Source organism: Arachis hypogaea, chromosome 2 (genome assembly GCF_003086295.3).
Source record: "Arachis hypogaea cultivar Tifrunner chromosome 2, arahy.Tifrunner.gnm2.J5K5, whole genome shotgun sequence".
NCBI classification, from domain to species: domain Eukaryota; kingdom Viridiplantae; phylum Streptophyta; class Magnoliopsida; order Fabales; family Fabaceae; genus Arachis; species Arachis hypogaea.
In genome coordinates this window covers 413,431-540,207 of record NC_092037.1, presented here as the reverse complement: position 1 = coordinate 540,207, position 126,777 = coordinate 413,431, and the positions used below count along the sequence as shown (strand labels likewise).

The 126,777-nt window shown below is 32.9% G+C and overlaps 15 protein-coding genes, 1 long non-coding RNA gene and 1 other non-coding gene across 30 annotated transcripts; 9 read left to right on the top strand and 8 right to left on the bottom strand.

Annotated features, from left to right (window-relative positions):
- Positions 1 to 23,400: 23,400 nt before the first annotated feature.
- On the top strand, positions 23,401 to 28,126 carry LOC112730361 (transcription factor EGL1). Of its 5 annotated transcripts, none has more exons than XM_025780452.3 (9): positions 23,401 to 23,898; positions 24,096 to 24,226; positions 24,730 to 24,987; positions 25,264 to 25,360; positions 25,491 to 25,505; positions 25,726 to 25,782; positions 25,867 to 26,754; positions 27,056 to 27,520; positions 27,760 to 28,126. In XM_025780452.3, the coding sequence occupies exons 1-9, from the start codon at positions 23,896 to 23,898 to the stop codon at positions 27,829 to 27,831; spliced, it is 1,986 nt and encodes a 661-aa protein (XP_025636237.1). In that variant the 5' UTR covers positions 23,401 to 23,895; the 3' UTR covers positions 27,832 to 28,126. The 5 variants fall into 5 exon arrangements, with proteins under 5 accessions (XP_025636237.1, XP_025636258.1, XP_025636262.1 ...); XM_025780473.3 differs by having other exon boundaries at positions 23,401 to 23,935; XM_025780477.3 differs by lacking the exon at positions 25,491 to 25,505.
- An 8,424-nt stretch (positions 28,127 to 36,550) lies between these two features.
- On the top strand, positions 36,551 to 38,567 carry LOC112730353 (uncharacterized). The gene is made up of 2 exons (XR_003166559.3): positions 36,551 to 37,082; positions 38,211 to 38,567. It is a non-coding gene; the product is annotated as an uncharacterized lncRNA (long non-coding RNA).
- A 2,823-nt stretch (positions 38,568 to 41,390) lies between these two features.
- Positions 41,391 to 42,963, bottom strand: LOC112717766 (gibberellin 20-oxidase-like protein). The gene is made up of 2 exons (XM_025769711.3): positions 42,489 to 42,963; positions 41,391 to 42,047 (listed from the first exon to the last, which is right to left on the bottom strand). The coding sequence occupies exons 1-2, from the start codon at positions 42,860 to 42,862 to the stop codon at positions 41,450 to 41,452; spliced, it is 972 nt and encodes a 323-aa protein (XP_025625496.1). The 5' UTR covers positions 42,863 to 42,963; the 3' UTR covers positions 41,391 to 41,449.
- A 4,347-nt stretch (positions 42,964 to 47,310) lies between these two features.
- On the bottom strand, positions 47,311 to 51,121 carry LOC112730343 (uncharacterized). The gene is made up of 6 exons (XM_025780437.3): positions 50,773 to 51,121; positions 49,554 to 50,261; positions 48,974 to 49,032; positions 48,606 to 48,734; positions 48,295 to 48,430; positions 47,311 to 47,793 (listed from the first exon to the last, which is right to left on the bottom strand). The coding sequence occupies exons 2-6, from the start codon at positions 50,253 to 50,255 to the stop codon at positions 47,470 to 47,472; spliced, it is 1,350 nt and encodes a 449-aa protein (XP_025636222.1). The 5' UTR covers positions 50,256 to 50,261; positions 50,773 to 51,121; the 3' UTR covers positions 47,311 to 47,469.
- A 4,945-nt stretch (positions 51,122 to 56,066) lies between these two features.
- Positions 56,067 to 61,395, bottom strand: LOC140180876 (uncharacterized). Its single transcript, XM_072222423.1, has 3 exons — positions 58,956 to 61,395; positions 56,748 to 58,595; positions 56,067 to 56,653 (listed from the first exon to the last, which is right to left on the bottom strand). Exons 1-3 carry the CDS (start codon positions 61,393 to 61,395, stop codon positions 56,067 to 56,069), a joined length of 4,875 nt encoding a protein of 1,624 aa, XP_072078524.1.
- Positions 61,396 to 62,853: 1,458 nt separating this feature from the next.
- On the top strand, positions 62,854 to 66,472 carry LOC112730316 (acyl-CoA hydrolase 2). Its single transcript, XM_025780412.3, has 16 exons — positions 62,854 to 63,100; positions 63,184 to 63,276; positions 63,363 to 63,512; positions 63,716 to 63,762; positions 63,845 to 63,970; positions 64,128 to 64,205; positions 64,301 to 64,388; positions 64,733 to 64,845; positions 64,975 to 65,037; positions 65,120 to 65,175; positions 65,289 to 65,393; positions 65,470 to 65,526; positions 65,608 to 65,709; positions 65,787 to 65,835; positions 65,933 to 66,001; positions 66,095 to 66,472. Exons 1-16 carry the CDS (start codon positions 63,085 to 63,087, stop codon positions 66,170 to 66,172), a joined length of 1,290 nt encoding a protein of 429 aa, XP_025636197.1. The 5' UTR covers positions 62,854 to 63,084; the 3' UTR covers positions 66,173 to 66,472.
- A 53-nt stretch (positions 66,473 to 66,525) lies between these two features.
- LOC112730324 (uncharacterized) lies at positions 66,526 to 69,118 on the bottom strand. 3 transcript variants are annotated; one of them, XM_025780419.3, is made up of 3 exons: positions 68,836 to 69,118; positions 68,280 to 68,440; positions 66,526 to 66,908 (listed from the first exon to the last, which is right to left on the bottom strand). In XM_025780419.3, exons 2-3 carry the CDS (start codon positions 68,425 to 68,427, stop codon positions 66,766 to 66,768), a joined length of 291 nt encoding a protein of 96 aa, XP_025636204.1. In that variant the 5' UTR covers positions 68,428 to 68,440; positions 68,836 to 69,118; the 3' UTR covers positions 66,526 to 66,765. The 3 variants fall into 3 exon arrangements, with proteins under 3 accessions (XP_025636204.1, XP_025636216.1, XP_025636209.1); XM_025780431.3 differs by having other exon boundaries at positions 68,280 to 68,427; positions 68,836 to 68,973; XM_025780424.3 differs by having other exon boundaries at positions 68,280 to 68,431; positions 68,836 to 68,970.
- Positions 68,852 to 75,877, top strand: LOC112761645 (exopolygalacturonase-like). The gene is made up of 5 exons (XM_025808200.1): positions 68,852 to 69,128; positions 73,191 to 73,267; positions 73,613 to 73,924; positions 75,019 to 75,540; positions 75,647 to 75,877. Exons 1-5 carry the CDS (start codon positions 68,852 to 68,854, stop codon positions 75,875 to 75,877), a joined length of 1,419 nt encoding a protein of 472 aa, XP_025663985.1.
- Positions 75,878 to 76,069: 192 nt separating this feature from the next.
- LOC112730299 (F-box/kelch-repeat protein SKIP4) lies at positions 76,070 to 79,355 on the bottom strand. 2 transcript variants are annotated; one of them, XM_025780394.3, is made up of 3 exons: positions 79,111 to 79,355; positions 77,210 to 77,722; positions 76,070 to 76,861 (listed from the first exon to the last, which is right to left on the bottom strand). In XM_025780394.3, exons 2-3 carry the CDS (start codon positions 77,692 to 77,694, stop codon positions 76,261 to 76,263), a joined length of 1,086 nt encoding a protein of 361 aa, XP_025636179.1. In that variant the 5' UTR covers positions 77,695 to 77,722; positions 79,111 to 79,355; the 3' UTR covers positions 76,070 to 76,260. The 2 variants fall into 2 exon arrangements, with proteins under 2 accessions (XP_025636179.1, XP_025636189.1); XM_025780404.3 differs by lacking the exon at positions 79,111 to 79,355 and adding an exon at positions 78,903 to 79,073.
- A 667-nt stretch (positions 79,356 to 80,022) lies between these two features.
- On the top strand, positions 80,023 to 80,096 carry TRNAV-CAC (transfer RNA valine (anticodon CAC)). The gene has a single exon. It is a non-coding gene; the product is annotated as a tRNA-Val (tRNA).
- Positions 80,097 to 80,128: 32 nt separating this feature from the next.
- Positions 80,129 to 82,393, top strand: LOC112730282 (riboflavin biosynthesis protein PYRD, chloroplastic). The gene is made up of 3 exons (XM_025780377.3): positions 80,129 to 80,656; positions 81,000 to 81,298; positions 81,660 to 82,393. The coding sequence occupies exons 1-3, from the start codon at positions 80,240 to 80,242 to the stop codon at positions 82,273 to 82,275; spliced, it is 1,332 nt and encodes a 443-aa protein (XP_025636162.1). The 5' UTR covers positions 80,129 to 80,239; the 3' UTR covers positions 82,276 to 82,393.
- Positions 82,394 to 82,746: 353 nt separating this feature from the next.
- LOC112730289 (voltage-dependent chloride channel 1, chloroplastic) lies at positions 82,747 to 86,183 on the bottom strand. Of its 2 annotated transcripts, XM_025780383.3 has the most exons (5): positions 85,301 to 86,183; positions 84,561 to 84,711; positions 84,048 to 84,215; positions 83,591 to 83,797; positions 82,747 to 83,246 (listed from the first exon to the last, which is right to left on the bottom strand). In XM_025780383.3, exons 1-5 carry the CDS (start codon positions 85,834 to 85,836, stop codon positions 83,046 to 83,048), a joined length of 1,263 nt encoding a protein of 420 aa, XP_025636168.1. In that variant the 5' UTR covers positions 85,837 to 86,183; the 3' UTR covers positions 82,747 to 83,045. The 2 variants fall into 2 exon arrangements, with proteins under 2 accessions (XP_025636168.1, XP_025636173.1); XM_025780388.3 differs by lacking the exon at positions 84,048 to 84,215 and having other exon boundaries at positions 85,301 to 86,114.
- A 1,605-nt stretch (positions 86,184 to 87,788) lies between these two features.
- LOC112730276 (uncharacterized) lies at positions 87,789 to 89,800 on the top strand. Its single transcript, XM_025780370.3, has 2 exons — positions 87,789 to 88,164; positions 89,464 to 89,800. The coding sequence occupies exons 1-2, from the start codon at positions 88,042 to 88,044 to the stop codon at positions 89,578 to 89,580; spliced, it is 240 nt and encodes a 79-aa protein (XP_025636155.1). The 5' UTR covers positions 87,789 to 88,041; the 3' UTR covers positions 89,581 to 89,800.
- A 336-nt stretch (positions 89,801 to 90,136) lies between these two features.
- LOC112730267 (serine/threonine-protein kinase BSK3) lies at positions 90,137 to 95,154 on the bottom strand. Of its 3 annotated transcripts, none has more exons than XM_029290527.2 (11): positions 94,438 to 95,154; positions 93,658 to 93,947; positions 93,337 to 93,557; positions 92,994 to 93,129; positions 92,468 to 92,601; positions 92,285 to 92,390; positions 92,053 to 92,138; positions 91,762 to 91,950; positions 91,498 to 91,653; positions 91,241 to 91,354; positions 90,137 to 90,806 (listed from the first exon to the last, which is right to left on the bottom strand). In XM_029290527.2, the coding sequence occupies exons 2-11, from the start codon at positions 93,737 to 93,739 to the stop codon at positions 90,552 to 90,554; spliced, it is 1,479 nt and encodes a 492-aa protein (XP_029146360.1). In that variant the 5' UTR covers positions 93,740 to 93,947; positions 94,438 to 95,154; the 3' UTR covers positions 90,137 to 90,551. The 3 variants fall into 3 exon arrangements, with proteins under 3 accessions (XP_029146360.1, XP_025636146.1, XP_072068450.1); XM_025780361.3 differs by having other exon boundaries at positions 94,567 to 95,067; XM_072212349.1 differs by having other exon boundaries at positions 93,658 to 93,957; positions 94,438 to 95,047.
- Positions 95,155 to 105,659: 10,505 nt separating this feature from the next.
- Positions 105,660 to 108,513, bottom strand: LOC112730252 (uncharacterized). Its single transcript, XM_025780347.2, has 5 exons — positions 108,059 to 108,513; positions 107,700 to 107,933; positions 106,854 to 106,980; positions 106,302 to 106,367; positions 105,660 to 106,235 (listed from the first exon to the last, which is right to left on the bottom strand). Exons 2-5 carry the CDS (start codon positions 107,918 to 107,920, stop codon positions 105,993 to 105,995), a joined length of 657 nt encoding a protein of 218 aa, XP_025636132.1. The 5' UTR covers positions 107,921 to 107,933; positions 108,059 to 108,513; the 3' UTR covers positions 105,660 to 105,992.
- Positions 108,514 to 110,068: 1,555 nt separating this feature from the next.
- LOC112730228 (uncharacterized) lies at positions 110,069 to 112,253 on the top strand. The gene is made up of 5 exons (XM_025780326.3): positions 110,069 to 110,659; positions 110,785 to 111,032; positions 111,123 to 111,260; positions 111,356 to 111,538; positions 112,003 to 112,253. Exons 2-5 carry the CDS (start codon positions 110,793 to 110,795, stop codon positions 112,060 to 112,062), a joined length of 621 nt encoding a protein of 206 aa, XP_025636111.1. The 5' UTR covers positions 110,069 to 110,659; positions 110,785 to 110,792; the 3' UTR covers positions 112,063 to 112,253.
- A 10,336-nt stretch (positions 112,254 to 122,589) lies between these two features.
- Positions 122,590 to 124,663, top strand: LOC140177984 (uncharacterized). 4 transcript variants are annotated; one of them, XM_072212285.1, is made up of 5 exons: positions 122,590 to 123,159; positions 123,285 to 123,547; positions 123,640 to 123,771; positions 123,867 to 124,049; positions 124,412 to 124,663. In XM_072212285.1, exons 2-5 carry the CDS (start codon positions 123,293 to 123,295, stop codon positions 124,469 to 124,471), a joined length of 630 nt encoding a protein of 209 aa, XP_072068386.1. In that variant the 5' UTR covers positions 122,590 to 123,159; positions 123,285 to 123,292; the 3' UTR covers positions 124,472 to 124,663. The 4 variants fall into 4 exon arrangements, with proteins under 4 accessions (XP_072068386.1, XP_072068419.1, XP_072068397.1 ...); XM_072212318.1 differs by having other exon boundaries at positions 122,599 to 123,159; positions 123,870 to 124,049; XM_072212296.1 differs by having other exon boundaries at positions 122,628 to 123,163.
- The last annotated feature ends 2,114 nt before the right edge of the window (positions 124,664 to 126,777 follow it).

Sequence of the window (126,777 nt, the reverse complement as noted above, 5' to 3'; positions counted from 1 at the left end):
CCAGAAAATAGAGAGCGATGATCGGGGGAAGACCTGAGGGCGATGCACGTGGTGATGAGGTGGTGGGTGATGTAGGATTGTTGTTACAGGAGTTTGACCTAGGTTAGGGTGCATTATTTTAAGAATGTAGGAATGATTACGACCATGATTCTGAAAATCGGACCGAACTGGTCGGTTCAACCGAAATAATCGGGAACCGGTTACCTAGTCAGTCCGGGTAACGTCGAAAATCGCCTGACAAAAAACCGGTGAAAAACTGGTCAAACCGGTGGTTAACCGACAAACCGGAAGAACTGTCCGGTTTTTTGGCGGTTTAGTGGTTTGCAACTTCAAATGCCAAACGACGTTGTTTTGGCTTTTTTTTTTAAAAAAAAAAAGAAAAAAAAGAGAAAGGCGTACGCGAAAGTCCTAAACTCCTAACCTAACCCACTATGCCACTAACACTAATGTGAGTAATCTCCCCTTTCTTCCCCTTTCCAAGTGCATTCGGCGCCAGCCTCCATTCACCCACCAAGGCCACCATTGCCACCCACAGCCATCCACAGTAGCCGCGACCACCACCGGCCGAGCCCGCCTCCTCGTCGCCGAACGTCACTTAGCCCGCCTCCTCGTCGCCGAACGTCACTTAGCCCGCCTCCTCATTCGCCACCCACAACCATCCACAGCAGCCGCAACCACCACCGGCCGAGCCCGCCTCCTTATGAATTCGGTAAGACTTTGTTCTTGTCTTCTTGATTTTGAACTTGCTTCCTTCTGAATTCTGATTATGATTTATGAGTTCTATGCTTCTTGATATTGATTTTCTGAGGTTCTGATCTTGATTTATGAGCTCGCCTGTTCTATGCTGCCTTCTTGATTTTGGATTTTGATTTTCTGAGGTTCTGTGAGCTCGCCTGTTTTATGCTGCCTTCTTGATTTATGTTTTTTATTTTCTGAGGTTATTTTGATTGCTGTTTCATTATTTTCATGATTGATGTTTTTTATTTTGAATATGTTTTGCTGCTTCTGTTTGCTACTTCATGAATCATGATGAATATTTTTTGCTGCTTCTTATTTTGATTGCTGTTTCATTATTTTCATTATTGTTGTTTTTTATTTTGAATATGTTTTGCTGCTTCTGTTAGCTGCTTCATGAATCATAATGAATATTTTTTGCTGCTTCTAATATGTTTGCTGTTTCATTATTTTCATCATTGCTGTTTTTGATTTTGAATATGTTTTGCTACTTCTGTTTGTTGCTTCATGATGAATATTTTTTGCTGCTTCTGAATATGCTTACTGTTTCATTATTTTCATGGTTTTCTGAAGTTGTTTTCTGGTCTTTGATTTTCTGATTGTTATAGATGGAACAATCACAAAGTAACCCACAGCCACAAGATAATGCTGTTCAAGATTCTCAAACTGGTTCATCCAGAGGTAAATCTGATCCAGTTTGGCAGTATTTTACAGTGAAGTATGACAAAAATAACAAGGCTCAATATACATGTATTTTCTGCTTGAATACTTACAATGGAGGGGGGATATATAGAATGAAATATCATCTTGCAAAAATTTCTGGACAAATTAAAGTTTGTAACAAAGTAACTGAAGATGTTGAACTTCAATTCAAAAGGCTTTTGGAGAAAAACAAAAAAAATAAGGCAGAAAAAAGAAAATATACAGCTGATTGTTATGATGTGGAAAGTGAAACACAAGCAGAAGAAGAGGGTGAAGCGCCTAATCCTGTACAACCTCCGGCTCCTGCAACAATGGGAGACAAAGGAAAGAGAAGAGCGATTGCTGCTATTCCAATTGGAAGTTATTTTAAGGAAAGGACTACGACAGGCTCTCAGCCAACTTTGAAAAGTGTCTTGGCCAGTAAACAAGTTAAACACAAGGTTAAGTTGGGGCTTGCAAGATGGATCATTGATGCACAGATTCCATTCAATGCAATTCAATCGCCTTACTTTCAACCTGCCTTGGACGGCGTTGCTGCAATTGGACCTGGTTTCAAGGGACCGTCGTATGATGAAATGAGAGTTCATTTGCTGGCCGATCTTAAGAAGGAGTGTCAGTTGCCTGTTGAAGGTTATAGAAGCTCGTGGAAAAGGACTGGTTGTACATTGATAGCAGATGGCTGGACTGATCAAAGGCAGCGTATATTAATTAATTTTCTAGTTTATTGTCCTGCTGGTATCAAAGGCTAAGTGACATTGTTTATGTCACTTATAATCCACGCCTTCAATCTAGAATGCATCGCAAGAAGAAGAATTATTATCCAATTGACATTCAAAACATTGACACAGTAGATTTTTGGGTAATGCCGGATGAAGATGATCTTGAATTTACTCATGGAGACATCGAAGGCATTGAAAATTTAATTTATACGGATAATGCTATGCCTTCATATCCTAAAGGTGATTGAAATAGCAAAATTTGTTTCATTTCCTCTCAATATCTGATGTAAAGTTGTAACTTTAATTTTTTCTTGGTTTTTTATTTTATTTTATTAGATGGAGGAGATGTGGAACTTGAAGTGAATTTTCCTAATGTTGCTGATTCTTCAAATACAGCTTCTTTTGGTGGTACTTCTGATGATGGTGGCTTTGGATTACCTGTTTATGATGGAAATGTTGGAACACTTAATGATAATTATGATTTTTGATGAGTTGCACCTTTGATTAGTTGAAAACTTGCTAGTAATTGTATCTTTTGAATGTAGAACATTATGGGTTTGTCATTATGTACATTTTATTTTTTGTGTAGTTATAAACTTTGATGTTTGAAGTTGTTTGTGAACCTCTAATATTAAGTAATGGATAATTTATTATGTGAAATATTAAATTTTATTAAGTTAGAAATTATTGAATTTATATACTTAAAATTATTTTAAGTTTTTTAATAATTTTATTTAATATTTAATTAAACCGGTTGAACCCCAGTTGAACCTCGATCGAACCAGTGAACCATTGAACCAGTGACCTTACCGGTTTATTAACCGATCCGGTTCTCGCAACCTTGATTACGACAGTAAAACAAAAAAAAAGGCCAATAGTAATGAGTTGTGGGAGTGATAGTAGGAATAGCAGAAGAAGAAGGAGGTGAAGGAGGAAGATAGGACATAAGTTAGAATTTTATGGATCAAATTGGGTCCAAAATATAAATCTTGCCACGTCAACTAGTCATTGTAGCATCCACGTGGCAAGAAAGATGCCACTTCAGTACTCCATTTGTTGAGTCATTATCAGAAAAAATCGAGAGATTAAATTAATGTTTGAATCTGAATTTAAATAACCACTATAAATAATTTTAAATCTAAAATACCAAAATGAGTAATCATGTAAATATCCAGACCAACTCATTAACTACATTTACAAGGATGGTAGAAATCAATTTTCAACTAACAAAATATTTAGTTTTTAAATATATGTTTCATAATCTTTATTACTATTTTTATTGGTCGATACGTATGTTTAATCGTTAAAGTAACAAAAAAATTGTTTTCAACTTGAACAAAAATTCATTAATCAAAATATATGTTTTATATTTGATGAATGAATCTATTATAACATTGTGTTCATACATGGTCAAATAAAAAAACAAAAAGCAAATCATCATCAAGTGATCGATGACCCACTAAACTAACACAACTGCAAGAATCTGAACATTTATGCATAATACATAAAGGTCCAATTTAGTCAGCAGTAATCATCATCATCATATATAATAGCATACACGTGCGTCCCATCATTTCATCAAAGTTAAGAGCAACAAAAAAAAATGTAACAAACATTTTATGTATGTGTACGTGGAGTTTATGCAATTATTTTGTTAAATGTAAACTACTAATTCAAAAGGCTATATTCAAATTACTACCTACTGTGTCTAACATTGGACACATTCAAAATAATTGAATGCCAAATTAAAGAGCATATATAATTTAGTTTAATGGGACCCAATTTGAAAAAGACAATTAAGTTCTCTCTCTCTCTCTCTCTGGCTGCACTATTTGTCCATGCATGCCATATGCATCATATTATCATATATCTTTCAGGACATGTTCATTGATTGATTGATGAATATCAGCATCATAATAAAATTGTAGCTAGGGACCTAATTAACTAGTAACTACTGTACACTTCTATATATATACTTTAGTAGAGATATAATGATTTTATGATATATTTTTCTGTCGATTTAAGTTTTTAAAATGAGTAATTTTATTCTTATATTCTAATTAAAATCTTACTCTTGAATTATTATATGAAAATAGTTCTTTTTTATAATACATGAATACTGATACAGACACACAAAATACGATATAATACAAAACATTTGAATACATAAAATTTAAAATTTTTAAGACACAGGACACATATATATATAGTATTTTTTAGGTAAATTATAATGAATTTTTTATATTTTATTGGTATTAATTAAAATATAAAATAATTTTTTAATTTTTTTAATGTCTTCTTTTAACTATATAAAGAGTATATAAAATATTTTTTGTTTTAATAAATAATAATATATATTATTTCTAAACTTATTTTAAAAATACATGTTAAGAATAAGGTTAGACACACTGACATGTAATGGTGTTTAGGTGTGTCTAAGTTTATTCGAAGAAATTTTTTTTATTTTTTATCAAGACACAATTGGACACGACAAACACATGTATCAATGAATATCAATAAATGTCATATATCTAAAATATGTCCAATACGCAAACACAGTTTAGGTGTTTCATAGTTTTTTTTTTTTTATTTCTTTGTCTCTTTTTACTAATGTAATATATATTGTGCATAGTGAAGGTGGAGAATACTTGAAACTTGTGTAATTCAGTTAGTTGGAGGAAAGAGAAGCTAGCTCCGCTTGTGTTATAAGTGTAGAGTTAATAATTAGCTACTTATATTAATTAGCTTATCAAATTGTTATTTATATCTCTAATATAATACACTAATAGTTATTACTCCTTATGGAAATAGTTTTTCTAGTGATTTACCGAAAAATAAAAAATAAAAGTATCTACTAACTAATAAGTTGCGTTTGGTAGTTCAGCCTTAACATACTGATTATAAAGACAGAAAGATAAATTGATTATAATTCTTTCGTTTATAATTTTAAAATATTTGTCCTATTAGTAATATTTAGATAATTTTAAAATATTTATTTTTATTAATAATGTAATTTTAAGGAAAATTATAAATATACTATTGATTGTATTAAGTTTAATTTAAATATTTGTTTTTATTTTTATAACACAAATTCTGTAAATTCATATAATAAGTTTTTACCATTACCAAAATATTTCTTATATTCATTTGTCTCTATTTTCTTTTTCCTTTTAAATCACCGTTTATGAAACAGAGGAGAAAGTATTATTTGTCTCTACTTTAAACTTTAGAAGGATGAAACACACATATCTTGAGACATATATATTATTATTTTGTAGTTATTATTACAAATTGAAACATATTTTTATTTATGTGTTTAGAAATTAAAGGAAAATAATGATAATGATTACCGAAGAGAATTGAAGTCTAAGCATTGTGGTGGTAAGTGGTAACCACAGCATCTGTGTTATTCAGTTTGATCAGATACCAAATTTTATCTTATTCAACTTTAGCAGGGAAATCACTTTGCAGAAGATACATTATTTATTACTTTGATTTCAAACGATTCATGATGATTGCATGCAATGCCTTTATATTAAGCTTTTTTATTTATTTATTTTTGAAACCGTATATTTATCTTATTAGAGCATTTCATTTTTTCACAATATAATATAATGTTCAATACTTAAAAAAAATCATATAAATTCATTTTGCAAATCTTATTAGATTCTTCCATTTTAATTTTTTCAATTCTTATTATATGTCAATTTAGTTATTTGTACATTTATTTTAAAGAAAAAAAGAACAAAATCATCAAGTATGATAACAGGATTGATTATTTACTAAAAGTATTTTTATTAAAGGTGAAAAAATCTCATTATTAACTATTGAATTAAAATAGGAGAGTAATAGATATTTTGAACCATATTTTTTTCTTAAATAAAAAAGACAGATAGTGTTGTAAATCAAAAATAGAACGTACTTACTACTTAGTACTATATATAGTAGGAAACTTATAAAAAAAGAGCTTAAAGAATGAGAAAGTATAGATAAAAAATGTATATATATATATATATATATATATATATATATATATATATATATTGTGAATAAGATAAACAACGGTTTAAAAAAAAGTAAATTTAAATTTAAAATTTAAAATTTTAACCTTTCGAATCTAGCGCTTTAATACCATGTCATGATACCACTCATTTCAAAAGCTTCAGCTGATGAGAAAATGTAACACTAATGATTATATCTCTAATACTCCATAAACCTCTATTGTACACATTATATAAATATTTCATTGGCTTCTCATACTTTCCCAAAAAAAAATAGAAAGTGAATGGTAAAGTATAAAATGTAAAAATAGAATTTTTAAAAAATATCATTTTTGATAAATTATTTTCTACTCTTTACTAGTAGTACTAGTATTTCTTTAACACAAATATTATATGAAATATTAATATTTTTTTTATATTTATCTTACATACAAGTCAGTCAATAACTAATTTCTCATTTTTCTTTTCACTAAACATACATACATCTCCTAGCATTCTTTTTTTCTTGGTTGTCATCGACGATTTTTACTATACATATTTAAAAAATATGCATTCAAAATTTAATATATATATTTAAAGTTTATATTAATTATATTGTTTTTATTTCTCCATATTAATTTATCCTTTCTGCTTGGATATGCAATGTAAGTGTTTAAATTAAATGGAGTTAGGTGCACGTGGGTACCAACCAGTTGGTTGTTGCAAGTTGCAAGTTGCAAGAAAACAATTAAATGGAAGTTTATTGAAACAAATAAATAGAAACCGAATCACCCTACAATTGAAAGATTTTATAAGATCTATTTGTTCAGTGTACATGGAAAAAATGAGTTATAAAATATTATTTTTTACGAATATGTTAAGTGTAAATTAAATTCAGTTATTAGTATAAAATATATATTAAAATATAAAATATATATTAAATATGAATATAAATAATTCATATATTTATGCTAATGCAATTGATTTTAGTAACTAAATTTGATGTATAGATAATATTTTAAAACTTTTTATGTATATATTTTTTTTAGAGTAGTAGTCGGATAATTTTGATTTACCAACTTTATTTATATATCCTGTAAAATTTTCAATGTAGTAAGCAAAATTCTGCATAAATATTCCTTTTTGATTCACCGCTCATTGAAAGAACCAATATAAAGAGTTATAAGATTTTAAGAGAACTATATTACTATAAAAACAAGTTATTATAATAGAAAAATTTAAGATTTTATAAAAAAAAAATAAAGTATTAGTTCTCAATGTAAAACCCTTTTATTGATTTTTGGAAACTCATAATAATAACACCACTGAAGTTCATCATATGATAAACAAAAGAAAATAACTAAGAGAAAAAATATAATTGAGGATACAATAATTTAATTAATATAAATACATAAATAATAATATTAACCCTATTAACTAAATTTAATAATCCGCGTACAAAACATATTTCATTTTGAATAAACTACAATTTGATTCTATTAAATTAAGACCTTTTAATGGAATTTTAATCCGTGATGGATTAGTTATTATGATATCAATTTCTTAAGGCCCTAACCTATATAATAATGGCATATAATACATGTATATGTTTTGTTTTTTATACAATCATGCTTTCTTTTTTAATTATATGGCGACAAAGAAGTTTGAACTTTGAACTTAAGACTTCAATGTATGAATACCATACAAATTAAACTTCTCATGATCAATCATGCTAATAATTCTTTCACATAAAAGGTTTGATCTCATATATAATTCCTTTTATGTTAATCAATAAGCACAATTGATGAGAGAGAAAATAGATAATTAAGTAGGAAATCAAAATAATTAAAAGAATATGTGAAGGGTTATTGTTTGAACTGAACATTTTTATATGTATCTGATTATTATAAGGAAAGTTATTAATGGAATATAAATATTTACTAAAACCAACTATCTTATTATATAGTGTATAATTAATGGAAAAGTATATGGAACAACTAATAAACATTCGTGTGTCTATCAGTAGCAATATCCGGTTAAAATTATCGGTATCTTTGATTTATCAGTTGACTGATTCTTGACTTATATAGAGTTAGTTTCCTAACATTGTTGATAATTAATATATACACACTCTTTTCGACAATAATATCTTACTAATGGAATATAAATGGTTAATTACTAAAACTAAATATCCTATTATAATGTATAATATATCGATAATGTTAGGAAGAAAAAAAAATGATTAAATTTATCTTATTTAATAAAAAAATTAATGATAAATAATTAAAATTTATTTTATTTAATATTTATTAATTATTATTAATTTACTATCTTGGTTTGTATATATAAAATGTCAAAAGAAGTTTAGTTTATAAAAAGCAAAAATTTTCAATCAAATTGGGAAGCTGATCCTAATCAGATATATACTCAATAATTTATTAATTTATTATCTTAGTTTGTATGTATAAATTGTCAAAAGCGGTTGAAAAAAATTTATTATATTACAGAAAAAAAATTTTATAGAATAAGGAGGATCACAAGAGTTAAATGCTTTTAGTAAAATGAAAAATAGTGCACATTTCAAAAATGTTAGGTGAGTTGGGTGTTGAAGAAGTACTGATTTAGAACGCAATGCTTCTATTTAAGTTATTTAAGTGGTGATGACATATTTTAAAAGAGGATTATCGGTTGTGTACGGAAGAAAATTGTGTACTTTTTGTTAAAAATAATAATAGTATATTAAAAAATAAAGAATCGTGTGATGAAATAATTATTAACATATTATTTTTGAGTGACAAAGAATAAAATAGTGTAATTTTTTTATTATTGATAGTAATATCAAAAATAATAAAGAATTAATTTTTTTTGTTTGTTTTATTTTATTTTATTATTGTTGAGTTTGAAAAACTAACAATATTTTAAGATGATAATTAAATATTATTATTAAATTAAAAACTAATTATATGTGTAATTAATATGTTAAATGTACAGAAAAATAAACAAATCAAATTGGTCCAAAAAATAAGATTTCAGGCCTCTACACACACTTAATGGTCCGAGAAGATATTTGCTATTATCACTAAATCACCTATCAGAAACAAAATCAAGTATCTAAGCCGAAAGAATGAAATCAAGTATAACCCAAATAAAAACAAGTCTAAATCAGTGGTCCACATCCACGTTTAAATCTAATCATTTACTTAGTTGCTAATGAAAATGGATTCTCTCAATTTTTTTAACAATTAAGAGAGTAAAGTGTGATCTTCCATCATTAGTTTTATAAATAAAACAAAAAATAAATATAAAAAAGAGAACAATGAAGAGTTAAAATCACACTTTACATTCTCAATTTTTTTTAACAGTTGAGAGAATCCATTTCCACTGCTAACTAAGTAATTCAAGTTCCATTTGCTTTTAAACCAAACTCCACACCACCGAAACGAAACTCTTTCTTTTCTTAGTCCATCACCCACGTGATTTCTTTAAAGCAAAGTAAGAAAAAAAAATTAGAGTTAGGACAAAATTGAAGAACAAAAGACAAGTTTCTAAATCCAAACAAAGAAAAAAAAAATAAAAAAGGTTAGGGCAAAAAGTAAGATCATATGCGAAGGGCAAATAACAAAAAAAATTTTTTAGATTTGTGCTTCATTGAAGTTCGATGAACAAATTCTCTCTTTGAAAGCACAGAAGTAGAAAGTTGAAAATATTGAAGATTATGGAGCTCTACTGCGAATCAACGTTCAAAAATCTGACTTAGAGTTAAAGTAAGAATGAAGGATTCAGATTCAACAAGCAAGATGAAGAAGGTTGAAAGAGAAGATAAAAAATATGGTTGCATGTATGATTCAGTCGCTACTTCTACCCTATCTCTTCTCTATCACGCCGCTGCTGCTTCTGATTTTTGGGAGAAGAAATCAAACATATGCTGAAGCAAGTTTTAAACTTTGGAAGCTTCACTCCTCTATTAAAGGGGTGAACGGTCAAGGATTGGAGTAAGGAGAGAAAGTACAAAGTTTGGGTTCCCATAACTCATTGAGCTATTCATTCTTTTTCTTCATGATTTTTATTAAATATCTTATTTTTTCAGTTTAGTCTTTCTTTATTTTCAATGGTAAAAGGTATAAAGTGAGATTTGTATAAAAAAGTCATTGAGTAGAAAAAGGCAAGAGAATTAGTCTTGGAGAAAAGCCTAAATTTATTTCATAATTTTTTTGTAAATTTTTTTTGTTTTGTTGTCATGATCTTGAGGGGATTCTTTTATAAATTGGGTGAGCACTTTACTGTTGAAAGCTACGGTGAGTTCATAGTCAAGTATAGTTTGAGTTAGAAACTGAATTTGTCTCAGATAGGATTGTGTATAGAATCCTAAGAAGAATTGGTGAATGTAATTCTGTTGAAAGATAATAGAATTTCGCCATAGTTGTGATGGAGACTGAATGTAAGCTATATTGCATTGAATAACTGAACTAGGATACATTTGTGTGTTATCTCTCTCTCTCTTTTTTTTTTCTGCTTCTAGTTTTGCACTATAGAAGACAAAACAAAATAATCTCCTAATTATCATATCCCGCTATACTTCACAATAACTTATCTTGCTCGTAATTCTGTTTTGACTTTTAACCCATCAAGAGACAAAATCATTCCTAATTTTCTATTTAAAGTATCTCAATAGAATCTTAGTTTAAAAATAAAATTAAAAAAAGACCAAGATTTAACTCTCTATACATAACTAACAAGAATATGTACAATGTTGGTGTAGGGTTAATTTCTGCATATGATGCCATTTTGCATCATATAAAGTAGGGCTAGTTATACTAATTTTATCTGCAAATATTTAATTCGATTTAATTTATTTGATTAGGATTAACAATTCAATTCATAGTGAATCGAGTTGAGAGCAAGGCGAGTTAATGTATGAATAAGGTCAGGTGCGAGTTTAAATATATATAATCTAAGCCGACCAATTCACACCCTTAATATATTATAGCATATGATTAAAAATTATTATATATATAATAGAATTAATGGAGATCGAACTCATATTTTTTTTATTTTTGTAATTTTAATAAAAATTTTATTATAATTTTATTATTTTTAATTTTAATATAAATTTAATTTTGTATCTTTCGTTTTATTTAATATTTTTATGAATTACGAAATAATTAAATATTACGTTTAATTGAAAAATTTGATGAGAAAGTCTAGGGATTAGGAGATTTTGTAGTTTTTAGCCATTAATTAGTCATTAATAATATTTTTAATGGTGTAAAATTGCATCTAATGATATAAAATTATTTAATTTCCTTTTAATAATTAAATGTTGGCCAAAATTTAACAAAAATGCTGTATCTTAACATTCTTTAAATTTGATTTATCGTGGGTTGAATCAGGTAAAATCGAGTGTAAAATTTTAATATGAGAGTAAGGTAGGATTGAATTTTAAAGGGAGGTATTATGCATGTATATATTGTCCCGCTACGGTCAATGTACAATTTGTAAATCATGTTGCTTGTATGCGAAGTTTGTATTCGTAGGTTTTGATGAATGACAAACCAACAAACAACTTGAATGAACAAACATGAAGAGTTGAAAGCAAACACAACAACAACAAGAAACTCAAGTCCACAACTTTTGAAGACAAGTATAGAGTCTTAGGACTTAGGTAACTTCTTGTTAAGAACCAATTGTTAAATCTCTCAACACACACTCACAAAATGTTTTGATGCACATCTTGCAATTCAATGCTAGCCAAAAGGTTTTAAAAACTTGTTTTCAAAGGTACAAAAGCATAGGAATTGACTCCAACAAGTTTGAGATCAATCCTAAGCATTTTGAAGTGTTTTTTAAACCATTCTTTGAGGTTTGCATCGATGCAAAGCATGCAACGACTTGTTGCATCGATGCAAAGATGCTTGCATCGATGCAACCTAGCTGAAAATTCAAATTTCAGCATCAAAGACACATTTGCATCGATGCAAAGTGTTATGCATCGATGCAAATAATTCAAAAACATAAAAAACGGCTAGTTTTGACATAAATGCTCCATCCCATTAATTCCCCAACGTTTCTAAGGGTTGGGAAATCTATAAATGGATGGATTGAAGCCTTATTTCACATGTTTTTGATTTAGAAAAATACCTCATTCATATTCTTACATTCTACACATTTTCAAGTGATATAATACACATTTTGAGAGAGTAATATCAATTGGTTCAATAGTGCAAAACTTGTAATCACACACTCTTCTAGAGAGCACTCACTTCATCTCAACAATTCTTTGAGAATTGTTTTTCTTGTACACCTTGTAAATTGGAGTGTGATCTCCAAGGTTGAGTCAAGAGTTATAAACACTATAGTCGGTGAGGATACCAAAGAGGTATACTAAGTACTCAAGGCAAATCTTAGAGAAGGTATCTCTAAGTGGAGTGGGTTAGTATACGAGTGGTGATCATATACCGTGAGGTGTTAGAAACTAAAGACTCAGATTGTAAAAGGTTTTGCGCGAGCACCTTGAAGCTTGGCAATAGTGGAACTTCTCAATTGCGATTGAGAAAGAAAGTGGACGTAGGACAAAGATTGTGCCGAACCACTCTAAATAGCGTTTGCTTCTCTCCAAACTCATCTCTTCAATAATATTGTCTCTTTACTTTTGAGCAAATAAATTGTGATCGAAAAGTAGCTTCGTAAGTACTTAAGGAGTGGCTTAAGTCCGATTGGTGAAAATCTTGATCAATTTATTTGAGTCAGTGTCTATTGGAAAGTAAAAGCTCCTTATAAATGCTTAGCAATTGAGTTAAGCTCTTGGAAAAATACTAGTACAATAACACTTTTATATATTGTCCTTAAATTTCGCAAAAAGATAAATTGTTGTTGCATTACTCAATTCACCCCCCCTCTTGAGTAATTGTGCATAGGTTCTACAAGTGGCATCAAAGCTTAACCCTTTGAAAGACTTAACCGTTTAAGGGAAAAGATCATGGCAAGCACAGGCTTTAACAACAACAACACTAGCGAAGGTAACTCAACCGCTAGACCTCCTCTTTTTAGCGGAACAAATTACTCTTATTGGAAAAATAAGATGAGAATTTGGATCCGTTCTCAAGATGTGAGAATTTGGAAAGTAATTGAAAATGGAAATCACATTCCAACAAAGACAACAAGCGCTAAAGAAGAAGGAGTCTCCGTCTTAAAGCAAGTACCGAAAGGAGAAGATGAATATAGTGACGATGATTGGAAGAAAGTGGCAATGAATGATAAAGCCATCAACTTCATTCATTGTGCACTTAACGAGCATGATTATATGAAGATCTCTACATGTGAAACCGCTAAAGAGATTTGGGATAAACTCCAAATCACTTACGAAGGAACCGACCACGTTAAAGAATCAAAGGTATTTATGTTGGTTCATGAATGGAAAAACTTCAAAATGAAAGATGAAGAGAGCATTGAAGAAGCCCTTGAAAGACTCTCCAAGATCTTCAACAATCTAAGCATGCTTGGTACAAAATACAATGATAAACAAATTGTGACCAAGGTGCTTACAAGCCTTATACCAAAATGGAACTCCAAAGTGAACGCCATTGTGGAAGGAAGGCTCTATGATCAACTTACTTTTGATCAACTGCGAGGAAATCTTCTCACCTATGAAATGACTATGCTAAATAGACAAAAAGGCGAAGAAAGCAAGAAGAAAAGTCTCGCCCTTAAAACAACATCACTGCAAGAAGAAAGTGATGATAATGAAGAAGAAGGAGATGAAGAATTTGCACTCTTATTAAAAAGATTCAATAAGTTTGCAATGAAGAAAAACTTCAAGAGCAAAACAAAGGTACCAAAATGCTATGAGTGTGGAGAAGTTGGACACATCAAACCCAATTGTCCAAAACTTCAAAAGGAGGACAAAAACAAGAAATTTAAGAAGAAGGAGAAAGCATACATATCATGGGAGAACGATGATGAATCCGACTCTGATGACAACGAGGTTGCAAATCTTTGCTTAATGGCAAGCGAAGAAAAGGTTAGTAATGACAACCCCACTTTCTTTAATTTACAAGATGAATATGATGCCTTACTTGAGGTGTACACAAAACTTACCCAAGATTATTCTCTCCTAAAGAAAAAGAATATGGAACTTTTAAAACAAAATGAGATGTTGAAAAACGAGAATATTAATCTTGGAAAAGACAAGTGTAGCACAAGTAGTGATCCATACAAATCTTGTAAAATGCATGAAAATGAAATTACAAATCTTAAGAACACTTTAGCTAAGTTCAATGAATCTTCAAAGAACTTAGATAAAATGTTGAAAGACCAAAAGCATGTTCATAATAAGGAAGGTTTGGGTTTTGAAAAAGGAAAATTTAAAAATGTTAAAACTCCTATTAGGCAACCGCAAGCCCAAAAGGTAAGCATGCCTAAAAGGAATGAAGCCTTTAAACATCCTCCTCAACATGCTTCATTTAGAAATTATAATCACAATGTATACAAATCAAAAGATGTTGCATTTAGGGAACAACCTAGGCAACCATTTAGAAACATGCATAGGATGCATAATCCAAATGTCATATGTCATTATTGTAATAAAGTAGGTCATATAGCACCCGTATGCTTTACTAGAATTAAACATATAAACTTTCGTAGTCAAGATATGAGATGGGCACCATATGGGCATTACGCTCATACTAACCATCAATGACCCAAATTCACTTGGGTACCTAAATCCCAATTTTAATTATTTTGTAGGTACGTGTTGGAGCTAAGGATACAAATTGGTATGTTGATAGTGGATGCTCCAAACACATGACCGGCGATGAATCAAAGTTCACCGCAATAGAGCCTACAAACGGAGGAAACGTGATCTATGGAGACAACAACACCGGCAAAGTAATCGGCGTTGGAAAAGTTGGTAAAAATCCTTCCACTTCCATAGATAATGTTATACTTGTCAAAGGTCTCAAACATAATCTCATTAGTGTTAGCCAACTTTGTGACAAAGGAAACTTAGTCACCTTTGATTCAAAATGTTGTTTGATAAAAATGCAAGACACAAATGAAATTGTGCTAATTGGGCACCGTGTTGACAATGTATACATGATTAACCTAAATGAAGTTTCCTCAAATGATGTGAAATGCCTTGTTAGCAAAAATGATGAAACTTGGTTATGGCATCGTAGAGTAGCTCATGCTAACATGGACCATCTTAACAAATTGGTCTCTAAAGAGTTAGTAATTGGCTTACCAAAGTTACGTTTTGAAAAAGACGTCCTTTGCGACGCATGTCAAAAGGGAAAACAAGTAAAGGCCTCTTTTAAATCCAAAAAACATTGTTTCAACAACAAGGCCATTACAACTTTTGCACATGGATTTATTTGGTCCTTCTAGAACTATGAGCTTTGGTGGCAATTACTATGCTTTAGTTATTGTTGATGATTACTCTCGATTTACATGGACCTTGTTCCTAGCAAACAAGAGTGATGCATTTCGAGCATTCAAAAGATTAGCCAAAGTTATTCAAAATGAAAAGAATTTGCATATATCATCTATTAGAAGTGATCATGGTGGAGAATTTGAAAACAATCTTTTTGAAACTTTTTGTGAAGAAAATGGCATTGAGCATAATTTTTCCTCTCCTAGAACACCACAACAAAATGGTGTGGTTGAAAGGAAAAATCGTCATTTAGAAGAAATGGCGAGAACTATGCTCAATGAGGCTAATATTCCTAAGTACTTTTGGGCGGATGCGGTTAGTACCGCGTGTTATGTTATGAATAGGATTATCATTCGACCTATTCTTAAGAAAACACCGTACGAATTGTACAAAGGAAGAAAGCCAAATATTTCCCACCTTCACGTCTTTGGTTGTAAATGCTTTATTCTAAATAATGGAAAAGATAACTTAGGCAAATTTGATGCTAAGGCTGATGAAGGAATCTTCTTAGGCTACTCTTTAACTAGCAAAGCTTTTAGAGTATATAATAAACGCATCATGACTATAGAAGAAAGTATTCATGTCGCTTTTGATGAAACTAACCATTGTTGTGCTAGAAAAGATTTTGATAAAAATGTAGAAAACCTTGGTTCACTAAATTTGAATGGTGAAGACAAAGAAAAGGATTTAAATGAAGCCTCTACAAGCTCAACAAAGGATAGTGTTCAAGTTGAAGAAATTGAACCATCACAAGCACAAATAAATGCACTTCCAAAGGATTGGCGTACTTCAAAGGATCATCCTCTAGACAACGTCATTGGTGGTGTTTCGAAAGGGGTAACAACTCGATCCACTTTTAGAAATTTATTTGCATATAGTGCTTTTGTTTCTCAAATTGAACCATCTACCATCGAGTCCGCAATTGATGATGAACATTGGGCTATGGCAATGCAAGAGGAGCTTAACCAATTCAAACGAAATGACGTTTGGGAATTGGTGCCTAGACCAAGTAATCAAACAATTGTAGGAACAAAATGGGTTTTTAGAAATAAACTCGATGAAAATGGTACAATTGTTAGAAACAAAGCTAGATTAGTAGCTAAAGGTTATAATCAAGAGGAAGGCATTGATTATGACGAAACTTATGCTCACGTAGCTAGATTAGAAGCTATTAGGATGTTACTTGCTTTTGCATCCTCTTATAACTTCAAACTTTATCAAATGGATGTTAAGAGTGCCTTTCTTAATGGTTTCATTAAAGAAGAAGTATATGTTGAACAACCTCCCGGTTTTGAGGATTATGAAAATCCTAATCATGTTTTTAAACTTAAGAAAGCTCTTTATGGTCTTAAACAAGCTCCAAGAGCTTGGTATGAACGCTTGAGCAAGTTTTTAATAGAAAAGGGTTTTAGAAGAGGGAAGGTTGATACAACTTTATTTATCTTGATTGAAAACAAAAATATTCTTTTGATACAAGTTTACGTCGATGACATAATATTTGGTTCAACTAACGAATCACTTTGCAAGTTTTTCTCCAACCTCATGCAAAGTGAATTTGAAATGTCCATGATGGACGAACTCAACTTCTTCCTTGGTCTTCAAATCAAACAAGGAAAAGAAGGAACTTTCGTTAGCCAAACCAAATATTGCAAGGAATTGCTCAAAAGATTTGGAATGGACAATGCTAAGGCAATGGACACACCAATGAGCACTACTTGCTACCTTGACAAAGATGAACAAGGTAAAAGCATAGATGTAAAGAAGTATAGAGGCATGATAGGATCATTACTTTATCTAACGGCAAGTAGACCAGATATCATGTTTAGTGTATGCATGTGTGCGAGATACCAAGCTAATCCTAAGGAATCTCACTTAAGTGCGGTAAAAAGGATTATGAAGTATCTCATAGGAACATTAAAGGTTGGATTGTGGTATCCGAAAGGATCCACCTGTGATTTGATTGGTTATTCCGATTCCGATTTTGCCGGTTGCAAATTGGATAGGAAAAGCACTAGCGGCACTTGTCACTTGCTAGGAAACTCTCTTGTTTCATGGTATAGTAAGAAACAAGTAAGTGTAGCCTTGTCTACCGCCGAAGCCGAGTATGTAGCCGCCGGTAGTTGTTGCGCCCAAATTTTATGGATGAAACAACAACTTATGGATTATGGACTCATGCTTGACCACATTCCTATCAAATGTGATAATAATAGTGCAATAAATTTAACCAAGAATCCGGTTCAACATTCAAGAACCAAGCATATTGAGATTAGACATCACTTCATAAGAGACCATGTTGAAAAGGGTGATGTGGTTATTGAATTTGTTGAAACTAGTAAACAACTAGCGGACATCTTCACTAAACCTTTATGTAAAGAAAGTTTTTTTTAACATCCGAAATGAACTTGGTATCTTGGATTCTAATCTAATATGATTTGTTTGAATTCATTGTATTCATGTTGCTATTTTTTGTATCTCTTACTAACTTAAGCATTGGAGATATCCAATTAGCCTTTGTTTTGTAGGTTTATGAGTTAATGAATGAGTGATCAATCTTGAGGTAGATTGAAGAATTTGAAGATTATAAACAATGGAGGATCAACAAATTGAAGTTTATAATGGTTTAAGTGAGTATATACATGATGGAACTCAAAGGTTTGAAGAAAGAACCCCCAAAGGATGAAATTTTGGTGATTTTGGGCAAATGATGCATGTTGCATCGATGCAACCAAGTTCTGCATCGATGCAAAGCACACGACGTGCTATGTGCATCGATGCAAAGCCTATTGCATCGATGCAAACTCGACCAAATTACACAAAAACACGTGAATTTGGCATTTTTTTTGAACAAACAAAACCCCTTTTTCATCATCTTCAACCTCACAACTCATATCCCCACATTCAAACCTCCATAACCTCCAAAACAAGCTCACACATACCTTCATACAACTCACAAAACTTTGATACCCACTACAAACAAATTACATATTTGAAGTCCCCACACTCTCCTCTACAAAACCCATAAAACAAAATCATCAACAATGCCTAGAATCAAGAGAACCATGAAGAAGTCAAAAGGCTCTTCAAGTGTGGTTCCACCTCCAAGTAATCATCATTTGGCAAGGTACTTTGCTTCTAATGAAGATCTTCAATTCTATGAGGAGAAGCTCGCCGGAAGAAAGGAAATTCCTCCGAGGTATTTGGATCCGACCCTTCTTGTCATTCATAAGTTTGATACTCTTAAGGCTATTCTAGTTCATCAAGGTCTCATGGATTTTGTTCAAATTAAGAGTAAATATTATCCGGATTTAGTTGCCATAGCCTATAGTACACTCATGATTGAGATTGTTGAGGGAGATGAATCAAATTTCACATTGTTCTTCAAGATAGGAAGAAAGGATTATAGGCTAGATGATGATGAGTTAGCCACCATTTGGGAGTTGCCAAATCAAGGTGACTTGTTTCAAGGTGGTAAAACCCCAATTGATGAATGGGGTTATTCCAAGAAAAATGCCATGCATCTGTTCAACCTTGTACAAGGAGCTCACTCCAAAATTAGTTGCAATTCAATGAGTGCGGAACATAGAACTTTGTTATATCTAGTCACCTATGTATTGCAACCTAGAATATCCGGGCATGCGAATGTAACTGATGAAGATTTGATTGTCATGTGGGCTATGATAAATGGGATTAAGATTAATTGGCCATACTTTATATTACAACATATGATTAGGCTCAAGATGAAGGATAGGAATGGTGGATTAGGATTCCTTTGCCTATGGTCTAAAGTCTTCGATTATGTTGGTATTGATGTATCAAATGAGATTGCCAAGGAAGTACCACCCCAATCTTGTATCAACACTCATCTTTTCAATAAAATGGGAAGAAGAAATGTTGATGAGCAAGATCCTCAAGAGCAAGCTCCTCCACAAGCACCTCAAGCTCAAGAACCACCCTCCTTGGTTGATGTAATGAGAGAATTACAATCGATCAACCAAAACATCCAAAGGATTGAAGTAGAGCATGGTAGGCAACTTGAAGCACTTAATCGTCGTGTGTCTCGTGTAGATCATCGCACGGGTCGCTTGGATCGTCGTATTGATGACTTATATGAGCATTTCGGCATCCACCTACCATATGAAGAGGATAGTGATGATAATGAAGACCAAGATTGATTATCTCCTCTTCATCAAGTCACTTTTTATTGCTTTATGTTTAATTGAGTATATGAACTGTTGAACTAACTCCTAGTAAGCTAAGGATTTCTATTATGGTTTAATACTTTGATATCTGTTTAATGATTAATGCTTGTATGTTTTTTTTAGTAAATGACTCAAAATAGGCTTGGTACCCCTATTTTAAGTTAATATGCATGCTTTGATATATTTCACTTCTTTAGGGGGAAATATGCATGTTTATCATATATAAAAAGAGGAAATCAAACTCTCTTCTTTTTGATAATGTCAAAAGGGGGAAGAAAAGTTTGAGGATATTTGAAGATTTGAAATATTTGAAGATTTAAAAAGGGAGAGAAGTTTGAGGATTTGAAAAGAAAGAAAAAGTTTTGCAAAACAATGATTTCAAAAAAGACTTCCGCTAAAGCAAAAACTTTGATATCAAAATCATTTTCCTTTGATAAACACCCTTTTAAAGGAACAAATGCACATATTTAGGGGGAACTCTTGCAAAAGTTTTTTTTTTAAAAAAAGGTCTTCTCCAAAGTTTTCTATAAAACAAAGTGCATTATCGTTGCTTTCAAAATCATTTATAAATACATATCCTCAAAATTGGTTTGTCATTATCAAAAAGGGGGAAATTGTAAATCATGTTGCTTGTATGCGAAGTTTGTATTCGTAGGTTTTGATGAATGACAAACCAACAAACAACTTGAATGAACAAACATGAAGAGTTGAAAGCAAACACAACAACAACAAGAAACTCAAGTCCACAACTTTTGAAGACAAGTATAGAGTCTTAGGACTTAGGTAACTTCTTGTTAAGAACCAATTGTTAAATCTCTCAACACACACTCACAAAATGTTTTGATGCACATCTTGCAATTCAATGCTAGCCAAAAGGTTTTAAAAACTTGTTTTCAAAGGTACAAAAGCATAGGAATTGACTCCAACAAGTTTGAGATCAATCCTAAGCATTTTGAAGTGTTTTTTAAACCATTCTTTGAGGTTTGCATCGATGCAAAGCATGCAACGACTTGTTGCATCGATGCAAAGATGCTTGCATCGATGCAACCTAGCTGAAAATTCAAATTTCAGCATCAAAGACACATTTGCATCGATGCAAAGTGTTATGCATCGATGCAAATAATTCAAAAACATAAAAAACGGCTAGTTTTGACATAAATGCTCCATCCCATTAATTCCCCAACGTTTCTAAGGGTTGGGAAATCTATAAATGGATGGATTGAAGCCTTATTTCACATGTTTTTGATTTAGAAAAATACCTCATTCATATTCTTACATTCTACACATTTTCAAGTGATATAATACACATTTTGAGAGAGTAATATCAATTGGTTCAATAGTGCAAAACTTGTAATCACACGCTCTTCTAGAGAGCACTCACTTCATCTCAACAATTCTTTGAGAATTGTTTTTCTTGTACACCTTGTAAATTGGAGTGTGATCTCCAAGGTTGAGTCAAGAGTTATAAACACTATAGTCGGTGAGGATACCAAAGAGGTATACTAAGTACTCAAGGCAAATCTTAGAGAAGGTATCTCTAAGTGGAGTGGGTTAGTATACGAGTGGTGATCATATACCGTGAGGTGTTAGAAACTAAGGACTCAGATTGTAAAAGGTTTTGCGCGAGCACCTTGAAGCTTGGCAATAGTGGAACTTCTCAATTGCGATTGAGAAAGAAAGTGGACGTAGGACAAAGATTGTGCCGAACCACTCTAAATAGCGTTTGCTTCTCTCCAAACTCATCTCTTCAATAATATTGTCTCTTTACTTTTGAGCAAATAAATTGTGATCGAAAAGTAGCTTCGTAAGTACTTAAGGAGTGGCTTAAGTCCGATTGGTGAAAATCTTGATCAATTTATTTGAGTCAGTGTCTATTGGAAAGTAAAAGCTCCTTATAAATGCTTAGCAATTGAGTTAAGCTCTTGGAAAAATACTAGTACAATAACACTTTTATATATTGTCCTTAAATTTCGCAAAAAGATAAATTGTTGTTGCATTACTCAATTCACCCCCTCTTGAGTAATTGTGCATAGGTTCTACACAATTGTACATGTATTATTGTATAGCTTTAAATAATTTTTTGTTTTCGTAATTTCTTCTTCATAAAATATATTTTTCTTAATTTTGGTACAAGCAAATTAGAGTCTCTTGGTTTTTATCTTGGTTATTAATTTATTTTATTAAATATTAACATGATAGGTTAAATGTTTAAATTTAAAGTTTAAAGTAAAAATTTACCTTAATGTATTAGCATTTAATAAATAAATTAACAGTAATAACTAAAGCAAAAAAATCTTACATTTTATAATGACTAACCACTTATTTAATCTTATTTTATCAAATCTTAATTATAAACATTTTTCCCGTAATTTTTTTTAAAAAAATACTATTATCTCAAAAAAGAGTCGACTGTTAGGAAGGAAATAGGTTTAAAGTATTATTTTCATTATTTTATTAAATTTTGTTTTCATTTAATCTTATCTGCCTTTTTCACTCTCCAAATGAGAATTATGAAACGAATTTTTACCAATATGAATAAGTATCTTAGCTTGTCATCAAAATTGATATCAAAGAATAATGAATAAATAAATAAATAAAAGTATTTGGTCATGATGAAAAAGCATTTAAAGACAAATAAACTGGCAACTGCACTGCAATGCAATGCAGAGCTTTCCAGAGAGTTTTCAATCTTTGAGTGGGCCAAATGACAAAACAACTAACAATGAAAAATCACATTTACAAAATATAAAGCCCTTAACATGAAAAAACCCCAAATGACAAAAACATAATTTATTATTTTATTTTAATGAGTTTAGTTCTTCTAATTAATTGTATTTGGTATAACAACCTTTAGTTATGGCTGTCAACGGACCAGTCCGACCATTTAGGCCCGGCATGTTTAAGTTCGTTTTATTCGCAAGTTTTTTAGTCTGAATTGTTTGTGATTAGTTTAATGAATTAAACGGGATTGTTCGTTTATTATTTTATTTTATTTTTTAAAAAATATTTTGACAAAAAATATTATTTTTAGGTCAAAAAATCTAAATAAATAGTATTTTTTCATTTGATGAGTTAGATTTTGGTTCAAATCGAAAAAAATATCGGCTAAAAGTGATATTTTTTTAAAAAAATATAAAAAAATAAACGGGCCGCCTGTTTAACCTGCGAACTAATTCGTTTAACCCAAATTTTTTTTGGTTAATCGGGTTCAATCCGTTTAACTCGAAATTTAAACGGACTTAATTTTAGAGGCAAAATTCACCAATTTAAATGGATAAACAAATTGGTCCGATGGATTTGGCTGATTTTAACGACCCTATCTTTAGTTAGATGTTTAAAAAAATAAACTAAATGCTAATTATATTAAGTGTCTTGGTTAATCCAAAGGCAATAATTTTTTTGAGTCAACAACTCAAATGTATTTGATTCAATATTTTATTGTCCTTAAAAGGTTTTTTATTAAGTTTGCTAACTAATAAGTTACTGCATATACAAAGTGAGATTTAAACTTCAAACACTCGCTTAAGTTGATAATTCGATCAACCCAAGTTAATTTGTCCTAGAAAGCTTTATAAATAAGAGATTTGTACTTTTATTAACAATTAGTACTATTTTTTTTGGTCCACACAAGACACAACTAGTACTATAAAGACACCTATTTAAGTATAGACAACATAGTTTTATCAAAATTAATGTTCCTTCTAAAAAATACCACTTATGTTACATTACATCAAAACTAAACTCCATGTTATTAAGTAGAAAGTTTTGCACAGAAGAAAAATTAGCTATGAGAAGACACAAAAGGCAATTATGTAGTGAACCTAATCTGCACGATAGGTGTTTGTTAAAATTTCACTATGAATGTATGTGTGTGTGTGTGAGAGATTCTAATGATTTCAGTACGGTCAAGAAAGCAGTGTAATGATAAGCAAAATGCCACACATGCATTATGCATATATATTCTGAGTGAAATAAATTATAGTACAACACTTTAGATTCTTCAATTACTGTTGCCACCACCACCTTAGACTTAAAAATAGAAGAAATTGTAAACTGATTCCCTTCGTTTCAATGTGGCAGTGTTGGTTTCAACATTTTTTGCATAAAGTTTAACAACAACACTCCACAGTCACATGGTAAATTCAGTGAGCTAAAGTTGTTTTCATCTGTGGGGTGTGTACTTTGTATTCAGCTGTTTTTAAATTTTTTTGTACTGTTGAAATTGTTCTTTTTATTTATTTATTTTTCTATTGATTCCTTTATATGATACCAAAATGGAAGTAATCATTGCATGAAGGTGCAGGTTTTTTATGACATTTGAGTTGTTTTTAAGGCCATGGCTTCTTCTTGGAGTCCAAAACATGAGAAGATGCAGAAGAGTTTGAGTACACAGTTAGCTGTGGCAGTAAGAAGTGTTCAATGGAGTTATGGAATTTTCTGGGCACCTTCAACAACCCAAGAAGGGTAATCAATTAGAAAAAAAAAAATATTCTTAGAATACAAAAAATAATGCCACTTTTCTCTCATGTTTATTCTTATGAGTCTTGTGTATATGATGATCATGTGTCTTTAGTTTCATGAAGCGGTTGCCTTATGAGAACTTTTTGAGACATACATAATGCTTTCATTATGCAGGGATAAAAAAAGAATGATGTTGATGCTTCATATATCATGTAAAATGAATTTTATGTTCTTTTATTTTATTTTTTACTTTTACTTCTACTTTTTTCCTCTTCATAAATAGATAGTAAAGTGAAACAACAGAGTTTGATGAGTAGATTTTAGGAGGAAAGAAAGAAAATTGATCTTGAGTTACAAGAAGGAAACAATGTAACCAAATGAAACTTGATTCATATCCATTACAGAAACTTCCACTGAGATTACTGAAACATAAGGCCAACTTGCTAAGCTACTTTGATACTTAAACTTATGTTAATGTGAACAATGTGATGATTGAACACATATAGAGTGCTGGAATGGAGGGAAGGGTACTACAATGGAGACATTAAGACAATGAAGACAGTGCAAACAACAATGGAGATCAAGAATGACAAAATTGGAGTTCAGAGGAGTGAGCAGCTGAAGGAACTGTACAAGTTCCTTCTTGTTGGTGAATCTGATCCACAAACAAAAAGGCCTTCAGCTGCATTGTCTCCTGAGGATCTTTCAGATTCTGAGTGGTATTATTTGGTTTGCATGTCCTTTGTGTTCTATCCTAATCAAAGGTATATCATCTTCTTCTCCTTTTTTTTAATTTATTGAGACTGTTTGGATGAACTCACATTAATTAGGGACTCTAAACACAATCAAAAACCCAAAGATACAGTAACTTCTAAGAAAGATTGATTTCACCTTTTTTGGTTATATAGAATATTTAGCTGTAAGAAAACAGACCAACATGTATTATTCCTTTCTGTCAAAGTTCTTGTAGTTAATATGTAAATTTTTTGTTTACTATATTTCACTATCATAGATCTTCAATTTTCCTTCTTGTTACACAGTTTGCCTGGTAGAGCACTAGAAATCGGCGAAACGATATGGTTATGCAATGCTCAATATGCAGATAGTAAAGTTTTCTCTCGTTCTTTACTTGCAAAGGTTGGAACTTACCCCTATAAATTTATCATTTGTGTTTTTTGCTTTTAATTGTTGTGACACATGTGACTTTCTTCATCTTAACAATTCTTTGATCTGGACATTGGTGTCAATTGCTGTGCCCACTCCCCAGAGTGCATCAATTCAGGTTTGTGTTACATTCTCTCAATAGAGATTAAAAATTTATGGTTATAGAGAGCTTTTAAAGAAGAGAAACATACTTGTAATTTGTGATATTAGATAGTCATTTATGTCTTCTCAACCAAAAGAGTTGGTATCAAAAGCAAAAGGAGATACTTTCTGATCATTACATTATGGCAGTAACAAAGATCTCAATGTTCATACTGTGTTTCAAACCTGTTTTTCAGACTGTGGTGTGCTTTCCCTATCTAGGGGGTGTTATTGAGATTGGTACAACTGAACTGGTAAAATTTTTCATTGTTTTCTTCATGATTCTGGTTTCATTTTCTTTTCAGTGTTAGTTCTAAATGTGGATTATGATTAATTAGGTGCCAGAGGACCCTAATCTTATTCAACATGTGAAGGCTTGTCTCTTGGAATTCTCAAAGCCTATTTGCTCTGATAAATCTTCATCAGCACTCAATAAGCCTGATGATGACAAACTTCAACCATGCTCCAATGGTGAACATGTTTTGGTTGACACAAAGGTTTTGGAGTACTCATGTTCCCCAGCTGAAGAAATCAAGCTTGATCAAGATCCTATCAAGGAACTGCAAGAAGATTCCAACGTGGATTCTCCTGATGGATGTTCTAATGGTTGCGAGCACAACTGCCGTGTTGGAGAATCGATGGTTGAGGCAATCAATAATGGAGGGCCTTCTTCTCAAGTTCATTTCATGGATGATGATGATGCCTTGAGCAATGGTGCACCTGATTCCCTGAGTTCTTGTGATTGTCTATCCGAGGCGTCCGAAAACCGGGGAAAGGCTTCAAAGGATGTTCAACTAATGAGGGGAATTCAAAGCTTCAATCATTTGAATAGAAGTTCATTGGATGCAGCAGCAAGTGATGAACACTTGAGCTACACAAGAATACTCTCTGCTCTTCTTGGGAGATCATCGGCTTTCAAGCAGAATCCGTATGCTAGTAACTCAAATTGCAAATCAAGTTTCGTGAAATGGAAGAAAGGAGGAATCTGTGAGCAAAATCGGCTGCGGTTGGAGCAAAGCTTGTTGAAGAAGACTCTGTTTACTGTCCCTCTTATGCATAGGAGTTTCTCATCTATCAAATCAATGAAAGAAAATGAGACAAAAGAATGGACTAATAGATTGGAAAATGCTGATGACAAGTTCAGGGAAAATGTCCTATCTGATAAAATAAGAGAAACTGGAAACTATAAGATTCTCAAGTCTTCAATTCCTCATCCTATAAGTGAGGTACTTTGTTTTCATACTCTTAAAATCAATGTTATTGGATTTGAACTATATAGCTTCGAAATTGCATGCTACAATTCTCATCTAAAATTTGATTTGTGTATGGGATTGCAATGATTTGTAATTTGTAAAGGAGCCAATTCATCTAAAACATATTGAAATTGAGGTATTTCATGAGGTCACTTTGTAAACATAGAAAAATATCCTCTTTATGAAGTATATAGATTTATAAATACATTAATCCCATTATCTTATTATGTTTGCCTCCGTTATCAAAATTTTCTGGATTTGTCACTGCATACAGGTGGAGAAGATTTCGATCCTAGGTGACACAATTAAGTACTTGAAAGAGCTTGAGACAAGAGTGGAAGAACTAGAATCTTACATGGACATGGCGGATTCAGAAGCGAGAACCAAAAGAAAATGTCCAGATATGCTAGAGCAGATATCAGATAACTATGAAGCCAGAAAGGTTTACAATAAGGGAATGAGGAAGCCCTGGATGATGAACAAGAGAAAGGCTTGTGACATTGATGAAAAAAACATAGAAGAAATAGACAGATTTGTTGTGTCTAAAGAAGATAATAATAAGCCATTGGATGTGAAGGTTAACATGAAGGAGCAAGAGGTTTTGATTGAGATGCAATGTCCTTATAGAGAATATATATTGCATGATATCATGGATGCTATTAACAATCTGCATTTGGATGCTTACTCAGTTGAGTCATCAACAAATGAAGGTGTTCTTACATTGACACTTAAATCCAAGGTTTGTTGTCATAGATTCTATAATTTTATTCAATTTTCAATTAAGTCAAAACTTGTAATCAAGTTCTTACATTGTATAAATCGTTGTACAATATAAGAACTTGATAACAAAATTTAGTGACATTCAGAATAATTAAACTAAACCATTTATTGAGAATTCTATTTTCTTTGTTTCTTACCTTCCTCCTTCAATAATTTTCTTGTGAAGTTTGAATGAATTCTTTTATGAAATTGTTTCAGTTTCGAGGCACGGCGACTGCGCCGCTGGGGATGATCAAAGAAGCACTCTGGAAAGTGTCTGGAAATCTATGACTCTGTCCATTTGGATTTCTTCTCTGAGTATTGAATGCTTCTTATTGTGTTAGTTACTTCAACTTGGTAACTCCATGACTATGGTTTGCTTCCTAACGTGTAATATTATGATCTGAGACATTATTATTGTTCTTAGTTGCAAACTTTGTTACACTTGTATGAGTTCAATTGTTCAATTTAGTTTGGCCTTGTCAATTGTCATAATTTGGTGTATAAATTAAATCACTCTATTATGCTAGAAGTAATAGTTATTATTAATGTATGGCAATGATAGTATTACTTTATTTCTTTTGTCTCTTGATGTATTTATAAATTATAATTGCAAGTTAAGAAAAAACTACATTTCGTAACAACCATGCTACTTTTACATAAAAAATTAGTCATTAAATTAAATATTTGTATAAAATATATGTTAAAATATAAAAATAAATATTAAAAATAAATTAAACATATATATTTATACATAAATACATAGTGTTTAATTTTTTTTGTCCACATAGTAATTTTGATTAGCCAAACATTTGTGTAAAGAGATGCAAGTAACAAAGAAAGTACGAAGAAGAAGACAAAACAAAGTCATATTTATTAGCCCAATTTCACGTGGGCTTTGTTTTTTTTCTATTATTATGAATATTACTTTGAAATTTTTTTTTCCAAAAAGTAGCAACAATTTAGTGATTGTTTGAGCGTTATTATTTTGATATTTTTTTTATTTTTTAGTGTGTTTGACAAATTTGTAGTAGTAAAAGTAAAAGTACTAGAAAAATCAGAAAAACATCTTTTTTGAGAAGCTGTAATTTACATCTTTTTCTAAGAGATCTTTTTCTTTTAAAAAAGATATTTTTCATATAATAAATAAACAAAAAAAGTACTTTTATATTGTTATACCCAAACATAATTGATAAACAAAAAGATATTTTTACATGAAATACCAAAACATAAAATTACTTTTACTTTTCCATAAGATCTTTTAAAAAAAAATAACTCGAAAAAAGATATTTTCTTAGAAACTCACCCAAACAAGTCCTTGTTTACTATCCGAAAAGAGGAAAATTAAGCCTTGCTAGATGGGGAAGTAAAATTAAGCCTTGCTCATACATGGACTTTTCGGGTACGAAATGAGCCACTTCAAATAGATTCATTGCTCCGGCCCAAAATACTATTAATCCGGCATGGATTACATGAGCTCTCGGTAGTTTACCGGATAAATTGACTTGCTCAACTAATTTGAGTGTCATCTCTTCTTTTTATATGCAATCATTTATTTTTGAAAAGATATACGTATTTGAATCATTGGCAACTTGCTTATATATACCTGAATTTCTTTTCGTTACAGTTATGATCATGATCTTATTATATTTGATCATATTATTTTTGTTTTGATTTGTTTTGGTTTGGTTCATATTGTTGGATACGAACCCTTTTTGTTTTATCATTATCTGATTAATCACAACAACTTCACATTTATGAACTGTTTATTGTTTTGGTAATCTCATGTTAGTGTTTTATTATGGTTGTACTAATGAAATGAGATGAAATAATTGATTTATTAAATACATATCTTATTTGCATAGTTGACTATGGGGTACATAAATAAGGGATGCATTTCTTTTTCCTAATAATATGAAAACATTTATTTATATATAATATAGTTTAGAAAACGGCCAACTGTTAAAATAATGAATTTATCATTGTATGTGATTATGTAATTCCAAATTAAAAAAAAACTAACTCCAAGTACATTATGATCCAAAACATGATTCACATGTATTCTCAAAATTTTAAACCAATAAAAATAGAAAATAGAAAAAAAATGTAATTGGTCTTATTAGGGGTGAGCATGGCCCGGTCTGGCCCGATTCCGATCATTTTAGGGGCTAATTTGGTGTGATTTCATCGGGTCTAGGGTCGGGTAAGGATCTCAAAAATAGACCCGGTCATTATTTCGGGTCGGATTCAGATCATAGCTCGGGTCATTCGAAATCGGCTCGGTGGCCCGGTCACCATACACAATAAATATTTTGTATTATTAGTGATGGATGATGGCTATTATTATGTAGAATTTAAGTATTATAAACTTTAATATTTTGTGTTATTAGTCATTATATATAAGACTATAAGTTAATGTTTTATATTTAAAATGTATAAGACTTTAGACTAATGTATAATATTGTGTTATTTGTATTGATTTAAATATTTGGTGTTATTAGGCAATATTAGTATTGATTATGGTTATGCTTTAATTTTAGAGAAGAGTTGGTTCTTGTTATATTTTTCTAAGTGAATTTTACCATGTCAAATAATGGTTGGAGTCTTGGAAATTTGGATATTTTTAAATGCTAACTATCAAGGTAATATAATGTTAACGGTCCGGTTTTCACCCGGTTTTCATCCGGTATAGTTGTGGCCCGAAAGGGTATAGGTTTCATCGGGTTTAGGGTCGGGTTCGGGTCCCAAAAATGGGCCCAGTACATATTTTGGGTCAGGTCTGAATCACATCAAACCCAGTTTCACCCGACTCATGCACACTCCTAGATCTTATGTACTCTTTATGTACTCTTACTATAGTTAATTACTATCAATATTAAATTAATAAAAAAATAATCTAAATAACAAAATCAAAAACAACTAAAATTAAAAATCAATATATTTTTAGTAAAAGAAAATGATTACTATTATTATCATTATACTTCCCTTTCGTTTTTACCCTCAAGTCTTGTATAAATTTTATATTTGTACCAAGCCTTGAGTCCATACTTAAAATCTAATCCGCTGTCAGGTTCCCTCCCAATCAAGGCTTGATATGAATTCAGAGGAAACCTGATTGCGAATTAGATTTCAAGTATAGACTAAAGGCTTGGCACAAATATAAAATTTATACAACACTTAAAGACAAAAACGAAAGAGAAATATAATGATAATAATAGTAATCATTTTCTTTTACTGAAAATATATTAATTTTTAATTTTAGTTGCTTTTAATTTTGTTACTTAAATTATTTTTTTATTAATTTAATATTAATAGTAATTAATTATAATAAAAGTACATAAAGAATACATAAGCCTAATCACAAAATTTTTTTGGTCAGTTTTCTATTTTTATTGGTTTAAAATTTTCAGAATACACATGAATCATGTTTTGGACCATAATGTATTTGAGTTAACCTTTTTAATTTGGAATTACATAATCACATACAATGATGAATTCATTATTTTAACAATAGGCCGTTCTCTAAACTATATTATATATAAATAAATGGTTTCTTATTATAAAAGTAGCCTCTACATATATACGATTCAGCTATACATTTTTTAATATTTTTTGTGACAAATATTAATTATATAGTATATGAAAATATCTAATTTAATTTAATTTTTATTTTTTTATTTTTTAAATTAATTATATTTTAATTATATACTATTATTAATATAAAAATAAATTTTACTAAAAATTTATTAATCTATTTGATTTATTTTAGTGTTAGTATTGTAATTAAGATTATTTGTTTTAATATTAATGTTAAAATCTACTGATATTATAGTTAAATGATAGGCTTTATGAATTAATTATTTTTTTATTATGTCAAATTAAGATACTATTATAATATTACTGATAAATTTTATAATTTTTTTATATTAGTTATTTTTAAAAGTTGAAACTTGATTCTTCATAAAATATTAATGAAGATATGTATTTTAAATTTTAATTTTAAGATTTTAACTACTTTATATTTTATATTTTATATTTTATATTTTATATTTACGTGAGACCAATTCTATTGATTTAATCAATAATTTATCAATTAAACCAATAAATTAATGAATCAATAACTTAATCGATTCGATTCTGACAACAAAGGCTTTGTTAGTTACTTACATCTTTTTATATGGTTTTACTCAATCAAACATTCACACTTAGTTTCTAACCCAATCTTTATACACCAGGAAGAGCATGGCTATTCATATATGTAAAACTTAGAGCCATGGCTATTCAGGTATGTAAAATAGTATTGTAACCCAGTAACATGGCACAGGATTCGGTGGTCTAAGAACCTTTGGACCACTTAGTGGTCTAAGTAGAAAACATGTTTTTAGAGTTTTTTTATCAATTGTTACGTAGTCCTTGAACTAATTTTAATTACAAATCAACTCTATATATTTTATTTAATTATAAAAATAGTTTTTTATTTTATAAATTATTATTTTATCATTTATCTATTATATTTATTAACAATCAAATACAAAAATAACAACCAATTATATCCTCCATTCATCCTAATAATTCCAATTGATTAAAAAATTAACTTTGATCTCGTTACATTCGTCCATGGCTTCCAAATCGTGTTTTCTTGAAATTCAATCGATTGGTTTTTCAAAACAATCGATTGAATGATAACTCAATCGATTGGTTTACACTATATCACAAAACAATCGATTGAAAGTTGTAAGGTAGAATGGTAAAAAGCTTATACCAATCTATTGTTTATACTTTCCAATCGAATGAATGCCTCAAAACAATCGATTGAATTCACGAAAACAACATGGATTTGCCAAATACAATCGATTGGAAAGTGATGACATTGAAATTTTAGCCAAATTCAATCGATTGGTAATGTAATCCAATCGATTGGAAGGTGATGAAGTTGAATGTTTTGTCAATTTCAATCGATTGGTAATGGTACATAAAATTAATTTATAGATTGGTAATTTATAAAATTAATTTTGCCGATCAATAGTACATTTTGCTTTTATTCAAGTAAGGCAGAGTAAAAAATACAAAAAGTATATGATATTGATAAGGTAGCAGCGTATCAAGTAGTAAGTATCTTAATTTATTTATTTGTGTTATGCACAAATTTAGTTTCGTTAAAATATTAGAAACCAGTGCTCTAATTTTTGTAAATATGTTTTGGGATAAGTGTTTGCAATTAGTTAAATGTTAGAATATATTGAGTAAATTCTTTTAATATATTTAGAGTTAATATAAAACTGAGGGTAAAAAACGTATTTAAGCCAAGGAGAGAAGTTTATTACGTATATAAGCCAAACAAGAATCTGATACAAGAATTCACTAAAGCACACTTTAATGTAATTCGAAACAACTTTATTCTAATTACATTCCTTAATAATTCGAATCAATACAGCTCCAATTATTCCCAACCATTGCATACAAGTAATTCGAATCAACTTAGAACGAATTATAAAAGCATAATTCGAATTGTATCAATTCGAATTAGTAGAAACACGTGAGTAGGAGGAAGTTCGAATCAAATTGATTCGAATTACTCACATTTCGAATCAAATGGTAATTCGAATTACACATTGTACAATAAGATACTAGAAAAAATACTATATAATATAAAAAAAATATACTAAAAGAAGTATAAAACAAAATTATAGTAAATTAATTTTAGTATAAAATTATTAAATATAAATTAATTTTAACTCCTATTAGTACATTGAATTAAAAATAACATATAAAAATGTACTTGTATTTATTAAATTTTAATAACATATAAAAATTTAATGACTTTTTAAATATTTTTTTATAATAGGAGTACATTTTTATATACTTTAAATACTTTATATAAAAATGTACTTATATTTATCATACAAAAATAAAGTGTTGTGCCAATATAATAACATTATAATATTTTAAATCAATTTTTTTTTAGGATTTTAGATTAAAAGTAGCACATGAAAAAGTATTATTGGTATTTTAAAGCTAACTTAATTAAAAAAGATAGAACTGTATTTTTTAGGATTTTATGTACATAATTAGGCTAATTTTTTTTTTAATATTGATCAAATGATGTGTGTTACACTATGTTATTTGGTTTCAGCTAAGTTTTACTCTACTATAATTTTTTTTTTACTTTTCATAAGACACAAATCTAAAAAATTTTATAAATTAATTTAAAAGAAAATATCATTGACGTTTTATAAATTTTATGTACCATTACCAATCGATTGAAATTGGCAAAACATTCAACTTCATCACCTTCCAAACGATTGGATTACATTACCAATCGATTGAATTTGGCTAAAACTTCAATGTCATCACTTTCCAATTGATTGTATTTGGCAAATCCATGTTATTTTCGTGAACTCAATCGATTGAGTAACAACAACAATCGATTGTTTTGAGGCATTCATTCGATTGGAAAGTATAAACAATCAATTGGTATAAGCTTTTTACCATTCTACCTTACAACTTTCAATCGATTGTTTTGTGATATAATGTAAACCAATCGATTGAGTTATCATTCAATCGATTGTTTTGAAAAACCAATCGATTGAATTTCAAGGAAACACGATTTGGAAGTTATGGACGAACGTAACGAGATCAAAGTTAATTTTTTAATCAATTGGAATTATTAGGATGAATGGAGGATATAATTGGTTGTTATTTTTGTATTTGATTGTTAATAAATATAATTGATAATTGATAAAATAATAATTTATAAAATAAAAAACTATTTTTTTAATTAAATAAAATATATGGGGTTGATTTGTAATTAAAATTAGTTCAAGAACTACGTAACAATTGATAAAAAAACTCTAAAAACATGTTTTCTACTTGGACCACTAAGTGGTCCAAAGGTTCCTGGACCACCGAATCCTGTGCCCAGTAACATGAGGAGCACATAAGATTTGTCTTTAATCACTTGTTGACCTTTGCTATTGTAACATGTTACCAAATAAGGTGTACTGTAATATTTTCATAATATTAATATAAAATATTTATTATAATATTTTTATTAAAAATTATTAAATTTTTAAAAAGATGTTAATAAAACTCTTTAATAATATAGAATATATTTAATATTTATTAAAATGTTACTAATATATATAAATAAGATTTTAATATGATTTGATAATATTTTTTAAATATTAGTAAAAATCAAGTATATAGTAGTAGAACTACATAAGGTTTGTTCAAATTCTCCAAACTTATCCAAATTAAATTGTTTATCCAAATCAATCCAAAACAAGAACCGATTAAAACCGCATTAATATGAATTTGATTGAAATCTTTTTGCACAAACTGCTGGATTGAATTTCAAATTTACTTTTCATAAACAATCAAATCCAATCCAATCCAAACCATGTGCTATAATATATATATATAATTTTTTTTAATTTATAAAACAACAAATTTAATCTAATCCAAACGGCTTATAATTTTTTTAAAAAAATCATCTAATCTAAACAATTAATATTAAAAAAAAAATAATGTTTGAATCCAATGAATTTTTTACTCAAAATTGATCTAAATGGGATGGCAAACACTCCTAGTATCTATGTTATACTAATGAAGTTATGGAGAGTAACAGAATATATAATAAACAATTATCACGTCAACGTTTAATTAATCCATGGGCAAAGCATGCATGTGATACATGACTACCTAGTAGCTAGACAATAATAATGATTATACAATTATACAAATCAGAATGCAAATCATTAATTTCCAGAAAACGTAAGAGGAAAAGATAGATGAAACATCCAAAATTATATTGTGTCAATAACCTTGTGGAATTTAAGGAAAGGTAAACTAATATCTAATTATATATGATAATAATATAATGTCACTAGTTTTTTTTTTTTTTTTTGCATTGTTCACATTTTAGTAAAGTTTTTAAAATAATGTTGATGTTTATAGAATATATATATATATATATATATATATATATATATATATATATATATATATATATGTGCGCGCGCGTGTATATGTATGTATATTTTAAGATATTTTCTCTTTCAACTGTAGAATTTTGTATCATTATTACTATGCTAACTTTCTTAATTATAAGCATTTTAATTAAGAAATTAAGATCCCCCAAAGTTACTCTCATCTTTTTAAATTTTTTCTTCCTTTAAAAAAGGTGGCAGAGTAAAGAAAAGAAAAGGAATATTCCTGCTATCATTTCTCTTTTGATATTAGGGTGAAAAAAATTCTGGTCCCCTCCACTTCTTCAATTTCATAATATTATTCTAAATAATTAAAAAGGGATTACTAATCACTCATCAAGCTCATTAATTATAAAGAGGTAAAAAGAAAGTATAGATATAAATTAGATAAAGGTGATGAGATAATATAAGTTTATTTTTCTTTAGGTCTACTTGAGAAATAACACATAATGGATGTATGCATGGATATATTTACTCTCAGCCTTTTAATACATTTATTTATTTATTATATATGAATATTTTTCGAAAAATAGGTGTGCAGCTGACTTTGCTAAATTTTAATGTAAAATATTATTAAATTAATATTATTATTTGATAGTGTTTATTTTTTTAATTGAATATTTGACTGGTCACTTTTTTCAAAAGTTGACTGCATTTTATATTTGTTTAACTAGAGTTTTATGTTTCTATTTATACAAATAAATAATTCATAAAAATTATACAAATAAATAAATAAATAACAGTATATAAATATTATTTCAATATATAAATAAAAAGCCATTCTTGTATAATTATTTTATTAATATGTTTCCACACAAATACAATTCATACTTTCATTTTTTTCACACTCTTATTCCCTTTTTTATCTTCATAATTAACTAATTAAGTAGTACTTTCCTTAAATGTAATATATATATATATATATATATATATATATGTATGTATGTATATATATATATATATATATATATATATATATATGTATTGTGTATTTCTTGGGATCAGATACCTCCATCAATTTTGTGAAAGGGATACAGCTTGGATTGTAGAATTTTACCAATTTATATACACTAAATAAATGGGAGAATACAGCTTGTATTTACAAGCTGCCATGCATTATAAAAAATTCAACTCTGCTAAGGAACCAACTCAATATCTACCAATTACCAGCCAACTCAATTGGGTTTAATAACAAAAAGCCCAAATAACTAAAGAAACACCCCAAAAACTCACCCACTAGTTACCCTAACCTCCCCAATTCACATTCAGTCAAACTAAAAAAATTCACCGCACAATCCTTCTTCTTCCTCCCTCACTCACCATCCTACTGCGCTGCCGTCATCCGCCAATGAAGTCACCGCCATCGTTGCCAGTCGCGAGCTCCGTTCCGTTCAACATCGTTGCCGCTGCGTCGATCAACTTCTGCGTCCTCACCAACACCGCGTCGACCAACCCGCTGCCTCCACGTGCGTTCTGAGTGACGTCCATGTCCACCGTCGTCACCGACCTTCCTCCTTGCGGCGCTATCTGCCATAGCGCCGCCACCTTCCCACCGTAAGTTCCCTGTCTCTGTTTTTACTCTGTTTGAATATGTATCTGTTTCTTTTTTTCAAACCCTATATTGGAGGAAAGTAGTAGTTGGAGTTTTTTTTCTTTGATTTGTGTTTAATAATGTTAAATTAGATGCGATTATATATTGAATGTTATTGTTATTATAGATTGTATAGTTTTTAAAAAAAAAAACGTTCTTTTGGATTCAAAAAGTTGATGATTTAATTTGTTTCTTGTACTTCTGTTTGTTCCTTGAATTGGTGGATTTTGCATATATGCTTTGCACAAATTTTTTGTTTTGTAAAGGTGCTTTGGGTGTTCAATATCAAAATTAGATTAAATTTAGATTAATTTTGGTTTAGTTTAAGTTTGGTCTTAAATATGGTGTAAGAGTCAATTTATTTTTTGAATTATTAGTTTTTAATTATCAAAAACATGGGTGTGAAGTTAAACGTATATGCGGATAGTTTTAAATTATAATGGGAATAGCTGTAATTTGTTGACTCTACCTGTACATGCTCATGTTCAACTGGGTTGTATGTTATATATATGATTTAAAATGTAACTACATAATCACAATTGATTCAGTTATCTAAAGATGGTCCGAAACCTTTTTTGTTCTCTCCGATTTTTAGATGTCTTTATTCACATCAAAAGTATGTTCGTTTTGCTATGTATGCAGGTGATTCTTTGCTGAGTTTAGAGATGTTGCATTTTACGGAAAAATAGTTAAAAATTTATTTAACTATTTTTATACGTGTTTATCTAGGGTGTGTTCCTAGTTGGTTTAATTTTTCTAAATTGCTGAATGTTGTAATATTAATTAAATTTAGAGGTTTAAGTGTATGGTCTGAATATGCGCATTTAAAGTTGTAGCATGAACAGGGATTGTATGTAACTAGATATTGGATGTTACTGTCATTAGATAATGGATGGTTTTGTTTAAAAAATTTAAAATTCTATCCCATTCAAAAAATGTATGTCACTTATTTTTAATACCATTGTTCCTTACCTGAATTGGTGAATTTAAGTAAATTTTTTATGGCAACAATGTATGGTTATTATATATATTTCTATAGAATTACATTAAAAGTTCTGCTTGTGTGGAGCCTTACCTAAAAATCTTTACAGATTACAAAATCATCTTATTTGTGTTGCTGAAAAGCCTCGCTGTCGACCGTCGCGCACCACCATCAAAACACACCCACATGTGGATTCGGCTTTGGAACTTATCTTTCTCTTTCTTTTCCCTTCTTTGTCATCCATTGCAGAAGACATGGAGAAAAAAATAAATAGAAAATTCATGATAATATATACATGGGATGTCGTCACCATTTGAGACACTTTTAATACATTTTTTTAAAATGTTATTCAGCATATTTATCTTTTTAGATATTTGATTGTTTTTTGTAAAAATCTAAGCAGATGTTACTTCTGTTTAGCATCTGGATGTTCTTTTTACATACTAAATAGATGTTACTTTATACATTTTTTCGAATTTTTCTGTGTTGCAGTTGTTATATCTGTATTTCTTTAAAAATTGCATGACCCTTTTTTTTTAAAATCCTACTCGACATGTTTTTCCACGTAGGTATTTGGTTGTTTTTGCATAGATCTAATTAGATGTTACTTCTGTTAAACATCAAGATGTTCCTTTTTCATACTAAATGGATGTTACTTTATATATTTTTCGAGTTTTCTTGTGTTACAGTTGTAGATAACTGTATTTCTTTAAGAATTGCATAACTTTTTTTTCTACTTGTCATGTTTCTCCGTATAGATATCTGATTAATTTTGCAAAGATCTAAATAGATGTTATTTTTGTCAAATACTAGGATGTTTCTTTTTCATACTAAATAGATGTTACTTTATATATTTTCTGAGTTTGCTTCTGATACAGTTGTGGATGTTTCTAAATTCCTTCACCACCTTCTCAAGTAACATGCCATATTGATTTCACTTTTAAAGCTATCAAACTAATAATGTAGTATAATCAATCTTGTTTTCTACTATGAATTTCTTTTTTATCAATCTTGTATTTTGAAGTTCTCATATACAAATGTCTAATAGTTTAAGATATATCATTCCAAATTGCTTCTATAATCTATTTGTATTTGCTTCTTAAATGTTCAATAGTTTTGAAGAAAAAAAAACTTATATTTATGTACTTGTGTTCATATAAGTAATAACCATCATTATTTGCATGATAGCTTGGTAACTTCCAAAGACAATGAAAAAAGAAAAATTCTCTAAACTACTTTAACAACAACATAAAAAAAATTGACATAAATAACAACATGAAAAGATTAATTTCATACAAGAATACAAGTTTCATTCATTTTGCTTCTGAAGTTTAAAATACCAACTTTCCAATATAATTAACAAACACAATAAAATTGCAATAGAATTGACATTGAGGCTAAGACAAATTTAATGGGATCAAGGCTATTATTTAGTTAAAAATTCATTTTCAATGATAGTGTCTCTAGCAAGATTTTTATTTTTCACATTCTTTAATGCACTAAACATTTTTTATGCTGATGGATCTATCTGACTCTTCACTGACTTAATAGTCATTTAAATTTTTTTTTTTGTACATTGTCTCTCCTTTTTTAGAATCTTCACTGCAACATCCCTCCCATCTTGTAGGCCTCCTTTGTAAACAAGGCCAAAGCTACCTTTTCATAATAACAGCCATTCTTTTGTCATTTCCTTCTTTTTTTTCTTTTTATTAAAGACATCAACTCATAAAGGTTTCAACAAACTCTCATCATTATACAATATAGAGTACTTTATAGGCACTAAAAAGAAACTACTAATTATCTCGCTCAAAAAGAAATATCCAACACTATAAGAGTTTAATAATCAGAACAATTTGAATTAAAAACATCCAAAAGAAACATTCATAATAAAAAACACAAGTTTAACTAAAAGTCTAAGATGGGAAGGAAAAAAAACCCAGGTCGCTGGGAAGAAGACGCAGTTGATTGACCGGAATACACGTCAAGGCGGAGGTTGCTTCATCGTCGGTGGTTGCTGCAACGGTGGAGAAAGCCGTGATGGTAGCAGTGTGCGGAGGTGGCTGCGGCGTGAGAGGACGATGCCCGCGCTGTTGGACGGTGGTTGCCGGTGGCGTTGCTTCCGGAGCTGTTTCTAATTTCCTTCGCGGCGAAGGAGAGGCGGCTATGGGGTGTCGCCTAACGGCGCAGTTCTAGGTGTCGAGGTGGCTGTGACAATTGGAGAGAAACATGAACGGCGTGGCTGTGGAAGTGGGAGAGGGAAAGAAGGAGAAAGGTTTTTGTGCGCAACTATAAAAATGAGAGAGAAAAGGAAGGGTTTTTACCGTTTTTAATTAGGATTTACTTAATCATCAGCTTTTAATTATTCAAATTTAAATTTTAAAATTTTAAAATTAATTATTAAATAGAGTTGTTTACAAAATTGGCTGATTACTCTTGGTTCCATATACTTTTTCTAAAAAATTTAATATCTTAGAGTTGCTTAGAGTTTTTGCATGAGATGGAGTCACAAATTTTAATATCTTCCATAAAACTATCCATTAATTATTGTAGATATATATACATTTAAAATCAGCTTTATTTATCAAAAATAAAAAAAAATTCAATAATTTAAGTAGTTCATAATAGTTTGCTTATTTAAGTAATGCCTCAGAAAATAAAACAAATATTTATGCACATCAACCAAAACCAATAAGAATATATATAATATAACACATACATTATTATTCTTTCATTTGAAGTAGTTGGAAACTCCAACTTTTCTAACCGATATTGTAACAGTCCAAACTATCTGCTAATACGATATTGTTTACTTTGGCATACAAAGTTTTGTAGTTTTGTCTTTGACGATAGGAATAATAGCGGAAACCTCCCACACTCACTCGTCAAAACGCGTTATGCTAGCGGACAATCCATTGTAAGGTCTCACATCGGTTGGAGAGGAGAACGAAGCATGCCTTATAAGGGTATGGATACCTTTCCCTAGCATGATGCGTTTTGACGAGTGAGTGTGGGGGTTTCGACTATCATTCCTATAAAAAAAAAAAACTGTGAGGCTTTTGTGCTTCAAAGCAAACAATATCGTATTAGCGTTTGGACTATTACACATATAAATTTACATTTTTTTCCTCTTTATTTTCTTTCCCTAATAATTAGTCAACAATGGAAAATACATGCAAACTATACAACTTCATAACATAGAGCACCATCTTCCATTTAAAAAAATCATGTATAATTAAATATTAAATTCTTTTCATAAAAAAAATTTATCAGATTATGACAAAATTCGCACTTAACATAATCAGATAAAATTTTAAATAAAAAACTCCAATAATTACAGGAGGGAGTTGATTAAATTCCAGCAAAATCTCTAACAGTAAAACCAACTTTCTCAAAGCTTCCCTTTTGATTATTCTCCCTAAACTTCAAATAATCCAAGCAAAGAAAGGGAGAATAGAATCTCTTATTGGCATGATGAAGAGCAACAACCTCATTGGGTGCCACAATGACTTTGTGATCCTCAAAGCACCAAAAGAATGCCAAAGAGAATCTATTCACACAAGGTTGCTTCAAAACTACTCTATGTTCTGAAGATCTCAACTTGTCGTTGCTCCAAGCTTGTAACATGTCTCCAATGTTAACCACAAGTGTTCCCTCTGAAGGCTTTATGTCTATCCATTCTCCATCATTTGTCTTCACTTGAAGCCCTCCAATTTCATCTTGGTATAAGATTGTTATGCAACTCATGTCTGTGTGCATTCCAAGTCCTTCAACTTCTTCTCCTTCTTCTGGGGTTGAATAGTTGTTTATTCTTAAGTATCCATGGCACTTTCTGAATTCATCATCATAGAACATTTTCTCAAATCCTTCACCTATGCTCATCAACACAATCTTCACAATCTTCTCACAAAGTTCTGCCATCTTGCTACAATATTCTTGCATAGTCTCACTGTCAAACCAAGAAAAAGAGAATCAATTTTTGATCAAATAAACTAGACATATATATTTTTATTATTTTTAATGTAAAACATAATATTATACTCGTTAAAAACAAGAGATTAAACTGGAAAAAGAATTTGTGTATTATTGAGTGTATTCAAGTTGTCTGGAATAGTACAATATAGAAGGGTATTTATAGGTACTAAGAAAATCGAAATAATAAAGACGTAATATCCTATAATAAATATTCAGATATACTAAATAATACTAATCGATCCTAATTGATTCTAATTATATTCTAACAATACTAATATAAAGTAAAAGAGTACTTTTTGAATAACCAACAAAGCGTTCAAGATAAAAAGTAGTTATTGTTACTGATGCGACCACAAATGTATAAAATTTTGTTACATTAACAATGAATGCATTTAAATTAGATTATATTAATTACCTGAATTTGGAATTGGTTTTGTGAAATAAAACATCTTCAGAAGACTTTGCAGAGAGATAAAAATCTGGTCCATTAACTCTGAGGCTCTCAAAGAATGGAGAAGCAATGAAGGGTGGTGTGTAAGATTTGACATTAGAGAAAGGCCCAAGCTTGAGCTTGGTATCAGAGGGGAGAGAGAAGAGACATTTGGACAGTGAATGAAGCTGGTTGCATAGATCTTTGGAGATTCCATGGTTGATTATGTGGAAAAAACCCCATTCTTTGCAAGCTTTGGAGAGAGATTCTAATGAAGATTCTTCTAATGGCTGAGATATGTCCAAAATTGGAAGATCAGCATAATAATAAGCTTTATTATTATTGGATTTTGATGACATTCTTCTTCTTATTAATCAAACCAAAAAAATGTATGTATATGAAGAAGGAGGATTATGTATGTATGTGCTTATGTATATATGTTTCTGCCTAAGGTTTTGGGTTTAATTTAATATATATATATATATATATATATATATATATATATATATATATATATATATATATATATATATATATATATATAGTTCTAAGTCAGAAGCTTGGATCACAAGAAGAATGGAACTCAAGCATGTGCATATATAATTAAGCTAAGGCAGAGTATAAATAAGACAAGTTTATATTATAAATTTATAATGATATACTCTCAATTTTGTCCTTATCTAAACAATTATGGTTGACAAAATATTTTCTTCTTCAACTAATAATTCATTCTTCAATATTTAAAAAATTGAACATATATTAATCATTTACTCCTCATGTACAATTTTAATTCTATATGTAGTAACTAATTTGTCACTCTTACTTATTTGAATAATTATATTACGGATATATTAAAAATTAATTATTAAATTAATCACGCGTGTAAAATATATATTAAAATTTAAAGGGTAAAATATACTTTTTGTTTTTGAAGTTTGATAAAAAAGTTTGAGATAAAATTAAAACAAAATAAAACTAAGGAATATTTTTAAAATTTTTACCAAATTTTAGGGACAAAAATTATACTTTACCCAAATCTAAATTATACATATGAAATGAATTAAATCACACGTACATATATTATACAAATATATGATGACTTGTGTACATAATATTTTTTGTTATTTGAATGATAAAGAATGATTTTATTATCCTTTATGTTTTTATGGCCATTTGCATTGGGTTTATTTTTATTTGAATAGTAAGAGATGAATTTATTGGGACAACTTTGATTTCCATACTTTTGTCAAGGATTAAATTAGATTTACATTGTGTTTGAATGGTTAGAGATATATTTATTTCACGTTAATTATTTGCAAAAATTAAATTTTTTTTGTAAATAATGTAAAATAAATTAATACGCTTAAATTTGAAAGACAAATTTGTCTTTTGTGTTTAAGAAGTAAAATGAGGGTTTATTATTATTATTATTATTTGTCAAGAAAGTGGAGAAGTGCCAACAAAGATATATACCAAAAAGCTTAAAGCAAAACTAATTAAATTCTTGGTGCCCTTTGCGTAGAGTCATTAGTCATTAATTATTCATTAGTATATAAGTTAATAACTTATAAAAGATAATGGAGGCCTAAACTGAATGAGACTATATATATATATAAGCAAGCATCAAGCATGAGGCATGGCTTTTTGTAAAGGCCTTCAACATGGCTTTAGTAAAAATATAAAATCTTTCCTAAAAAGTGCTTAAAAATTTTTCCTATGAGAGAGTTATTTACTTTAATACACTTTGTTTTCTGTGTGCGTCAAAAATGGTGAAAACTCAGGTGCAGTTGACTTCGCATGAAGTTGATAGCTGAGAGTTGTTAGATGAAAATTTAGTCAAATCAGTCAAATCATCTAACGCCTCTCAGTTATCAACTTCACATGAAGTCGACTGCACCTGAGTTTCCACCGTGAAAAATACTTTTTTTTTTGTCTAGTTGTTTAATTAAGTTGGTGATGAAGCATTGTTGATTATTTTATGTTGTAGATGGTTTAATATTTTATTTAAGAAAATTAAATAAAGAAGCCTGATATATTCTATTATATATCATAGCATGCATTATAGTTTCATTTTCTTTTTTCCCAGCAACCTGATTTTAAAATAATAACACCAACATGATTTGGTCATGGCATATATATATATTTCTTTTCTTTTTTTTTTTTAATTTCCAGCTTGAATCATAATATGTGTAAGAAAATGCATTCACAGTCAGAAAGACAGGCTGGTAAGGAAAGCACACCAACCATGATGGAAATTGTATATTCCGCAATGCATGGAACTCACATTCTTATGTGAAAAGGTTTTGACTAAATTACTTGGTCAATAACCACTACTAATGGTGCTTAAGACCAGGAAATTAACCATTAAACCATCATTATTTTTAAGTTAATAACATATAGAAGAAGCTTTGTTGACTTATTAGTTATTAAAGAAAAGAATAATCAGGTCTTTAAATTTTTTATCTACAGATATTTAAGTTCTCAAAAATTTAAAAATATATTTAAGTTTTTTATCTTTTTAAAACTTAAACATATCAATCCCTCATATTTACTTGGATCTGTAAGGTCCAACGAAAAAATCAAACATGACTTTTCTTGTACTAACCTGATTGATACGAATGCACACGTGAGATAATTTTTAAAATGAAACAAACCAGACCAAGAGATCGATGTGTCCAGATTTTGAACAGGTCAGAGGTTTAAATATATTTTTAAATTTTCGGAGACTTAAATATCCGCAGACCAAATCGATTTATCATTTTCTCTAATTATTATATTATGTACTTAAACATAAAAATATAAAAACATTATTGAGATGATATATAGAGATAGGAATAAACATAAAATTGAACAAATCTTGTGTAAGTACAAAAATGTTTTCCTTGTTTTATTTTCTACCTTCATTTTTTCAAACAAATTTGAATTTTTATATCTTTTTCTTTATTTAATAAAGTAGTTATTAAATGAGGACTTATAGAATATAAGACACCATATTCAATGTCACAGTTGATTTACTATTAATGAAATAAAGTTCTTCATTGAATTTGCAGTCAATCGATCTAATAATAAGATGTAATTTAGTACAATGTCCATTATATTAATATTTTATAAGTACACATATATAATATAATTGTTGGTCAAATTTAAACATATGAACACATTAGTGCCTTCACAGTAACATAGACACAAACAAGTACTTGAAATTTAGGTGCTGTTGCAAATTAAAAATACATATATTAGCCCATTAACATTTATGCAAAGTTTGATACATTGATTCCATACATATCCTCTAATTTTGACCTTGCAAGTCAAGGAATATTATTATGACCCTTTTTCATTTATTCTTTATACTCGCTTCTACATTATAAGAAAATAGACTCTCAATTGAAAGAAATAGATATTTAGTCATATAATGTTCCATTACAATTTGAAGATTTTAAATATATTTTCAGTCTGTTATTTTATTGTTTGACTATTTTTAGTGAATTATATTTTATTTGTTTGACTTAGTGTTTTGGGATGACTTTTTTGTGCATGTATTTATTTTAATAAAAATACTATTCGTAAATCAAAATCAGCCACTAATATATTTATATATAAATATATGTGTGGTTTAATTTATTTTCAATTTATATTTATATTTTAACATACATTTTATACTAGTAATTAATTTTGGTGATTGATTTTGGTGTGCGCATAACATAGTCGTTATTTTAATTATATCAAACACAATGTCATTTCCCATATAAATGGGGTAACATTTTATGTAAATTATAATGTCATTTTTTGTTTTATGATACCTATTACTCTCATTTTTCTATATGAAAATTATTACTAAATTGTCAAGTATATCCTTAATCAATGAACTAAATGTAGTAAAATGAAATCTCTTCATTTATAATCATCATTTAGTTAAATAATAGATAATAAAGAAGTCATTCCAAAATTGAGATTATCCCAATTTCCAACCATGAATGCAGAGACATTATTCTCTGGCTGACTGGCTCCAACCAGAAAACAGTGTGATAAAATGATATCTAAAACATATATAATAAGATTGGCCTAAGAAAAAAAGGTTATTAGCTACGAAATTAGTTGTAAGACACAGAATCTGGACACTAGATTGCAATATAGATTGGGTTATGTATTAAGATTGCACTTGCATTGGATCATTTTGTTGATCAAATTAAATATTCACACCAATTCCCTTTTAATAGTATTTATGTCTTGTGTAAAAAGGAGACCGAATGTGTTCATTATTTATTTGTGTTCTGTGAGTTTACGTGGTAGGTGTGAGTTTACGTGGTAGGTGTAGTATGTCTGGTTGAAATGTTTTTATCGAGATTGGGCTGTCCCAGTAAGCATTAAAGGCTTGTTTGAGAGTTAGAATGGATCACCTAATAGAAAAGAGGAACAAAAGAGGTGGCTGACTGATTCTTTGGGATTATTTGAAATGTCTTGTTGGAATGATTCTTTGCAATTATTTGAAATGTCTGGTTGGAATGCAATAATAGGATTTTCAACAATAAAGAGATAACTGTTGATGTCATACAAAATAGGACGTTTTTGAACTATAAGAAGTGGACTGGTATTGATCCTATTGGTTGTTGATGACAATGTCGGAGATGACATAGGATTGTTAACATTGTATTTAGATTTGCTTTTGTATCTGTCTGTTTTATGCTCCACTCTCATGTGTCGAGCTTCATTTGTTTCAAAAAAAAAATTTCTGGCAACAAACTCTTAAATAGAATTCCAATCCACCACAAATTAGTCATTAGTCTATCGAACTAGGAGATACCATACGAAACCAAAAGATATAATTCAATTATGATGTTAATTTTCGTTAAGATTGTTAATAAAACCAAAATTAAAACAAAGAAAAGGTGAAGAGAGACAAAGAAAAGAAAGAAAGAAATGCTACTTATTCAAGCTAAGATAGTGGTTATTAGAAAAACACACTATTTTACACATTTGTCTTCTTGAAAACCATATGACCTGAGTCATCTACATCAAAAAGGCGCCCAACAAACTCATTCCAACTTTCTGTTCTTTTCTTGCTGGACAAGAAAGACCCTTTGGACCTTCTCAAACCGCCCGAATCTTCCCCGTCATGTATTTCCTGAAAGGTTCCGTATGAGGATGGCGAATAAGCTTGCGGAATATCCAAAGCGACCGCCCTTTGAAGGGCCGCGTGGTACTCTTGGCTGTGCTCCCGGGCCAGTGATTCTTGCCGGACCATCTTTTGTTCTGCTGGAATTTCCATCTGCTGATCTTTCTCTAGCATTAACTGTTGCAAGAAATATAATGCTTTAAATGCAGATTCACACTGCCATGTCAAAACTAAACAATGATCAATTAGTACTAAATAGTAATACAAATTCTTATTGAAAATAGAATTCAACTTTTAGGATTTAGACCATATTTATAGAATATAGTCATCAGTATATAGAGAAACAAAATTCGGAAGAACAAGATACATTGATATATTTGAAGGATATCCCTATATAAGATTGAAGGTTAGATTACTCAGCAAATCCATATAGTTTCAATTAATTGTGATAAAATTGTGAAAGAATAGGAAAAGAAAGATGATGAACTTTTATTGAATGTTGATTGATTGAATTGAATTGTAAATTATGAAGGTAAAACTAAATATACATAGAGCATTGTCTACGAAAAATAAAAGTAAAGATAAGATAAGAAGATAACATAAAGATAAGATAAGATAATAAAGACTAAAATTAGAACTGAATTTAATACAATTCATCGGAAGAAATTAATAGCTTACATTAAGAGCCCATTGGGCTTCTCTCTCAATCCAAATGATGGCATGGTCGGAAGTCGCATTGCAAGAAAGAACAATATGCTCAAACCTCCCATCAACGGGTACTGCTGTCCTAACGACAGGTGGAAATCTTCCTATCCTGCAGCCACAAGAAGCTAAATTTCTTTTGAATTCCCCCAAAAGAAAATTATATGCAAACTTGTCTCTTCTATATAAGAAACCATAAACTTAAAACTTTCAACTCTATCTTATCTATGTTAACATTTGTAGAGTTACATTCAAAGTATCTGTACTCTCAGAGTATCATAATTTACCTCAAGGGCTTCCGCTCCACAATGTGATAGAGACGACCAGGTGCGTATAGACGCCTTGGATCTTTAAGCCTCTTCTCCTCCAGTGTGCAAGTATCCTTTAGGCACATTATACACAGTAAACAAGGTAAACTGCCAACAAAAGGGTTCAAAACTTTTTTAGCTCATCTTAATGGCAAAAGATGAATTGTACATATACAATGCAAAATTCACTAATTTGTATCAAAATTCAAATTGTTCCATGTAATGCATCTTGAATTCAATCTCTTTACATTTCAGTTTTCACACAGTTAAGTCACTGACGGCTTAATTATAGTTTTCATTGATGCCTTAATTGGGGGAAAAGGGTAAGGAAGACATACAAAATTTACCATAAAAGCAACTTGAAGACAACTTCTAGAGCAGTAGTTGTCCGAGGCAAAAAATCATCCTGCTTGTCAGATAAAACCATGTATGGAATATTAGTGCACAAAACTAATAAATTCAAAGGTAAAAGTTAAGAGGGAGGGGAGGGGAGGGGGGGGGGGGTGGAAGATATTTTCCAGATAGGCTAGATACGTTTACTTGTATGAACTGTAAGAATATATTTTCTTACTTGTTTATATTCAACACTCAAACTGACACAAAAACATGCTACATATGCAAACATAGATGTGATATAAAGTCCATTTTCATGTTTATATCATCAGTTACTCATTTTCACCTCGGCCATTACTAGAGTTGCCAAATCACCCCTTTTCTACAAGTAGATTATCCCTTTAAAATTACGACTTTGATCAAATTAGAATTCAAAGGCTTCAGAACCCAAATGATTGCATACATTCACAGTTAATTTTGTGCATATGTTGGTAAACTTTAACAGATAATGTTGTCCACTTAAAACACTACTATATCAACTAGTTCAGTTAGGGAATATGTTAACAAGATCAAAATCAGAGAAAACTATCCAACCTGGAGTACAACGGAATTGATAACATCCGCATATCTTACAGCCAAATTGAGAGACATGCACCGAGTAGGAGCTAAGGCGAAGCATCTTATCTTGTTTCTCTGTATCCCCAATTTGTCTCGGTTATCAAGTGCTAGCAATGTCAATAATGCTACCACCCCTGCCCCTAGGGAGTGTCCACCAAATATAAGCATATATGTCGGATTCTTCGCTATCAAATCCCGAAGAACCTCATACTCCGCATCGAAAACCCAGCCTGCAGCCTTAAGTAACCCATTATGAACATAACCACCATGAAACTCAGCCTGCCCCAGTTTGTTATCAAGTAAAACTGCATAATCACTTTCCTTTGCTAAATTAAGGCCCCTAACAGCCAGTATAATTTCAGCATGATCATGGTCAAGATATATCATGTATGGAGTAACACAACCTTGATTATCCTCATAATCCTTACGCAAGACAACCCAGTCAGGGTTCATGCCATAACCCCCTGGCGGAGCCCATTGGGGGTTACGAAGATCTTCCTCATAAACCGATAAGATTATCCGGCAGATTCGAGGTACAGGCTCGAATTCTTCAGCAGTAGCTAGGCCCCAGTTTTCACTCTCATAGCCTGCAGTGTACAGACATTTCTTCCAAACCCAACGAGCACACCCAAGACAATACACACACTCAAGTATAGGAAGGCCACAGATAAATGACATCAATGCCTATGATTCAAGTATGTTGAAAAGTGTCAAAAATGGAAATATCATATAAATCTCATATTGGAGATAATATCAAAAATAGGGTTGTGTTTGTGTCTATATAAAAAGGACATATGCTGCAATCACATTGTACCTCCAAAAATATATCATGAAATCATTCACATTTTCTCTCAAGTTAATTGAGACTTTTACTTCCATGGATTTAAACATGGTATCAGAACCTTTTCACTTGCCATACAATGATTGAATGAGCTTCAGCTCAAAACAAAGTTTGAAACCCTTAACTATTTCCTCAATATAACATATAAGGATAATCCAAGAATTTAGAATAGATTCAACAACTCTATGCAATATGAATAGTAACAACAAACACTGAAAGCTTAAAGAAACCACTATTGTATCTCCAATCTCCATACATGAACCAACATGGTAGACAAACAAAACTCAAGAGGTGAATACACAGATATGCAAGTCACAAGCTCAAAAAAGAAAACTATGAGTTGAATTGAAGTACCTAAAGCATTTTCCAAGATACCCAGTCCTTGATCACAAGCACAGAGAGGAAGTGATTGGTTGATTACACTCTTTGTATGTTCCTATGAATGGTTGCTGGGTGAAGACTAAATAGCAGAGAGTTTGAACTTTCAACAACCAACAATTGAAACTTTTTCCAAAAGGGTAGCAGAGAATTTTGAAGGAATGGTGTGGGTTGGAGTAAATCAGTAGAATTAGAAAGGAAAATGAACAGTGAAGAGAAGAAGAACAAGAAAGAGAAGTAAAGGGTATTGAAGGTGAGACAAAGATACCTGCCAGTCAAAGTCATTTTCTTAATCATAGGATTTCAGAATCTACTCACTGGAATCATTTGATGCCGTTTGATAAATAAATATTATAAATACCAAGAATATAATTTTTTTTTACCATAGATAACAATAATAATAAAAGATAATTAAAGACATAAGTCAAAATTATTATTAGTAATTTTTTTAATGAATACTTAATAAGTAAATATTTTGAAAATTAAATTTTATATTTTTTAAATAATTTAAAATTAACATAAAAGAATAGATATTTATAAAAAAAAATTACGACTTAGTGTTGAAAAACATTTCCTAGTAAGTCCTTTTTTTAAAAAGAAAATATTAAACAGAAGCTAAAACAGAATCATAATATTTGCAAAACCATAAACATATACAATAAGATTAAAAAATTATATGATTGTTCTAAGGTAGACACTAATATAAAGTATAATTGAAGTTATGCAAAAACCTCATCGGATGAAAGTTGAAAAATCTAAACCAAACCCAATAACATTGGGCTTTGGTGATGAAGTTATTGGACTTGGTAGAACATGCCTTGATCCCTTCCCTAAATTAACATCGGTGCATTATGACTCCATAGTCCACACATACATTTCTAATTTTTTTTTTTTTTTGGTGACTTCCAATTCATCCATTTAATTGTACCAATATGATCTTAATTCTTCTTTGTGCACATTTCAATAAATATCCGTTATTGAGTTAATTTTAGTTTATATAACAAGATATATTAGGCTCTCTCATGAATATAATAAGATAGTCAAGTTCTATACTACTCACGTAACAAAGGCCAATTGCTAATTTATTTAATAGTAAAGGGAAGAATAAACATTTTATAAGAGGGTAAATGTTTGTTTGAATGTTATTCAGTTGATAAAAAAAATATTTTTTAATAAAAAATATATTTTTGATTTTTTAACGTGTTTAATAAAATTTTAACAATAAAAAATATTAAAAATAAAAAATATCTTTTTTAAAAAATTATTATTTATATTTTTTTTTAAAAAAATATTTTTTATATAATAAATAAATAAAAAATATTTTTATATTATTATATCCAAACGTAATTAATAAATAAAAAATTTTTTTGCATGAAATATTTAAATATAAAATTAGTTTTATTTTTCTGTAAAATTTAAAAAAAAATCGAAAAAAGATATTTTTGTAGAGTACTTTTATTATTAATGTAGTATGGTCTGTTATCCTTTCTAGCATTTTCATTTTCCTCTAATATCTTGATAAAATTTGCTTTACTAATTAATTAGTTGTGGGTCGTGCTCATTTTTGTACGCGTGTTCAATTCCTTGTGTTATGAGTGAATTGACTTTTGACTTTTTTAACTACTTTTTGCATTACTTCTTCCTTTAATTAACTCATTTTAGTTGAATTAAGGTTTAATAATCATCATCATGTGCTCTTCATGGTGACCCGTTTCTGGTAATTAGACTATTAGAGATCATACATATCACATGAGCATTATTTATATGTAAGTCATAAGCTCTTGGTAAACTGTATTTCTAATTTTCAATATAATATGATAATTTATTGGTAAAATAATCATCAGATAAATTTTAATTTAATTTCTGTTCGGTTGTCGGATTCCGGACAGGTCGGGTATACAGGTGGAAAGATGGGTAGGTGGGGGCGCCTTAACTTGGGTCGCACTGGTAGCGGACTAGCCGAGCTGGCGAGCACTTGAGCTGGTGAATGGGCGAAGGGGGGGTGCCACCTGCAAAGACACTCCGACGCCTAAGTCAGAAATCGTACAAGCAGGGGAAGTGATGTGTAAGGTGACGTACCTCGGGGGAAGAGCCAATCTTCCCCTTATATACATGTCAGTAGTGGGCCCCCTTATGGGACAGGCCCATATTTCCAAGGACGCTGTCTTGCGGCCGTGTGTGTGCCGTACAGGACGCGTGTCCGGGTCGGTTGGAGGGCGTCTATCCGGGTCGGGTACTGCTTGGGTCGGGTCGGCCCAAAGCTGATTCTGGGCCGGGCCGTAACAGTGCCCCCACGCGCCAATGGTAGTCGTGGAAGCTACCAATGGCGTGTCGTCTTGCACCTCGTCTGGTCGGCCGCTCGTGGGGAGGGTGTGCCCCCAACGCGCGTCTCTTGATTGCTCAGACAACCGTTCCATCGCTTCGTTTCCTGCGCCGAGCATTGAATGCTCATAATGGGGTAAAAACCCCGTTTGAAAAGACTATTTTGCCCTTAGCAGTTTCGCGCTTTGGAGGCCGTTTTTAAACGATTGATCTTGATGTTTCTATACTTTTTTACACTCCCTGCTCTTCCTTTCTTCCTTCCTGCTACAAGATTTCAAGGTATTTGCTGTGGTGCCTCCGTTCCTGCATTTTCTCCAGATTCGCAATCATCCTTTTTCCCTCAATTTAGGTAAATCTCGAATCATTCCCCTCTTTATGCATTATTTTTGGTATGCTTGTTGCCTTGGCTCTTTGGATGTTACTGTGCAACTTTTTAGTCACGAGTAGACGTATTAGGGGGAAAAGTACCATTCCAGGGTAGGTTTTTCTCGCTCTTTTAGCCATTTTAGTCTTGTTTGGTCTTAGTCGGGAAGTCGTGAGGGCGGTGCATGTGTTCGGCTTGAGCAACCGATCTCTTAGACTAACTGGATGGTACCCCCATGTAGGTATGGCTCGCACGGTCTCTCGGGCATCCGTTAACCCCGCGGCGTACGACCAATATGCTTGGGTCGTTTCCGATATAAGGGAATCACCCAACCAAATGGGCGAGGAGGAGCTCACCGAGTTCCGACAAGCCGGGTATTTGTGTGGCGGGACTGATGAGGAGGCCAATTACGACGCCTTCGTCCCGGCTGCTCACGAGCGGTTGTATGAAATCAACTTCCAAACCCGCCAGGTCGCCGACTGGATTTGGTTCTACAAGGCCATGTTCACTCAAGTCGGAGTTCGCATTCCGTTCTCAGCCTTTCAAATGGCGCTCTTAAACCGAATTTCTGTGTCACCGTCGCAGTTGCATCCAAACAGTTGGGCTTCGATCCGCTGTTTCGAGATGGTTTGTGAATATCTTGACCTGCCGGTGTCTGTAGATGTCTTCCTCTTTTTCTTCACCCTCACGAACCCTTCCAAGGAGGGGAAACATAAGAAAGGGTTTATGTCCTTCCGGGCTGCTCAGGGTCGGAAGATTTTCGGCTTGTTCGAAGATTCTTACCATGGGTTTAAGGACAAATATTTTAAGGTCCGTCCGGCCAAAGGTCGTCACCCCTTTTGGTTGTCTTTGGAGGGGGTAAGGCTCATCCCGACTTATTGGAGCTTCGGGGCAGGAGCCAATAGTTTTATTAAGGTACTTTATAAAAACATGTCGGAAGTAGATCAACAGATTGCCGAGGTGTTAAACGCAGTTTTTGGGAAGAACCCGGTAAATCCCCACCTCCTCATGGGTGACCGGGAGTCCGGCCGTAACTATATTTGTGAGAAGCCTTTTACTTTTCCCTTTGCATTTTTTCTTTTTGTTGATATTGCGTGACGACTAACCGACCTTCCTCGTTTTCTCGCAGTGGATATGTCTGCCTCGGTGACAGGTCTTTCCGACTTGTTCCAAACTTTTCTCGGTGGTGGCGATGATGAGGAAAGTGACGAGCAACCGGCCACCGAGGGACCCGATGCTCCGGAGACTAAAGACGTTCCTGAGCAAAAGGCTGCGACCGATGGGATTGGTACCTCGACTCAAGGTGCCGCGGTCGAGAGCGGCAAGGTCGTCCATGCCTCCCCCATCCACGAGGTAGTAGGAACTGGCGGTCCCGTTCCTGGCCCAGATGTTGAGGTGGAAGAGGTCCCCAACCCAAAGAAGAGAAAGAAGGCCTCCACGGCGTCATCTAGCCCTGAGGTCGTTCTTACCGTCATGGAGAGGAACTTTGACGCCGGTAAATTCATCGATTCCGAGCTGCTCCCTGGTACCGAGGAATATTTCCACGAGTCATCCCTCGCCGGACAGGCGAGGTGGATGTATCGCACTCTCTTGCGTGGGGCCGTGATAGCCCGGAAGGCCGAGTTCGAGCTGTCCGGGATGGAGTCTCTCCGCAGGAGGTTGGAGGCTGCTGGGAAGGCCAATAACGAATTAAAAACAGAAGTGGAAATTCTCCGGGAGCAGGTGACTCAGTCTTCGGGAAAGTTGGATGCCGCCGAGAAGAAGGTCACCACTGCTGAGCAGAAAGCTGCCGCCGCTGAACAAAAGTTATCGGCCGCCGAGAGGAAACAAAAAGAGTCGGACGCAACGATTGAACGTTTGCTCGAGCGTGAGATGGCTCTGGAAGGACAGGTCGGCGCAGCGCAAAAGCGGGTGGCCGAAGTTGAAGAAGAAAAGCGGGCCGTGGAGGCCGAGCTGTCGACATGGAAGTCGAAGTATAAAGATGTCGTGAAGCAGGGTAAGGCTGCGATCTTGGGTACTGAGGAAGCCCTCAAAGCTCAGATTAAGATTGTTGCTCCTGAGTTCGACACGTCGGCAATCGGGGTCCGCAAGGTTATTCTTGATGGCAAGGTCGTCGATGTCCCTAAGAAGTGAATTTGTGTTTACAGCTTTCGTGTAGCCGCTTTGTTATGACTTGTAAACTATTTTAATTTTAGCCGTTTTTGGCTTGCGAACAGTTTAACGCTTTTGGTGTTTAGCCGTTTTATGTTGGCTTTTTATCAACGACCGTTCTATCGTTTGCTCGTGTTGTCGTTTCTTTTAACCGTTTTTTGGTTTATCGTCTTCGCTTATATCAATGGCTCATGGCCTTTTGCGTTGTCGTTATGATTGTGATTGACGGGTTCCCGGGGTGATCCGTCCCAGGGACGTATGTCGTCGTTGGACGTGGTGGTTTATCTGGAAAATTAAGTGACAAAATAGGAGAGAAAATTTGCACAAGTATATATTATTCGGTAACTGTGTAAAGGACAGATAAGTCGCTGTTCAAAAGATAAATTTGTGAGGTGACCACTTAGCTATCCTGGTCGGTTAGTCGGGTCTCTTCCTAGGAGTAGAATCTTTTTAGGTTGTCCGCATTCCATGTTCTCGGGACCTCCTTGCCATCGAGCCTTTCTAACTTGAAGGCTCCTTTTCCCATCACCTTCTTTACTCTGTAAGGGCCTTCCCAGTTTGCCGCTAGCTTGCCTTCACCGGGGGTCGGCAGGCCGATATCGTTCCGTCTCAGGACGAGGTCGTCAGGTTCAAAGTCCCTCTTGAGCACTTTGGTGTTGTAGCGCAGAGCTATTCTTTGTTTTAGCGCTGTTTCCGTCAAATGGGCCATCTCCCGGGCTTCATCTATCAGGTCTTTTTCTACAGTTTCCTCTACTCCTTTCAAAAGCAATCGCGGACTCGGTTCACCGATCTCCACGGGTATTACTGCGTCCACCCCGTATGTTAGTCGGAAAGGGGTTTCCTTGGTGGAGGATTGCTCGGTTGTTCGATAAGACCAGAGGACCGATGCCAGCTCGTCGGCCCAGGTACCCTTTTTGTTGTCCAACCTCTTCTTTAGCCCTGAAAGGATAACTTTGTTGGCGGACTCCACTTGTCCGTTCGTCCGAGGGTGTTCTACCGAAGAGAACCTTTGCCTTATACCTAGGCCGTTGAGGAATTCTGTGAACTTTTTGTCAGCAAATTGTGTGCCGTTGTCCGAGATGACGGTTTCTGGTATCCCGAACCGTGTTATCACCTGCCTCCACATGAATTTTCTGCAATTGGCCGAGGATATGCTGGCCAACGGTTCGGCTTCTATCCATTTGGTATAGTAATCGATTGCCACTATGAGATATTTGACCTGCCCGGGGCCGACGGGGAAGGGCCCTAAGAGAGTCGATTCCCCACTGAGCGAACGGCCGGGAAGTCGTCAGCAAGCTCAACTCGTTTGCCGGTGCCTTGGCAAAGTTGGCGTTCTGTTGGCACTTTATGCATTTCTTGACAAACTCTTTGGAATCTGCCATCATCGATGGCCAGTAGTACCCAGCTCGGATCAACTTCCTCGCTAGGGCTTTCCCTCCGATGTGGTGCCCACAGCAGCCCTCGTGGACTTCCCTGAGGACGTAGTCCGTTTGGTCGGGGTGTAGGCACTTCAGTAGGGGTTGGCTGAGCCCCTTTCTGAACAGCTGTCCTTGGATGACGGCGTATTTGGCCGCTTCCCTCCTTAACTTCACCGCATCCTTTTCGTCGCCGGGGACTTGGCCGTGTTCTAAGTAGTTGGTGATGGGGTCTAGCCATGAAGGACTTAGGGTCGTTATGTGTAGTGTGATCGCGGGTTCCCTTGTCATGCCTTGGATGAGAGACCGGTTTCCCTCCCCTGGCTTCGTGCTGGCTAATTTTGATAGAAGGTCTGCTCGTGTGTTCCTTTCCCTGGGTACATGCTGGATCGTGACCTCGTCGAACTTTTGGCTCAAGCTTTTGACCTTTTCCAAGTACTTCTGCAACAAGGGGTCCTTGGCTTGGTAGCTGCCGTTCACTTGGGAAGTGACGACTTGGGAATCGCTGCATACTTCCAGTCTTTTTGCACCGACCTCTGTTGCTAGGGTTAAGCCTCCAATGAGGGCTTCGTATTCTGCTTGGTTGTTCGAGATGGGAAACTCGAATCTGACCGACTGTTCGTATACGACCCCGTTTGGACATTCTAGGATGATCCCGGCTCCTCCGTAGGTCTGGTTGGAGGCTCCGTCCACATGGAGCTTCCACCGTGTGCCTATGTCTTCGCCTGGATCTCCTGCTACTTCAACCAAAAAATCCGCCATGGCCTGCGCCTTGATGGCTTGCCGGGGCTCGTATCGTATGTCATATTGAGAGAGTTCGATGGACCAAGTCATCATTCTTCCCGCCAGGTCGGGCTTTTGGAGAACTTGCCTAATCCCTTGGTCTGTTCTGACGACCACTTGGTGACTCTGGAAGTATTGCTTCAACCTTCTCGAGGAGGTTAGGAGCGCTAAGGCTAGCTTCTCCAACTTGCTGTATCTTAATTCTGCTCCCTGCAGAGCCCTGCTTATGAAGTAGACTGGCTGTTGGGTTTTTCCGTCCTCCCGTACTAGCACTGCGGCCAGGGCTTCGCTTGTTATGGCGAGATACAGGTATAGTGGTTCCCCGTTTCTTGGCTTCCCGAGAACGGGGGGTGCCGCCAAGATTTCCTTGAAGTGTCGAAAGGCTTCTTCACACGCTGGTGTCCATTCGAACGCCATCCCTTTCTTCATGAGGTTAAAAAACGGCAGGGCCTTTGCCGCTGAGGCTCCGAGAAACCGAGAGAGTGATGTCAACCTTCCTGCCAACCTCTGGACGTCCTTGATACATCCCGGGCTCTTCATCTGAAGTATTGCCTGGCACTTCTCCGGGTTAGCCTCTACCCCTCTTTGAGTTATCATGAATCCCAGGAACTTGCCGGCTTCCATGGCAAAGGCGCATTTGAGGGGGTTCAGCCTCATGCCATGTTGACGGAGGGACGCAAATACGCTTGCCAGGTCGTTTAGGAGGTCGTCAGGTCGTGTTGTCTTTGCCAGGATGTCGTCCACGTAAACGTCGACCGTTTTTCCTATGAGGTTGTGGAATATCCTGTTCATCAGCCTTTGATACGTTGCCCCTGCATTTTTCAAGCCAAATGGCATTACCTTATAGCAGAACGTTCCTCCTGGCGTTATGAACGCCGTTTTGTCCTCGTCTGGTCGGTGCATCGGTATCTGATTGTAACCAGAGTAGGCATCCATGAAACTCAGATACCGGTACCCCGCCGCAGCGTCGACGAGTGCATCTATGTTGGGGAGTGGGAAGCAATCTTTGGGGCATGCTTTGTTAAGGTCAGAGTAGTCCACGCACATTCTCCACCTGCCATTGTGTTTTTTCACTAATACCACATTTGAGAGCCATGTCGAGTAGTCTACTTCCCGTATGAAACCTGCCTCTAGGAGGCCGGCCGTTTGCTTGGCTACCTCCTCTGCTCTTTCTGCCGACATCTTTCTTCTCCGTTGAGCCACTGGGCGTGCTTCCGGCTTGACGGCTAGGTGATGTGAGATGATTTGTGGATCTATGCCTGGCATGTCAGCTGGCGTCCATGCGAACAGGTCTCTGTTTGCCCTTATCATTTCAATTAAAGGCTCCTTCAGCTCATGTGGGAGGTTCTTGTTAACGAATGTGAACTTCTCCCCTTCGTCCCCGATGCTAAATTTCTCCAGGTCCCCTTCTGGTTCCGGCCTCGGCTTGTCCTCTACTCTGGCATCAAGGTCGGCTAGAAATACGCCAGATGCTTCCTTGGACTTCTTTCTAAGGGAAAGGCTGGCGTTGTCACAAGCGACCGCCGTCTCGAGGTCTCCCCTTATGGTCCCTATGGATCCATCATCGGTGACAAACTTCATAACTAACAACCTGGTGTTGATTATGGCTTCAAAATCGTTGATTGTTTTTCTTCCCAAGATGATGTTGTAGGCTGTGGAGTCTCGAAGGATTACGAATTCGGCCATCGCCGATCTTCGGCCTTGTATTTGTCCTACCGAGATCGGTAGGGAAATAACTCCGTCTGGTTTGATGAAGTGGTCGCCTAACCCGATGACCCCGTGCTGGTGGGTCGTTAAGTCGGCATCCTTTAACCCCAGTGCGTCGAACACGTTGCGGAACATGATGTTTGAATCAGCTCCAGTGTCGACAAGGATCCGTTTGACGAGGCCGGTTCCCACCCTGGCCGTTATGACCATGGGTGGGTTTTCCGGGGCGTCGCTGAACCATTGGTCTTCTGGGCCGAAAGAAATGGATGGAGGTTTTTTGGTGTTTTGCACTGGTTGAGATGAGATCGCCAGAATCTTGGCGTCCTTCTTGTGTGCCGACCGGGACTTTGGTGCGGCATTTTTTGCCGTTACCACGTTTATCACAGTGAGGCCATGGTCTCTATCTTCGGGCTCCTGTCGCCGCTTGGCCGAGCGTGTCTTGCCTTCCTCGTCCTGGTCGCGATAACGCCTTCTCGGCTCCCTGATGAGGTGGGAGAACGCTGCTAGCTTCCCTTCCCTTATCGCCTGTTCCAATGCATCCTTTAGGTCGAAACAGTCCTGTGTTTGATGGCCATATCCCTTATGGTAGTCACAATAAAGGTTCTTGTTTCCACCTGTGCGGTCCTTGAGGGGTCGGGGCTTCGGAAGAATTCCTTTCTCAGCTATTTGTTGATAGACTTCCACAATGGGGAGGGTGAGTGGAGTGTAGTTAGTGAACTTTCCGACTCGAGGGAACGGCCTAGGAGCTTTGTTCGATGCCTCCTCCCTAACCTTTTCTTTTGCTCTCTCCCCGTCGCCACCGGACTGCCGGGTCTGGCCGTAACCGGACTGCCGCTTATTGGCTGCCACGACCCGGCTGACTTCCTCGTCGTTTATGTACTCTTTGGCCACCGTTTGGATTTCATGCATCGTCCAAACCGGCTTCGTGGTAAGGTGTTTCCGGAAGTTCTCGTTGAGGAGGCCGTTCGTCAGGCAGAGACTGGCCACCGAGTCGGTCAGGCCGTCGATTTCCAAGCATTCGTCGTTGAACCGATCTAAGTACCTCCTGGTCGGCTCTCCCTGTCTCTTGGTTACCCCGAGGAGGTTGATAGGGTGCTTGGCCTTCGCTATTCGCGTTGTAAATTGAGCCAGAAACGCGCGGCTGACGTCTGAGAAACTGTAGATGGAACCTTGAGGGAGGCCATTAAACCATCTGATCGCCGGTCCTGCTAAGGTCACCGGGAAGGCGCGGCACCTTACTTCGTCACCTACTCCCTCTAAGTTCATCCTGGCCTCAAAGGCCGTGAGATGTTCCAGAGGATCTTGAGTTCCGTCATACCTCATGTCCGTTGGTTTGTCGAAGTGTTTCGGCAACCGGACCTCGAGGATAGATCGGTGGAACGGCGTGACACCCATTATCACGGGTTGTCGTGTTTTCTCAGACTTCCCTTCTCCGTCCTCACGTCGTCTTGTCGTGCGGCGAGTTTGTCTGCCGCGGGAGTAGATGACTGTGTCATTCCGTCTTCTCGGAATGGGTGATTCCTCTTGCGTGTCTTTTGCTTCCATCCGGGATGCAGATATACGTCGTGAGCGGCTTCGGTGAGAGCTCTCTTCTTCCTCGCCCCCGGGAGACGGGGTGTAGCTTGGATCGGTAGACCATCCATCCCTCTCCCGGTCGGCTAACTGTCGTTCTAGGTTCTGGACTCTGTGGCGTAGCTCCTGCATTATTATGGCGCTATCGCCGCCCGTTCCTCCGAATGGTCGGGTTGTCGCATGTCGCTGGGGGGATCTCCGGCCTCCCTTTTGTGAGGCGACGGAGGCTGCCCCTTCCGCTCCGGCTGCTCGAGCTCGGTCGCCGGGACCTGGCACGACTTCCATTCAGGCAAAGAAGTCCCCACAGACGGCGCCAATGTTCGGTTGTCGGATTCCGGACAGGTCGGGTATACAGGTGGAAAGATGGGTAGGTGGGGGCGCCTTAACTTGGGTCGCACTGGTAGCGGACTAGCCGAGCTGGCGAGCACTTGAGCTGGTGAATGGGCGAAGGGGGGGTGCCACCTGCAAAGACACTCCGACGCCTAAGTCAGAAATCATACAAGCAGGGGAAGTGATGTGTAAGGTGACGTACCTCGGGGGAAGAGCCAATCTTCCCCTTATATACATGTCAGTAGTGGGCCCCCTTATGGGACAGGCCCATATTTCCAAGGACGCTGTCTTGCGGCCGTGTGTGTGCCGTACAGGACGCGTGTCCGGGTCGGTTGGAGGGTGTCTATCCGGGTCGGGTACTGCTTGGGTCGGGTCGGCCCAAAGCTGATTCTGTGTCGGGCCGTAACAATTTCTAACATTTCAAACACCATATTTTAATTTTAAATGAATTTAATATTATATCATTATTAAATTTGATATGAATAATTAACATATTAAAAAGACTCGATTTTAGTATATAAGTGAAAATGATCTTTTAAATCGTCAATATATATAATTTTCCTTGCTTTAAAATGTTACTGATTGATTGTTAGAGTTTAAGGTTTTATACAAAAAGAAAAATAACAAAAAAAAGTGTTATAAAAAAATGTTTAGTTATATTTTTTTAACACATAAAAATAAAAAGATATGACTTAACTAAAAATATTGTTAATATTTATATTACTTACTCTATTAATTATTCATATCAAATTTAAAGATGATATAACATTAAATCTGATTGAATATTTTAAAACTAAAATAAAATATTTAAAACATTAAAAAATTGAATTAAAATTTAGTTCAAACATTATAAACTAAAATAATATTTTATCTTAATTTAATGAATGGCTTCAATAATATAATATAAAATAAATAACCCCCAAAATATATGCTATGTTATCTTATGAGCAACAAGATTACTTTTTTAGGATTTAGATTTTTAAAATTTTAAATTTTACTTTAGTAAGTAAAATATGATTTTTTATTATTTATTTCATAAGTAAAATAAAAAATATAAAAAAATATTCAATAATAAAAGATTACACTTTATCCTTTAAAATAAAAATTTAAAATTTAGAGAATCCAAATTCATTTTTTTATATCCGAAATTATTTTGGGATAGATATTTTGTTATCCAGTGATTGGATGTGATAGATAATTAGATATGTGTGGCTCCACTGTATCTGGGGTGGGTTAGAGTTAGTTAGAGACGGCATGGCAATTAATTACGTACCTATTTTTTGGACGGAACAGAGACTAAGATCCGCTGTGGCCCACCACCGACCACCGTTATTCACGTGCACGCCCAACATTCTATCATTCCTTCTTCTTTTCTTCACTTTCATATAAGATGACATATGATATATATGAGTCAAGAAATAAACATATTTTAAATTTTGAGAAAAGTGTTGTTTGACTCATTCTATCTCTCCGCCTAACCCTCACATCACCGTCACTGCCTTTGCGGCTCCACCGTATAAACCCACACTCGCATCACACTGTATTCCACCCACTCCACGTACTATAATACTATATACGTCATATTTGTGGCGATAAAACCAAACAAAAAGCGAATTTGAATTTTGTTTTTGAATCGAGTGCGAAATGGACAACGAGCAAGGTGAGAGAATTGAGCGTTTGGATCAAGAGAAAAACAGAAAACGAATGCAATAACATTGTTTGTTTGTTTGTTTTGTGTTGCAGTGATTGAGTTTTTGGGATGCGTTCCTCTTGTGCAGAGGCTTCCTCGCTCTTCAGTCAGGAAGATATCTCAACTCGTGGTTGTCAAGCACTATGGTAAATTCGAAGAACATGTTAGCATAGAATGATGCAGTGAATTTTGTGGAAATTCTAGTGTTGTTGAATGTTGAATTGTTGTGTAGAGGCAGCAGAGTATGTTGCTCGCGAGGGTGAGGCTGGGGATGGTGTCTACTTCATCTGGGAGGGAGAGGCTGAGGTTGTTGGATCTGTGAAGTCCAATGATGAAATTCGTCCACAGTTTCAATTGAAAAGATATGACTACTTTGGTTATGGTAGTAAACATAATTCGTCCTTGAATTTTTTTCTTATCATGAATAGGTAGTTCAGTAGTCATTAATAGTATTTTTAATGATGTGAAATTATATCTAATGATGTGGGATTACACATTTTTTTTCTGCTAGTTAAATACTGGCTAAATTTTAATAAAAGTGCTGGCGGTTAGATTTTCTTTAGTTTATAATCCTTCTACTTGCAGGTTTTTCAAATCCAGTTCACCAGACAGATGTCATTGCTTTGTCAAAGGTGCCCTATTAGTTTGTTTCTTATCATATATTATTGTTTTCCTATGTCAGCCTGTATTCACTTTTGTTGATTCCTGTGTTAGCTCACTTGCTTGGTGCTGCCCCAAGAACACTTGCCACTGCTGCACCCTAATTCTATCTGGAGAGCCGACAACTCTGTCAAAACATCTTCAACTCTGGAGATTATATTGCATTTGGAACCCATTGAGGTCATCTTAGTTTACCTTATTAATTTGAAAATCTTTGAAATGGATTCATATTTATTTCCTAACCTATACATAGATGTCTATATTTGATGATTGGTACTAACATGTATATCAACATTGAAAACCTTATAGCCTTTTTTTTCCCCTTTCTGTTTTGAAGGTAAATATTTTCAAAGGAGTTACCCTTCCGGATGCTCCACATTTTGGCAAGGTGTTTGGGGGACAGTTTATTGGGCAGGTATGACAAAACTGCTGTATGTTCATATAATGCATTTGACTTATTTCAGTAGAAGCTTCTAGACATAGACTACTGAGATGACCTCTTACTTGCAGGCATTGGCTGCTGCATCAAAATCAGTTGACTTTTCTAAGCTTGTTCACAGCTTGCATGCCTATTTTATTCTTCCAGGGGACCTACACAGTAAGCACGTTTACTCATAAACTTCTCTTTCTGATTCTTTTTACTTCTCTTAAGATGAGATGTATATATTTATTGAACTGTTTATCCTTTGTCTGAATGTCTTTTACTGAGACTAGATCAATTAGTAGGTAATCAACTTTGAATAAGAATAGGTAAATAACTCATTAAGCATAAGCTATCTAAGCAATAATAGCAGTAAGTAATTTCAATTTTCAAGCTCTCTATGCTTCTGTACCATGATAAACTCAATGCATTCATGTGGATTATTGCACTGCTAAAATAGATTGTTTGCTTTACTTTATAATTCTAAACAAACATACTTAGTATGAGCATTCTTCTTCCAGTGCCAATTGTATATAAAGTTGATCGTCTTCGAGATGGAAAGAGCTTTGCTACACGGAGAGTTGATGCAATTCAAAAGGGAAATATTGTGTTCACTTTGCTGGCTTCATTTCAAGTAATTTATGTTCTTCTTAGAAACAGTATTGAATTGACTTTCTCATGCAACAACAACTGAGACATGTTCATTTAACATATTCTCTTCAATAAATTCAGAGTATGCTTAAGTTATTTTCTTAATATACAGAAAGAAGAATTAGGATTTGACCACCAGGAGGTAACTATGCCATCTGTGCCTCCACCAGATAAGGTAAGTTACATGGTTATTTATATTAATTAAGATTTAAGAATGAAAATGGTGTTGCTGATTTCAGATTATTAATTGTTTCTAGCTTTTGTCAATGGAGGAGCTGCGGGAGACACGTCTTACTGACCCTCGTCTTCCAAAGTAAGATTTTGGGTGGTGCAATGTGTTGTTAAAGAATATATATAAGATTCTATTTAGAGAACATTCATGTGTCTAAAGCTAAGGATCTCTGATGACTAAGTTTGTTGCTTCAGAACTTACCGGAACAAAATTGCTACAACTAAATTCACCCCTTGGCCAATAGAGATACGGTTCTGTGAACCTACAACTTCAACAAATCAGACCAAATCTCCTCCCAGGTAATACTTTGCAGGGAAAGCAAAGGGTAGATCAATTCTTTGCCTTCTTTAATACTTGTTTAAATGTTTTATGCAGTTTGAATTTTTGGTTTAGAGCAAAGGGAAAACTTTCAGATGATCAGGCCTTGCATAGGTACATATCTTGTATCACTTTTGAATACTTAACATTAGGCATAAGCTTTCTTGGATTTCATATTTTTTGTGTGTCCATTAGGTGTGTGGTGGCATTTGCTTCTGATTTAATATTTCTTCAAGTAGCTTTGAATCCCCACCGGAAGCAGGGTATGAAGGCAAGCTCTGTTAGTCTTGATCATGCGTAAGTACACAATTAACATTTTTTACATCTCAGGCATACCATACAAAAGTTTTCAATTCTTCAAATTCATTTCTCAGGATGTGGTTTCACCGACCTGTAATAGCTGATGACTGGATACTATATGTGGTGAGTTTCACAATGTTCCTCTTTCAAATGAACAATGAACCAATCAATCAATATTTGACAATTGTGACTTTTCCTTCCCTTCAAATGTGTTCTGCAGATTTTTAGTCCTAGTGCATATAATGCACGTGGCACTGTCACAGGCCAGATGTTCAATCAGAAACGAGAGGTAAGTGTAATATCATTTGTACATAATCTCCATAAAAAATCATGTTCCTTTTGATTCTTATGGTGGGTGTGCCTATTTTGTTAAAACATGCAGCTTCTTGCATCATTGGTTCAAGAAGGCCTAATCAGAAAGGTTAAAAGCCAAAGTTCTGCAGCTAAATCTAAGTTGTGAAACTGCTGAAAATGGAAAGAAACATGTAGCCTGTATATCTATGGAGAGGGTCATTCTTTGTCTCCCTTATAGTTGGGGGGGTTCACAACATGCAATACTGTGATAAGTGATATAAAATTGAGATGAAGTTTTGTCACTAGAGAATAGAAATATACAATGTAATACATTAACCAAAATGTTGTTCTTAGAATGCTTGTTGAATCTAACCATTGTAGTCCCTTAAATCAAATCAAGTTTGTCTATAAAAAGTGAGTATATATAGAAATGAGAATAAATCTTTTTTATTTTCGATTCCATTGATATTATCAAGTGTGATTTTTTATTATATAAGATATTTTTTTAGTTTCAGCATATTATCAGACCAAAGAGGAAATTGCTGACTTTATTGATGATCTTGATAGTCAGCATATAATCGAATTCATAGGACATACGATAAAACTTACAAATGCAATACAACGGTAACCTGATTCACTAAGTAGATGCTAAGAGTTACTAGTGTGGTGTAATTAACTATTGCTAGTCCATCATTATAGCATCCCAAAATATATCATTTTCTGCTTTCTATGTAATGAGAGAGAGAGGAACAGCCAGTACTACTTTTTGTTGTCATAAGCAGCGATATTCTGGGGTTCACACTCGGGACTAAATAAACGAACCAGCAAAGCTGTGCTTGCGCTTGTAGTTACAGCACCACAAGCTGCCCAACGAAGACTCCTGGGAATTGTAATTCGAGGGCCTGCAGTGATAATGATGCAAAAACTTGATTATTAGTTGTAGTGGAACTGTGGAAGGACTCAAAAAAGTTGAAAACGTTTGCACCCAAAACTATTTGAAAAATTCATAAGACCATTTTAGAGTGAAACCAGATATCTGAAACACACATTTACTTTCTTTTCTACAGCTTTATTTTCTTTTCTCATATTCTATTTAAGGGGTAATTTGCAAGTTGGGATTTTGGAGAGGAGAAGAAGGAAGTGGTTTATAGTGTAGAATTTCAAAGTACAACACTACAAACCCTCCTTCCCCTCCCTTTCTCTCTAAAACCAACTTACAAACAAACTCATAGCCAACAAGAGAAAAAGTGTGACAAATGAAAAGTAGTGGCTAATCTCAGTGCAATGTTCACAAATAACATTAGGACTAGCTTCTACCAAAAGAGCAGACAAGAAATCTGTATAAGTCATATTGGCTCACATTAATAAGTTGATTTCTTATTTCTAATTAGACAAGAAAAAGATCCATACATTATCTATTTGCTTTAATATCATCATCCAAGGAAGATCAAATGACTATTCTTGGTTTTGGTAAATAGAAAAAAGGCCAAAAAAAGAAGCAAGGGCTCAAAGTTGTAACAATTTCAAGAAGCCAAATAAATCACAGGAAATGAAACATGGAAAAACATCAAACAGAAGAGTTTGCTGAGATTCAAGTGGGACAATGTCACTACTCTTCTGTAGCAGTGCCAATGGGCCTGAATTGGCTTGGCCGCTTAAGGATTTTGTGAAGGGTTAGCTACAAATTGGAGGGGTTATATGGGGCTAGCATCAGAAAAAAGTCTGAAGTCAAGCATGGTTTTACCTAATCCATGAATAGGATTCGTCTCTCTCCATTCTTCTATTTTGATCCCAATTTTTTGACTAATTGCAAGTGTGGTTAAAGAATCAAAGGGTTAAGTGTAGTGAACCTGTTATATTACCATAATCTTACACTTTATATTGATACTGCTACAAGAGTGTATTGAACCTGTTACATTACTATAATCTTCTAAAAAACATTCAGTGATACTGCTAGCGTTGCATTGTTTGTTCATTTCCCATTTCTATAGTAGTGATACTGTTAACTATGGGTCGTTAAGCGCTTAGGCGAATACATACATAAAGTACCGAATAACACAGATTAAAAAAGGATAAAAAAGCATGTATTATATATTTATAAATGGGTGAACCTTTGAAATTTGCTTGTGAAAGACATTCATAAATGCAAGGAAGCAGAAACTAAAACCTTACCATTATGATAAGTGTAGCATTTCACCAAACACTTGGAAGGCATGTGAAAAATAATAAGATGCATAGACATAAACAAGGGAACAAAAAAGAAAAAAACAAACCATAGTGCAATCGGCAAAGAACCCAAAATCCTAAGGCTCCACCTACACTGAATATCCCAGCAGTGTGTCTCATCAACCTGGAGCAAGGTTTTGCATCAGACCTCATCAGCTCACCATCGGAAAATCCCAAGAAACGCCGCAGCGACATCTTACTACATTAGCTGACACAATTTATTAGCACCACCTTAGAAGAATGAATGATTATTCAATCTAGCTACTGGTTCACTAGATCAATGGTTCAATCGTAGTAAAAAAATTAGCAAGAAATTATTAGCAAGAACTGAACAATTATTAGCAAAAAAATTAATAAATCAACAAGAACAGTAGCAGCAACAGCAACAATCACTAACAAATTAATAATAACCATAACAGCAATAACTACAAGAACTGAACAATTATTAGCAAAAACTTTTAAGTAATCAAGAACAATAACAGCAAATATATTCAATAACTACAAGAATTAGCAACAAGAAGAACAACTAACGGATGCTGAAGAAGAACAATTAGCGACGAGATGTTGAAGAGCTGAATCGAGGAACAGAGTCGCGCATTATACCTGAACGCCGGAAGGGATGGAACTGGAGGCGAGTCTGGCTGAAGAAAACGGCAACGAGAGGCAGAAGACGACGGCAAGGCGACAACAGAGCTCGCGGAGTGGCGGACAGAGGAACTCGCAGCTTCAATCTCTGGGAGAGGAAGGCCAGGCAACGTCGGAGATGAGGGAGACTATCACGGCGGAGCAGAAAGGACGGCGGCGTCTGGAGAAGAACTGGACGCTGGTGGCTGCAGCAGAACGGGACGGTGTTGGCCTGCTGGGAGTGTGGCGGCGACTGGACAGGGAACAAGAAAGTAGAATAAACTATAAAGTAATATAAATTTGAATTTGAATATTTTTTTTGTTTTTTATGGTATCCTTTGACCCGGCAGGTCAAGGACTAATATTGAGCTTCATTTAAGGTCTTAAGGGTTTATTGTTGGTCAATGAATTGCTGCATACACAAAATAGATTCGAACATCACACTTATTTAAGCAGACTGGTGAGCTAACTACTAGAGTAACCCAACTTGGTTATTTGAATATTTTTATATAGTTTGAGTCGTTATTTTATTGGGAAAAAGACAAATAGATCACTGACTTTTTAAGTTTTTGACAAATACATCCCTGACAAAATTTAAATATAAAAAAGTCCATGACTTTAACAAACGGAGGACAATTTAGTCCTTCCGTCTATTTTCCTCTCACACACCAAACGGAACTGACTCAGGTGTCCGTTACGATGCCACGCTAGAAGGGAAAAAAAGTTCAAAGGACAAATAAGTCATTGACGTCATTTTGTAAATAAAGTTCGAAGGACAAATAGGTCATTGAGAATTTTTTTTTTCATTATACTTCTATTATATTTCTATTATGAGAATTTAGTTTATAAAATTATGCTTGTATTTTGAAATCTAGTTAACTTGTTGTATTCTGTAATTTAAATTATTTGTATTAAAATTGTAGAAATTGGGCTTGTTATGTTTCTTCTTTTTTCTTGAATTGCATTAGTTGAGTTTTAGTGCATTTGTGTATTATATTAGAATTTGTAAAATTGCATTAGTTCAGTTTTCATTATACCAGTGACATTAGTTAGCATCAGTTCATTTATGCATCAAGTTAGCGTTAGTTCATTTGTGCATTGTTCTAATAGTATAAATTATGCATGACACAAAAGATTTATAAAATCAAACTACTTTTACAAAAAAGTCGTAAGTTGACAAAAGTTTCTGACTAAGAAGATCAAGATATCTGCAGATAAAAAAAATTAAATAATAAGATTTTTAGTTATTATTTTTATATAAAAAAGTCTAATTTTTTATTAATAATTAGTTTTAACATTCGTTATCTAAAATTTAAAATAATTTAATGTGTATACTTTTACATTTAAAATATTTTAATTGTAAAAAATATCAAATGATATATTTTGATTTGTCAAATTACTCATATAAAATATAATTATATATAGAGTAAAAATAATAGAGAAAAATATAAAAATGGAGAGAGGTAGATGAGAGAATTTAAGAAATGAGTTTATTAATTTTGAAAAAAAAATTCTCAATAACCTATTTGTCCTTCGAACTTTATTTGTAAAATGACGTCAAGAACTTATTTGTCCTTCGAACTTTTTTCCCCTTCTAGTGTGGCACCGTAACGGACACCTGGACACCGTTACAGCCACGTCAGCCAGTTCCGTTTGATGTGTGAGAGGCAAATAGACGAAAGGACTAAATTATCCTCCTTTGTTAAAGTCAAAAAATTTTTTGTATTTAAATTTTGTCAGAGATGTATTTGTCAAAAACTTAAAAAGTCATGGACTTATCTGTCTTCTTTCCTATTTTATTTTATTTTATAGGTTAAGATAGAGGAGTTTTTTTTTATTGTCATAGATAGAGGAGATTTCTGTTTTTGGTTTTCTAACCAATTTTGGATCGTGTGTTGGGCCTGGACCCGAAAAATCAGGTAATTGTTTGGCTGTTTGGGAGATCTGAAGGTTGTGGTCGGAACATTTTGTTTCTCTCCTTTCAATGGATTTTACTAAGTTTGATTCATTCATATCTTGCTTAGATAGAAAAACATCACAAGTATTCATTCTTTTGATTTGGCTATTAATGTGAGTTTGTGAAAATTATATTTTACTCACAAAGGAATATTATGTGGAACAAAAAGAAAACATACAAGTGAATTCATCTTATTTAATATTTTATGATATTTTTAGATGAAAATAATCATATCTTTTTCTCTTAAAAAGAGAAAATTCTCTTTCCCACCTAATAAGTAGTGTTTATTAAGGGTGGCAAACGGGTCAAAATTTGTCGGTCTGGCCTGCATAACCCGTTAAAAAAGATGGGCTGAGTTAGAAATTTAAAATTATCAAACTTAAAAAAGTTCGTCTAACACGCACTGCCTTCTAAGTTATATTTTGGATTATGTGTTACGTTTGATTGATTATAAATTTAGAGATGTTTAATTATATGTGTTAAACAATGTTTGTTTTGCTTTGGACAATGTTAGTTTTATTATTTTGTTTCAAAAAATTTGGTTTATGATTATGTTTATTATATATTTATAATTATAAAGACTTTAATGTTTGTGAATTTAGAAATTATAATTTTTTTAATATCTTTAGAAATTATAATTTATTGAAATAATTGTGAAATTATATATATTGTTTAATATTTAATGATTTTTAAAACAAATAAAAAGAGATTTGGCATGTTTGATCCACCAACCCGCTGTTAAGCGAACTGCAAAGCGGGAGAGAAATTCAAGACTGTCTCACTAGGCAGGGCGGGGCAGGCGGGCTTCTCCGTTTGCCATCCTAGTGTTTACGATTATATTAATAGAATTTAATTTTGATGCACTGTTAATGTAAAATACTTTTATACATGTATCTAATTACGTAATATCATATCAATAAAAATAATTCTCTTTCACATACACTGCATGAATAGTCATTCAAAAACACAGATGTAATTATATGACTGTGTAAAACCTTTACATTATCAGTGCATCAAAATTAAACTCTATATTCACATATGTGATACAAAAAATTCATCTTTGATTTCATTTAAATTTATCAAAAATAGTATTTGAACATGATTTTGTGCGTGTATATATATTTGAACATGTATATCATTTTAAACCAACAATAATTTATATTTATATTTTTTAAAAAATATATATATAAGTTAATAAATAAATTTATTAAAAATAATTTAATATTTATACTTGTCAAATGATGAACAAAATTATTAACCACTGCTATTTGCAAAAGTTTCTCAATAAAAATTATTTTATTTATCCGATGCCTTCAATCTCTTGATAACTGAAAAAAGTTTATTTTTCTAATTTGATCTTTTGTGGATACTTTTGATCAGACAGTGAGGTTTGACTTCATCAGCAATGGTAAAATCCAAGGTTTGAAATCAATGAAGCAGATTCATACAACAAGAACATAAAAGGAACAAAAAAATGAAATCAATGAAGAAAATTTATACTTGAGGCTGAGACTCCATTGAAACTCTGGAAGTGGAGAATAAAGAGGGGAGACGGAGCACCAGGGCGCTGGCGTCGACGCTCAACTCGCTGAGATCCACGCCACAGCTCAATGCCTGCTAAGGATGACGCCGCTGAGGAGTGAGAACGACGACTCCCGCGAGTGCCACGACGACGGCAGAGAGAACATCACACTAAGGCTGATAACGAACGATTCGAAGAGAGAAGAGGGATAATGCGAATGAACGACGAGGAGAGAGAGGCTAAAAACGATGTCGGGAGATGGGCGGAGATTGGTAGCAAGTGCTGGGTTGGACGGTGACAGCGACGGCGAAGATCAGAGAAGAGTGGAGTAGGTGGTGGTGGCCCTGTGGATAGAGAGGGGAGTGTGGTGAGTTTACAAGAAAAGAAATTAGGGTTTTATTGAATTTTAAAAATATGTGTAGTAAATTTTAAAAAATTATTATTATTATTAAACCCCTATATAGGTCATATTCATAAATTATTTATTGTGCATATTTAAAAAGCTCAAAAGACTTGAACTTACTAAAGACAGATCCACTAAAGACAGACCCTACTATAAAAGTAAAAAAATAAATATGTTTTGTTAATAAAAAAAAACTTTTCACTATCCTAATTTTTTCAAATTTTAAAATAAAAAATACAAATAATTGACTTGAGTTGACTGCTTAGCTTATATTGTATTTGGTTCTGACTTTTTCTAAAACTATTCCCTTAATTAGCATTAAAATAATCAAATCCTCAATTAATTATATATATGCAAACTCTATCTATTCGCACACACATACCCCCCAAAAAAAATGGAGGATATGATAAGATGGATGCTTCTCATATTATTCTCACTTATTTTTATTGCAGAAGCACGTCTAGAAAGCAAGGTTTTCAATGTTAAAAGCTATGGAGCAGTTGCTAATGGCAACACTGATAATAGTGTGGTAATTAAGAAACCATTGTTCACTTCTTCCTCCCTTAGCTTTTATTTTATTTGTTCTTGATCTCTTATATATTAAATATTATCTCCTTTATTCCAATATTCTAAAGTTAAAAAAATTGGTTTTTTGGTATACACATATTAATCTTATTTTATTTTGTTTAGGTTGTATAATCCTTTTTAAGGTAGAAACTCAAATGCAGTCGATTTCACGTGAAGTTGATAGTCGATAGCCGTTAGATGAAAATTTAGTCAAATCAGTCAAATCATCTAAGGGCTCTCAGCTATCAACTTCACGTGAAGTCGAGTTTTCACTAATTTTTAATTATTTATTTATATACATATGTAGGCATTTTTGAAAGCATGGAATGATGCATGCAATTGGAATGGAAAGGCACAAGTTTTTATTCCAAAAGGAACATATATGCTGAATTCAATTGTGTTCAAAGGGCCATGCAAGGCTTTTAGGATGGGTTTCGTGATCAAAGGGATTTTGAAGGCACCACCATATCCATCTTTATTCAACACTGATAAATGGATAGGTTTTTTATATGTTAACAAACTCACATTGAGTGGTGGTGGCACATTGGATGGTCAAGGAGCTTCTTCATGGCCTCACAATAATTGCAACAAGGATCCACATTGCCCAACTCTTCCTATAGTATGTATATAACTTTTTTTTAGGTGGAAACTCAAGTGCAATCGGTTTTACAGGTAGAGTTGATGGCTGAGAGCGGTTATATAATTTGACCGATTTGACTAAATTTCTATCTAACGGCTCTCATACATCAACTTCTCGTGAAGTTGACTACACCTGAATTTTTACTTTTTTTAATTATTATTAGTATTATTCTTAATATTTTATTTCTGTCACCTTTCAATGTATTTATTAAGTTTAATTTGATTCATTCATATATCTTGCTTAGATAGGAAAACATCACAAGTAGTCATTCTTTTGATTTGGCTTTTAATGTGAGTTTATGACACAATTATATTTTCCGGCTTTAATTTGATGAATACATTAACTAATTACTGTTCACTCAGGAATAATATGTGTAACAGAAAGAAAACACACAAGTGAATTCTTCTCATTTAATATTTTATGACATTTTTGGATGGAAACAATCATATCTTTTTTTGCTTAAAAGAGAAAATTCTCTCTCCCACCTAATACGTAGTGTTTAGGATTATGCTCATATATGATACAGAAAATTCATCTTTGATTTAATTTAAATTTGTTAAAATGGTATTTGAATTTTGAACATGATTCTGTGTGTGTATATATTAGGGTTTCTTAAAATCACAGTTAGGACTTAAAGGTTAAGGAGATAAAAATAAAAATGAACAATATTATATAATCAGTAAATGTTATTATTTTAATTTGGATTAATATTTGATCAGAAATAATTTATATTCATATTTACAGAAATTTATACACAAAAAAATATAGTTTATACTCATATTTATCAGAATTTGCACGTATAAATTAGTAAATATATTTATTGAAAATAATTTAATATTTATACTTGTCAAATAATGGTCAAAATTACTAACTGATAGCCTCCAAGAATTTCTCAATGAAAATTATTTTATTTATCTGATGCCTTCAATCTCTTGATAAGTGAAAAAGTTTATTTTTTCTAATTTGATCTTTTCAAACTGGTTTATAAAATTGTTGTTAGCAAAATGTTATATTTTATAATGATAATGACATTGTACTTCTCTTTTCACTTTTGTGTGGATACTTTTGATCAGACAGTGAGGTTTGACTTCATCAACAATGGTAAAATCCATGACTTGAAATCAATTAACCCTAAAGGTGGACACTTTATGATATTTGGAAGTGAAAATGTGAAATTGGAAAGGCTAAAGATATCAGCACCTGGGGATAGCCCTAACACTGATGGCATCAAAATTGGTGAATCCAATAATATAAACATCACAAGTGCTACTATAGCCACTGGTGATGATTGCATTGCTATGATTTCTGGTGCTAAGAACATTACCATCTTTGGTGTTCATTGTGGCCCTGGCCATGGAATTAGTGTTGGAAGCCTTGGAAAAAATGATGGAGAAAAAGATGTTCAAAACATTGTTGTGAAGAATTGCACATTTAGTGGTACTAGTAATGGCCTTAGAATCAAAACTTGGGCTGCTTCCTTGAGTAAACCTCTTAGGGCTTCTAATTTTCTCTTTCAAGACATTTTCATGGATAAAGTTTTTAGTCCTATTATCATTGATCAAGCTTATTGTCCAAGTCATGGTTGTAGCAATCAGGTTAGTACCTCTTAACATCTTTTCTTTTTTTGTTTTTGTTTATATTGAAATTATCATCATATTGTTGCTAAAACTGAGCCTAAGATTTTATTTTTGTCTTTTTAAGGTGGCTTCAAGTGTTCAAATCAGTGATGTGACATACAAGAACATTAAAGGAAGTGGAAGTTCTGAGATTGGAGTAGAATTGAATTGCAGCAAAAGGAAGCCATGCCAGAACATAACAAGGGTGGACATAAATTTGCGGCCTTATGGTGGCAAAGGACAACTCAAGTCTTTGTCTTCTTTTGTCAATGGTGCTTGTTATGGCCAACAGATTCCTCCATCTTGTGTTGGTTAAAAAAAAAAATAATAATTACACTGATTATCTTTGGTTTTTTCTTCCTTGTTATGTTGATGGAAACATTTATTCTTGGTTCTTGAATAGAAAGTGTACCAATTACAATTGGCTTGTTTGTTTAAATTTTTTACAACAGAAAGTTATTTTTTAACATGAGTGATTTGTCTGTATTTTAAAAAAAAAAATTATACATTTTTAATGAAGCAGATAAAAGCATATTCTATAATACATACATCTTTTTTGTTACAACATGCAATGTTGTTCAACAAAGTAACACCCTTGAATACAAACACATACATTCAGAATTATGCACCATTAATACATGTGCTTTACTTTAACTTCACTAACAATGATTAACTGCTGAAAAGAGTTTCATTCTTTCTTCATATTGCCAAGCATTTACAGCTAATTACATTGGAAGCAGACATTAATTTGGGAATGGAAGAACCAATCATAACCCTCTTTCCAATATTTCCCAAATCACCAACATCAATAACCACAGTGCTAAGTCCTCTGCCAACAACGAAAATGGTCTTACCAACTGCAACAACCCGGCATGGAGGCCTTGTAAGCAGCGGCGAAAATCTTCCAACGGGCAACCATTCCTGCCTCTCCTTATGCCACATCATTAACCGCGTTCCCGAACTCTCATCCAAAACATAAAGGACTCCATCAACAACAACTGCAGGACCGCTCCATCCTGATACCAGCTCAGTATCAGCATGCTGCCATGTGCCATTCGACGGATCATATACAACGCCATACACGCGGTGAGTTACTGGAGATTTGCCGCACCGGATGTATATCTTCCCATCCATCACTACAGAATCTTCTATTTCGGGAACAATATTGGGATCTCTATGAGATATCCAAGTATTTGTGCAAGGGTCAAAAGTATCCCAAGAATGAGGATCACTTGAATTTGAACCTATTCCTCCAATGGCATATAACTTCTCACCTAAAACTTCAGAAGCAAAGTAGCACCTGAAAAAGTTTTTTTTTTTTAAGGTAAAATAACAAAGTGATTTATTTTTCCATGGTAGGTGGGGTTAAAAGTAAGATGGATAAAGACATAATGTAAATTTCAAATTTGTAACTTACAATATTAAGTTCTTACTTTCAACTTATATATGATACCAATATTGTGGTTTTGTTATTGTGTTTTTGGTATTGAAAATTCCCCAAAAGTAATTATGATATTCTCCCTAATATATACTACAAAAAGTTAAATAGTCGTTCATGCTACCAATGCTGATTATCTTATTTTGTAAAATATCAACTTTCTTAGCTTTCAAAAAAGGATAGACATGAATACATGATCAGGATTTATACCTAGCAGTTGACAAGGAAGCAGCTTCAACCCAAGTGTTTGTGGAAGCATCATAAGAATAGGCCTCATCAGTAGCATCTTCAGACCACCCACAACCTCCAAATAAGAATAGTTTATTTCCTAAAGCTTCAAATCCCATGCCTTTTCTCTTCAACATGCGAGGTGGAAGCCCCGGAATAAGCTTCCAAGATCTTCTTGATGAGTTTGGATCCAAAACATAGCAGCAAATCTGATCTTCTAATTCACCCCTGCACAAAGCATAGATCCAGGTCTCATCAAGTTTGTGCTTTCGGCGATATTGATACCACTCTTCACTGCAAACCAAGTCCCTCCATCTCTTTGAGACACACTTCAGGACTGAATGATGTTTTCTAGGAATTCGTGCCAAGCAGCAAAGAGATATGTCATCTGGAAGACCAGCAATGAGTGTTGAAGTAGTGGCTTCTGCTTCATTGGCATCAGTTAATGATTCTTTACTATCATCCATATGCTCCACTGGAATTAATGCAGAGGACCTGAAAAGAAAGGAAAATGTCAATAAAGCCACGATTAAAATCTTAAGTTCATTTGCTCGGTTTCTCTTCAACTTCAACTAATTTGAGGGTATATTACGAAATACAACGAAAATCTTTTCAATATGATTCTGAACTGAAGCTTATGTCAAGGGGTGAAGTCCTAAAGACACATTCAAATACATATTCAAAAGCAACCAGGTCATACACTTTAAAGGATTGACATTCACAATAAGAACAGGTCACAATCATATCATTAGGCCTTTGACCTCACACAATCACGCAAACAGCTCAATGTAACCCTAAAGAAACAGCTAGCAAGATGAACTACATGAAAGCCAACTGCACTATATAACATATTGAAGAATGAAAAGAAAGATATTTTGTACCATGTGATCCTATATTATGTGTATCCCCACCATGTTGTCACTATCCACCACAGAATGTAAATGTATGAGACTTAAAAAAGGTTGGCGAAAGCTGATATTTCCTAATCACGTTCAAGATGAATAGCTAATCCCCCATTTCACAGGCATCATAAATAATAGTTAAAATGGACAACGATGCAGCCAATACCGGAGACACAAACTTCTTTTATCAAAGGTATATCACAATACACTTTAACTTCAAGCAACAAATTATCATCCAATATAAGTAGGTTAAGAGAACAACAAATTGCCAGGCTATATGTATATACCATGTGTAAACTTAGGCATGGTTAAGGAAAAGGGTAAGCCATCAAAGTACAATCACATGCTTAATCTTTTTCAGCGTTTCAAAATCTAATTCCTATGTAACAACTATGGCCCTAAATAGCCCAAAGTAGTACCAATTTATAGCAATGGAATTAGTTACTGAAGGAATTAGTATAAATAGGATAATAGGAACTAGGAAGTGAATTAGAGGATAGTTGAACTCTCTTCTCCTGGTTAATCTTCTTTCAATTTGTATAATTCTCCCCCAAATTCCCAATAATCCTACCCTAAATCTTATACTCATTACAATGGTGCTCCCCTTGAGCATCAAAACATTATCCCCCGCAAAAAAAACCAGCTTTATTAGCAAAAAGGGTCAAAAGGGGAGAAATCAAATTAAAAAACAAAATCAGAAGCAACACATTAAAGCACAGCTAAGAAAAATTCATGCATTTGCAGTTTGCATAGACCATGAATTAATTAGATACCCTGTGCATTGCAATTCTAGATCTGAAATAAAAAAGTTAGCTTCGAGAATTTTCGTTGGTTATTACAGAAAAGTTTCTAACTTGCAAATAAATGCAGAATAATTTGTGAGATGTAAATCGAGTACCATACGAGCTAAATATTAAAAATTGAAAAAATAAGAACGAAACTGTGGGCAGAGACGAATGGTAGGTGTGAAGATGAACTCACCGGAAGGGAGCTAGGGATTCGTCTCAGAAAAGTGCATAACAAAAACACGACAACAATTTCCACGCACGCAATTCCGAGAGACATTTATAGTTTCTTACTTTCTTCAACCAACATTTTTTTTTTCTTTTTGTTATAGATTGGATAATTGGAAGTTTCTTACTTTTTTTTTTTTTAGCAGAGAAAGAAACTATAAATAAATAAACGAAAATTTTTGGCTGATTTTCTTTTGTTAAATAAATAATAACAATCTATAATTGGGTGTAGCTTGCATATAAATACATTAAGGGTCACTTTCAAAAATTTTAAAAGTAATTTTTTTGAGTTTTTAACTTATTGAAAAGTATTAGTATTAATGTTTAATGTAATTTTTAAAATTAAATTATAACTTTTTAAGAAATTATTTAAAAATTTATAAAAAAAATTAAAAAAATAACTTCTTTTATAATACTACTATTTTTTATTACATTTCTATAAAACAAGCACTTTTAGAACTGAAATTCAAATACAAAATAATTTATTTATAAACTTCTTTTAATATAATCATTTATTGTTTAACTTATTTTTTTAAAAATAACTTAATTAAATTATTTATCCAAACTGGACCTAAATATCAAAGTCAAACAAAAATACTCTAAATTTCTCTCAAACATAAACTCTCAAATAGTGTGTGTAATATGCACACATTCTTTTTTTCTTCATTGTATTAAACTATTTTCTACCATCAGAAGTAAATTTTCCAACCAGACAACCTTATGCCTTAACTCAAATGAAACTGTTTCAAACTGACATCACATTACTTTCATTGTTGAAAAAACACAATTGCAGAATAGCTCATGAAAAAATGAAAATTTTCCATGGTCTGTTGCCACTGCAACTGTCAAATAAAATCTTTGCAAACAATCAAACAAATAAGTCTGGGTGGTGTAGTTGGTTATCACGCTAGTCTCACACACTAGAGGTCCCTGGTTCGAATCCGGGCTCAGACAACCTTAAATTTTTAACCGGATCTGATTCAATCGAGAATTGAGATTCTCTGTTATTCTTTCCTCTTGTTTTTGTTCTATTATTTATTTGTTTTTACTTTTAAGTTTTAATCCTACACTTTCTGCATCTTTCTGTCACCACAACAATGCAAGCACAACTCTTTTCACTCGCACACTGCACTCTACCTGTGTCCAGATTCCCAAACAATGCAACTCCTCCAAATTTTGCAACTTTTCAACAATCCCATCACTCCTCCAAGCTCAGTTTCAATGTGGGTCTCAATCATTTGCTTCAAAAATCTAATTTTTTGAGTCAAAGCGTACCTGGTTTGATGAGTAGCTGTGATGGTTATGTGGGTGTAGTAGCAGAATGTGGTCCCTTTAATGGAGAAAGTGATGTTGGCGATTGTGATGATGGGTTTTACATAAGAAGGTGTGTTGAGCTTGCAAGAAAAGCTATTGGCTTCACAAGCCCCAATCCAATGGTGGGGTGTGTTATTGTGAAGGATGGGAAAATTGTTGGTCAAGGGTTCCACCCTAAAGCAGGTCAACCGCATGCTGAGGTATGAACCTTCTCAAAATTTTCTCTTTTATTTGTTTGAATGTAATATTACAATATTATTTGTAAATTTTTTTTGTGCATCTTTTTACAATGTATTGTATGTTAGATTCTCTATATGTTTTATTGCATTGGTATTTCAATCTAACATGTATAAGAATTAAGAAGCCTAATTTGAATTCAAATGATTTTCTTGTGAACATAAGAATATATTTGTATTTGTGACCATAGTTTTCATACAGTTATGATTAGAAAGAGAATTTGTAAATTTGTAACTCTTCATCAAGGTTTAGAAAGAGAATGCCTTTGATGATGATTATGCTGAGAAAATAGATGTGAATTTTCAGGTGTTTGCCTTGAGAGATGCTGGCGATTTGGCGGAGAATGCCACGGCTTATGTGAGCTTAGAACCTTGTAATCATTTTGGAAGGACTCCACCTTGCACTGAAGCTTTAATCAAAGCCAAAGTGAAAAAAGTGGTGGTTGGGATGGTGGATCCAAATCCCCTTGTGGAATCCAAAGGGTTGGCTAGATTGAGAGATGCAGGTATTGAAGTTGTTGTCGGTGTAGAGGAAGAGTTATGCAAGAGCCTTAACGAGGCCTTTGTTCATCGCATGTTAACCGGAAAACCTCTCCTTACATTGAGGTAATTTAAATCCTCTTTTTGCTTATCATTAATGGTTTTGGTTCTGCTTTTCTAGAGTTGAATCTAGTTAGAAATAATTCTGCAAAACAGATTATGATATAAAGTGATTTATATTTGGTAGTTTCTCTAAAAGCCATTCTAAAAAAAATTGATTCCTTCAAAAATCAATTCTGGAAGCCATAGTTGATTTTGCAAAAATTGCAAAAATCGATTTTCCACCCTCTAGAATTGTTTCTAACCTGTCCAAACATGTTTCCAAACACACTCATTCAGGCACATTTGTTCTGTTGGTGCACGTTGAAGTTTTGGTTTTAGCATATAATGATATATATTTCATTGCATTGCCTATTCTGATTTGCAGATATTCTCTTTCTGTCAATTGGAATTTTTCAGACTTACTTGGAGATGGAGTTACAGAATGTGGTGGATACTATTCACGTTTATTGCAAGAATATGATGCAGTGATACTTTCCTCTTCCTTATTCAGTGGGAACATATCAATACCTGCATCTCAAGAACCTGGAGCAAATCAGCCGCTCCGGATTGTAATACATAAGGATTCTAGTTCTTCAAATGAAATTCCACTTGCTGTCAATGAAGTTACTGATAAAGTGATAGTTTTTACTGATAATGGAACAGCAACCACTCTAGAACTGGCCGGAAAAGGAATTGAAACCGTCATTTTGGATCAGATAAATCTAGATGTGATTCTGGACTATTGTAATCGACAAGGGATGTGCAGTGTTCTGTTAGATTTGAGGGGAAATTCCAGCGAGTTTGAAGAGTTTGTTAAGGAGGGAATTCAGAAGAAAAACATTAGTAAATTTATGATAGAAATTTTACCTATTTGGAATAGAGGTAGTGAGACAGATCCTCTAATACCGGTAAAAAGGTTAGATCAAGGAATCCAAGTGGAAAATTTGAAGTCCAAGTGTTCAGATCAAAATGTTATAATTGAAGGACATTTTAAATTTTAAGTAATTGGGAATTCTGAATCAACTAGTTTGATCAAGGTTTGGATGCCTATGAACTCTCCCCTATTTATTTGCTATGTATGATTTGATGTGAATAATTCAGGTACTTCATTTGAGCTTACTTTCACATTGTTTCTGTGTAGCGTGTAAAATAGCCAATTATGCAATTTCAATGTGTTTTCATGAACAATGATGATAGGATCATTTTTTCCAATTATGCTATGATGGGTTTTGTTAATGCATGTACACAATTCTGTGTAATGAAGAGGGCTGCTTTGGCATGTCAGAATAGGGTTGCTTTGAGATATTTTTCTGATTATTTTAGTAACTTCCGCAAACAATTGTAAGACTACAGGGAGTACAGTATTTCAAGGTTTACAAATCAAACAGAACCAACCTTGGAAAAAATGATCCTATCGTATCAAAGTTGTAGTGATTCAACAATTGCTTATGTACAAGCCCAGAAAAAGTAAATGGCTATAAGTAACTGGTTTGTATAAATAATCAATATTCCATAAATACACTGAGAACCAAGTTATATGTACATGGATTATGATATATACAGAGTTGAAGAGTCACTTCATAAGTAGAATACATCATTAGAGAGCACAACTTTGCCCTATTTTCAAAATTTTGTAAGTATTGCATAACTAATGTGAGTAATTACATAACATGAAGCATTCGTTAGCAATCAGCTTTGGCTTCCAAGTAGTGTATACAGAGGCACCTCATAAGCAAAAGTTGGAGAGATTCGTGGAAAGTTTCCCTTTAAACTAGGAATTAGGCCAGCCATTTGGTGAATGCTCCTTCGTGTGGCCGCTCTGGGAGTGCTTCTTTGCCTTCTTTTGCTTTGCAACAAGTTGAGTGTGGATTAAGTTTTCAGCTTCAATTGATTCTTGGATGTCGTTATGGGCCTTTTGGCACAGAGCATCAAGTGCAAGCATAGGAAATGGCTCCTCTATAAGAACTCCAACCTGCATTAATCATGAATGAATCCATCAATCACTTTTTAAGTTTGGATTTAGGGCAGTTCAAGAAAAATTGATTCAGCAATGTTTCTTTGGCAGCTGTATGCAAATTCAACTAGAATTGGTTAAGATTAAAGACTCTACATTTCTGGTTTTATACATGCAAAATTTAATCTAGAAAAATAAGTTGAAACAAACACACCCTTAAATTCACCTCATGAATTACACATACAAGAAAAAATAAACAAATGTGAAATAGCCTTAGAGGTCAATTTTCTCTGAACTATACAAACTTGCAGAACAACATCATTTTGAAATATAAATTAGTCAAGGTAAAGGAAGGAAAATACTTCTTCAATACAGAACAAAGAAGCAGCACTAATGAAGGTAGCAGGAACCACCATCCAATGACAATCATCCCAAAGTATGATAGGGAGCGTTAAATGCCACAGGACAAGAAACCTTGACGTCAAGCGAGTATATGATAGTGGAATGGGAATACCCATAAGTTGTTCACAGATGCCAATCCCGTCTTGGAAACAAGAGATCTTTGATTCCTGTAAGGCAAGAAGACAAGTGGCATACAAAATAAGAGATTGCTAGTGTGCCATGTACCATGATATAGGAAAGGTTAAACTCTCTAACGGAGAGGATGGTACACATCCAAAATATTGCCGCCTAAATTACCAAGCGGTCACATAACTTACTACTTCAATTTTTGACATTGGAAGTAAAATTTTTACAATTTTATCTTTGCATTCAACATCTACTTACTAAAAAAGGCCAACAATTCTGATAAATGCCTACCAATGCACTTCTTCTGGCATTGTCCAACTTTAGCAGATGAATGCTTTGAGATATGAAGTCAACAATGCACCGTGGTCTATGTTTCGAATTAATCACTATAGCTAGATCATCTACTTCTAGCACATGCTGAAGATCACTCCTAACATCTGAACCATACAACACATGACACTGCATTCAAATCATACACACTGTGAGTTTCCTGACCAGATCAATAATAAGCCAAAAATTAGTGGGAATTAAAAATATGGAGCTATTCTAGTATTCTGACCTCAAGCATCTAAAAAACCGAACTTACATGCCTTCAACAGAACCTCAAAAACTACCCTTTACATTACCATGGGAAACATCCCAACTTGACTGAAGCTCAACAAATGAAAAAACCATTTTGACCTCCACCAACTCACCACCAATCTTACCAACACAACTAACAAACCTCACAGACCACCATCACAATAGTAATTAAAAGTAATCCAAACTTGATGAAAACCCAACTAAGACAATGACGGTTCCAACCTTGAGCACAACAGGAAATGCCATGATGTACTGCAAAAGTGCCTTCTTGAGAGGCAAATCCGAAGGACTCTCAACTACAGCCATAACCTGCGTAGCAAAATCGTGTGCCCCAGCAATGACCTTGGTCCATGCCTTCTTCCCCTCCACAAATCTGTATTCAGGAATGAAACGCACATAAACTTGCAGTTAGTTGCATCAGTTGTTCCACAATCATTGCTATAGTAGACTGGGTTGAATGACAGCGTATATAATATATCCACAATTCAGAGAATGACAAGAATACTATACAACAATAATTTGTGCATGTAATTATTTGGCAAAATCACCATGTGCCATTCAAGTTAAACCTCAAAGGGGCAAGCATATCCCTCCATTTTACTCCATCCAACAACCACCTTTAGCCAGAACTTTTTTGTCCCAATTTATTCAAATCAAATTTGTTCATGCAAGTTAACCCTTAGACTACTCCATTTGACAACCAAAACAACCATGGTGTTTTTCACAGAAACACTGAAATCTCCTCCTTTTTCTCCCCTTGTTTTTTACGGTTATAGTAGCATTGCTTTCCAAAAATTGAAATTCAACAACTAAAGACTTATCTCAATTGACGAAATCAGCTACAGAATCCAACTATGCAATATCATAAATCAAGTAATTTTCACTTGAGTGAACAATTCTACTACGAAGCAGGAAAGTATAATTTTTTCTTTCACACCATTATCTGAAATCTGAGTAGCAACCTTGCGTATGAAGCCTCGGTTCGGAAAACGAGGAGGAGGGCCAGGGCGGGTGCGGTGAGCTGGTAAGGCAGAGAAGAAGCCCTGAGAACCGGGAAATACTCCGGCAGCAGGAAGTGTGCGGAGACGGCGGAGTTGTAGGCGGCGATAGCGGCGGCGAAGGTTGTGAATGCGAGGACTGGAGGGAGCAAGGAGAGGACGACACGGGAGGAGAGGGTCGAGAGGAGGTGGCGGAGGTGGCGGAGGGAGGAGCGGTGCTGGAGCCACTCAGTGTGGGTGTAGAGTCCCCTCTTCCTCTGCATGCCACGCTCTTTGACGGCGTCGGCCCAGTCCGGCAGCGAGAGGAAAATTGAAGTTAGGGTTTGTGAAAAAGGAGGATCCTTTGATGGGTCTTGTGATTGGTTTTTGAGAGAAGAAGTTATGGTGAGGTTGAAGGAGAGAGGTTTGGGGTTGTGATGGTTGAGGTGGTTGCATTTTGGGGTGAATTGGGAATAAAATTTGGTAGTAGTGGTGGTGGGGTTTGTGTGGTATTGGTACATTGGAAATGGAGGAGGAAGAAGAAGATTGATGAAGGGTGGGACTATGTGAGCATGTTATGTTTGTGTTAATGCCTCAATGGTTTGTGTTAATGTTTTTCTGTATCCATATATGATTTCGTCTCCAAAGACACAGCATAGTTTGGTTTGTGAGAGTGAAGAGTAGGCAGTTACAGTTGGTTAATGGTTTCAGTAGTTAGGTGTGTGTGAAATAGAGAGAGGATGGGGGTAGTTTGGTCTCCTTGGTTTGAGAGGCTGTTAAATGTTAATTGCTATGGAACACACATGTCATTTCTCTTGAGAAACTTTTAGTGTCTTTATTCATAGATAATTATAGTGTTACTCAAAATGATTGATTTCTTCACTAGACATATACATATTCTAAGTGTGAGTGATATGTTAGTGCACTAATATGTTTTTAAAGCAAAACACTAATTTAATAAGGAAAAGTATAGGGTACCAACATATTATCTGCCAATTTCTGCCAATTCTTATTTATATTTGTGTTCATGGAAGTGTGTTCGTAGATGTGTCTAATAATTAATATATTTTAAATACATATATAAAGAGACACATCTATAAAATATATCTATAAAGACACTTCTATTAAACACAGTTATAAAAAAGACATTTTTATTAGACACATCCACAAACATACTCCCATGAAACACAATTATAAATAAGAGTTGGCAGAAGTTGGCAGATATGTTGTTGGTAACGTAGCGGAACCGATTTAATAACTAGAAAGAAATCAATTTCTTTTTAGGGTATCCATGTGTTGACTTGGTGGTATAAAAATATAGGGAAGTAAGTAGAGTTTAAAAATCAAAAGAATTTAGAGAAATCATAAATAGGACTTTGACTTTTTTATTTGTAGATATTTATATTTTATAATTTAAAAATATATTTAAATTTTTTATTTTTTTTTTAAATTTAGACATATCAATCTTTGAGTATAATTTGTCTTATTTTAAAAATTCTCTCAGTTGTATATCTATATATTAGCCTGAACAGTAGAACAAAAATCATGTTTGATTTTTTTTGTTAAGTTGCCAATCCCAAATGAATAAAGAGATTCATGTATTCAAATTTTAAAAAAATAAAAAATTTAAATATATTTTAAATTTTCAAATCGTTAAAAATTTAAATGTGTAGGAACCTAAAAGATAAAAAATCTATTTATCCTCTTCTCAAGAATTGAATAGACTTCTATTATATAACTTGCCAATTTCATGAAGTAAATTAGTAAAATGGTCTACATAAAATAGATTCCATATTTTCATTCATTCTATCAAAGCTCTCCTATTTTATTCCATCTAATTCTAAGTTGGGACGTATAAGACGAAGTGAAAACCATACATTACTCAAACAATGTGATAAAATTATAAACCAATTTAGTTGGACTCCATCCCATCCTCTTAAGATAATTTATTTTACTTAAATTTTTTGATAAAAAATTATTTTATATGTTAAATTATATTTCAACTTTTACTTCTAAGCATACATTTTAACAAATATCTTCTAAACTAAATTTTTTTAGTTAACACTAGTCAACTCTTTTAAAATTATTTTATTTATTTTAAATCTTAAATCTTAAACTACAAATTTTTAATCTTTTATTGTAAATTATAAATATTAAATTCTAAAATTAATTAATTAATATTCACTGACTAAAAATTAATTGCACATACTTTCTCTTGTAATATATATAATAAAGTCACCAAAGCAACTATAATATAAATAAACAGTAAATAAAATTCAATAATTCCATTAAAAAGTTTTAAATCCAAAAGGTACATAAAACAAAAATTAATTAAATAAATATATTATCTTCTTCTTCGTTCTTACTTTTTTTTTTGGTTTACGAAACGATATCTCCCAACCTAACAGGTTAAGAACTAATCCGCTGCGGATCTGAACTCCATTTAAGGGTCTGTGCCGCTGGCCAATAGATTGCAGTATGTACAAGGCAGGGTTCAAACTCCCGACACTTGCTTAAGCGAACGAGTGAGCTGACCACTCGACCAACCAAGTTGGTTTCTTCTTTCTTACTTTGACAGTGGTAATCGCAACAAACACACAATAACGAATAACCCAAGTGCCGAACCTGGAACACAGAGTTTGAAGCTTGAAGTTTGAAGCTTGAAGCTTGAAGTTAGAGAGAAGCGAAGAATATAATCGCATTGGATCTGATCAAATTGAAGAAAAATGAGTTTGTTGAGTCCAAAAACGGAGAAGCTGGTGAAAAGGGTAACCATTGTTGCAACCGTCACCGCTTCCTATTTCCTCTTGACCGCTGATTATGGCCCTCAGCCCAACGCTCTCGACCCTGTCTGTAATCTCTCTCTTTCTCTCAGTCAAAAGCTTTAATCTTTACCCTTTTTTTCTTTATTGTTATTATTATTGGATACATGTTCTAGTTTTTCCAAAATTCTCAGTTGATTTTCTGGTTTATGGGCTATTACTTATTAGTTGCAACTTTCATGGCTGCAATTTGGAATTTTTTTTGTCTCAAACAAAGGTCAAGTTAGCTCATCTAATTTGGTGTTGGTTATACCTATTGGATGAATGCTGTTTTCAATTTGAAACTTTATTCAGAATCTACTGGTGAATTGGGGTTTGGACCACCATGATTATTCTACTGGTGCATGGTTCCCTTCTCAAAAACTATTCAAATAATCAAATATCAATACTTTCATTTTTGCAAGTACATGTAATTGCTTGTGGATGAGCTGTAAAATGTTGCACTAATAACTAACTTTGTATATTAGAAACTATGGCCTTGCAATAGAGATAAGTATGTGCCTTTTGTAGTTAGAATGCTGTTTCTAAAACCTCTTTTCTGGTTGTCTCTGAAAATTAATTTCCTCATTTGAGTTCCCTGAATAAACCTTGTTAATAGAGTGCATAGTTTGAGCCCTTGATGCTTATGTGCTTCACGCCTGAATGTCAATACATCAATCTACTATCATTGGATTCTCAAAACCCAAAAGCTTCAGAAAATGTTTGATTTACAGTTTTTATTAAGAGCATCTGTTAGTCTTATTATTTAAGTTTATGTCATCTTCTCTATACTAGATTCTGCCTCACAATTTTATTTGTTATTAGTCTTACTTGTTACTTGTCTTGTCATACCCAAAAGAGTTCAGCAATCTCATCTCTACTACACTTATTTGTTTGGTAGAGGTGCAAAAATGGGATGAAGTTTTCATGGATGAATTCGATACATGAAAGTGTCCACCTGAAATTTATTCCGCAACCAAACCTATCCTTATTAGTAATTCACTAGTCAACATTCACTATCATAGTCCATAGATATGTCTATATTAAACGTTTGACGCATCTACAACAGCAGAATAACTTTTTTTCAATCTATATTGCTAGTTATTCTCTTACAACTTTAAACTTTTCAAGTTATAATATCAGGGCACCAAAGTTAGTTAGAAGAGATAGTTGTCTATAAATAGAGGGGGGGGGGGATTGTTAGGGGGTTAGACATTGAATGAGAATATTTTGTTTTATTTTATTTAGTTTTAAGTCTTTTGTCAAGTTGAAGATGATTTAATTGAAATGCTAATTCCTAACGATTATTTCCCTCTTGTTTCTGATGGAATGGTTTCTTAATGGCAGGTTAAGAAGCAAATACTTTCAGCTCAGAGTACTGTGAAGGAGTACATTTTCGGATCAAAAAGAGAGTCTCAAGAAAATAACCTGGCGAAATTGGACAGCAGCAAGGAGAATCCATGAACTTATCTTCATACTATGATCATAAACATTTGATTCATCTTGATGAGTGAAGGTTTTCTTTTTAGCCATTTGCATATGTGAATTAATGTTGTCTAATAGAATGGTTTAATGACAAGAAATGTTTGTTATACTCATTTTACATGAGAAAGTGTGCCGACTCAAGTTCAGTACCAATGGCATAAATGACAGAGTAGCATCATTGTCAGTTTTTCCATTGCTATACTCTTCCCAACGTCCATTTTCTTTCTTTAATTATGTATTGATGTGTTTCGTTTATCTTTTGTTAACTTTCTTCCCCTTTTATTTGGATCCTGTGGCCTATCATATATAATATGTTTTATGCTCTTTACTCTTACTTTTTCTCTACAACCAACATATTATTTTCTCTCCAATTTCCTTTCATCAAGTAAAAGAAAAGATGAAAAAATATTTCTACTTTCTTCATCCAAATAACGAGATCATAGGTATTTTTTTCCCAGTTTTTTTACTTCTCCAACCCTTTTTTTTTTCATTCAATTAAAAGCGTTGATGTCACAAGATTCAAGGCACCAACAAATGAACACAATATCTTGGCATTCCAACAAAAAATAATGAAAATACAAGGCCATGATCAACAAAGCTATTCACTTTTCACACTTTCAACCTTTATAAAATGAAAAAAAAAATGAAAAATTTTGCCAGAAGTAAGGAGCCATGCTTTAATGAATCAAATCATAAACTAAATTGAACATCCTAACCAACCCAACAAAAAAGGGGGAAGGGGTGTGTCATAACCAACACTCATCCAATCCAATCACTGTTCCTTGAAGTAGTAGTCTTAAAAAACACATTCAACTTTGTTGTTGTGGATCTATGGTGTAATTCAAAGATGAAATCTTTGGAATAATTAATCTTGTGGGGGTGGTGGTTGTCATCATCATCATGCAGAACATAAATCAGCAAGAAAGGTTTGTCTCTGTACAAAGCCTTATTCACTTTTGTTTAGCATTTGAACTCCTCTTAGCTTCAAGTGTTGTAGCTTCTTTAATTGCTACTTGTGCTTCATTCTCCATTCCAAGTCCTCCAAGTGCAACAGATTCAAGATAAGATGCAATATGCCATACAGGGGAAATCACTCTTGTTTGCACTGCATCGTTCAGCGCTTCCTGATACATGTCGCTAATAAGATAACATAGACTGCGTCGTGCATAGACTGTAGGAGAAACCATCGTTCCGGCATCAATGAACTGTGTATAGTACAATTAAGTCACATTTAGATAAATATTGTAGTCCAATTAAACAGCTAAAAAGAATGGATTCAGAAATTCTACCAAAACTATTCCTTTATCAACAAAATATTGATGTGAAACTCTAGTTACCAGAAAGCGGGATATACGACTTGTTTCAGTACTAAATTCAGTACCTTTTGTGATTAAACTATATTTTATAGAGAATTTGCTAAGCAGTGTAGGAAATTGGAATTCAGTAAACGTACACATGCAAATAAGAGAGAACCATGGTAACTATGCTCTAGCTAGAAATTTAAAGCATTACTCACAAACATGAAACTTTCATGCTAACTATGAAGGATTAGGATCCAGTTACCTTCGAATTCAGTAAAAAGTAGTGACCTGTATAACATACAAATGCATGTAAATCATTAAGAGAGCATAAAAACTACCTGTGTGTAGCATTCAATTGCTAGTTTAAAATCTTTCTGCCGGAAAGCAACGTCGCCCTTTTTCTTACAATTCAATGTCTCCTGCATTTGATCAGTCCACATCTGGAATGATAACTGCAGTATCCAAAAAGAGAAAAGCAAACACAAAAGTAAGCATCTTGTCCACTTGTGCATATAAAATATATATATTATATAAATCTTGTAAAAACTTTAAAAGGAATGTAGGAATTAATTAAAACATAATATAGATAAAGAACCTCATTTGCCACTCCTTCATCATCTTTATAGCCAAGTTTTTCCAGAACTTCATGTATGGCAGTCAAGTCCTTTCTTGCACATGCTTCACCAAGTGGAGACAATGAAGCAAAAGTAGCAGCACTATGTGGAATTCCCATCAAGACATCTGAAGGAACCTATAAAGAAAAGATGAGATCTAAATTTTGTTATGAGAAAATAGTAAGGAGTTGTGATATGTTTGTCATTTCAGCATGTTTTATGTGAACATATACTAATAGACAAACCTCTGTTTCCTTTTGAAGAGGAGCCAGTGCAGCCACTAACGATTTCGGATTAGGCCGTTCTCGAGGTTCGTACTGTAAACACCGAGACGCTAACCGCACCAACTCAGTCCCATCATCATCAGAAAATTGCCCTTCCAAACAAGAATCTGTTAGCATCTGAAGATTTCTGTCCCGAATCAAATCAAGGGCCTGCACAAAATTTTACAATACTTATATATGTATGTGTATTAATAACAGTACACAAACATGTTATGTCTTTGTTAGGGAATTCAGCCGGAAGGAATAACTTACATGACTTGGGGGGATATGCTTCCCACTGAGAAGGTCCAGCAAAAGAGTGCCAAAGCTATAAATCACACTTTCCGATGTTACTCTCCCTATGGAACAAAGAGATATATGAAATATTGCATCACTCAGATATTGCAAAATATAACTGGTTGTAAATTTAAAATGCAATACAGATTTTCAACTAATATTGCTGAGTTTGAAGCATTAATAGGCCAGACTAAACAACATTTCGTACCGGTTCTGAGATACTCCGGAGGGGTAAATGCCAAATTTGTGCTGTAACTTTTCCCATCCCTACTATTTTTCATGAGGCCGAAACTCGAAAGCCTAGGATTACCATCCTGAAAGTTTCTAACATTTTTATCTCAATCTAATTATGTTAGGCACGTATAAAATAGGCAAGGCACATAAAGCTTACCTCATCAAATAGAACCCGATATGCATTAAGGTCGTGATAGAGTGCTCGCCCTTTACTTGTACAGTACTCTAGAGCTTGTGCAAGATGTAGAACAACTCTTAGCCGCATTGCCCATTTCATGGGTTGTGTTTCCCCTGGTTTAAGACACAAGAAATAGAACAACTCTTAAGTCGAATCTATTCATGGTGCGCTTTCTAATGTCATTTGAATTGTATGACAAAAATACTCGCATGTTCTTCGAGCACATTTAAGGTGTGCTCAAGAACATTCCTAGCCACTCATTCTTGACGTTTACAGAACTTTTAAACATTATAACTAAAAATAAACTGCACCCATTGGTATCATGTAAACTCCAAATGGAAAATGGTTAGTAAAATGGTGGCTTAGGCACTAATCCAGTAGTAATCCTACATCTAGCACCACCAACAAAACCTTAAACTAAATAAATAAATCATAAATTCAAGATATAGTAATAATATTTTCAAATATGACAAGGAGAAAACATATGCATGGAAGGATTGCTTACAATGGAAAAGGTGCTTTGCAAGTGTTTCATTGGGCATATATTCAGCCACAAGCAACCTTTCATCTCCTTCACAACAACAACCAAGCAAATTTGCTAGTCTCTGGTTCCGAAGCTGACCAACTGATCTTGCTTCCTCCTACAGTTGTTGCAAAAACTTGTTTTGAGTAGGTTAAAACAAAAGGGTAAAAAGAAGGTCTACCATCACAACTTGATGGACATTAGCTTCACATAAAAGATGAAGCTGAAAGATGTTATTAATTATTATCTACCCTTATACAGTCTTAGATCATCAACATGATAATTGAAAACTAAGTTGTGTAAGAAGTCATGGGGGAAAACTTACCAAAAACTGCCGAGAATCAGGCCAAGCATTTCTGTTGAATCGTTTAACGGCAATCCTCATTTGATTCTCCAGCTTCCCTTTATAAACAACATTTGGTGCCTTCTCTCCATGTTCGGATACAATATTCTCAACAGCAAAACCAGAGGTAGCATTCTTAAGTTGCTCTAGAGAAAATTCACAGAACATAGGCCAGTTACTGACCTCACTTGTGTCCTCATTTTCTGGAACAAAAATCAAATAAACATCCATCATAAATCAGAACTTCTTGTCACACAACCAGAACAACACAATCCACTATGGTTATAGTATGATTTTACCCACCGGCATCTGGAGTTTCAGGAACAGATGCCTTAACTTGTGAATTCATACAACATGGAAAGAATCTGGAGCACTGAATCCCCATTCTGAGATGCACAAGTCAACCTTGAATTAACAAAAGCTTCTTCCACTTTCAATAATGTGCCCTTTCCAAATGTGTCTAAAAATAGCAAGTCCCCTTCACTCCACCAGAAGTCTAACAAAACCTTATTCGCTGCCTCGAGATACTTCAATCATGGTCTTTAACTTGTTTTTCCTAATCTCATGTAGTAAGATGTTGGAGCTAGAACTGTCTGCAAATCACTTTAAAAGCTCAGTGTAAGTAGAAAGGTAAAAGGGTATACCAAACAACAATTTTTTTTTTTTTCTCTCAATACAAACTATGATCCAATGTGATCCTCAATTTAGTACCAAGCCATTACAACAGAATATTCTGTCATGCCACTAACTTCATGAACATTTTGTAGGATCAAGTAAGCACAGAAAATATAATTAACCACCAAATAAAATTCCATAAAATCTAAGGCTACTTCATTAAATCAAAAGGACTTTTGGTAGGTGATCTCACATTCTCTCGTAACCAAAACTAATAACACCAGCAACCTCAGTTTTTGCATTTAAAGCTAATAAAACATGAGAGACAAACATCACATATGAATATGTAACTTCATTAATCCAAAAATGGTTTAAGTAAAAATTAAAACACAAAAACACATGCTGAATGCCTCACTTTTTCATAACCATATAAAATAATACTCTACATACTACTATCTTAGCATCTACCTTCTTATCTGATTTCAGAGTCAACTCAGTTACTCAACAACCCCAGAAATGCAACTCAAGTCAAGTCTTCAACATACAAATATACATACACACAGTACTTTTTCATCCTACTTCAAAAAGCTACTTAACCTTTAAGCTTCTTCTAAGTTGAACCACCTTGAGCTGGAAAGAAAAAAGGAAATTTTGCTCCTTTTTTTCTCTTTCTCTTATTTTTCTTTGTTGATCAAAGTCAACAGCTTTTACAAGATCCACATTTTGGAAACAAGGACCCTCGTTTTGCAAATTGAAAAGTGTAAGTCTTTTCCTCGATCCAAACAAACCCCAATAACCATTTCTTCTCATAAACTCAGCATTTTACCGAAATCACCACTTCTTAGTTCCAACTTCCAAACAGATCAAGTAAAAACATTAAACCCCAAAAATGAAAATTTGCTTTTTTTTTTTTTTAATGAGCAAAATCAAATGAGAAATGGAAAAATAATTGGCAGCTAGTTGAGAAACTCGAAGCTGAACTGAAAGATCTGAGGGTTGTGTGTGTGTGAAGAGCAGAAGAAAAAGAAAGATGATGATGGATGATGGAGCTAGCTATATGCTTTTGATTTTTCTAAACAATTATTTTTCTTTTTGTTTTTTTTTTAAATAAAAAATAGTATAATATAAAAATGTGAAAAAAAAATCAATTATTACCGACATGTCATGAGTGTATGTCATGACCATATGTTCGAAGATCTGGAATCTGCATGTTATTTAAAACATTTTTTTATTGCATGATTTGTTGGCAAAACACATTGTCTTGTGGACTTTTATATATTCCATTTATAATGTTTCTGTTTTAGTTTTTAAAATTATTGATTAATATATATGATAAATAAATAATCAACTTAAATTAGAGTTAAACCCCATTTTGGTCCCTGAGATTCACGGTTTACACCAATTTAGTCCCTGACTTACCAATTGCACCATTTATGTCCCTGACTTTGTGAAAATTGCACCAAGGTCGTCCCTAGCCTCATCTCCGGCCAAATTAAGTGGCTCCGGCAGTGACATGGCACTGAGAAGCCAGGCTGGGTGCCACGCTGGAGTGCAATGTTGGCGCTAAAACTCTGGATGGATGGAACGGCGTCGTTTCATGTTTGTTTAGAAACAAAACCCAAATAACCCAAGTTCTATGATCACTTCATCTTCCTCTTCGTCTTCTGAAAACCGAAACAATGCACCATGAAATCCTGAGTGCTGGCCATTGTATAGGGTTTGAAGGTTGAAAACGTTTGGCTCCGTGGAGTTCGTTGCCACTGTGACAGTGTTGTGCGGACGTTGTTGGTGAAGGAAGGAGAAGCAGTTCATTGCGATCACAGGAAGGTATGTTTGAATTCAAAAAAAATAATGCTTTTCAACAAAAAGAATAGCATCAATGTCTGTGTTTGTTGAAAATTTGATTTTGGTTGATGAAAGTTGAAAGTTTTTTATTATTTGTTAGGGTTTTTGTGTGTAGTGGTGAAATTTTTTCCATGCTCTGTTTTGAATGCAATCTTAGTTGGGTTGGTTGATGGGTGTTTCTGGTGTTTTATAAGTGGTTGAATGTCAATGTTTGTTTTTGCATGTGTGAATCTGATTGTTTAGTTCCTCAATTTGGTTTTTTGCATAATGCAGATGGAGACTTTGATGGATATCATGTTCCATCATGGGGGAACATTTAAAAAAAAATGAAGATGAAATAGTAGTGTACTCACCAGATAACAGAACTTGCTTAGGAGATTTAGACGAGGACACGTTGGATGTGTTCTTCGTAAGGAACTATTACAAGGAGCTTGGGTATGACAACATACTTCAGTGTTGGTGGCTGCCTCCTGGGAGGAGCTTAGATGGTGGACTGAGGGCTCTTACATCTGATGGTGAATTAAGAGAGATGTGTTTTGTTGCACAGAATAATGATGGAGTTGTTGATGTGTACTTTGAGCATGGGGTGTCCACACCAGAGGTGATTGCAGGGAAGGAGGTTGTGGTATGGGTTGATGGTACTTGTGAGGGAGACTTGGTGAGCAAGAAGAACACAAGTGAGGGTCCCGAAGCTGATGGTAACACCTCGAACACAACTACAGAACCGAATCCTATCCCAAATGCAAACCCAAGCCCCATAAACAATCCTATTCCAATCCCCCCTGAAACCAACCCTGTCACTATTCCAAACCCCATTGATGATAACACAACCCCAAATCCAATGCCTGCTAAGGCTCATGAGACAGCCAATCTGAAAGCCAATTCTAATCCAAAGCCTAAGCCTAAGTCAAAGCCCAACCCAACATCCATCTTCAGGCCCAATGTGAATAAAAAGCCCAATCAGAAGCCCAATCAAAAGCCCAACCCAAGGCTGAAAACCAAGCTGAGAGAGACTACCAAAGCATGCTCCACAGCCAAAGATAAAGGCAAAGCAAAAATGAAGTCCAAACCTCAGTTTTTACCTAGGAGAATTACAAGATCTCAGGCTGTTGGAACATATAGAAGGTCTGCTAATAAAGGCAAGGGAGCTCTTCATGTTGACTTAACTATAAATGGTGATTCTAGTGATGATGATAGTTCAGAGGATAGTTCCTTTAAGCCAATACAAGAACATAGCTCTAGCAGTGAAGATAATACAAGTATGTCCAAACCAAGAAATAAGAAAGTAAAGGACATGAAGAGAGCTACATATGCTGCTGCTAAGACAAGAGAGAACATAATGCAACCAGATGATGCCTTTGTTGAAGATGTGTCAGATGGAGAGGTGGACTTGGGTTTTGTGGGAACTCCAGGGATTGTTGAAGGGTTTGAAGCAGTTGACCCAGGTACAGAATCTGATGGTGCTAATTCTTGGCACTCAGAGGAGATGAAGACTCCTCCTAATTCAGAAGATGAGCTAGAATCTGATGAGGAGTCAGACGAATTTCCAATATTTAGAAATGGGACAAGATTCGGTGAGCTACATCTACAAGTAGGTATGAAATTCAACACCAAGTATGAGTTCAGAGAAGCTGTAAGAGAGTATACTATCCAAGAGGGGAGGAGAATTAAGTTCAAAAAAAATGACAATATTAGATGCAGGGCTGTGTGCAAGGTGAAAGACTGTTCCTGGGTTGTGTATGCCTCAAGGGACTGTGATGACTCATGTTGGCAAATAAAGACTTTCAACGACGACCATACTTGTGCGAGGGAGAACACCAACAGGGCTGCTAATATGGCTTGGGTTGCTAGTAAATTAGTGAAAAAGGTAAGAAAATACCCCAATTTCAAGCAATGCGAGGCTGCTGTGTACTTTAGGACAAAGTGTGACCTTATTCTGAATAGAAATTCCATTGCAAGGGCACTAGCAGATGCAAGAAACGTAGTATATGGGGATGAGAAGGCACAGTATGCAAAACTAAGGGACTATGCTGAAACTTTATTGAAGACGAATCCTGGATCCACGGTGCAGATATGTGTTGAACCTCAACCAAATGGAGACGTCATATTTGATAAGATGTATGTTTGTTTGCATGGTTGCAAAATGGGATTCAAGGCAGGATGTCGCCCCTTGATTGGGCTTGATGGGGCATTTCTGAAGACACAATTTGGAGGTCAGATCTTAGCTGCTGTGGCACAGGATACCAATCATCACATATACGTGATTGCATGGGCTGTAGTTGAAATAGAGAATACAGTCACTTGGAAATGGTTCCTGGAGCTGCTTCATGCTGATCTTGGAGACTACAAAACTAACGGATGGTGCTTTATTTCTGATATGCAGAAGGTAATGTTAACTTTCATGTGCTTTTTACAATCTTTGATTCTCTGGATGTACGTGAATTGGATGGAAATAATGGATGTAAAATTTGTATGTTTTAAATGTCCTCTGAATTCTGTATACATGATGTTGGTTGTTGATATGCACTGTTAGTTAGATCCGAATAGCACAAGGGACCAATCGTGCATTTTACACGTAAGTGAAGGGACTAAATTGTATTAAAACTCGAAAGTCAGGGACTATATTAGGTTCATTAATGTAAACTTAGGGACTGCTTTATGGCACAATAAAAGTTTTTAAGGTCATTATTTGTTTCTGAAATATAGAAGGCACAATTACCTGCAGGGTTTAATTCAAGCTGTCCAGGAGGTAATGCCAGGAGTTCACCACCGTTTTTGTGTTTGGCACCTCTGGAGGAACTTCAACAAACAATGGAAGGAGCTTGAGTTGAGGGGATTGCTTTGGGAATGTGCCAGGTCTACAACATTCCAGGATTTCATCGATAATATGAATAAGATTAAGAGGGTGAACGAGGATGCTTGGGCATATCTCAACAAATGGCCTAGAGAGTCATGGACAAAGTCCCAGTTCAGCCATAGGCCAAAACTGGATAACATTTGTAACAACGCCTGTGAGGTTTTCAACGCAAGAATCAAAGAGGCCAGAAGCAAACCCATCATCACATTACTTGAGGAGGTGAGAATGTTTGTGATGAGAAATATTGCGAAGAATAAGGTAAAACTGGCAAATCATGTTGGTATACTACCTCCTGTAATTCAAAGTCGCCTAGATAAAATTAGAAAAGAATCAAAGAACTGGATGCCTATCTGGACCGGTGATGAAGACTATGAGAAATTTGAGGTTCATGGCCAGCCAACAAATATGGTGGTGGATCTTGGAAAAAGACTATGCACTTGCCAATTCTGGATGCTAACCGGTGAGCTTTATCAAACTCTCTAACTTAATCATTAACATTTGTGTACTTTGAAAACTGTGATTATATTACTATGCATTTGTGTTACTAATTGCAGGCATTCCATGTGTTCATGCCTGTGCTGCCCTTGCAAGGGTAAACAAGAGGCCGGAAGACTTTTGTCACCAACTATGTACTATGGAGGCATACAACAAGACTTATGCCCATCACATTAACCCTCTTCCTGGCCAATCATTGTGGGAGAAATCCTTGTACACTCAACCACAGGCCCCTAACATTAGGAGGAGGCCTGGAGCTTTGACAAAGAAAAGGAGAAAAGATGTTGATGAGGGCAACAATGGTAATAAGAAAGCCAAACCAAGTGGAGGTTTGAAAAGGCATTTGAAGCCATTTACATGTAGGTATTGTGGGGTAAAAGGGCATACCAAGAGAGGGTGCTCAAAGAAGAGACTGGATGAAATAGCTGCTGCTATTGCAGCTGCAAAAGCTGCTGCAGATAAAGCCAAATCAAATGTTGCTGCTTCTGCTTCTAAGGCTGCCCCTCCCCCTCAAACTGATATTGCTGCTTCTGCTTCTGAGGCTGGCCCTCCCCCTCAAACTGATGCTACACCAGCTGATAACCCTCCTGCTGTGGAGATTGACATATCACAACCAAACTACGAAGGATCACAGGTAATACACTTCTCCACGTTACAACAGCACACAAGTATAATTTTTTGTTGTCTGGGCTGATGTGTTGAACTCTTTATCTGCTGTAGGACATAGTAGGACCTGCTGCACCTGCACCACCAAGGCGACAGAAGTTGCCCACCAAAAGGAGGAGCTCACCACCACCTCAATCCATCGGTGTGGATCCAATGCAAGGAGCCAGTGTGGCTACATCTTTCAGATTGCACAACTTTATGAAGTTTGTTCCAACTCCCGGTTTCAAAGTACCAAGAAAAAAGAACAATTCATGACTTTGACATCAGGATGTTTAGGACAGTTCTTTGTTGTTTTGTTAAAGGCAGTTAGTAGATAGTTACTTTGTTTAGGACAACTGTCATAACTTTTGTATTGCCAGCCTTGATAACTATGCTGTGGCCCTTCTTTTGTTTCTTTAATGTTTGCAACTCAAACAGGCTACTGTTTGCTACTCAAATATATTTATCTTTGCTACTTTTGTAATTATGCATTATGCAATTATGATGTTAGATGATCTGTAATTATTTCTCTTTATGATAACCAGTCAATCAAAAACAGGGCATATATCTCAAGATAAAAAACCACCTCTTACTTTCATTCATCCATGAATACATTACATACAACATTGTCAGAACTTCAAAGTCATAATCAATACAGCAGCTACAGTAAAAAACACCACTATGCCTAAGAATTGTATCATAGATTTTTGTGTCCTCATATCAGCTTCCAATTTTCCAATCCTCCATGCTAAATTCACTCTCACTTGCTCATTGTCAACTGCAGTTGCATCCACTCTTCCTTCATGTTCCTCTTCTTCTTCTACATCATCAGCCCAGAGAAAAAATCCACACCATGTTTTGCCCCTAGTCTGAATATGAGATATCATAAGAAGGAAAGAACAGAAAACAACTAATCAATTTTTTTTACCAAAAACTCACATTGTAATTTGGACAACCGAAGAAGGGCTTATCTGGGTTGGTAGTTGTTCCGGACCAACGAAGCACCGGCCGGCAGCCGCACCCACACCGCTCTGGTACCCGCGATGGTCTGTTCCTACTCCGCGTTCTCGTCGTTGATCGTGTACAGCTTCCTTGACCTTGGCTCGCACACCCAATCATGGTTTTCTTTGCAGTTCAACCAGTAGGATCAACGAAGACAATGAAGAACGTTGCTGGGCAGAGAGAAGAAGATGAAGAGGGGTGACAATGCCATGGTATAAATTGGGATTAAAATTAGGTATAGGGACCACATTGGGTCAAACAGTTTCAATTGCCACCTCAGCTTGCCTTTATCTACGCCAGCCTGGCTTCTCAGTGCCATGTCACTGCCGGAGCCACTTAATTTGGCCGGAGATGAGGCTAGGGACGACCTTGATGCAATTTTCACAAAGTCATGGACATAAATGGTGCAATTGGTAAGTCAGGGACTAAATTGGTGCAAACCGTGAATCTCAGGAACTAAAATGGGGTTTAACTCACTTAAATTAATCGAGTGATCAGTTCACTTTAAACAAGCGTTAGAAGTTCGAACTTGTCTTATATATACAATAATTTATTGGCCAACAACAAATTTTTAAATAGAGTTCAAATCGTGAAATTAGTCAACTAAAAAAATATATAATAAATAAATAGTAGACAATATACAAAAACTTATTGTAAAAGAATCTCATGTTTAAAATATTTGATCTATTTCAAGATTAAATTATACTAACATAATTTTAAAGAAACAATATATTTAAATAATTTTTTATTCATTAAATTTTGTTATAAAATTGGTTATTGGATTTAAATTTTATATTATCTAGCTAATTTGTATAAATTAATCATTTTTTGTGCCTATTTTTTTTTAACCAAAGCTAGAAAGACTCAAATCCGTAATTTTTTAAGTGAGTATAAGAAGACTATGTCATTTGAGTTATACCTTATTGGCCATTTTTGTACTAATTAAGATTTATTTCTTATATACTTTTTATCTAATTTTTTATTATCACAATAAGTCAATAACTCTTATAATAGATAACTATAATTCTCCAATTAAATTAATATAAAAAATATAAATATATTATTTGTAAATTAAAATTAATTATTAAAAAGAACTTTTAACTTCCTCAAAAAGTTAATTGATAACTTTTTGAAAAAGTAGAAATATATGACTTCTCCTCCTCGATAAGTCATTCTATCATTATCGTAAAAAAAAGACTTCAAAACAAAAAAAATCTACTTTTATTCTTGGCTCTAAAAAGATACTGAAAAGACTGGTCTCTCATCACCATTTTCACCCAAGGTTCCATCTACTAGAAATATTGGCCTTCCACCATCATTTTCACGTAATAATTTATCTGTTGAAAATATTGACCCTCCACCACCATTTTAAAACAATGTTCCATCTGAACCACTTATTGCATATATTCCTTCTAATTTTTTTTATCATTTTACCACTCTATTTTTATTATTAAATTTGTATTTAATATTATGTGTGGTATAAAATCTCAGTTTTAATTTTATTTTTCTCCCATGTGATTTTATTTTTATATAGCTGCTATTATTTTTATAGTTAGTTATAACAAGTTCTTGACCCAATAAAAGAGGATGAAATTCTAATAGAAGTAAAAAAAAAAAAACAGCAATAAAATATACATTGACACACATTTCACATTTATTTTTTATTTTTATCTACCATATCATACACAATAAAACAGCAAACACTAACTATACAATAATTTTTTTGGCATTGCCATCAAGATTATTGTAAATTAAAATTTTATTACTATTTACCACATACAAGAATACTGTTATGGGTGAAGATGGAGTAGAAGAACCAGTTTCTACCTAAAAAATGGAACTAATAAGAGAGCAAATAAAGAATTAATTGCCTAAACAATTGTAATCTTAGTGATTAGGTTATAAAAAATTAACGTTGAAAAATATTTGTTATTATCGTTGTTTTAATATCTATTTTTTGTGAAAAAAATTATATTTTTTGATTTATTTATCCAAAAGCTACAACTTTAAAATAAGTACTTCTATAACTAAAAATCCAAATATAAAATAACTTATTTATAAGCTACTATTAATAAAAGTTCTTATATTTTAAGTTCTTTTTCTAAAAGAGCTTATTTAAGTTATTTATCCAAAGTGCACCTATGCCATTTGAATTATATCTTATTGGCTATTTTTTGTACTAATTAAAGTTTATTTCTTATATATTTTTATCTAATTTTTTATTATCACAATAACTCTCATAATAGATAACTATAATTCTCTAATTAAATTAATATAAAAAATAAAAAATATATTATTTGTAAATTAAAATGAGTTGATTGTTATTTATTTGTATATAAATATATTAAAATTTATATTTTATTTAATTTATTTTTAATGTGTTAATATATATTTTAATATATATTTAATACTGATTTTAGTAACTAATTTTAATATATATCGAATTAAAAAATATATTCTCTAAGAATAAGAATTATAAGTACAATTGTACAAACACATGCTTTAAATTACACCAATATAAGTTGATGTTAACGTATATTATATATATATATAAATTTATGTATTTCCACCGCCGTTTATTTTGGAAGGATTAAAAAGAAATTATATGGTGTGGGTATGCTCATGACGACAAATAGTTGCACGGCTCAGCATTGGATCAATGTGTCTATGAAATTGGATGCACAAATCTCTATATAAAGATTTTTCAGAGATTTGGAAATGTGATAGTTCAGTTTTCATACTGAGAATTTCGTGCAAATAATTCATCATTTATGGATCGTGACAAAAGAATTTGTCACGTATCTATAGAAACTTTTAATGTGTTATTTTCTATAATAAATTTTACCCGGTCAAATTTAGAGTGATTTAAACAACTTCACTGTAATGTTTTTAAAGTTTAATTTGATATCTATATAAAGTGAAATTATTTCAAATTTTATTATAATAAATAAATTTAATTTGAATAAAATTAATTAGATTCAAGTGAATTTTAAAATTTACTAAAAGTTTAAATACAATAAAAAAAATATCTAATATTATAAAATTACGGCTAACACTAAACTTATCAGTCTCTTAATTGATTTTCTGAAAATATATATATAATAAAGTCAAGAGTATAATAATGTATATATTTAAAAGGGCATCCTTAGCACATAATTATCATTATGTTCTCTTTTGGTGTTAATAGTAATAAATGTCTTGCTTTAGACTAAAAGATCATAAAAAAATGATTAAGCACTTCAAAATTCCAACATGCATTCCCATTCCTCAATTCATGCTTCTATTGCTCATCACTTGCTTCTGCTTTCTCCTGTTACAGCTGTCTTCCTAATATTTCTTTCAAAAGAAAAAAAAAAGTTTATTAGTCGAGTATATAACTATATATGCATAAACAAATTACTACGTAAATCTTTTAATGAATTTCTTATGATGTTAAATTATTGATGGAACAAAAAAAAGTTATTATATATATATATAAACTAAATGGGATTTTTTAAGTTTAAACTATTAATTTTTAAATTCTTTTATATTTTAATTTATCCAACTCATCAAATAGAAGTAGCTAATTATGAGATTAAATTCTTTTGATACTTTTTTTTAATGTTATATTCACAAAACAAAACCACTCATATAAGAGTACCATTCTCTTGACAACAAGAATCAATTTTACTAAAAGTACCAAAATCTAAGTTAACATTGTAATGTACTAGCTACTAGTATAATTGAATCAAATATTCATGACCAGTTTTCACTTTTCATTTTTCACTTATATATGATAAAGCATGATAATTCATTTAGGATTTATGATTTATTAGTTTATCATCTTCTTCATCATACATGTATACAATATATACAAGTTACAACAAAACTAGAAGATATTGATTTTGGCATGTACGTAATTAAGGTGAAAACTCAGCTACATTCGACTTTATTTAAAGTCAATAATTGAGAGCAGTTAAATGATTTGACTGATTTGACTAAATTGTCATTTAACGACTCTCAACTATCAACTTTATGTGAAGTCGATTGCACCTGAGTTTTCACCCGTAATTAATCTAACTCTAGTATTACCTAATTATTCTAAATGAGAAATTTGATTACATTTTTGCCCTTTTTAAATTTATATAAATTGTTGTAGTCAGCAATGATTTCAATTTTATATAGCTCAGGCATAATTTGTGTCGCCAAGCATAATTTGTTGTGGTAGTTGTCTCTCCTCTGTAACTTTGCCTCTAATCATCTATGAACTTTGTACAATTTATAGATCTATCTTTTCATCTTATTATTGATAAAAGACCATTTACGCTTGTGTTGTCAAATGAAAAAGTGCATATGAAAAACAGATTTTTCAATCACAAAACCAATATCAAATTCAAAAGCAACTTAACATGATAACAGGATAATTAATACTTAGTTCCTCCTTTATCTAAGAAAACATATTATGTTTATATCCATGTTTATGTTTATTCTCTAAATTTTTCAAAACAACTATTTTTTATATTAAAGAAATCTAATTGTTATATCAAAGCATGAATAACATCCTTAACTAATTCTTTTTCCCCTTTTGGCATTATCAAAAACAAAGAGAAATTATAATGTTAATAAGTGTACTAGACCTATTTTATGAGACATTCATCAAAACAACGAATTCATGCACCATATATATATATAAAAGCAAACCAAAATATCCAAGTCATAACCATGTAAAGCAAGCATAATATGAAAACATATTCAAAGAGTACCATAAGCCAAATAATAAAAAGTGCATAATAAGGAAACAAAGCAATAAAATAGAGAGATCGCAACCCTAAGACAAAAGGCAATGCAACAACTGATTCAACGTAAGTACAATAAAAAAAAAGGTAATACTAGATAACCAATAATTTTCTTGAACAATTTGAACAACCATCAAATCAAATCAAAACACATTACACTTCTAAATTATCCACCTAAATTTTAATATTAGAATAACCATCTGCACACCTAGTGAAATGAACATCCGATATATCCATTGTTCACATTGTTTTAGTATTTTCATTGTCTACCTATACTTTTCTTAAAAAAAAGCCGTTCCCGAATTTTCAAAATTGGCGACCTCGTTCTTCGGCGAACAGAGGAAGCACGACGACCGTTGCAAACATACCGAAAAAACAAAGCAAACCATTACAAATGAAGAACTTCAATCATTCTTCTCACCAGTAGCATCTTCATCCACAAGCTTCCCATCTAAAACCACCTTGGTCACATCCAGCTTATCCACATCAATTCCAGGAAAAACAGCCTTAACCTGGGTCACGGCTCGATAGAACCCTTGACCAAAAGCCTCAGACACTTTAGTCTCTAATTCCTTTACACGAGCAGCAAGTTGTTCCTTTTCAAGCTCGTGTGTCCGACCAATGGATGCAAGGCGAGCACCAACCTCCTAATATAAAAATATTAATTAGTAGCATTAAGCACACAATAACTCATCAAAACAAACAAAACGTACCTGCAAACTGGCACCTATGTGTCCCACTTCATTGATCATCTTCCCATCAGCAGGGAATTGGCCAAACTGATCAGAGAGAGCCGTAAACGGAAAAAGCTTAGACCACAATGACCTCAATAAGGTGTGTGAATATTTTGAATTTGTAGAGTTGGGCAAACAATTCGGAGAGTGAAGTGGAGAGACAATGTGTGTGTGTATAGAGAGAGAATATTAAGTTGGGGAGACTTTACAGGATAATTAACCTCATGTAGAATAATGTGACTAATCAATGAACAAAATGTCAAAACATTGATTAAAACATATAGCAAAATTGCGGGCAAATCCCTTTGGCAGTGAACACACACCATCGATTTATGATCATCTCCAGCCAAAAAAGGATAATCTTTTAATAGTAGCCGCCATGAAATTCGCAAGATTGCCCTTGAATGTTTGAAATATATCTTCTTAGAACAGGATATGCCATGGGAACAATTCCACCTTTAAGATTATTTGCTTGAGCGGCGTGTTACAGAATTAGCATATGTAGCAATAATAATGAAGTTGCTTCTTCACCTCCTCTGAGCCTTCCACAAATTTGGCCTTCTTTTTGCATGTCTCTTCCATGACATCACCTTCATGATAGTTTTTCCTCTTGTGTGTCTCTTTGTCCACAACACCACCATCATCCCAGTTGGAGTCCCTATTTAAAAAAGAATTTAAACAGCTATCGTTTTCAGTGAGTCAATCATGAAAAACCTGCAATATTCTTTTTTAGTTTACATATACAAATCAAAAATTGTCTTCACATAGAATGATAACAACATTAAAACATAAATAAAATAAGAGGGATTCAATTTATACTATTATCTAATAACAATAGTAGAAGTTGAGGATGAAGATCCATTTTCAAACTTAGTTTCCCTTTTGTCAAGAACAATAGTAAAAAATTGAACAGAAAGGTTTAACATGCTTTCAATTTGCTGGCCCAAGGGTGTTTTCCTCACGTTTACCGAAGGTACACTGATGCAGGGACCCCAAGTGTCTTGCAATACAAAACTGGGTGACCTAAAGAAATCAGTTTTACAAATGGTGGGATACCCTAAGGAATTTTATTGTGACAATGTGCTTATACATATAACAATTTTCACGACAAAATCCATAAAAACAAGGAAACAAGGTAAATCAAAAGAAGAGTTTAATTAAATGTCATTATGTATAAACAAGAGACATGATCAACAATGATATCAATGTTAAATCACAATTCAGCTCTTGATAAACAAACAAAAATAACAGAATTACCCGAACAATACTCAAAACCATGGTATTCAAAAGAACAATTATCAAATTGCAAAAGAACAGTTACAACAACACGGCAAGATATGAACCAAAAAGTTGGCGTACAAATGAACTATGGCATACCTTTGGCGAGCTTGTTCCTGGAGAATGGATGTGAATTTCCCCTCCATGTATCGATGGATTCTCCTCAACTCATCCAGAATTATGGTAGACTCTCGAGAAGGAGGAGGAGGAGGAGGTTGACGTGCTTCTTCTAGAGCTTTCATCCGATCCATCTTGGCTTGAACTTCAACACCACCTTGTGGTAGTGGTCGATCATCAGGAGGAGGACAATCGGACACCATCCATCCCGTTTTGCTATCAAGAATAAAACACAATAAAGTGCAAAATAAAAACTGTAAATAATTCTCAAGGCTTTCTTTTATGAAAATTGAATTCAATTGATAGGTAAATTAGGGGATGCATGAATGCATGAAACTCACTCAGATGGCTCCGCTGAGTGTTCGGAGGAAGGAGGAAGATACTTGGGAGGAATGAGGACTATACATGGGACTCAGAGGAACATACTCATCGGGAGTATACAAGAGACACAGAGTAGCAAACTCATATTGGGGTACTATGGCACCCTTTTGTCGAGCTTGTTCCCGGAGAATTGATGAGAATTGCTCCTCCATGTATCGATAGATTGTCCTCAACTCATACATAATGATGGAAGACTCTCGAGAAAGAGGAGGAAGTGGAAAAAACACTTCCAAATAGGTCTTACCGCGCTTTGATGGTGACGATGATTCCATCTCTGCAACTGGAAACCGGAGAATTAGGTCTTGCGAATTTTTTTACTATACGGAATTCAGAGAAAAATTAAAAACGAAACCCAAACAAAACACCCAATAAATCTCACCCGTTTTGAGTTTTGACTATTAAGTATTTCAATCATGCCAACTAATCACCTATAATCACGGTGAAGTAGAAAATTCAAGTCGACGCGTGTACGCGTGAGGCGAAAATCGACAGACAACGTGTACGTGCATATGCGTGACAAGTATTATGGGAGTTACGTCAGATTTTTTATTAGATTCGACGGAAGAATTTGGATGGAAAGATTAATTCGTCTAACTTTTAAAAACGTTAAGCACTTAAAATTATTTTTTGATTATCAAAAATAAAAATGTTGTAAAAAAAAATCAAAAATCTATTTATCTTTTTTTTATTAATTATGTATCATTATTCTTTTCAATTAAAATACATATAAGATAGTTAATTTTACTTTTGTATAACAACAAATCCATATACTTATTTGTTTTTATAAATTTAATTAAAATATAATTTAAAAGTTATTAACTAAAATTATTAATTGTAAATATATTAACTATTATTAAAGGCATTAACCATTTTAAATTTTATATATTAATTTTTTATAAACAAATTAAATTATTATTATATAATCATATTTCCAAACTTAATATATATGACAAATATATTATTATCCATTTTTTATATTTTTTTGTCATATATCACCTATTTTACTACTTTAAAATTTAAATAGGTAATTTTAAAATTTTTTACATTAAATATTTTCATACAAATACGTAAACATCTATAATTAATAATATAATTATAATTTGAGATCAATAAATTTATAAAAAAAATTGTCTCATAAATGCGAATTTTTTGCTAATTTATTTATATAGAAAGCCAGAGATAACTTGAGGGAAATGTAATACAAGACTTGGCACTTATTATAAAATAAACAAGTCTATATAATAATTTATAAATTTATTTTTTATTGTCTGTTCTTCTAATAAATATATATAATCGCAACCTTTTTTAACATATGTATTTAAATTTATCTTTGTCTCTTTTTTTTTTCCTTTTTTATTATTTCATCGTTTTATTTTTTGTTAGACCAGTATATATTATATTAAAAAATAACATATGTATTTAAATTTTTATTCTTTTAAATATTAAGAGAAAATTTGAAGATGAACTGAGATTCACAATTATTATTTATATTGTGTATATATGCAATTAGTTTAAGAGCAAGCACAAAGTAATAATAATTTGTTATATAATATATACTTATGTATATTATATTCACATTATTAAGAAGTTTATTTTCTTTTAAGTTACCAAAAAAAGTTTATATTATTAAGAAGGCTCAACATCTTTTAATCATTTTTTAGAAATTTATATTTTTATACAATTTTTTTGGTACGTAATCTGAAGACATGTTAACTAAATTTATATGTATATTACTATTTTTCTTTTAACTATTACGGTTAAAATTAAATACTATATATATCAATGATACATTAATATAATAATATACCAAATTTTTGTTGATGCTATAAATATTAAATAAAATGAAACGGAACCAAATTTTTTTTTGGGGTCAAGACCCGGACCACCAAGCCGGTCCAGATCCAAGAGAGCGAAGCTCCAAATCCAACCCGACCCGGATTCTAAAACACACGGATTTGTCTATGAAGCATGCGATTCAAGATGCGATCTTCTTCTCTTTGTGAAGCGCTACTGCGGTACTGCCCCTATCCCCACCGTCGTCCATTTCATTGCCTTCGCCTGCCACGTTGTCGTCGCCTGCGTCACTATCGTCGACCGCAACCTCGCCCACGCCTGTGTCGTGGTACTTGCCTTCCCTGCCGCCGTCGCCTGCGCCTCTGTTTTCGTCCACCACGCCGTCGTATCCTGCATCACCGTTGTCGCTTGAAGTCCGAACCTGCCGACATTGAAACTTCGCGTCGAGTTTCAATGAAGCTTCGCGCTTATCGCCCGGCCTGAACGAAGTGATTTGTTCCCTCTCTTCCTGCGCCGCCGGACAACGGAACCAATTATAAACCTACAAGAACATCTACCTAGTAGTAAAAATCATGAAAATAAACCCAACAAGCAGCCCAATAAAAAGGCCAACGTATAAGCCCAATAAACAACACTTACCTCCGTGAATTCAACGTTGAAGGCACCAGGAAAAAATTATTAAAAACCCTAACCCCAATTCACCAGAATCAGAATCAGAATCAGAATCGTCGACCTCTTTGTTCATATCATACGCTCCGGTGATTGTCGTAAGTACTCCGCCTTCTCTTCTCCGATTCACACGTTTGATTTTGTGCATCATTGAATTGAAACTCCGTGTGCTTCTATCCTGTTTCGTTGTTATTTATTGATTGATTCTGAAATTGACAATTAGAGAGAGATATGGCTCCTGCTCCTGTCGGACCTAGAAGAGGTAGGGATGATGTGGATGGTAAACAGAAGAAAACGGTGAAAGAAACTTCTACTGTACACCGTCCGACTAGTAAGCCTTCTGTCGGAGCTAAAAGAGGTAGGGATGATGGGGATGGTAAACCGAAGAAAACGGTGATACACCGTCCGCCTGATGAGAAACTCACTGATGAACAAATTCATGAATATTATAGACAGTTCTTCGGCAGTCAGGTTCTTTTAAATTCACCACACGCTTTTTTTTTTTTTTGATAATCTCATAATTTAACTCTTTAGGGTTTTTTATCTTTATGTTGTTTACAGGGATTCATTGTTCCTGACTATGGAGGTAGATTGTGTGGCGGAGTTGGACCCTATTCGGTGACTAATAATAATAAGTATAGGCAGAAACTTGTGAAGGATATGATTCAGAAAAGCTTGCGAATCTACAATCGCAAAAATGTTGTGTCTATGATGGTTTTTGCTTTATTGTGTTTTATTTATGTCTATAATCTCATTCACTAATGATTATTTTTATTGTTGTTATTACTATGTAGAAGGTGAATTTTGAGTTTGATAAGCTTGTCAGCGTTAATGCTGGTGCTGTTGCTGGCCGTATGTTTTACATTACTTTCAATGCACGCTCTGGTGATGATGCACCTCAAACCTTTTACAGCAAAGTATGGAAAACATTCAATGATTATCTCAAAGTCCAGTTCTGTGTGATTGGTAATGCGCAGGTAGCATCATCATTTATCCATATTTTGGGTGTATCTTGGCATTTTAATTTGTTTATTCTAATTATGATTTTGTTGTTTATGTGTGGATACATTTTTACTTTGATAGTATGGTTTTGCTTTGTGATTACTTTATCATAAGGTTTGCTTATATTGTGACTCATAATTATCTATGATTGTTAAGTTCCTTGCATGAGTAATCATAGCTACTGCCTATCATAAATCATCAAAACTATTAATGATATTGTATCTATTTTTTTCTTGTCAAGATGAAGATATTTCATTTGATTTTAGCTTCATGTTCCTTGTATATATATTGATAATTGGCTTCAAGTATTTCATAGTTTTGATTGAGTATTGTATTTAAACATTTCTCCTTATATTTCATGTGGTTGCAGTAGTCTATTTTTTTCATTGATTATTTGCATTGGAGTTAATGTAGATTCTCTTTTAATGTATTTACTCAGGAAGTTGGTACATCTCAGGATGCTGGTACATCTCAGGATGTTGGTACTTCTCAGGCCTAAGTTGTGGAATCTGAGTTTAGATTCATGTTATATTTGTGTGTTTATAGTTTCTTCACAAAGGAAAACTCTGATGTTATATAATTTCAATACTCATGAAATAGTGCAGTGTGTATTAGTACAATGATAGATATAACTGACATCTGATGAGCACTGTTTACAGAAATTATGGAATTTGTTAGTGTTCTAGCTTCTATCATTATTCATTAACTGAGCTCCATTAATATAATTTTCGATTTGTGAATGGTGGTTTTAGACTGTAAGTGCTTCAAAATTTTCTTTCAGAATATCAATTGACAATGTTCTGTGTTGTTTCAATAAAATAAATGACCCTAAAATTGAACATCAACAAGTTTTACTAGCTGCGAATTGTCAACTTTGAAAATTTTGAGCTTCTTCATGGTCTATAAATATTATATATTGATCATTCGTCAATATATAAATGATTCTTATTTGAATTGTGAATTTCTAATTATTTGTTCTACTTCTGCAATTTGTAATTCAAGTTGGAGATGGAAAAAATTGGTAAACAGTATGTCTTGTGATGTATTGTCAATTATTTTTATTGCAATTGAAGATGATTATTTTGTTTGGACAAGATTTTTTTATACAAAAGTCACCATTTTATTCTATAAATGAGAGTAATTTTATTATAATTTTATCATGAATGGAGTTTATTTTCTCAAAAATTTTAAATGGTATAAAAATTAATTACTTATAAGAATGCATTATTTTGAATTAAAATAAAATATTTATAAAAATTATTTATTTATTATTTGTTAATTTTGTGAAGTATTTTAAATTTAAATCAGTAAATCTTTTCATCCTATCACAATTTACATTAAATTGTTGTACCGGTCCTATAATAGTTTAACATGAGACATGATATTATTAAACGTATTTAATATTTATTATGTTTAATCAAATTTTTTGCTTAAGAGACTAAAACAACAACAAAAACTTATTTATAAATACACAATATTTCACCTACATTTTTTTTACTAAGTATAATATTTTTTATTACATAAACTAATGTAATCTCTACTAAATTCGATTAGTTCACATATCATACATAAATCACAAAAATGATAAAACATGACGTATGTCTAGTGGTAACTAAATCATACAACAATTAGGTTGATTTGAAAAAAATGGAATTTAGTGGATAGAGTTAGTTACCACTAGAATAAATAATAAGGTTAGATTAGGGTATAATTTATGTTTTAGTATTTTGTGATTTGTGTATGATGTGTGATCTAATAATTGAATTTTATAGAGATTTCATTAATTTATACTAAAATTTAGAGATTTTTAATAAATTTATAAGTTTTTCTTTTGTGTTAGAACTTGATGAGATGGGATAAACTAAAACAATTGTGATAGTTTTATTAAGTTTATTTTTTAGATTTCTAACCATTATTATGTTTTTAACTATTTTGTCTTCATGTGATATAAAAGTGGACCTAAATTGAAATGCACATTAGGAGAAAAATTTACAAAATAATTCATTGAGTACATACAAAATCACTTAGATAGACAGTCTATTATTATATTAAAATTTAGAGAGCTTAAGAGTTTTGACTATAAGTATATTCAAATTTAAAGAACTTAAGAGTTTTGACTATAAGTATTTATTTTTTCTATAATATTTTTAGCCATATATACATAACTATAAATTTTAAATAATATATTATTTTGTAATTTATATTGGTGTTTTGGTGACGTTACTTAGAAACATAGACCAGACTTATATAATGGTACATGACTATAGGTTAGGAAACTTGAAAATTACTTAGTTGAATGCAAAATACTTACAGAGATCAAAATAAGAGGAATTGCATTAATCCCAAGGATTATTATGGTTCCAAATAATGATAACATTCCAATCAAGTTTTAGAGAAAATAATTTCCATTGATAGTGTCCTTTGGTATGATAATCAACAAGATTCAAGGACATATGCTAAAAATCGTGGATCTATACTTATCGAGATTAATTTTTATACACGGACAGTTATATGTGACACTTTTAAAAGTTAAGAGCAAGCAAAGAATAAAGGTTTTAATTCAGAATTATGAGGGATCTCTGAGAATTGTACGATTAATATTAAGTATAGAGAAGTTTTTGATAAATAGAAATGATCAGGTACAGTTTAATCAATTTGTATCTCTTTGTTGTTAATTGTGTTTTTCATTTCTTTTTTTTAGTTGGATAGAAAAATTTTATATAAATAATATTTAAATTTTATTTGACACAGGAATCGAGATACAACCTATAAATTAAATGTGCAACGATCAATATTAAAGGCAAAAAAATATGTATGAACATTTTCCATGAAAATTAAGATATTAATTTATTGCATATTATGCTTTTTTTAATTAATCCAATTATTTTGTGAATTTCCTTGATATATATTATTGTTTGGTATTCTCATGAATAAAAAAAAATAAATGCAGATTAATTTAAAATTAAATATATTAAAAAATATATTTTTTTAAATACTTCAGATATAAATAAAATATTAAATATTTTTTGTACATCGCACGAGTATAATAGTATAAGGTTCATGAGTCTAAATTTTAAAGACAAAATATTTTATTTAATTTTTTAATATGTTATTTTTCATTGACAACTTCATAGAATAAGGATGTATTTTTTGTTTTAAAAGGGCATGTTAGCACATAATTATCATTATATTCTCTTTTGGTGTTAATAGTAATAGATGTCTTACTTTAGACTAAAAGATCATAAAAAAATGATTATGCACTTCAAAATTCCAACATGCATTCTCATTCCTCAATTCATGCTTCTATTGTTCATCACTTGCTTCTGTTTTCTCCTGTTACAGCTGTCTTCCTAATATTTCTTTCAAAAGAAAAAAAAAGTTTATTAGTGGTGTATTTATACATAAACAAATTACTACATACATCTTTTAACGAGTTTCTTATGATGCTAAATTATTGATGGAACAAAAATAAGTTATTATATATATTTATATAACAATGGATTGCTTAGAACTCTACAAACAGGTCAGTGTCTATCTTATTACTTATAATTCTGTTAATTCATTCCTTCATGCCCTTGTTTCTCAAGGACTTTTGATGTTAAAAATGTCCCTAAACAAGTGTTACTATGATCGTACTTTACTTAATAAGCCTGCATGCATATTCTCATCACCCCATCGTGCCCTCCATTCTATTATGTTATTACTAATCAACATTTGATACATGATTATTGTATGATTAACTTAATTAATAAGTATTTAATTTTTTCAGAGGAATTTGAAAGAGGAAGGAGAAGAAGAGGTGACACTTGATGGGAGTGTCGATTGGAATGGACGCCCTGCTATCAGATCCAAATCTGGAACATGGGTTGCTGGAACTATCATACTCTGTAAATTCCTCTGCTCCCCAACACAATTCCATTCAATAATCTTATTTAAATTAAACAACTCCTTTTCATCATTATACAACACAATTATACACATTTTCTTTCTTTTTTTTTCTAATTGTGTTTTCTAATTTTTTTATATAACATTATTAGAGTTTATTTCAATTCATTTGTTCACCTTATCTTACCGTTTAGTTAGTTAATGCACTACTTATATTAATATGAATAATTAATTTACCATTAAAAAAAAATTAAATCCAATTTTCTTAAAATAATATTAAAAGGTAAGCATTTTTTTTATAATTTCTTTTAAAGAGCTCTTGTTTTTTATCTTGATAAGTTACATATATTTCTTTCTTATTTATTGTCATAATTTAATATTTAGGGTTTCATTTAATTTTTCGACTTTTTTGTTAATTCTTTTATTTCAGAGTTTTCTTCTTTAATTTTTAATTTAGATAAACTTAAAGGACTATTGATTTTAGATTCTCTTATTTGAAAATTTGATGAAACCGATCTTTTTGATGGTTCTTTTAATAATAGAACTGGGTTTTCAATAGCTTTATATTTTGGTATTTCTGTTTTTACAATTTTCTGAAATAATTCATCAACATAAATTCTTTCTCTATTTTTAAATATTATACTATGATGACTATTTGTTAAAGCATAATTTATTGCATATGTAATTGAAAATGGTTCATCATCTTGTTCCATTAAACTTTTTCTATAAAATTTATAAGATAAACTTATAGATCTACCAAGATTTTCAGTTGATAAAGGTATAGCATATCCAAGATGGGCATTAAATTTAACATTTACATTTGCCAAATTTCCATGAACAATTCTAATTATTTGATCTATTGGGTCATCAGTAATTCTTTTGTCACAGATTGCTAAACTTATTGGTGAATTAATTCCTTTCATATATGTAGATTTGATTAAAACTTGTATGGTACTAATATGAATACATCCAATTTTAGATCTTTTCTGTTGATCCTTAATTTTCTCAATCTGTTTACTTAATTCTTCATCATTTATCAAAGCTATTTCAAGTTCTCCATTAGCAGATTTTATTTTTACAGGAGGCTTCAAGTTGAATTTTTCCACAGTATATTATATTTTTTCTATTAAAAACTTCTTTTAACAGACTTTGTTTATTAAAATTTTCATTTGATTTGAGATTTAGTTCTGTTTTTAGAACAGCCTGTTTTTCATTATCTAATAAAGCAGTTAATCTATAGTAATCAGATTCTTCCGTTAATTCTAAACTTTTTAAATAATTCATAACTAAGAGATTAGGACAAAAACGTATCTTTCTAGAGAAAAAACTTCTTTTATTTAGTATATTTTACATAAGGGGTTTTTATCTCCGGATGGGGAGATTGTAGATATTAACTCTAGAAGGGAGTTTAAAACTATTTTTTTCCTAAGGGAATTCTTTTGTCAGATTACAGAATCGTCTCGGCAGCTTCCTCATTGCTCTCCTAGCATATAAGTACTCTTAGCCTTCTGCTTTCTGTTTTCTGATGCTTCTACAATTGCCTAAGCAATCTATTTATAATAGTTGGGTCTGATGGACAATTCCCATCCTTACCCTTCTGATGACGTCATTGCTTACGTCATTGTTTATCATCTTGCACCAGCTACATTTTTGGTACTCTATGACCTAAGCGCTTACGTCATTATACAATAATGTTGAGGGATGCTTCAGATGTACTGTCCTCTTCTTTTATCATGTGGGTGGATGCGTTGTCCTCTTCTTTTATCATGTGGGTGGATTCCATTTCATTATTGCTTTCTTCAGATATTTCTGAGGCACATAGCTGGCACTTGTGGTCTTCTTTGTCTTTTATCAAATAGCAGAGATTCCTTTTTATCCCTTCAGGGAGTTTTTCTAAGAGTCCGGATAGATTGTAGAATGCAGATTCAAATTCCACCAAGAGTCTCATCTCTCTTTCGTCAATTTAATTTCTTTTATTGGACACAAGCAGAGTATTTCTGCTTTTATAATTAATTCTCGTGTGGGATTCCCTTGTTATTTTTTGAGTTCTTTCAAAGATCCTTGCTAATGTGCTGGCTAACCTTCCTTTATGACTGTAGATTGTTAAGTCTTGAATTTGATCAATTGGTTAAAAATTTCCTGGGAAGACGGACATGAATATTACTTGGTGTGCTGGAACTAAGCATTCTTCTTCTTCATTAAAAATAGGTTGACTATTTGTAAATTTTAGGGATATATCCCTTGGATTTACATTGTCAATCATATTTTTAAATCTCTTTACTGCATCAACGAATCCTGCAGAAAACTCACTAATAATTTTTAGATCATTAAAAATTAAAATTGTATCAATTAATCCATACTGGAAAAACTGATAAGTGTCAGATGGGAAAGCCTCTGGAAAAATAACCAGCTTTGTTAGCTGTTCCTTGGCAATAGGATAGTATCACAAACTTGCCCTTTTTTCTTCAGTCCAATTCAGGACTATATTAAGGGTTTCTCTGAGATTTGATCTACAGACCCTTTTCTTTTTCTTGATTTCAGCCCTTGTAGGAATGCTTCTCATTATTCCCGTTCTCTAGGCTTGAATTGGAGCTTTATCTGATCTTTTTAGGGTTTACTCTGGATGAAGAGCTTCATATTCTCTGAAGGATTTCTTTGCTTCTGCTAGTGTTAAAAATCCTCCTTTATGAATTATCTTTGATTGATGTGTGAATGGTGCCGCTTTTTCCCAGGCATCATATACTCCTTTTCATGGGGCCATTATAAATTACATAATATTTTTTTATCTTGTGTGAATTTCTTAATAATTTCAGCAATTGTTTTATTTTCTGAAATTTTTTATTCACCTGATTTGTCCACCATGCTTAGCTGGCTGAACTCTGATGGTTTTGCTTGTTGTGTTGATTTCATTGCTTCAATGGCCTTCTTGAGGGATTAGATCTGTGTCCTTATTTGCTGACAATGCTTGCATTCTTCGAGTTCTTTCTGATATTTTTGAATTTCTTGATTCAATGCGTTGTAAACGAACTTCATTCTCTTGTTAATGTATCTGCAATAACATTTTTGTCACCCTTAATATATTCAATTTTTATTGGATATTGTAACAAAAATAATTGCCATCTTACCAGTCGCCCATGATTATAATCAACTTTTAAATTGTATTGAAATGAAACCTGTTAGGTAACTTGAATCTGTCCTTAATGTAAATTCTTTGGGTAGTAAATCAATTTTCCATTTTTTAAGAGATTTAATTGCTGCTAGAGTTTCCTTTTCATGAGTAGTATATCTCTGTTCTGTTGGAGTAAAAATCCCTGAAATATACCTGCAAAGTAATTCCTTTGGGGAATATTTAGAATATAGTGATTCTTTTTCTTGTTCCAAACTTTTTATAGCTTTCTTAGCTTTTAGACATCTTGACCAGGTTATGTCTGAAGCATCTGTTTCTACTATTAAGTAGTCGTTTTCTACTGGAATATAAAGTTCCGGAAGTTTCTCACATAATTCTTTGACTCTTTTAATTTGCATACTATCTTTTTCTTCCCATTTCCATTCTTTTTTAGTACTTATTTTTTGAAATAAGTTTTTAGTGTATTCTGTTATATTCTTTAAAAATCCTTGATCAGAAATATAGTTTATACACCCTAAAAATCTTTGTAATTGTTTTCTATCTTCTATTTTATTAGAAAATAAATTTACCTTTTCTAAAATATTTGGTTGAAGTTTTAACTTTCCTTGAGTGGATAAAATTAACCCAAGAAACTCTATTTCTTGTCTTGCTATTTTTGCTTTCTTTTTGCTAAGAACTAATCCTTTTTCTTTACATCTTTCTAAAACTATTAATAATTTTTGAAGATGATCTTCTTTATCCTGTTTTGTAAAAATTAATATATCATCAATGTAAACTAAGATAAATTCATTCAACTCTTTTAGATTTTCTTCCATAAATCTTTGATAGATACCTGGGTCTTGTTTTAATCCGAATGGTAAAACATTCCATTCATAGAGCGACACACTTGTTGATTCTTTTGTTGGGCAAGTAAAAGTAGTTAATTTCTTTGTTTCTTCGTCTAAATGAAGTTGCCAATATCCTGATTTTGCATCAAGAGATGAAAACCAAGTTGCTCATTTGATTTTTTCTAAAATAGAATCTTTTCTTAAAAGTTTATGAGCATCACCAACAGTTGCTTCATTCATTTTCTTATAATTAATTATCATTCTTCGTTTTCCCCTTTTAATTTCATTATTGATTTCGACATAAAAGGCTGGAGCCACATGAGGACTTTTGTTTAACCTTATAATTCCTTTTTCTAAAAGATCTTTACATTCTAATGAGAACTCTTCTTTATCTCTTGCGGAATAAGGAATTTTATTTGGAACATTTATTTCTTTTGTAGGATCTTTTAATTTAATGCTTACTAATTCTTTATTTGTATTTTTAATATCTAAAAGATTTTCAGCGCAAATTTCATCCAAAAGTTCTTCTACTTTTACTTCAAGATTAGTTTTTGGAATATTTATTTGAAAATATAAATTTAAATAACATGTTTCTAATATAGAAAATATTTTAAATTTTAAAATCTTATCTATGGTAGTAGTTGGTATTTTTATACGTTTTGATTTTTGATTTATTGAAGAATCGTGTGAAGCTTTTAAAACTATATATGTTAATTCTTGAATGAATGGATGATATAGCCTTAAGAAGTTATTTTCTATGATAAAATCAATCCCAGAATCTAACATATATATGGATGGAACAATGAACCTATAATTTTGAATAAATATTTCAATCATTTCTGCTTTTTGGTCAATTTTATGTAGTGATTTGTCAGCTATTCTAACTCTTAATGGTTTCTTTAATTTTTTCCAATCAAGTTTTATATTTGTACTAGCAAAGCATTGTGTTGCTCCAGAATCTATGAAAGCATTTATAAACTTTTCTGTTATTTTTATAGTAATAAATGTGGCATTATTACTCAGTCTCTGAGTCTGTTTCTGAGACATATTCAAAAATATAGTCTAAGTTATCATCTGATTCTTCTAATGGTTCCATGAAACAAGACTTAGCAATTTCTAATTGTTTGGTAAGGTCTTTTTTATCCTTCTTTTTTGGACATTCATTTGCATAATGTCCCTCTTCTTGGCAGTACCAGCATTTACAATTTTCTTTTTTATTTGGGCAATAGTTATTTTTTTGTTTTTTGTTTTTATTGTTATTTCTTTTTCTAAAAATACCTCTTTTTTCTCCAGTTTGGATAGTATTTTCTTTTTCTAAATTGATATTTTCATTTTCTTTGAAAATTTTTATTAAGCCCATATTTTTGAGGTATTTTTTCATTATCCTGACAGCAAATTATAATTATATTTTCAAATCTTTTTTGAGTTGCTTATTGCATACAACGTTCTTTTATTTCCCCTCTTATTGCAGAGGTTGCTCCGCCAAAGTTATTTTTCAATTGTTTTCCTATTTATTTCTCTTATAAATCTTCCCATTATAAATTCATTAGCAGGGTATGGAAGTTTTGTTATATATATACTAAGATAATGGTTTTTATATTCTTCTTTTAGTTTATAATAATGCATTCTATATTCACATATATAAGATTCCACATTACATAAATCATATATTTGAATATTAGCTAAATGGTTTTTTGCTTCTTGATATTCTTTATTATAGACTTCTTGTCTATGATCTATGATATTTTTTCCAAAAAATTCTTTATACAGAATCATCATTATATGTAATATTTTATCATAAACTGTTGTTTTTGTTGCTAATTCTTCTATTATTTGGTTTTCTATTGATGTCATAAAATCTCTTACAGTTTTTTTAGTATGAAACCCTATATAATTCCAGATATCTCCTCCAGACAATTCACTAAGTTTTGGATTAGTAAAGGTTTCCAATAAGAAGGAATTCAACCAGTTCTCGAAAATTTCTTTTTCATTCTTTTTACAGTCTAAATCGAGCATTCTTTCTCCTTCTGTTTCCTGGATTTTAGGAACGTACTTTGATGGTATTTTTGTATACTTTGAATTTTTATTTATAAATCTCTTTTTAAAAGCATAATTTTCAAAACCTGTTTCCATTTAAATTGAGATTGATTATCCTTAGATGTTCCAACTTCATTTTTTACTTGTATTGGAATTGCTGGTTCTTCATCACTTGAATAGTCTAGGATGTGTTCTTCATTTTCTATATTTTCAGAATTTACTAATTCTTCTTCTATTTGAAATTCTTGTTCCATAATATTATTTTCTTGAGCCATTTTTAATTGTTTAAAAAGCATTGTAACTTCTTCTAATTTTTCTTCAATATTCATAATTTCAATGGTGGGTTTATTTTTAGTTTTGTTATGTTGGCTATATTTTGAATTTTTTCTTCTTTGGGATTCTCCTTCTGAAAATATATATTTAATATCTGTTTAATTTCATCTATATCGGGTTCCTCTTTTTCCTTATTTCTTTGAAATTTTATGGATACTAATAATTCTTCAAGCATATCTACTATAGAATTTAATTGTGAGTTAAAAGTATGATAGAGATGTGGAGAGTCATTTTCATAGTAACATTTTTTAGAAACTCCGTGTGAAATATAAGTTCTTTCAGGTTTTTGAAGTCCTTCAATAAGACTTATAGTAAAATAAAGATTTTGAGAAAAATCATTTTGTATTGATTTTAAGAATTTAGTGTCATTACAATTAATATTAGTTAAAATCATTAATTTTTGATCTATTAATTTTGATAGATTAATTATTTCTTCTCTTAAATCTTCTAATTTATTTTTTTCCATTAGGTTATGCTTTTCATATAAAATGTTATGGATAAAAAGTATTTTGTAGTGAAAAGTATGGCTTTAAAATGTATAATTTAAATTTTGCCACGTACACATTTTTAGAAAAAGTTGTTTTTGGGATCTTTATTTAAGTGGTGCCTTAAAATTAAATACTATATATATCAATGATACATTAATATAATAATATACCAAATTTTTGTTGATGCTATAAATATTAAATAAAATGAAACGGAACCAAATTTTTTTTGTCAAGACCCGGACCGCCAAGCCGGTCCAGATCCAAGAGAGCGAAGCTCCAAATCCAACCCGGCCCGGATTCTAAAACACACGGATTTGTCTATGAAGTATGAAGCATGCGATTCAAGGTGCGATCTTCTTCTCTTTGTGAAGCGCTACTGCGGTACTGCCCCCATTTCATTGCCTTCGCCTGCCACGTTGTCGTCGCCTGCGTCACTATCGTCGACCGCAACCTCGCCCACGCCTGTGTCGTGGTACTTGCCTTCCCTGCCGCCGTCGCCTGCGCCTCTGTTTTCGTCCACCACGCCGTCGTATCCTGCATCACCGTTGTCGCTTGAGGTCCGAACCTGCCGACATTGAAACTTCGCGTCGAGTTTCAATGAAGCTTCGCGCTTATCGCCCGGCCTGAACGAAGTGATTTGTTCCCTCTCTTCCTGCGCCGCCGGACAACGGAACCAATTATAAACCTACAAGAACATCTACCTAGTAGTAAAAATCATGAAAATAAACCCAACCAGCAGCCCAATAAAAAGGCCAACGTATAAGCCCAATAAACAACACTTACCTCCGTGAATTCAACGTTGAAGGCACCAGGAAAAAATTAATAAAAAACCTAACCCCAATTCACCAGAATCAGAATCGTCGACCTCTTTGTTCATATCATACGCTCCGGTGATTGTCGTAAGTACTCCGCATTCTCTTCTCCGATTCACACGTTTGATTTTGTGCATCATTGAATTGAAACTCCGTGTGCTTCTATCCTGTTTCGTTGTTATTTATTGATTGATTCTGAAATTGACAATTAGAGAGAGATATGGCTCCTGCTCCTGTCGGACCTAGAAGAGGTAGGGATGATGTGGATGGTAAACAGAAGAAAACGGTGAAAGAAACTTCTACTGTACACCGTCCGACTAGTAAGGCTTCTGTCGGAGCTAAAAGAGGTAGGGATGATGGGGATGGTAAACCGAAGAAAACGGTGAAAGGAACTTCTATTGTACACCGTCCGGCTAAAGAGATACTCACTGATGAACAAATTCATGAATGTTTTAGACAGTTCTTCAGCATTCAGGTTCTTTTAAATTCACCACACGCTTTTTTTTTTTTTTGATAATCTCATAATTTAACTCTTTAGGGTTTTTTTTATCTTTATGTTGTTTACAGAGATTCGTTCCTCCTGACGATGGAGGTAGAATGTGTTGCGGAGTTGGACCCTATTCGATGACTGATAAGTATAGTCAGAAACTTGTGAAGGATATGATTCAGAAAAGCTTGCGAATCTACAATCGCCAAAATGTTGTGTCTATGATTGTTTTTGCTTTATTGTGTTTTATTTATGTCTATAATCTCATTCACTAATGATTATTTTTATTGTTGTTATTACTATGTAGAAGGTGAATTTTGAGTTTGATAAGCTTGTCAGCGTTAATGATTGTGCTGTTGCTGGCCTTCTGTTTTACATTATTTTCAATGCACGCTCTGGTGATGATGCACCTCAAACCTTTTACAGCAGAGTATGGCAAACAATCAATGATAAACTCAAAGTCCAGTTCTGTGCGATTGGTGATGCGCAGGTACCATCATCATTTATCCATATTTTGGGTGTATCTTGGCATTTTAATTTGTTTATTCTAATTATGACTTTGTTGTTTGTGTGTGTGGATACATTTTTACTTTGATAGTATGGTTTTGCTTTGTGATTACTTTATCATAAGGTTTGCTTATACTGTGACTCATAATTATCTATGATTGTTAAGTTCCTTGCATGAGTAATCATAGCTACTGCCTATCATAAATCATCAAAACTATTAATGATATTGTATCTATTTTTTTCTTGTCAAGATGAAGATATTTCATGTGGTTGCGGTAGTCTATTTTTTCCATTGATTATTTGCATTGGAGTTAATGTAGATTCTCTTTTAATGTATTTATTCAGGAAGTTGGTACATCTCAGGATGCTGGTACATCTCAGGAATCTGGTATAACTCAGGCCTAAGTTGTGGAATTTGTGTTTAGGTTCATGTTCTATTTGTGTGTTTATGGTTTCTTCAGGAAGGAAAACTCTGATGTTAAATAATTTCAATACTCATAGAAATAGTGCAGTGTGTATTAGCACAATGATAGACATAACTGAAATCTGATGAGGACTGTTTACAGAATTTATGGAATTTGTTTGTGTTCTAGCTTCTATCGTTAACTTGCTCTATTAATATAATTTTCAATTTGTGAATGGTGGTTTTAGACTGGAAGTGCTTCAAAATTTTTTTTTTCAGAATATCAATTGACAATGTTCTGTGTTGTTTCAATAAAATAAATGACCCTAAAATTGAACATCGACAAGTTTTACTAGCCGCGAATTGTCAACTTTGAAAATTTTGAGCTTCTTCATAGTCTATAAATATTATATTTGATCATTCAGTCAATATATAAATGATTCTTATTTAAATTGTGAATTTTTAATTATTTGTTCTACTTCTGCTATTTGTAATTCAAGTTGGAGATGGAAAAAATTGGTAATCAATATGTCCTGTGATGCATTGTTAATTATTTTCATTGCAATTGAAGATGATTATTTTGTTTGGACAAGATTTTTTTTATACAAAAGTCACCATTCTATTCTATAAATGAGAGTAATTTTATTATAATTTTATCGAATAGAGTTTATTTTCTCAAAAATTTTAAATGGTATAAAAATTAATTACTTATAAGAATGCATTATTTTGAATTAAAATAAAATATTTATAAAAATTATTTATTTATTATTTGTTAATTTTGTGAAGTATTTTAAATTTAAATCAGTAAATCTTTTCATCCTATCACAATTTACATTAAATTGTTGTACCGGTCCTATAATAGTTTAACATGAGACATGATATTATTAAACGTATTTATTATGTTTAATCAAATTTTTTGCTTAAGAGACTAAAACAACAACAAAAACTTATTTATAAATACACAATATTTCACCTACATTTTTTTTTACTAAGTATAATATTTTTTTATTGCATAAACTAATGTAATCTCTACTAAATTCGATTAGTTCACATATCATACATAAATCATAAAAATGATAAAACATGACGTATGTCTAGTGGTAACTAAATCATACAACAATTAGGTTGATTTGAAAAAAATGGAATTTGGTGGATAGAGTTAGTTACCACTAGAATAAATAATAAGGTTAGATTAGGGTATAATTTATTTTTTAGTATTTTGTGATTTGTGTATGATGTGTGATCTAATAATTGAATTTTATAGAGATTTCATTAATTTATACTAAAATTTAGAGATTTTTAATAAATTTATAAGTTTTTTTCTATTGTGTTAGAACTTGATGAGATGGGATAAACTAAAACAATTGTGATAGTTTTATTAAGTTTGTTTTTTAGATTTCTAACCATTATTATGTTTTTAACTATTTTGTCTTCATGTGATATAAGAGTGGACCTAAATTGAAATACACATTGGGAGAAAAATTTACAAAATAATTCATTGAGTACATGCAAAATCACTCAAATAGACAGTCTATTATTATATTAAAATTTAGAAAGCTTAAGAGTTTTGACTATAAGTATATTAAAATTTAGAGAGCTTAAGAGTTTTGACTATAAGTATTTATTTCTTTTCTATAATATTTTTAGCCATACATACATAACTATAAATTTTAAATAATATATTATTTTGTAATTTATATTGATGTTTTGGTGACGTTACTTAGGAACATAGACCAGACTTATATAATGGTACATGACTATAGGTTAGGAGACTTAAAAATTACTTAGTTGAATGCAAAATACTGATAGAGATTAAAATAAGAGGAATTGCATTAATCCCAAGGATTATTATGGTTCCAAATAATGATAACATTCCAATCAAGTTTTAGAGAAAATAATTTCCATTGATAGTGTCCTTTGGTATGATAATCAACAAGATTCAAGGACATATGCTGAAAATCATGGATCTATACTTATCGAGATTGATTTTTATACACGGACAGTTACATGTGACACTTTTAAAAGTTAAAAGCAAGCAAAGAATAAAGGTTTTAATTCAGAATTATGAGGGATCTCTGAGAATTGTACGATTAATATTAAGTATAGAGAAGTTTTTGATAAATAAAAATGATCAGGTACAGTTTAATCAATTAGTATCTCTTTGTTGTTAATTGTGTTTTTCATTTCTTTTTTTTTTAGTTGAATAGAAAATTTTATATAAATAATATTTAAATTTTATTTGATACGGAAATCGAGATACAACCTATAAATTAAATGTGCAACGATCAATATTAAAGGCAAAAAAATA

Bases quoted from the DNA above. Each gene is read 5' to 3' on its own strand.
- LOC112730252 (XM_025780347.2), bottom strand. From the start codon at position 107,920: ATGGTGTCCGATTGTCCTCCTCCTGATGATCGACCACTACCACAAGGT. The intron at 106,981-107,699 runs GTATGCCATAGT...TTTTTTAAATAG, and splicing joins CAGGAACAAGCTCGCCAAAG to GGACTCCAACTGGGATGATG. The intron at 106,368-106,853 runs GTGAAGAAGCAA...CTCTCTGATCAG, and splicing joins TTGTGGAAGGCTCAGAGGAG to TTTGGCCAATTCCCTGCTGA.
- LOC112730282 (XM_025780377.3), top strand. From the start codon at position 80,240: ATGCAAGCACAACTCTTTTCACTCGCACACTGCACTCTACCTGTGTCC. The intron at 80,657-80,999 runs GTATGAACCTTC...GTGAATTTTCAG, and splicing joins CAGGTCAACCGCATGCTGAG to GTGTTTGCCTTGAGAGATGC. The intron at 81,299-81,659 runs GTAATTTAAATC...TCTGATTTGCAG, and splicing joins AAACCTCTCCTTACATTGAG to ATATTCTCTTTCTGTCAATT.
- LOC112717766 (XM_025769711.3), bottom strand. From the start codon at position 42,862: ATGTCATCAAAATCCAATAATAATAAAGCTTATTATTATGCTGATCTT. The intron at 42,048-42,488 runs GTAATTAATATA...TTGGTTTGACAG, and splicing joins AAAACCAATTCCAAATTCAG to TGAGACTATGCAAGAATATT.
- LOC112730228 (XM_025780326.3), top strand. From the start codon at position 110,793: ATGGCTCCTGCTCCTGTCGGACCTAGAAGAGGTAGGGATGATGTGGAT. The intron at 111,033-111,122 runs GTTCTTTTAAAT...TGTTGTTTACAG, and splicing joins GACAGTTCTTCGGCAGTCAG to GGATTCATTGTTCCTGACTA. The intron at 111,261-111,355 runs GTTGTGTCTATG...ATTACTATGTAG, and splicing joins GAATCTACAATCGCAAAAAT to AAGGTGAATTTTGAGTTTGA.
- LOC140177984 (XM_072212285.1), top strand. From the start codon at position 123,293: ATGGCTCCTGCTCCTGTCGGACCTAGAAGAGGTAGGGATGATGTGGAT. The intron at 123,548-123,639 runs GTTCTTTTAAAT...TGTTGTTTACAG, and splicing joins GACAGTTCTTCAGCATTCAG to AGATTCGTTCCTCCTGACGA. The intron at 123,772-123,866 runs GTTGTGTCTATG...ATTACTATGTAG, and splicing joins GAATCTACAATCGCCAAAAT to AAGGTGAATTTTGAGTTTGA.
- LOC112730289 (XM_025780383.3), bottom strand. From the start codon at position 85,836: ATGTACCAATACCACACAAACCCCACCACCACTACTACCAAATTTTAT. The intron at 84,712-85,300 runs GTTGCTACTCAG...TCCTGAATACAG, and splicing joins ACCGAGGCTTCATACGCAAG to ATTTGTGGAGGGGAAGAAGG. The intron at 83,798-84,047 runs GTAGGCATTTAT...CTTGCCTTACAG, and splicing joins ATGCCAGAAGAAGTGCATTG to GAATCAAAGATCTCTTGTTT.
- LOC112761645 (XM_025808200.1), top strand. From the start codon at position 68,852: ATGGAACTGGAGGCGAGTCTGGCTGAAGAAAACGGCAACGAGAGGCAG. The intron at 69,129-73,190 runs GTAGAATAAACT...TTTTTATTGCAG, and splicing joins ACTGGACAGGGAACAAGAAA to AAGCACGTCTAGAAAGCAAG. The intron at 73,925-75,018 runs GTATGTATATAA...ACTTTTGATCAG, and splicing joins ATTGCCCAACTCTTCCTATA to ACAGTGAGGTTTGACTTCAT.
- LOC140180876 (XM_072222423.1), bottom strand. From the start codon at position 61,395: ATGGAAGTCGTGCCAGGTCCCGGCGACCGAGCTCGAGCAGCCGGAGCG. The intron at 58,596-58,955 runs GTTTCATACGGG...ACAACCTCATAG, and splicing joins GGCCGGCCTCCTAGAGGCAG to GAAAAACGGTCGACGTTTAC. The intron at 56,654-56,747 runs GTGATAACACGG...TCAACGGCCTAG, and splicing joins GAAAATTCATGTGGAGGCAG to GTATAAGGCAAAGGTTCTCT.
- LOC112730276 (XM_025780370.3), top strand. From the start codon at position 88,042: ATGAGTTTGTTGAGTCCAAAAACGGAGAAGCTGGTGAAAAGGGTAACC. The intron at 88,165-89,463 runs GTCTGTAATCTC...TCTTAATGGCAG, and splicing joins AGCCCAACGCTCTCGACCCT to GTTAAGAAGCAAATACTTTC.
- LOC112730299 (XM_025780394.3), bottom strand. From the start codon at position 77,694: ATGGATGATAGTAAAGAATCATTAACTGATGCCAATGAAGCAGAAGCC. The intron at 76,862-77,209 runs GTATAAATCCTG...AAACTTTTTCAG, and splicing joins GCTTCCTTGTCAACTGCTAG to GTGCTACTTTGCTTCTGAAG.
- LOC112730324 (XM_025780419.3), bottom strand. From the start codon at position 68,427: ATGTCGCTGCGGCGTTTCTTGGGATTTTCCGATGGTGAGCTGATGAGG. The intron at 66,909-68,279 runs GTTTGTTTTTTT...TTATCACTGCAG, and splicing joins TCTTTGCCGATTGCACTATG to GCCCTCGAATTACAATTCCC.
- LOC112730361 (XM_025780452.3), top strand. The intron at 24,227-24,729 runs GTAATCAATTAG...GAACACATATAG, and splicing joins CCTTCAACAACCCAAGAAGG to AGTGCTGGAATGGAGGGAAG. The intron at 24,988-25,263 runs GTATATCATCTT...CTTGTTACACAG, and splicing joins GTGTTCTATCCTAATCAAAG to TTTGCCTGGTAGAGCACTAG.
- LOC112730267 (XM_029290527.2), bottom strand. From the start codon at position 93,739: ATGGGGATTCAGTGCTCCAGATTCTTTCCATGTTGTATGAATTCACAA. The intron at 93,130-93,336 runs GTAAGTTTTCCC...CAACAACTGTAG, and splicing joins CTGATTCTCGGCAGTTTTTG to GAGGAAGCAAGATCAGTTGG. The intron at 92,602-92,993 runs GTAAGCAATCCT...GTCTTAAACCAG, and splicing joins TGCAAAGCACCTTTTCCATT to GGGAAACACAACCCATGAAA.
- LOC112730316 (XM_025780412.3), top strand. The intron at 63,513-63,715 runs GTAGTAAACATA...TTCTACTTGCAG, and splicing joins ATATGACTACTTTGGTTATG to GTTTTTCAAATCCAGTTCAC. The intron at 63,763-63,844 runs GTGCCCTATTAG...TTCCTGTGTTAG, and splicing joins ATGTCATTGCTTTGTCAAAG to CTCACTTGCTTGGTGCTGCC.
- LOC112730343 (XM_025780437.3), bottom strand. From the start codon at position 50,255: ATGTCATTTATCTGTGGCCTTCCTATACTTGAGTGTGTGTATTGTCTT. The intron at 49,033-49,553 runs GTTGGATAGTTT...TCTGACAAGCAG, and splicing joins TCAATTCCGTTGTACTCCAG to GATGATTTTTTGCCTCGGAC. The intron at 48,431-48,605 runs GTAAATTATGAT...TTGTGGCTGCAG, and splicing joins GTGGAGCGGAAGCCCTTGAG to GATAGGAAGATTTCCACCTG.